Raw genomic sequence first — 144,179 nt, forward strand, 5'->3', positions numbered from 1 at the left:
TCGAGAGCAAATAATAAAAATGACAACAGAGAAGGTCATAGACTTAGGTAGCAGTGGGGAAATTAAAAACCAGAGTGTGTCAGGAAGGGGCAGAAGGTATGGAGTAAAAGGTAAAGTAATAAAAAGGGCAAAAGCAGGAACTAAGTGTCACAAAACATATTTGAAAGTTCTCTATCTGAATGCACGTAGCATTCATAACAAAATAGACGAGTTAATGGCACAAATAACTACATATGGGTATGATCTGGTGGCCATTACAGAAACATGGCTGCAGGGTGACAATGCGTGGGAATTAAACATACCAGGTTATTTAACGATCAGGAAGGACAGGTAGGAAGGAAGGGGAGGTGGGGTGGCTATGTTAATAAAGGAAGGAATCAGTGTAATACAGAGAAATGATATTGGGTCAAAAGATCAGGATAATTAAACAGTTTGGGTGGAGGTAAGGAATAATAAGGGGAAAAAAACACTAGTGGGCGTAGTCTATAGGCCTCCGAACAGTTGCAACTCTGTTGGACGGAGTATCAATCAGGAAATAGTTGAGGCTTGTAATAAGGGAGCATCTAAATTATGGGGGTTTTTAACTATCATATTAATTGGACAAATCAAATTGGGCAGGGCTGCCTTGAGGATGAGTTCATTGAGTGTATTAGGGATGGGTTTCTTGAGCAGTATGTGTAACTGAACCGACCAGGGGACAAGCAACCTTAGATCTGGTCCTGTGTAACGAGACAGGATTAATTAAAAATGTCCTAGTAAAGGATCCCCTTGGAATGAGTGACCATAACATGGTTGAATTCCATATTCAATTAGAGGGCGAGAAGGTTGGATCTCAAACAAGCGTGCTAAGCTTGAATAAAGGAGACTATGAAGGTATGAGAGCGGAATTGAGTAGAGTGGATTGGGAAAATAGATTAAAGGGTAAGACGATACATGATCAGTGGTGTACATTTAAGGAGTTATTTTACAACTTCCAAAAAATATATATTCCACTGAGAAGAAAAGGGTGTAAAAGAAGACAGCCATCCGTGGCTAAGTAAAGAAATTAAGGATAGTATTCGACTAAAAACAAGGGCATATAAGGTAGCCAAATCTAGTGGGAGGATAGAGGATTGGGAAAACTTTAAAAGACAGCAAAAAAATAAAAAGATTGATTAAGAAAGGGAAGATAGATTATGAAAGTAAATTAGCAAAAAATATAAAAACAGATAGTAAGAGTTTTTATAGTTATATAAAAGGAAAAAGGGTGGCTAAAGTAAATGTTGGTCCCTTAGAGGATGAGACCGGGAAATTAATGGTGGGAAATATGGAGATGGCAAAAACACTGAATGAATATTTTGTATCAGTCTTTACAGTAGAAGACACTAAGAATATCCCAACACTGGACAAACAGGGGGCTATAGGGGGGGGGGGGAGGAGCTAAACACGATCAAAATCACTAAGGAAGTGGTACTCGGTAAAATAATGGGACTCAAGGTGGATAAATCACTTGGACCTGATGGCTTACATCCTAGGGTCTTGAGGGAAGTGGTGGTAGGGATTGTGGATGCATTGGTAATAATTTTCCAAAACTCCCTGGACTCAGCAAAGGTCCCGGCAGTCTGGAAAACTGCTAATGTAACGCCCTTATTTAAAAAGGGCAGTAGACAGAAGGCTGGAAACTATAGACCGGTTAGCCTAACATCTGTGGTAGGTAAAATATTGGAGTCCATTATTAAGGAGACAGTAACAGGACATTTGGATAATCATAATTTAATCGGACAAAGTCAGCATGGTTTTATGAAGGGGAAGTCATGTTTGACAAATTTGCTGGAGTTCTTTGAGGAAGTAACATACAGGGTGGATAAAGGGGAACCAGTGGACGTAGTGTATTTAGACTTCCAAAAGGCATTTGACAAGGTGCCACACAAAAGATTATTGCTTAAGATAAAAAAATCACGGGATTGGGGGTAATATTCTGGCATGGATAGAGGATTGGCTATCTAACAGAAGGCAGAGAGTTGGGATAAATGGTTCATTCTCGGACTGGCAAACAGTAACTAGTGGTGTTCCACAGGGGTCAGTGCTGGGTCCCTAACTCTTTACAATCTATATTAACGATTTGGAGGAGGGGACCGAGTGTAACATATCAAAGTTTGCAGATGATACTAAGATGGGAGGGAAAGTAGTGGATGAGGAGGACATAAAAAACCTGCAAGGGGACATAGACAGGCTAAGTAAGTGGGCAGAAATTTGGCAGATGGAATACAATACTGGAAAGTGTGAGGTTATGCACTTTGGCAGGAAAAATCGTAGAGCAAGTTATTATCTTAATGGTAAGAAACTGGAAAGTACTGAAGTACAAAGGGATCTGGGGGTCCTGATGCACAAAACTCAAAAGGTTAGTATGCAGGTGCAGCAAGTGATTAAGAAGGCCAATGGAATGTTGGCTTTCATTGCTAGGGGGATAGAATATAAAAATAGGGAGGTATTGCTTCAGTTGTACAAGGTATTGGTGAGACCGCACCTGGAATACTGCGTACAGTTTTGGTGTCCATATTTAAGAAAAGACATACTTGCTCTCGAGTCAGTACAAAGAAGGGTCACTCGGTTAATCCCGGGGATGAGGGGATGGACATATGAGGAGAGGTTGAGTAGATTGGGACTCTACTCATTGGAGTTCAGAAGAATGAGAGGCGATTTTATTGAAACATATAAGATTGTGAAGGGGTTGGATCGGGTGGATGCGGGGAGGATGTTCCCGATGATGGGTGAAACTAGAACTAGGGGGCATAGTCTTAGAATAAGGGGCTGCTCTTTCAAAACTGAGATGAGGAGGAACTACTTCACTCAGAGGGTGGTAGGTCCATGGAATATGCTGCCCCAAAAAGCTGTAGAAGCTACATCATTACATAAATTTAAAACAGAAATAGACAGTTTCCTAGAAGTAAAGGGAATAAAGGGTTACGGGGAGCGGGCAGGAATTTGGACAGGAGTCTAGGTTCGGATCGGTCATGGCCCTGTGGGTAGCGGAGCGGGCCCAGGGGCCGTGTAGCCTGATCCTGCTCCTATTTCGTGTGTCTAATTCTGTTAGATTCAGGAGATGGTTCTGTGATAGTAGATTGGCGGTTAGGATCAGATCAGCCATGATCTTATTGAATGGCGGAGCAGGCTCGAGGGGCCGATTGGCCTACTCCTGCTCCTATTTCTTATGTTCTTATTTTAGAGATGCCCATCTTGTGCCAGATTCTGAAGCTACTCGAGTTTCAAGATGTTCGCTGTTGTGCCAATACAGGGAGAGGGCAGGTACATCCAGGGAAACGTTAGTAAAATGGAGACCTCCTCCTTCTTGCGAGCAGGCAGGCTATGTTTTTCTGAGGGTCTGTAGGGAGATGTTGATTTTTGTGCCCAGCCACCTTTTTTTTTTGGAGAAGACTTGCATTTCTATAGCGCCTTTCACGAACACCAAATGTCCCAAAGCGCTTTACAGCCAATGAAGTACTTTTTGAAGTGTAGTCGCTGTTATAATGTGGGAAACGTGGCAGCCAATTTGCACACAGCAAGCTCCCACAAACAGCAATGTGATAATGACCCAGATAATCTGTTTTTAGTGATGTTGATTAAGGGATAAATATTGGCCCCAGGACACCGGGGATAACTCCCCTGCTCTTCTTTGAAATAGTGTCATGGGATCTTTTACATCCACCCGAGAGAGCAGACGGGGCCTCGGTTTAACGTCTCATCTGAAAGACGCGAGGATACACTAAGGCTGTCAAAAGTGAGCGAGTGACTGAGTGAGTGTGTGTGTGTGTGGTGGGTGGGGAGGAACAGTAAACGAAACTCCGCAACTTAGATCTCTAAACAGTTATGCAGCAGTAAATGTCTCCACTTAACACTCGGGCAGGAATCATGCAGATTTTGAAACATGTCAGCTTAACTTACAGCCACTGATAAAGGATAGCGTTAGCAACAGCAGATGAGGAGACGTGTTAACCACACAAGATGGAGTTCAAGAAGGAGTTAGATATATTTCTTAAGGCTAATGGGATCAAGGGATATGGGGAGAAAGCAGGGACAGGGTACTGAGTTTGGATGATCAGCCATGATCTCATTAAATGGTGGAGCAGGCTCGAGGGGCCGAATGGCCTACTCCTGCTCCTATCTTCTATGTTTTTATGTTTCTAAGACAGATGATGTTTACCCTTCCGACACCACCCCAGAACCTTGTGGAGGAGAGTCTACATCTGAATAACCAGGTCACTGTCAAATGCTGCCAGCATGCTGTCAATAGGGTTGCAAAGAATATTTTATTTTTGGGACTATTTATTTAATTTTCTCCTCACTTCGCCTGAGGTGCTGACTGGCTTGGCTATCCTCTCGTACTCTGCCCTATTGGCCCTTCCTCATACTTTAGCCTATAGAGTGAATGAGGGCATCACAGCAAAGCCTGACCCGTGACTCAGTGGGTAGCACACTCGCCTCTGAATCAGAAGGTTGTGGGTTCAAGTCCCACTCCAGAGACTTGAGCACAAAAATCTAGGCTGACACTCCAGTGCAGTGCTGAGGGAGTGCTGCACTGTCGGAGGTGCCGTCTTTTGGATGAGACGTTAAACCGAGGCCCTGTCTGCTCTCTCAGGTGGACGTAAAAGATCCCATGGCACTATTTCGAAGAAGAGCAGGGAAGTTCTCCCCGGTGTCCTGGGGCCAATATTTATCCCTCAATCAACATCATTAAAACAGATTATCTGGTCATTATCACATTGCTGTTTGTGGAAGCTTGCTGTGCGCACATTGGCTGCTGCGTTTCCTACATTACAACAGTGACTACACTTCAAAAAGTACTTAATCGGCTGTAAAGCACTTGGGGACGTCCAGTTGTCGTGAAAGGCACTGACCTCCCCCAATTTCTATTTGTGAGGAACTTTAGACAGAGGCGGTGGCAAATTCCTTCGCTTACCATTCAGGCCGGAACACAAACCTTCCAGCAGGAGTCATTGAATATCGATCAGGAGTGGAAACTTTGGGTGATTTTTCTCCTCTCTGGCCCAGGTGCACAGAAGTTAGTTGCACTGCTTCTATCGTCACACTGGCTGAGGTCACGTAACACAGCGCTGATCAAACCAGGAACCAGTGCTCCCTCTAATTTATTATTTTGTGCGTGGTCCCTTTAAATTTGCTGCGCGGTGTCTCTTCCAGCGGCAGGAGCTGGCGAGCAGCCTGCGTGGGACCTCGCGATTGGTGCGTGGCCGCGCACCTTCGGGGGAACATTGCTAGGGACCTCCCTGAATCGTATAGCTCATCTTCACAACAAGCGGTGTGCTTACCAACTGAGCCATTGGGCGAGTATTGATAAACAAATCGGTTAAAACATATTCATATATAGTCTTTCGCCAATGGACTGAGCAAGGAATGTCTGAATTTAAATAAATTTTTGTATTGTTGACATTCAGTGTAAATTAATACAGAATAGAAAATTTGAAACATTATGACTGTTATTTTCCTGTGCCTACAGGTGTGTACGCGCCCGCAATTTCTGGGTTTTCACGCGCGATAACCTGGAACTTGCGATCTGTCAAGAATTTTCTTGACAGAGCGCAGCCATCCCTGGGAAAGGGGCATCCGCGGGCAGAGAGTTGGGTTATTTGCCTGGCGAATGCCCGTGAAATTCTTACCCCTGGTCAAAGCAGGCGTAAGGTGTGCTTTTACCAGCATAAGAGTTTAAATGACTATAAAATAATTTTTTAAAAGTTATTTAAACATTAAGACACATGTACAATAAGTTAGTTATTTTTAGACACTTTAAAACATTTAAAATTATTTTTCAAAAAATAAATTTTTAGTTTAACTGTTTAATTAAATTGTATTTTAATTAATTTTAAATATGTGATTTAAAAAAAAAAATGTATTTGGTATGCAAATGTGTTTTTTTTAATGTGCTCCCCATTCATGCTCACGGGGTTTCTGTACATACGGAATCTCCATAAGTATGAATGGGGATTCCCCTTCTGTCATTGGTTGGGCCGGCCCACGTGATCCCAGGAGCGCTCGCGAACCGCCTGGGCCCCCGGGATATGCGGGCCTCTACGCAGACGTTCGTGTAGAGGCCCAGGAGCGTGAGTCTCCATGGATCCTGAGGCAGAAGGTAGGCGTGGATTTTGTTTGCGGATCGGAGGCGTTTCCCCGCGGAGAAACCTCCAATCCGCAAACTCAGGCCGAACGTCATTAAAATCAAACACCGACAGCGTAAGTGCAATCAGAACCGGGGACAGTCAACGGCCAACTGGTTGAGTGACATACTACTTAACTGGAAATATTTTTTGTACTGTATCACATTACTGTTTTACTTAGAACTAGTACCACACTAAGGATTAATGCAGGTAGTGATGTAAGCTTTTAAATTAAAGATCATTCTAAAACATGTAACGCGGACTCGAATTACACTGAACATTATAGTTTGCAAACACAAATAATCAATCAATCAATCAATCACGGTGATGAATGGTGTCGGGCAAAGAGTATATGATGCAAACCCACAGCATCCTCTAGTGGTTACTCAGAGTCAGCTCCCAGAGCAACTACAGATTGGTTCTCTCTCCTTGTACAAGACGTGCTTTCAGACACCAAACATCCTGGAAAGATAAAACCACAGAAGTATTAGCATTGCATCCCTTCTGATCTGACTGCAAGACAGCTCGGTGCATTGGGATTGTCGTAGATGCCAATAAAGAAAGAAAGACTTGCATTTATATCGCACCTTCCACGACCGCCGGACGTCCCAAAGCGCTTTACAGCCAATGAAGTACTTTTTGAAGAGTAGTCACTGTTGTAATGTAGGAAACGCGGCAGCCAATTTGCACACAGTCGCCTCTGAGTCAGAAGGTTGTGGGTTCAAGTCCCCACTCCAGAGACTTGAGCACAAAAATCTAGGCTGACACTCCAGTGCAGTGCTGAGGGAGTGCTGCACTGTCAGAGGTGCCGTCTTTCGGATGAGACGTTAAGCCGAGGCCCCGTCTGCTGTCTCAGGTGGACATAAAAGATCCCATAGCACTATTTTGAAGAGATGGAGAGTTCTACCCAGTGTCCTGGCCAATATTTATTCCTCAATCAACATCACAAAAACAGATTATCTGGTCATTATCACATTGCTGATTGTGGGAGCTTGCTGTGTGTAAATTGGCTGCCGCGTTTCCTACATTACAACAGTGACTACACTTCAAAAGTACTTCATTGGCTGTAAAGCGCTTTGGGACGTCCGGTGGTCATGAAAGACGCTGTAGAAATGCAAGTCTCTCTTTCCTTCAAATGTGATAGAGGTCATATAGAGCAGTGTTGTCCAATAGAAACTGCTCACTAGCCACAGGTGTGCCTACGATGACACCGTTACAGAAATTTGGAGCAGGCAAACCTTGTTTTGCGAGTGGTGTCTCAAGAAATTCTATATTCTGTATTTGATGACTTGCTGCCATGTTGCTGTATATTAATATTTTCTGCAAGGATAGAGCGGTGTTTTCCTTTGCACTACGGACGATGTTTTTTTGAAACCGCGGGGTGGGAGTCCTTCGGCGCACGCCATCGGCTCTCCGGGATTGTGTTAACATTTGCAGGAGACCCCTCACTTTGTGCAAATTGATGCTTTCGAACAGTAGCTGTCCGTGGATTGATTTACATAAAAAGACAGGCCAGGGGGCAATGTTGCCTGTAAGCTGTGCGTGTGCGCGCGGCTGGGCAGGAATCGGTCAGGTCCGACGCCGGTCGCTCACCGGCTTTTAGAAACATAGAAGATAGGAGCAGGAGTAGGCCATTCGGCCCCTCGAGCCTGCTCCGCCATTCAATGAGATCATGGCTGATCATCCAAATTCAGTAGCCTGTCCCTGCCTTCTCCCCATATCCCTTGATCCCTTTAGCCTTAAGAAATATATCCAACTCCTTCTTGAATATATTTAATGAATTGGCCTCAACTGCCTTCTGTGGTAGAGAATTCCACAGGTTCACCACTCTCTGGGTGAAGAAATTCCTCCGTATCTCTGTCCTAAATGGCTTACCCCTTATCCTTACATTGGAATTTAAAGGGACCACGCATCAAAAGAAACAGGCCGCGCAGAACAAAGTGCAGCTTACAGGGGACATTGGCCCGGGGGTACTGTAACAATAGAAAGAGCTTGGCCCGGGGGGTACTGTAACAATAGAAAGAGCTTGGCCCGGGGGGTACTGTAACAATAGAAAGAGCTTAAACTCTTAGCGACTGTTTTTGATTGCAAGATGATATGTTAGTTTGACAAAATAATTTTTTTGTTTTTAAGTACCTACCGCCATAGTCACGTCTTTGTCGATGCCGTACTTTTGGCGTCCAATCTCAAGAACCTCTTCCTCAATATTTTCCTGACTGGTGCCCTTTATATCAATGTAGTAGCAGTCAGCACTTGCGAAGTGGCACGAGATTGCCTAAAATATCGGATTGCAAACGCAGAATACAGTAAGTGCGCAGTAAACAAAAAAAAAAAGCTATTCATGAGAACAGTCCCAGGATATTCTGCTGGGAGTTACACGGTCCACTGGCACTGACGGTTAGACTTGTCTTTGAAACCAAACAGCAAATCATATTTCCATACACTTATATGCTATTTTAGAATATTTACGTCTTCCTGAATCACTCCCCATTCTCTGGCAAGAAAGGATAAGCAGGCAACCTGCTTCCTGGATTCTAGGAACACAGGAACGGGAGGAGGCCATTCAGCCCCTCGAGCCTGTTCCGCCATTCAATGAGATCATGGCTGATTTGTGACCTAACTCCATATACCCGCCTTTGGCCCATATCCCTTATTACCTTAGGTTAACAAAAATCTATCAATCTCTGATTTAAAATTAACAGTTGATCTAGCATCAATTGCTGTTTGAGGAAGAGAGTTCCACACTTCTACCACCCTTTGTGTGTAGAAGTGTTTCCTAATTTCACTCCTGAAAGGTCTGGCTCTAATTTTTAGACTCTGCCCCCTAGTCCTAGAATCCCCAACCAGCAGAAATAGTTCCTCTCTATCTACCCTATCTGTTCCCCTTAATATCTTGAAAACTTCGATCAGATCATCCCTTAACCTTCTAAATTCCAGGGAATACAACCCTAATTTGTGTAATCTCTCCTCGTAACCTAAACCTTGAAGTTCGGGTATCATTCTGGTAAACCTACGCTGCACTCCCTCCAAGGCCAATATATCCTTCCTAAGGTCTCCTGAAAGGTCTGGCTCTAATTTTTAGACTATGCCCCCCCCCAGTCCTAGAATCCCCAACCAGCGGAAATATGTCCCTCTGTTACCGGCTGCTTGAAGGTGCATAATAGTGCTTCATAAGCTTCCATCTGTTATTACCTCTTTCCGATTAGGAAAGCGCAAACACAGATTGCAGTAACTGCTGTAAAAAAATGGTTTTCAGTTTTCATGGTAAGACAGACGGAATCTCGGAATGCGATTCCCCAAAACACTGATGAAAATTCCTGGATTCCATATACTAAAAATGGAACACGGCTTATTCAATCCCTGTAAATCACTGGCTCTGAACATAACACAGAAGACTTCTGACTTGTAAGACAGAATTTCTTGTATATAAACATCAATCAACTCAGATACTTAAAAATGGCAGAAGAAATACTAGCCCAGTGGCTCTATTGATAAATGTATTTGAGGGTCTGGTATTCAGTCATATAGCTCAGGAATGTTCCAGGTTCACTTTGTGGAGTTGAATTTGTGGCACCCCATCCACCACCTTAAACATTCACTCCCTCCACCCGCGTACCGTGGCTGTAGTGTGTACCATCTACAAGATGCACTGCAGCAACTCGCCAAGGCTTCTTTGACAGCACCTCCCAAACCCGTGGGCCTAGAAATTCACTATGGCCCCGCCAGCTGGCGAGCGCCCAAAAGTTAGCGCTGGGCGGGAAGCCTATAGCGATCGTCAGATATTCATTGTTAGCGCCCCAATTCAGAACCGGGCGCTATACCAGGGTGTGCCCGCCTCCGCTTGGGGCGCTGACACTGAATATCTGCGCTCTTGGCGCCGCTGCGCCAGCCGCTGCGGAGCGGCAGGCTGCGGTACTGCAGGCCTCCTCCTTCTCTTAAGGGGGAGCTGCCTGCAACGGGGAGATCGCCGCTGGATAGCGCCGGCAAATGAGCCCGGCACCACGGAGAAGTGCCGGGCTCGCGGAAAGCAGCCGGCAATGCCACGGGGGGGGGGGGGGGTGGAGGAGGCCGGGGAAGGAGGTGCGGGCAGGCGGCTGCCGAAAAAGCGGCCGGCCACACCTTCTGCTTTAAAGCGCCCCACTAAGGCAGCAGGACGGCCCCGTTTTCTGGTCGCTGTTTGCGGCCGCTTCGGAGGAGGCGGCCGCAACTAAATATGGGGATCGGGCCGGTTTCGGGGCGGAACCGGGGCACTGCGCACACCGATGACGTAATCGGTGCCGGCGCAGCGCTAACGGCTACCGCCGCCAATACCGCTGCGCTGAATATCTGCGCAAACTCATTTCTGGCGCAAAATCACTCTTTAGGCGTTAACTGGGCGCAAAGCTGGCAGCGCCTTAATGAATTTCTAGGCCGTGACCTCTTCCACCTAGAAGGACAAGGGCAGCAGGTGCATGGGAACACCACCACCTCCAAGTCACACACCATCCTGACTTGGAAATATATCGGCCGTTCCTTCATCGTCGCTGGGTCAAAATCCTGGAACTCCCTCCCTAACAGCACTGTGGGAGTACCTTCACCACACGGACTGCAGTGGTTCAAGGCGGCGGCTCACCACCACCTTCTCAAGGACAATTAGGGGTGGGCAATAAATGCTGGCCTTGCCAGCGATGCCCACATCCCGTGAATGAATTTTTAAAAAGTTAGCTGATTTCATACAAGACGGTGGTGGAAAATCTTTTGATCTGCTTCATGAAGTGTGTGCGAAGTGTCTCTCATTACAAGTGGCCCCTTACCTTTCGGAAGCCCAGAGTCCGATTCATTCCTGATCCATGGATGAGCAGAGGATGGAAGAACACTGTGTCACCCTTCTCCATTACAAGATGAACCCTGGGCTGATTGGGGTCATAATCACGCACGCCATGATACATCTTATTGACGCCACCCTGAAGATACAGTGGATGGGGAAACAGCATATTACATTCATGGGTAACACAAGCCCATTATCTTTGGCTAGGACTATATGAAATCAGAATAGTCATAATTTAACTTATAAACACCCAAAATTGTAAGAGACTTTTTGTTGAAAAGGCAAATTACTAGATACAGGAAACTTTCTGGTATCCGGCACAGACGGGACCGACGTGGTGCCGGTTATCAACAATTCCGGATAACCGAACGCTATAGTGAAAGATACGGGCCTTAGAGCTCCGTATGAAGCAACAAACCCTGTTAGCAACAGCTTCAGAAGAACGTCCACAAGTTGCAAGCGTCTCTGTAGCTTAGCAACAGCTGCAGCCAAACCCTTGCCTTCCTCAATTTGTTGCTGTGCAAGTAATAAAAGTTAGCTGAAACCGACTCCTGAATTTTGCCGGTTAACCGACATTTCTGGTTATTTAGGGGCCGGTTAATCGAAAGTTTCCTGTACAATAATTTTGACAGTTGCAGAAACATTAAGCCTTTATTAGGATATAATTCTTGCACCAAAATAAAAAAAGTGTAAGGTTATTTTTTAGTAGGTTAATGTGGAATACTAAACCATCATTTTATTTAAAAATACAATTAGCGAATAGGATTTAATTTCATAATTAATAGAGCGATCTAAAATTAAGTAGGATCGTGTTTTAAAACGCCATAGTACTTGGCCTTCTTTAGCCGGTTCTGAACAACCAGAGCAGTATTGTATTGGGCGGTGGGGACGCTCTCATTAAGTGAAGCCAGTTATGGAGAAAGGATCGCTGTTTAGAAACGACTCTATTATACCATTGGGTAAGTAGCTGAAATGCTGCATTGTTGTCGAGTGACCAACAATCCTCCAAAGTCAGTCTCAAATAATGTGTACCCAGGCCATGGCTGTAGAGTCCTTCCCACAATGCTCAAACGTACCTGCTTAAAAACAAATTAAAAAGCCGTCCTGACAGCATCGGGGGAGGTCTCTCTATTGGCCGGACTTCCAGATCCAAGGAGGACAGCAAAAATAGAAGAAATAGTCCCCCCGGCCCAAGCAGTTTCTCCCTTGCTCGTCCAGACAGCGGCCGCGCAGTAAACTGCAGGGTCCCGCACCGGCTTTTACTTTGTGAATACCGCGCAAGCGCAGAAATTTAAAGAGACCGCGCATTGAAAGAAACAGGCCGTGCAGAACAAAGCCCAGCTTACAGGGAACACTGGTCTGGTCTCGAGACATTTTTAACATAAGGACATAAGAAATAGGAGCAGGAGTCGGCCATTCGGCCCCTCGGGTCTGCTCCGCCATTCAATAAGATCATGGCTGATCTGATTTTGGCCTTAACTCCACTTTCCTGCCCGCTCCCCATAACCCTCGACTCCCCTGTTGCTCAAAAATCTGTCTATCTCATATATTCAATGACCCAGCCTCTACAGCTCTCTGGGGCAGAGAATTCCAAAGATTCACGACCCTCAGAGAAGAAATTCCTCCTCATCTCCCTCTTAAATGGGCGACCCCTTATTCTGAAACTATGCCCCCTAGTTCTAGATTCCCTGACGAGGGGAAACATCCTCTCAGCATCCACCCTGTCCAAAACCCTCAGAATCTTCTATGTTTCAATAAGATCCCCTCTCATTCTTCTAAACTCCAATGAGTATAGGCCCAACCTGCTCAACCTTTCCTCATAAGACAACCCTTCCATCCCAGGAATTAACCTTGTGAACCTTGGCTGAACAGCCTCCAATGCAAGTATATCCCTCCTTAAATAAGGGGACCAAAACTGTACGCAGTACTCCAGGTGTGTTCTCACCAGTGCCCTGTACAGTTGTAGCAGGACTTCCCTACTTTTATACTCCAACCCCCTTGAAATAAAGGCCAACATTCCATGTGGCTTTCTAATTACTTGCTGCACCTGCATGTTAACTTTTTGTGTTTCATGTACGAGGACCCCCAGATCCCTGCTTGACTAATCTACTGGAATTTTTTGAGGATGTAACTGGTAAAATAGATAAGGGAGAACCAGTGGATGTGGTGTATTTGGACTTTCAGAAGGCTTTCGATAAGGTCCCACATAAGAGATTAGCGTGCAAAATTAAGGCACGGGATTGGGGGCAAGGTATTGACTTGGATAGAGAACTGGTTGGCGGACAGAAAGCAAAGAGTTGGAATAAACGGGTCGTTTTCCGAGTGGCAGGCAGTGACTAGTGGGGTACCGCAAGGATCGGTCCTGGGACCCCAGCTGTTCATAATATATATTAATGATCTGGACGAGGGAATTGGATGTAATATCTCCAAATTTGCAGACGACACAAAGCTGGGTGGGAGGGTAAGCTGTGAGGAGGATGTCGTGAAACTCCAGTACGATTTGGACAGGTTGGGTGATTGGGCAGAAACATGGCAAATGCACTATAATGTGGATAAATGTGAGGTTATCCACTTTGGTGGCAAAAACAGGAAGGCAGATTATTATTTGAATGGCAATAGATTGGGAGAAGGGGAAGTGCAAAGAGACCTGGGTGTTATTGTGCACCAGTCGCTGAAGGTAAGCATGCAGGTGCAGCAGGCGGTTAAGAAGGCAAATGGTATGTTGGCCTTCGTAGCAAGAGGGTTCGAGTACAGGAACAAGGATGTCTTGCTACAGTTGTACAGGGCCTTGGTGAGACCGCACCTTGAGTATTGTGTGCAGTTTTGGAGGGAGTGCAGTGAAGATTCACCAGGCTGATACCTGGGATGGCAGGAATGACGTATGAGGAGAGATTGTGTCGATTGGGCTTATACTCACTGGAGTTTAGAAGATTGAGAGGGGATCTCATCGAAACCTATAAAATTCTGTCAGGTCTGGACAGACTAGATGCAGGAAGGATGTTTATGATGGCCGGGGAGTCCAGAACCAGGGGTCATAGTCTAAGGATAAGGGGTAAGCCATTTAGGACTGAAATGAGGAGGAACTTCTGCACCCAGAGAGTGGTGAACCTGTGGAATTCTCTGCCACAGAGGGCGGTGGAGGCCAGTTCATTAAATATATTCAAGAAAGAGTTGGATATATTTCTTGAGGCTAAAGGGATCAAGGGATATGGGGAGAAGGCAGGGACAGGGTACTGAATTTGGATGATCAGCCATGATCTCATTGAATGGCGGAGCAGGCTCGAAGGGCCGAATGGCCTACTCCTGCTCCTATCTTCTATGTTTCTCAGTACCGCCACAGTAGTCTCTCTCTCCATTTAAGTTATATTTTTCTTTTCTATTCTTCCTAACATTTTCCCACATTATACTCCATCTGCCAAATTTTTGCCCACTTACTTAACCTATCTATATCCCTTTGCAGACTCTTGATGTCCTCCTCACAACTTGCTTTCCCACCTAACTTTGTATCGTCCGCAAATTTGGCTACAATACACTCGCTTCCTTCATCCAAGTCATTAATATAGATTGATAATAGTTGAGGCCCCACTAGTTACAGATTGCCATCCTGAAAATTATCCATTTATCCCGAATCTCTGTTTTCTGTTAGTTAGCCAATCCTCTGTCCAATCTAATATATTAACCCCAACACCGTGAGCTCTTATCTTATACAGTAACCTTTAATGTGGCACCTTATTGAATGCCTTTTGGAAATCCAAATACACTACATCTACTGGTTCCCCTTTATCCACCCTGCTCGTTACCTCCTCAAAGAACTCTAATAGATTTGTCAAACACGATTTCCCTTTCATAAAACCATGTTGACTCTGTTTGATTGTATTATGATTTTCTAAATGTCCTGTTACTACTTCCTTAATAATGGATTCCAGCATTTTGCCAATGACAGATGTTAGGCTAACTGGCCTGTAGTTTCTTGCTTTCTGTCTCACTCCTTTTTTGAATAAGGGCGTTACATTTGCGGTTTTCCAATCCGCTGGGACTTTTGCAGAGTCAAGGGAATTTTGGAAGATTACAACCAATGCATCCACTATCTCTGTAGCCACTTCTTTTAAGACCCTAGGGTGCAGGCCATCAGGTCCAGGGGACTTGTCAGCCTTTAGACCCATAAGCTTGCCTGGCACTTATTCTCTAGTGATAGTGATTGTTTTAAGTTCCTCCCTCCCTTTTGCCCCTTGATTTTCCACTATTACTGGGATGTTTTTAGTGTCCTCTACTGTGAAGACAGATACAAAATATTTGTTCAATGCCTCTGCCATTTCCTTGTTTCCCATTATTATTTCCCCAGTCTCATCCTCTATGGGACCAACATTTACTTTAGCTACTCTCTTCCTTTTTATATACTTGTAGAAGCTCTTACTGTCAGTTTTTATATTTCTTGCTAGTTTACACTCATAAGCTATTTTCTCCCTCTAATATATTTTTAGTCATCCTTTGCTGGTTTCTAAAATTTTCCCAATCTTCTGGCCTACCACTAATCTTCGCAACATCTTATGCCTTTTCTTTCAATTTGATACCATCCTTAACTTCCTTGGTTAGCCATGGTTGCTTCATTCTTCCCTTCGAGTCTTTCTTTCTTACTGAAATATATCTTTGTTGAGCGTCATGAAGTATCTCTTTAAATGCCTGCCACTGCTTTTCTACCATCTTATCCTCTAATCTATTTTCCCAGTCCACTTTAGCCAACTCTCTCCTCATAACTTTGTAATTGCCTTTATTTAAGTTTAATACTGTAGTTTCAGACCCAAGTTTCTCACCTTCAAACTGAATGTGGAATCCTAGCATGTTATGATCACTCTTCCCTAGAGGATCCTTTACTATGAGATCATTAATTAATCCTGTTTTATTACACATTACCAGATCTAAAATAGCATGTTCCCTGGTCGATTCCGCAACGTATTGTTCCAAGAAACTGTCCCGAATACATTCTATGAACTCGTCCTCAAGGCTGCTTTTGCCAATTTGATTTGTTCAATCTATATGAAGATTAAGATCGCCCATGGTTATTGCAGTTCCTTTCTCACAAGCCCCCATTATTTCTTGATTTATACTCTGTCCTATAGTGTAGCTACTGTTAGGGGCCCTATAGACTACCCCCACCAGTGCCTTCTTTCCCTTACTATTTCTTACCTCCACCCAAATTGATTCTACATCTGGAACTTCCGAGCCAAGATCATTTCTCAGTATTGACCTGATCTCATCCTTTATTAACAGAGCTGCCCCACCTCCTTTTGCTTTCTGTCTATCCTTCTGAAATGTCAAATACCCAGGAATATTTCATTTTTGTCAGGTTATTTCATTTGCCTTCCCTGCTCCTCTCTCTGGACTTTCCTCGACCACTACCCTCTCCCTCCAATTTTCCACCCAATGTGATCATCTTCATGCGTCGCCAATAGTGTTATCGTTTTTTTTAAAATAAGAGATTTTAAACGCGGACAGCACTGTAGCGTAGTACATACCGTCCACTCTGGGTAGTCATGCTGTTTCAGTCTGCCCTTGTGTGTCCCTGGCACCACAACGAGGCATCCATTGTTGCGGTCCACTCTCTCCATGGCAGTCCAGGCACACACAATCCGGTCTGCAGGCCTGAATGAGAAATAGTGCAGATCCTGGTGCATTGGATGGCGAGACGTCTTCTTTCCTGAAAACACACACGTACTGAGGTCACTTTCTATTAGTGAAAACTTAATTCTCCCTCTCTGTACTGCGTACAGTTCTGGTAGCTACATAACAGGAAAAATGTGACTGCACTAGAGAGGGTAACGGAGGAGATTTATGAGGATGTTGCCAGGACTGGAGAATTTTAGCTATGAGGACAGATTGGAAAGGCTGGGGTTGTTTTCCTTGGACGAGAGGAGGCTGGGGGGAGATTTAATTGAGGTGTATAAAATTATGAGGGGCCTAGATAGAGTGAATAGAAAGGACCCATTTCCCTTAGCAGAGGGGTAGATAAGATGGTTAAGAAGGTTTACAGGATACATTCCTTCATCAGCCGAGGCATAGAATATAAGAGCAGGGAGGTTATGCTTGAACTGTATAAAACACTAGTTAGGTCACAGCTAGAATACTGCGTGCAGTTCTGGTCACCACATTACAGGAAGGATGTGATTACACTAGAGAGGGTGCAGAGGAGATTTACGAGGATGTTGCCTGGACAGGAGAATTTTAGCTATGAGGAAAGACTGGATAGGCTGGGGCTGTTTTCTTTGGCACAGAGGAGGCTGAGGGGAGACCTAATTGAGGTGTATAAAATTATGAGAGGCCTAGATAGAGTGGATAGGAAGGACCTTTTTCCCCTAGAGAGGTCAATAACCAGGGGGCAGAGATTTAAAGTAGTTGGTAGATGGATTAGAGGGGAGAAAATACAAGAAACTTTCGTTTAACCGGAGGTTAAAAGTCCGGAAAGCTCTATCTACCGGCAAAATTCAGGAGCCGTTTCCTATAAGTTTTTTTACTTCTCGTTGCTTTTTTTTTTTCCAGTCAGGCTCTGCAAGGTCTAGCTGAAGCTGTTGCTTAGCTACAGAGACGCTTTTAAGCTGCGGCCGACTGTTTTGACGCTGTTGCTAAGCAACAGGGTTTGTTGATTCACACGGAGCTCAAAAGCTCCGTATGTTTTAACATTAGCGCTGGTTTCTACGGCAGTTTTGATGGTACGGCACCAGCTCGGTCCCGTCAGTGCCGGATACCAGAAAGTTTCCTGTAGAAAATAAATCTAAGGGCGGGGGGGGGGGGGTCTTTTCAGTAAAGGAATATCCCTTATTCAGTTCAATGCCTCAAAGATTTGCCACTGGAATATTTTCTGTTTATGATACTGGAACAGCAAATGATATATTTACTAAAGGAAATTGTCAGTCTTACCTGACTGTTACAATCTGTCACTGTGCTAGGTTTAAATATGCATTTAGCATACCTTTACTTCCCTTACCTGCATCTGGGGGCTTGTTAATCAGCATGGTGTGCATTGCCATGATGTTAGGTCCAGTAAAACACTCCACGTATTTCAAGGTCTACAAGCATAACCAACCGTATTAAATTAAGAAGGAACTTCATCTAAAAGACAAATTATACAGATATTTTCTACCGATGAATTGGCTGTCAATCGTGGCTTTCAAAAGGTCATTGGATAAGTGCTTGAAGGAAAACAACTTGCAGGACTACTGGGAAAGGGCGGGGGAGTGGGACTAGCTCGCAGAGAGCCAGCACGGGCTCGACAGGCCGAATGGTCTCCTTCTGTGCTGTAACCATTCTATGATTTTTTGATTCTGAGAGATTCAGTTGGCAAATTAAGGAGTTAGATAAGCATTTCAGAAAAGAAAGGCCAGCGCCTCGCACCACCTCAGGACATCCCAAAGCACTTTACAGCCAATGAAGTACTTTTTGAAGTGTAGTCACTGTTGTAATGTAGGAAACACGGCAGCCAATTTGCGCACAGCAAGCTCCCACAAACAGCAATATGATAATGACCAGATAAATCTGTTTTAGTGATGTTGATTGAGGGATAAACATTAGCCACGACACCGGGGAGAACTCCCCTGCTGTTTTTCGAAATAGTGCCATGGGATCTTTTACATTCACCTGAGAGCAGACGGGGCCTCGGTTTAACGTCTCATCCAAAAGACGGCACATCCAAAGGCTCCCTCAGTACTGCACTTGGAGTGTCGGGCAGCACGGTGGCATAGTGGTTAGCACTGTTGCCTCACAGCGCCAGGGACCCGGGTTCAAATTCGGCCTCGGGTGACTGTCTGTGTGGAGTTTGCACATTCTCCCCGTGTTTGCGTGGGTTTCCTCCGGGTGCTCCGGTTTCCTCCCACAGTCCAAAGATGTGCGGGTTAGGTTGATTGGCCATGATAAAAAATTGGCCCTTTGTGTTAGGGGGGATTAAATACGTGGGGTTACGGGGATAGGGCTTGTGTGGGATGGCTGTCGGTGTAGGGACTGGGTGCTAGGGTTTGGATGATCAGCCATGATCTCGTTGAATGGCGGAGCAGGCTCGAAGGGCCGAATGGCCGACTCCTGCTCCTATTTTCTATGTTTCTATGTATGTCAGCCTAGAATTATGCGCTCAAGTCTCTGGAGCGGGACTTGAACCCACAACCTTCTGACTCCGAGGCGAGAGAGAGCTGCCCACTGAGCCACGGCTGACACCTAAAAGAATAAAAATATTAAAGGGTTCGGGGAAAGGGCAGTTAAGTAGGGTTAGATTGGATTGCTCTGATGTGGAATTATGGCACTAGCATAACGGATTGACTGACAGCCTTTGGTACTGAAATTTCTATGATTCTATGTAAATGTTTCAGATTATTAATGAAACAAAAGTTATAGCTTCTGCTAAGAATGTTTTTATTTTAAGAGAAAACCTTACAAGCCCTTAATCTTACACTAACATTTCCTTCTGAATTTATATATATATATATTCTCGGGTCTCTTTCATTTACGTGTATTAAATATATTCTTTATATTTAGCCTTTTATCCTCGTCTCTCACCTCTGGCAAGCAGCAGTATTTAAACAGTGTTTCATTGTTCTGAAAATGTTGGATCTTAGAAACAGCTTGCTGATCTTGAACGTATTCGGATTTAGCAATGGTTACATCTCTCATCACCGTTAATCCCGGAACCATAACTTCTCTCCGGCAGATCCTCTCAAACTCATCTCTGTAACAAAGACAAACAACTTTCAGTTTCAAAGTGTAAAATTTACATTTATTTAGTATATGCACCACAATAATAACTACAAGGGTCAGGGGTTATCAGTTTACTCCTGATAATCAAATCCATTTTATTTTTACATGGAATGGAACAAATGGATTTATGGTTATCTGGTTCCCCCTTTTTGAATACGGGCTCCACATTAGCCTGGTTCCAATCTGCTGGAACCTCCCCAGTGTCCACTGACTTCCTCATAATGATTGTCACTACCTCACAAATCACCTCCCTCATCTTGCTCAGCAATCTGGGTTAAATACCATCCCTCTCAAGCACTCTCTTTGTTTTGAGCCCTTTTTTAAAGCCTTTTTATGGTTTCCCGCTCATTTATATCGAAGTCATTCATCTTACGTAGCTTATCTTTGTTTAGGGAGGGCGTGCTGCTAATCATAGAAAAGTCCAGCACAGGAGGCGGCCATTCGGCCCTGGAGCAGAAAGGAATACAGCTATTCTTTGCGATTTCTTCGGCAGCACCTCCTAAACCCACGACCTTCTCCACCGAGAAGGACAAGGGCAGCAGGCGCACGGGAACACCACCACCTCCAAGTTCCCCTCCAAGTCACACGCCATCCTGACTTAGAAATATATCGCCGATCCTTCATCGTCGCTGGGTCAAAATCCTGGAACTCCCTCCCTAACAGCACTGTGGGAGCACCTTCACCACACGGACTGCAGCGGTTCAAAGCGGCGGCTCACCACCACCTTCTCACGGGCAATTAGGGATGGGCAATAAATGCTGGCCCTGCCAGCGACGCCCACATCCCATAAACGAATAACAAAAATAAATGGCTGCTCGGCGCCCAGGAGAGAGACAGTATGTCCGGCACAGCGGAGGTCAGATAGAAGGTAAAGTTCCTTCTACATGGCGCCAAAGCTGCCTTAACTGTAACCTCCAATCCTGCACCATAACGGGTTTGTGGCTCGCCTGAGCGAGATTGACAGTTTAGCGCAAGTCACGATGAATTAGAAGAACATAAAACGTAGGAGCAGGAGTCGGCCATTCGGCCCCTCGAGCCTGCTCCGCCATTCAATAAGATCATGGCTGATCTGATCTTGGCCTCAACTCCACTTTCCCGCTCTCTCCCTATAACCCTCGACTCCCTTATCGTTCAAAAATCTGTCAATCTCCACCTTCAATATATTCAATGATATATTTATGGACAATTGGTTCGGCTTGTTCACACCCACAAATAACTGGGTTGAAATTGCTGCCAAAAAGGCTCCCTGGGCTGTTGTAGACAAGGAAGGTTTTATTCCCTTTCTGTGGTGAGTTCACTGATCACCACACAATAGGCTTGTTAGCAAAATTTTATCCCGTGGGATAAAGGAGGCAGTAGCAGCATGGATGCAAAATTGGCTAAGGGACAGAAAACAGAGAGTTGTGGTGAATGGCTTTTGGTTTGGATTGGAAGGAGGCAACGTTCCCGCTGAGCTGTGCGGCCGCACAGCTGTCTGCAGCTCCCGCGCAAGCCGCTCACCGGCTTTTCAATGCGAGATCTCGCGCATGCGTGAAATTTTGAATGGGCCGCGCAGCTCGTTAAACGGACCGCACACCCAAAACGAAAATTAGGGGAACATTGCAGGGAGGTATAGAAACATAGAAGATAGGAGCAGGCCATTCGGCCCCTCGAGCCTGCTCCGCCATTCAATGAGATCATGGCTGATCATCCAAACTCAGTACCCTGTCCCTGCCTTCTCTCCATATCCCTTGATCCCTTTAGCCTTAAGAAATATATCCAACTCCTTCTTGAATATATTTAATGAATTGGCCTCTACTGCCTTCTTTGGTAGAGAATTCCACAGGTTCACCACTCTCTGGGTGAAAACAATTCCTCCTCATCTCTGTCCTAAATGGCTTACCCCTTATCCTTAGACCCCTGGTTCTGGACTCCCTGACCATCGGGAACATCCTTCCAGTATCTAGTCTGTCTAGTCCTGTTAGAATTTTATAAGTTTCAATGAGATCCCCTCTCATTCTCCTAAACTCCAGCGAGCACAAGCCCAATTGACCCAATCTCTCCTCATACGTCATTCCTGCCATTCCCAGGTATCAGCCTGGTGAATCTTCGCTGAACTCCTTCCATGGCAAGAACATCCTTCCTCAGATAAGGCGACCAAAACTGCACACAATACTCAGGGTGTGGTCTCACCAAGGCCCTGTACAACTGCAGCAAGACATCCTTGTTCCTGTACTCGAACCCTCTCACTACAAAGGCCAGCATACCATTTGCCTTCTTAACCGCCTGCTGCACCTGCATGCTTACCTTCAGCGACTGGTGCACAAGGATGCCCAAGTTTCGTTGCACTTCCCCTTCTCCCAATCTATTGCCATTCAGATAATAATCTGCCTTCCTGTTTTTGACACCAAAGTGGATAACCTCGCATTTATCCACGTTATATTGCATCTGCCATGCTTCTGCCCAATCACCCAACCTGTCCAAATCATACTGGAGTTTCTCGGCATCCTCCTCACAGCACACACGCCCACCCAGCTTTGTGTCGTCTGCAAACTTGGAGATATTACATCTAGTTCCCTCGTCCAGATCATTAATATATATATTGTGAATAGCTGGGTGGTATAGAGTGGTGTTCCCCAGGGTTCAGTTCTAGGACCATGATGTTTCCTCTTCTGAATACTTGGAGGAAATAATCACGCAGTATATTCACTGTTTAATGCTCATCCTCAGTTTTTAGCCTGTTTTACCTCTTCTCTGATTGCTCTCTTACTGTTGTAATACTGAAATAATTGAATGTGAAGAGCTTTGGGGTGTCCCGAGGATGCGATAAAGGTGCTTTATAAATGCAAGCTTTCTTTAAAACCCGACAACTTACCTAAAGTGGTCAAGATTTTCATCAGAAATCAGCTTCTTGATGAGAAGGAATCCATTTTCCTCATAAAACTGCCTCTGCTCGGAGGTGAGTTGTCCGTTTTCCAAAGTATAGCTCGGTGTAAAGATAGTTTCAAAAAACAAGACTGAATGCAATTTCTTTTTAAGAGTACAAAATTCACACAAAAACCACGATGTTTTATGTTTGTGCCCATTATGCGCTATCGGACATACTATCCTGTAGCTACTCTGAGATGATCACGCCATTTTATTTGTAGGGGTTCCAGTTGACTGGTGCAAATGCAAGAGTCCTTATACTGCAACAACACAATACGTTCTAATTTTACTCAAGGGACGATACCATTGCAAAAGGCTCAGAATAACAGGGAATATACGACACAGAAACAGGCCATTCGGCCCAACCAGTCCATGCCGGCGTTTATGCTCCACTCGAGCCTCCTCCCGTCTTTCCTCATCTAACTCTATCAGCGTAACCCTCTATTCCCTTCTCCCTCATACGCTTGTCCAGCCTCCCGTTAAATGCATCGATACTATTCGCCTCAACCACTCCCTGTGGCAGCGAGTTCCACATTCTCACCACTCTCTGGGTAAAGAAGTTTCTCCTGAATTCCCTATTGGATTTCTTGGTGTCTAGAAAAAGAGACCCAGCCTGTTCATCCTTTCCCGATAGGTATAACTTTGCAGTTACGGTATCACAGAATCACAGAAAGCCCACAGTGCAGATAGAGGCCATTTCGGCCCATCGAGCCTGCACCGATCATCCTTGTAAATCTTCACTGCACCCTCTCCGGTGCCTCGATATCCTTTTTCTCGAAGGAGGAGCAAGAATGCACCTCTCCCCTCCGAAAAAAGTGGCTGAAATTCCTGTTGACGACAAATTTGGTGAAAAAGTCAACAGCAAGGTTATCAGCAGCAGGAATTTCATCCCCAAATATCAGTTTAACAGCTCGACCTGGTCACTTAACAGGTTGCTGGGATCTCTGGTGTACCTTTCGTTCCCCGTTCCCCCAGTCAGCGCGGGGGCCTAATTAAGCTGCTCGACACATCTGAACGGAACGGAAAAGTAAGAAAAAAAATGTGAACATTTAAATTTTTTAGAATTCCTAAGAAGAATTTACTACATTCAGGAATGAGACTTAAGAGTTTAAACTGTTCAATTTCTGGACCAGAGAGGTTGATTGGCGCTGCATTAACAATTACATCGTTAAAAGGGTACTTATGCTCTTCGTTACCAGCCCTAACTTTCTGCATGAGTTAAATGGGCAATTAATGCGCGAATCCAGTAAGTTCTTAAAAATAACGGGGAGGCTGAGGGCAAGATGCCGTTTGTGCGGAGCCAATGGCGGAGCGGCATAAATCGACCGGCAAGTTCTGGAGATTCGCGACTCGGGCGTATCTCTTAATGCCCTGAACTCGCTGGCCGACTTGTGCATAAATCATGGAGTGCGCCGTTAACACGCCGTCATCATTCCAGCAAGATTTGGCCCAATACTTACCGGGGCCTTCCAGGATCAGTGTGTGTAGTGACTTCTGCAGACGTGGGAAAGGCTGTCTGAAACATGGTTAAAGGAAAATAACACAAGCTTTCACTGAGTGCATATTTTTTGACATTTTAGGTGAATAAAAACCACACGATAATTCCTGGGTGTGAGAATGCAAATATATTCTTTATTTGCATTTTTTTTTACGCAGCCTGAAAGGGTGGTGGAAGCAGATTCAATAATGAAGGGAATTGGATAAATACCTGAAGGGGAACAATTGGTAGGGCTATAAGCCATGTTCCCCGTCATTTGTTTTTGGGGTGGGGGGGGGGGATGCCGTGCAGCCCATTCAAAACTCTCTGCATGCACATTTTTTTCAGTTTAAAAGCTGGCTCACCAACTGCGCAGGAAACCTGGAGCGCTGGACGGCTTAAAGGGAACATTGACTATAAGGGCAGCAGAATGGGACTAATTGGATAGCTCTTTCAAAAAGGCACGATGGGCCGAATGACCTTTTAAAGTCATAACGGCACAAAAGGCAGCCAGTCGGCCCATCGAGTCCGTGCCGGCTCTCTGTAGAGCAATCCAGTCAGTCTCATTCCCCCGCTCTTTCCCCGTAGCCCTGCAAGTTTATTTCCCTCAAGTGCCTATCCAGTCTCCCCTTGAAAACATTGAGTGTCTCCACTTCCATCGGCAGCGAGTTTCAGGTCCTCGCCACTCGCTGCGTAAAAAAGTTTTTCCTCACGCCCCCCCTGTATCTCTTGCCCAAAACCTTAAATCTGTGTCCCCTAGTCCTTGTACCATCAACTAGTGGGAACAGCCTTTCCCCGTCTAGCCTATCCAAACCCGTCATAATCTTGTACACCTCCATCAAATCACCCCTCAACCTCCTTTGTTCTAATGAAAACAAATCCAGCTTCTCCAACCTGTCCTTGTAGTCAAGATCCCCCATCCCCGGAACCATTCTGGTAAATCTCCTCTGCACCCTCTCAAGGGCCTTTTGTGTGGTATCATTCTATGATTCTATCATGAGGTTCTATTTTTTTGTGACCTTACTGTGCCAATGGGATGGAAGACCGGGTAGCTCAGGATTACGTGGATTCCAGCCTCAGGTTGCCTTCCACCCTGAACTCTCTGACACGGCCTCCTTCCATCAACAAGGGCGGAGAAATCAGACATCGCAGCATCCAACCCGCAAGTGGCACTGAGATGCCCAGCTGGCGTCCGCAGTTCACCAGTTCAATGCAACCGAAGCCGGAGACCCCATTTCGCTTGGGCCTCAGGCAGGCGTCTTTGGGTGCGTGTTGCTATTGCGCCACCTGTTTGGCACCAGAAACTGGCGTATGTTGAATTTCTGCCCCCACGGTCATTTCCGGAAAGGAGTGAAAGACACAAGGCAGAAATGGAATGTGTGTGAGAAGCAAACAAAAATGAACTGATATGCCTAAGCAAAAAAAAGAGACTAGTATTTATATAGTGCCTGGGACATTCCAAAGTGCTTAACACGTCAATAAAGGCAAACTTTTCGCCACAGAGATCGCAAAATCTTTTGTGGGCTGCTTTCTTCGCAAATTACGGGCTTCTTTGAAATAGCGCCATGGGATCTTTTAACATCCACCCGAGAGGGTATTTGGTTTAATGTCTGATCGGAATGATGGCCCCTCCGACAGTGCGGCGCTCCCTCAGTGCCGCCCCTCCGACAGTGCGGCGCTCCCTCAGTGCCGCCCCTCCGACAGTGCGGCGCTCCCTCAGTGCCGCCCCTCCGACAGCGCGGCGCTCCCTCAGTGCCGCCCCTCCGACAGTGCGGCGCTCCCTCAGTGCCGCCCCTCCGACAGTGCGGCGCTCCCTCAGTGCCGCCCCTCCGACAGTGCGGAGCTCCCTCAGTACCGCCCCTCCGACAGTGCGGCGCTCCCTCAGTGCCGCCCCTCCGACAGTGCGGAGCTCCCTCAGTACCGCCCCTCCGACAGTGCGGAGCTCCCTCAGTACCGCCCCTCCGACAGCGCGGCGCTCCCTCAGTACCACCCGTCTGACAGCGCGGCGCTCCCTCAGTACCGCCCCTCTGACAGTGCGGCGCTCCCTCAGTACAGCCCCACTGACAGTGCGGCGCTCCCTCAGTGCCGCCCCTCCGACAGTGCGGCGCTCCCTCAGTACCACCCGTCTGACAGCGCGGCGCTCCCTCAGTACCGCCCCTCTGACAGTGCGGCGCTCCCTCAGTACAGCCCCACTGACAGTGCGGCGCTCCCTCAGTGCCGCCCCTCCGACAGTGCGGCGCTCCCTCAGCGCTGCCCCTCCGACAGTGCGGAGCTCCCTCAGTACCGCCCCTCCGACAGTGCGGAGCTCCCTCAGTACCGCCCCTCCGACAGCGCGGCGCTCCCTCAGTACCACCCGTCTGACAGCGCGGCGCTCCCTCAGTACCGCCCCTCTGACAGTGCGGCGCTCCCTCAGTACAGCCCCACCGACAGTGCGGCGCTCCCTCAGTACTGCCCCTCCGACAGTGCGGCGCTCCCTCACTACTACACTGGGAGTGTCAGCCTAGATTTTTATGCTCAAGTCTCTGTAGTGGGCCTTGAACACAGAACTTTCTGACTCAAGAGGCGAGAGTGCCACCCACTGCCATTTCTCTCTCACTCGATCACAGCTGCGATCTGTGTACATCATCACAAACGCCGTACGTTGCGAGTATTTTTAGACCAACACAGCGCTGGGTAATATCCCCCTAATCCGGCCTTTGGCTGACCACAGGCAACACTTTCTCTGGACTCTGGCCGCTCCCGTAAATTTGCGCCACCGGTTCTCCCCCCGCCGCCGTAACGTTGGCGGAAGAGCCACAGAAACCCGACGACGGACGGACCGAGAGAAGCCACCGGCGGAAATTGATTTCAAAAAACAAAAGGATACAACTGGGCCTTTCAGATGTTGCAGAACAAGTTTCAGACGAGCACCCGCGGCCATTGCAAAAAAATAAATGCACGAGTGGGAAATGCACAACGCAGAAATAGCAAAATGAAAGCACCCTGCCCCCTAGCACTGGGCGCAAGTCACGGGTAACAGAAGAACCGCCCCTGGAGGCTGCACACACGTCCCACGCCTCTTTATTCAAATCCCTGTGTCCCTGAGCATTTATTGTGAAAGGGCTCTTTATGCAAAATACAATTAGTTACCAGCCCCGTGGCTGCTTGCAAAAAATTCCAATTCAATGCAAAAACAAGCCCATCCTAATTACAATTCTCTAACTTCTTGTCCATTTAAAGATCTCCCCCCCCCCCCAACCAAGTAAAATTCAGGAGGATAAGGTTTCCAAATAGAAATTTAAAAATGACGAGGTCGAGAAAGAGCAACCCATCCTTTGGCCAGGAACTTAGTGAGAGAACAGCGAACAAACATCTTAACAAAAGCAAAATACTGCCGCTGCTGCAAATCTGCACTAAAAAGAGAAAATGCTGGAAATACTCAGCCGGTCAGGCAGTATCCGTGGAGAGAGAAACAGACTGGCGAAGGGTCATCGACCTGAAACGTTAACTCTGTTTCTCTCTTGTAAGATTTGCAAAATTTCCACTTTTCCCCAAAGGTTACTATTAATAAAAGGGACCCAGCGTGGACATTTATAAAAAAGGGTACCCAAAGATGGCGTCCGCACCTCGTGGCCGAAGCCTGCAAGATTTAAAAGCTTGGACTCTGCGGCACAAGCAGCTTTTGGGGAAATCGAAACCCAAAATGCAGTTTCTGTGAAGGACTTTTGTATTTTGAAAAGCAGACAGAACTTTGAATATGCATTAAGCCAAATCGGAGACAGATCAAAACCAGTTAGGCCTATACTTGAGGTCATCAAGTTGCTTGCATAAATAATCGGGAACAGCTTAAGGAAGCCATTGAGGCTGGACAGGCCGATTAAGATGCAGTAATAACAATGCAGCTCAGACATCAGGCCAGTAGGTGCGATTACCGGCCATCTAAAAAGTTAGTTTAGATTGCTACAATTATTTAAACTAGCCCGCCAAGATTGGGACAATGAACTAACCTGATTTGGTGCGCAGCTAAGGGCCATCCGTAGTATAACTGAAGGCCCAGGGTAGCAATCTCTCTCTTGCTCTTGCTCTCTGCCCTCGTGGCTGCTGCTCTTTCCCCGTCCAGCACTTGCCGCCTGGCCACTGCCCGTACCTTTCCCATCCCAGCAGGAACGGCCGGCATTGCACCAGGCAGACACGGACAAACCAGGCCAGGCGAGGTGGTGAGGCGAGACAAATCGGGAAGACGATTGAAGAACGCTTCGAATAATCGGGCCTTCAATCCAGCTGACCGACTATCTTCATGCAAACTCCAACTGCCGCCCGAGGAAGAGGAACCATCATCCCTGCGAGGTAAAGTACCCAAGCAAAGACTTTAACCTTGGGGTACTTGTGCCTGGACAACGCCCTTACAGTGCCCCGAGACCACGTGACGACGGCAGGCCCCAGAGAGCACAAAGAGCGAACCCCAAGCCCCACCACTGTTTGAATTCAGCAGATTTTGGATTGGTGAGCATGAATTCTGGCCCCTCATAGCTTAATCTAGTTAGATATAGGGGGTGGGATAAGGATAAGGGGATTGTTAATATAGTTTGTTTTCCCTTGCTGTGCTGTGTGTTCCCCATTCCCTGTATAAGTTATTTTGTATTTGCCTGTAATTTTATACTAGTAACTTCTCGTAAGACTGTGTTAATTTCTATTTCAATAAAATCCTGGTTTTGCTTGCATCCAAACCACCTGTGTACCCAAGTCTTTTGTGTATCGCCGCCTGTACCCAAGTCCGGTGTCTAGAACCCAGGGGCGTGGGAGCGATTCGAACCGCTCACAAGCAGTCAAGGGCATAACATCAACAGATCAATGCCGCTGCTGAAAACCGTGGAAAAGGGGGCTGCAGCTGAATACATGGAAGAATTTATACATTTATCCCGCAGTGTCATTTTAGGACCATAGACTGGAGGTAGGAAACATACACGAAAGATGCACCTCATTGAACAAGGCTCAACTTGTTCAATGGTTTTTACAGCGAGAATAGTGTCGAAAATTGAAGTGCACGTCAATTCACTGATGCTGTGTTAATTGCATCCGCCAGAACTGCAACAGCACGCCCTGTGGAGCAGGAGGGAAATCACTGACAGAAACTTCTGCATTTCTGCGTTTAACTGCGCATGTGCAGCTGCCAGTAGTCACTGTGTTTCACACAATAATGACGGCGAGTGCTGACAGTTTCCCCGCATTACAACCACAAATTCTGGGTCATTGTATCACCTATCAGTAAACAATCAATTGGACAGCTCTTTCAAAGAGCCAGCATAGACACAATGGACTGAATGGCCTTCTTCTGTGCTTTATTATTCTACGATTCTTAAAATGAGTGTGTGCGAGAGCAGCAGTGTATGGCGCTTTAAATGGTGTATTCCAGCAGTTGTGGGAGTTTCCACCTTAAGTTTATGCCAGGTTTGATGGGCCCCACAAGAAATCTGGAGTAAATAAGTAAGCATCACACCTACCTACGCTTTCCTCCTGCTACCAGCAAACTACTTCTTTATTGTCCGCATGCCCGATACGAGACTCCCAAAACAAACACTATTCGGAGCTCCGGCACGGCAAGAGAGCCCCAGGTGGGCAGAGGAAACGCTTCGAGGACACCCTCAAAGCCTCCTTGAAAAAAAGTGTAACAGCCCCACCGACACCTGGGAATCCCTGGCCCAAGGCCGCACAAAGTGGAGGAGAAGCATCCGGGAAGGCGACGATCACCTCGCGTCTCTTCGCCGGGAGCAAGCGGAAGCCAAGCGCAGGCAGCGCAAGGAGCGCACGTCAACCCAAGCACCCCAACCACCGTCTGCCCCACCTGTGACAGAGACTGTCGGTCCTGCATTGGACTCATCAGTCACCTGCAAATTCATTTTTAATGCGGAAGCAAGTCATCCTCGGTTCCGAGGGGCTGCCTAAGAAGAGGAGACTTCTTTATTTGCAGTCTGGGCAAATGCTTTGACTTTTCAGGGACCACCCTCCATGGAACTTGTACCTGTATTTGTACCAAATGATGACAGTCAATCACAAATAGGGCCAACCTACATACCTATAATTCTTCAGCATCAAAGGGAGAAGTATTGCCCTGTGGATCTGCTGTGGCGTTCTGAACATTTAATCCTTTTCTTCCACCACAACTTACCCATTAATGGCATGTGCAGCCCATTAAGTGAGACTGTCGCACCGAATTTTATGCACTCCAGCCAAGTGTGCTATAGTCTAAGCTATTTGGGCACAAATAACTTCCCAGAAATGCTAGGGAACCAAGGGTCTAGTGAGGAGGAATTAAAGGAAATTAGTATTAGTAAAAAAAAAAGGAAATTATTAGTAAAAAAGTGTTGTGAAATTAATGGGACTGAAAGCCAATAAATCCCCAGGGTCTAATAATCTGCATCCCAGAGTACTAAAAGAGGTAGCCATGGAAATAGTGGATGCATTGGTTGTCATCTTCCATAATTCTATAGATGGAACAGTTCCTGCAGATTGGAGGGTGGCAAATGTAACCCCACTATTTAAAAAAGGAGGGAGAGAAAACAGGGAACTACAGACTAACCTCAGTAGTCGGGAAAACGCTAGAGTCTATTATAAAGGATGTGATAACAGGACACTTAGAAAATATCAACGGGATTAGACAAAGTCAACATGGATTTATGAAAGGGAAATCGTGTTTGACAAACCTGGAGTTTTTTGATGTACCTGGTAGAATAGATAAGGGAGAACCAGTGGATGTGGTGTATTTGGATTTTCAGAAGGCCTTTGATAAAGTCCCACATAACAGGTTAGTGCGCAAAATTAAAGCACATGGGATTGGGGGTAATATACTGGCATGGATTGAAAATTGGTTAACAGACAGGAAACAGCGAGTAGGACTAAATGGGTCTTTTTAGGGGTGGCAGGCGGTGACTAGTGGGGTACTGCAGGGATCAGTGCTTGGGCCCCAGCTAGGTTTGTGGTAGGGAGGTAGGTGGGAGTGATTTAAATGACGAGAGATGATGGTGCTTGGCAAAAGGGGCGGTAATGGGACAAGTAAAGGAACAAAAGATGGGTCTAGAGGTAAATGGTAACAGTAGAATCATTACCAGCACTCGTTGAAGTCGATGTTGAGTCTGGAACGATGTAAAGTGCCTAATTGAAATGTGGTGCTGTTCCTCGAGCTTCCGTTGCGTTTCAGTGGAACAGTGTAGGAGGTCAAGGGCAGAGTGGGAGTAGGGCGCCATCATCCCTTTTGTCATTTAAATCACTCTGGCCTTCCACGCCATCACAGACCTTCCCTTTTGTTCTTTCCTCCCCGTTCCGCCACCCCCCCCCCCCCTTCTGTGCTTGCTTAAAACCTATTACACCTGTAACATTTTCCAGTTCAGACGAAAGGTCACAGACCTGAAACATTAATTCTGTTTCTCTCTCTATAGATGCTGCCTGACCCAGAGTATTTCCAGTATCTTCTGTTTATATTATAAGTTCCACATCCTAGGTTAAAGTCAGGTCTGCTTTCATATTGCTATCAGGATCGCATCGCCACTGTTAACATTTACAAGCTGATTTTATTACCAAACAAGAATGGCATAAATCCCTGCACTATTGAGCTAATAACATTTCAAGTTTGCAAAAAATCTCTGAAGCCTGTGGTGCATGCAGTACTGCCCCAGCTCCTGCTTGGACTCAGTCACCTGCGAACTCATTTTTAATGTGGAAGCAAGTCATCCTCGGTTCTGAGGGACTGCCTAAGAAGACGACGACTGCCCCAGCTCCTGCTCACACCAACAGGTTATCAGGCTTTCCCGTCTCTCCCTAAGTTACCAGTAGTTTTAAAGGAAACTTTTAGACTGCTCCATCATTCCCTCATTTGTGCCTTACTCTACTTTGATCTGCGAGAATCCCCCTTTTGGGACCTCTATTATTACAAATGATTTGATGTTGACCCGTATTGGTAGCAGTGATTAAACTTTATTTAGCACAAGCAAGGATCAATACAATTACTGTATCTTAAGCAGCAGTTTACAAGGTATATTGAAGAGTTATACTACCCAGTTATGCCTTGGGTAAAAGAGTTGTCTGCACCCTCGTGCCCCAGGTCCAGCTCCACCTCTGAGTGTTTCCCTGAATTCGACTCCAATCTTCTGCACTTTGTGGCTGTCGAGACCCCCTTCTTATAACGTTACTTTCAATTCAAACCTATAGAGCTTCCCTGGACTTATCACCGGTTGACTTAACCTTCCTTTCTTTCTCCATACGGTCTCTCGTGTCTCCTGACCTTGCCTATTCCTTCCTTTTTTTGTATTCAACCCCAGCAGTTAAACTATTTCAAGAACCTTGGTTGGCACGTAGGCATCACCCCTATCTGTCTGGTTGCTATGTCGTTATCAGTCTAGTTCTTGCTGCGATTGAGCAGTTCCCAGCCCTCGTCCAAGGTCTGTAACTTTATGACTTTTCAATGTGCCATTGTTCAGTTATATGTACTAATTTTAAAATGGTTGCTTCTTTTTATAAGCCAAGCTACTCTAATTTCCCATCTACGAAGCCAGTTTTGATTTTCTACTTCTATAAAAGCCAAGTATTAATAAGCAAAAAGACTATAATCTTACAGATCTTCAATTGTCACTAAATGAAAAATAGCAGCCAATCATAATAGATGTGCAATAATGATCTTACACTGCTGAAACAGCTAATAATTTATTTGACACCTCCAAGTTTCTCTTTTTTCCTACTGTTCTCCTGTTCTGACCCCCTTCATTAATCACCTGTGTCTGTGGTGTGCATCTCTGACTGGACTCCTCTTCACCCAGTGTTGCTGTTCCTATTCGTAGTGATCGGATGAACTCCATTCTTAGTGTCACGTCATTTCCACAATCTTTTAGATGGTCACTCCTGGGATTAAAGGATGTTAAAACATGGATGGGGTTCCTGGATGTAAGACTGCAACATTTAATTTCCACCAGGAGTTGTGGACACTAGAAGTGATTTTCAGACTTTTCAACATGTATAGGTGGTCAAATAAATTATCAGCTGTTCCAGATCATTACTGCACATCTATTGTGATTAACATCAAGTGAAAAGTAGCAGCTAATGAAAACAAATTTCTCACAGTTGGCACTTAGCTCAATTGAGAAGCATGAAGATTTCCCAAGATGTCTCTGTCGCACTGCAAGGTCACATCTCTGTGCTCACCAGTTCTTCCTTCCTCTTACAACAAAAGGAATCCCTCATCCGCACCTTCCATCCCACGAGCCTCTGCACCTGGCTGGCCTTCCATTCCACAATGTGATTCCAGTACCAAGTGCATTTGCCCCCTCCCTTCTCCACTCCTTGCAGGCCGCTGCCCCGGAGCACCCTTGTTCACTTCTCCATCACCTGTTAACATGTTGCGCTGCCCCAACTGCTTATACAACCGTAGTAAATGCAAAATGTGCCCATTGGCTTATTCCCACGCCATTCTACCAGGACCCAGAACTCTACGAGGAGGTATTGTACACGGGCTTCCTGCAATCTATTCGAACATGTTTACTGTAGACAGTGTAGCCGTCTCAATATTAAAGGAGGCCAAACACAAATTAGGTGGCTGTTTTGCTGAACAACTTCATTGGGTCTGCTCCTGCCACTTCAACTCCCCTTTCATTGTCACTCTAGCCTATTCTCCTTCGTTTTTCTACTAGTCTATGATCTTTGTGCAACATATTAAACTTTACAAAAGGTCTATTCATAGGTTAAAAAAATCTATTAGCTACCTCTTTATAAAAGTCATTTACATATCTCTGCTCACGCTTGCCTTTTATTTGTTATTCCCTCTCCTCTTTTAGTCATCTCTATGAAGTTATTTCACTTTCTTTAATCGGTTTAATGCAAGGTCACTCAAAGCATTAACCTCTTTTCAGCCACACTCAAACCTTTCCCTTTAGATTTCCAGCAATTGCAGTTCTTCTTTCAATCTCTGAAAATCTCAAAGGTTTACATATTCACTAGTATGAATGTGCCAACAAACCCAGAATCTACACAAAACAGGCGCATGGGAACACCATCACCTCCAAGCTCCCCTCCAAGTCACACACCATCCTGACTTGGAAATATATTGGTCGTTCCTTCATCGTTGCCGAGTCAAAATCTTGGAACTCGCTCCCTAACAGCACTGTGGGAGCACCTTCACCACACGGACTGCAGCGGTTCAAAGCGGTGGCTCACCACCACCTTCTCAAGGGCAATAAATGCTGGCCTTGCCAGCGACGTCCACATCCCATGAACGAATAACAAAAAAGCATGTTGAGTTCAGTTGTAATAGCCCATTCCTTCAGCACAGAGTTCAAATTCTTTAGCTCATAAATGAGTCAAAAAACTTACCATTATCTTGGAGACTACAAGATAGAACTTTATGGACTAACGATGTCTTCAGAAAGCAAAATCTTCTATAGTTCCAGGACCAAACTTTCTGTCACAAGAGAATTTTCAAATCGGTTCTGAGAAAATCATACCTTTGAATTAGATAAATAGGACAACCTCAGCAGTATTTCTCACCTACCTATTTGAGACAGATCAAATGTTGGATGCGATCTCCCATTTACAAGTTGGTCAGTATAGGGCCATCGGTGATCAATCTGCTGCCTGCAAACAAGCTTCCCACACCCCCCCCAGGTCATTGCTGTCGATGTCAGGCTTAAGAGCATTAAAATGGCAGAAACCATGGATAAAAGGAAAAAAAAACTGAATTATAATCGTACACCTGCATTTGTGACCACAATTTTCAGATTTTATTTGCGATCAGAATTAGTGATAAGTACAGTCTTTTCCACTCTATATTTGGTCTCTTGATTTACAAAGGTGCTTGAAGCTCAACGTGGAGCAAACTGCCAGCATTTGTTTTTTTCCAAAATCTTCAACAAAATACTGGTGTAGAAAGCAGCTTATGTCAGACAAAAACCCTTTAAAACATTTGGCTCGTCAGAGCTCCTATGCAGTTTGCTGCAGTCCTTTGTCCAGCTGGTCCTAAGCTTACAAAGGAGGCCAACTTGTTCGGAAATTGGAAGAAATCACCAGAGATAATTCAGAATTTATTCTCAATAGATGCTTATGTCCAAGATGGTGTAGATTCACTGCTACTACACGGCTTCAGGATCATCCTCTTTAAATGTTGTTCTCTTCAAACAGGAGGTAGGATTCAGTCTTAATGCTTTGTGTAGATTCTTTTTACAGTTACAATTTTACCTGTTTGCTGTAAACAAGTAGATTTGTATTCACCGGATTACTGTTCTCAAATTCTATTCGAGAAGCTTCAAAGAAAGGTTGGATTTTTTTTGAAGTAATTTTGCTATTAGATTAAAAATTGCAGTATTAATAGTAAGCAAAAATTATAAATGGAAAATCCACTGGATTACCCTTCTCCAAAAAAACCTCCCTCCTTGAATTTAAGATCTCTAAGGCACTGCCATTTTTTCCCCCCTGAACTTCAGGCCAATTCTTTCTTACAGCCTTTACACTATACACGATTTAGATGAACATGGATAGCACTCTCTAGAATGCTCTTGGGCATTTTCCCCAGCACTGATGTTAAGGCAAATGGTCTCTACAATTCCCAGGTTCATGCTTCGCTTCTTTAAAAAAATAAAAATCGAGGCAGCATTCAGACTATTGCAGCCCTCAGTTATTTTGGAACATCAAAAAATAAATAAAACCTCACCTATTTCTTTTCACATTTGCTTAAAAATTATTTAATTCCTGGAGTTTTTTTTCAAATGCACGCTTTAGGTGTCGGGCTCAGTTGACAGGTATTATTAATAAGTTTAGCCATCAGCAACTGTAAAGAACAAAGTTAAATTCCTTGCTGGAAGATATTGGCGAGCAGCAAAACTGGCACTGACTGACAAATACAAGCAACAAAAAGTTAAAATTTGAAAACAGCTCCAACCCATGGGTGTCAACCAGAATGGCACCAGTTGAGTCAGTGCTCTTACAAGTTTAAAAAAAAGTAAACTATGAATAAATTCAATGTAATGATTCAGAACGGTTTGAACTAATACTCAAGAGATTAGATATCATGATGAACTCACTAAACAGGCTATGCTAGGAGCAGGCAGCATTGCTCCTAAACAGTAAAATACTGTAGACGCTGAAAGTTGGAAACACAAACAGAAATTGCTGGAAACACTCAGCATCTGTGGAGAAATGAAGAAAAGTTCACCTTTCAAGTAGAAGGCCGTGACAGAACCGACGAGGGCTTCTACCTGAAACGTTAGCATTGTACCTAACTGAGGAAAAGCAAACTGCCGCTCCCACAATTGGGTCAGCGTCATCCGATACTGGCGTTAAGTGACATCAAAACACAAAATCACTGGAGACATTTCCCACCACGCGGGTTTCCCCAGATCTGATGCACCTGAAAACCCCAGTTGGACACTGAATGAACAACTAGATCCTAAATTTGTCTGCAACAACTGATGTGTCCACATTTGCCATTTGTTGATAGTCTAATATTTCTCTTCCATTTAGCCCTTAAATATTCTGTTTTGTTTACATTCTTTCTATTATTGCCTGCTTAATAGTCTTTATTGGGTGCCTATTGTTGCTATCAGAGGACAAGCTCATCACTGTTTTATTGGGAGATAATAATGGTAGAACAGAACAGACAGAATAATCTTGTGCTGTTATAGATGTACCTTTCAGCCGATCATGACGGAACATTAACTGAAGTCATGGAAAACTCCAGAGCACACAGACAGCAATACCCTTCTATTTGAAGAGAACGGTTTAAAAAACATTTAAAAAAATTCAATTCCTTAAGGGTCCAAATTCTCACACATGGATGTACAAACACAGACAGAATATGTACTTCACTATGGAGTTAGCACACATTAGAACAAATAAACCTGCTATGCTCAAAAAGCCACACATGGAATTTTGAAACAGCCTAAAGACTCAGCTATTTTACCTCACACTGCATTACTGAAAATTGCTGTAGAGAACAAATTAATCAAAATAACTTCATGCAGAGGCAGGGGGAAATAAAATCAACAGGCATTTTAACAAATCTCCAATTTAATGAACTGGGTTATTGTGCTGTGTGAAACTTCTATTGGGAAGGGGTGGGAGGGAAAAAGCAGCAAATAAAAGGCCCCCCCAAGTAACAAAATCCCAATCTTAATACACTTTTAACATATGATACACAGAAACAAAGGCTTGTGCTTACAAACAAAGTAACATACAAAAAGAGGGGAGGGGGTGAAAAGAGGAGAAACTTTAAATATTCATTGGAATATTACGTTAAATTTCAAGATGTGACACCGGCGATGTAAATCAAGTTTAACAGAACAGCAAGCGGAGAATCAATAGAGCGTAATTAAAACAATAAAAGCTAAGTAGCATTATGCTAAAGATTAGTTGCATTTATAGAAAAGCAGATGCAGATATCACTTTACAAAATATAAAATGTATTAAACACTAATAACCACAGCACATAATGTCAACATAATTGATTATTATATTTAAAAAAAAGTCATAGTGTAGTTCAATCTGAGCTTCAATCTTAGAGTATTTTACAGTAGCCTTCTTGCTTTTGGTCTGCAACATGTTCTGTATGATAAAACAGCGAACCACAGTGTAAACTAGCACATACATCTGTGTTTGCTACAAAATAACAAATAGAAAACATACCATGATAACATTATTGTTTTAAGATTTACCATACTGGAAAAGAATACTTCTCTTCCACGTGAAGTGCTGGCCATGCAAATATAGCACAGAGGACCGACTTGTTTTTACAGGCAGAGCAACTGAGTCAAGTCAACACCAACATTACATCTGAACTGTGTGAATAAACAATTACAAACCAAAGACCAAAATGAAATCATGCAAACTGCTGCATTCCATTAATCGTTATAACAACTGCAATCTGCAACTCTCTCTGAAAAGCTTTCAAGGCAACAAATTTGCAGACAAGTCGTTTTCATATAATATAGTGACCAAATGAAATGCTGCTGCACTGCTGTTGGTAAGGTGTGCTCTACATGAAGCACTATAAGAGAGCCTATGCGGCACAGACAGTAAGTGTCTAAAGATTCAAAATGAATCAACAGTATTGGATAATAAATTCTCAACTTAGAAGCTGCCTTTGTATTAGGTGCATCTTCAGTTAATGTAACAGAAAAACAAGGCAATGGATTTATTTTAGATCCACGCATGATCTGCCGTAAGGCCGACACTAGGCAGACAGGTTAAATTTACAAAGTTGCTTGGGATGGCATCAGAATTGCAATGTCACCTTTTCTGTGTGCATTTTTTTCTTTAAGACGTGGCACCAGGAGTTGGATTGACATTTTGTGTTGCAACTGTTGGAGCTACTTCGATGATCCGTGGTTTGTCTATGATCCTGGCAGTGCGATTGCCCTTCTCCACTATCCCAATGATCCAGGCCTGATAACCTTCACCATATTTGGGAGATTTTATTTCTGCACAAAACCGAGCCGCTTGTTCCCGTGGAAGACAGATCAAAAGGCCTCCTGCAAATAAGCATGTTTCACAAATCAGTATCTTACTCTACCATCAGAACATGGCGCTAGCTAAAACTGAAGGAATTAGCTAGTATCTGCTGGTATAATTATAGAGCCATTTTAAACAGGCTCTATGTAGCTACACTTTGGTTATGGGATGCCAGGAAACAGCCAGGATTCCTGCTCCCACTCATCATTCAGGGATTCCTACTGGGAAGCTGGCAAGTGCAAACATGAAGGAGGACAGTATTGGGTTCAGCTGCAAAACCCCAGAGTCGAACAGCACTCGTGTTTCTCCAGGCTCAAATATGAAGAGTGGCCATTTGGGTAAGGTATTGGAGGGCGGTGAGCACCCACAAAATTATATTTCAACAAGTGTGAGCACCTTCAGGTGAGTGAGTGGGGGGCTCAGGAAAAGATTCAAACGAGACTTATCCAGTACAGGTAGACTATCCTTTATCCGAACTTCCGAAAACCTCTAAAAACCGAAAGTTTTTTCGTTCAGTGTAAGTCGTGCGCACGACATGACCAGAGTGGTGCACGACTTATGCTGAGCAGGGCAGAGGGTCACAGAGTTCCCTCCTGGGTAGGAGATTGCAGGCCAAGCCGGGCAGTGTGAAGGAGATACCGGGAGAGTGAACCCAACAATACAGCGGCCCGTCCGATATTCTTTTCTCCCCCCTCCCACCCGACCCTCCCACCCCCCCCCCACCCGAACCGCGGCCCGTCCGATATTCTTTTCTCCCCCCGACCCCCACCCGACCCCCCCAAATTTCCCAGTCTTATAATAATACCTTCTGAAATCTGAAAAATTCCGAAAACCGAAACTAAGCTGGTCCCAAGGCTTTCGGATAAGGGATAGTGTACTTGTACCACTAACTCGGGTAGCACACCAAATGTCCAATAATTACACATGTATCACAAAGACAGGCCCTACGAGTTAAATATCCAGGCCATCAGATAATTTTCCCAATAAAATGCAGTGAAACTGTTTGAAGAAAGTGTGAATCTAACAAATAAAATCAACACACTTTTCTATTTGTTCAAGTCCACAATATATGTCATAGAAATAAGACTGGCATTTATATAGCTCTATCAAGTTGTTGAAACTTCAGTGCGCTTCACAACAAATTAATTACTTTTTGGAGTACAGTGGCTATGTAGGCAAATGTGACAGCCAATCTGTACCACAAAAATCAAACAAAAATGAGATAAATAACCAGTTATTCCATTTTTGACAAAGGACTTTTGGCCAAGACATTAGGAAAACTCCCTGTTCTTCAAACCGTGGAACGTTCAATGTCCACAGGCAGACAGGATCTCAAACAAATTAACCAGGACTGCCCTGGAGTGTCCCTGCTGTGGGGCCAGAGTTAACAGAGCCAAGCTGACACTCCAATTATGTTGCAGAACTGCCGTTGCTCGTCTGCCCAGCCATGGACGGTGTGCTTTGTTGCTTTCAGGGATATAATAATATGAACATTAAAAATCACCCATTTACAGAAATATTCATAAAATGACAATTGCATCTACCTGATGTTTCAGGGCAAGTGCCATGCATCAACCCAAACATATTCCCACATGCTTTGCTCACAGCCGCCATCTTAGCAAGGACAGGCAGGTTATGGATAACAAATGACACTTCATTTCGTTGCTGTTTTGCCAGGTTCTGAGCGTGCCCAAGAATCCCAAAGCCTGTAATATCCGTCGCTGCGTGTGCATTGAAGGTGTGCATAAGGCCAGCAGCTGCAAAACAGAAAGTGAGGTCAGAAGTGCTGTTGCATTAACAGACACATATTGTAGCTTGTTTGCAGAGAGGTTGCAGACTTGAGTATATATACACATGAACATTTGTGCAAATATATCAAGAATTGACATTAGATATGACTGCCAGCAATACTAATTTATAAACGTCACATGAAAGATCTTATTTCAGTGCTAAGTGCCTTTGAAATTCCCTCCCATGCTAGAGCTGCGTGGCTAAAAGCTCTGCAATGGGTCAAGAATAAGGACTTTAAAACACTGTACAGTTGCAAACAAACCCCCTAGTCATTGTATTTTAATTTTTTTTATAAAAACACAAATTAAAAACTTACGAACAGATAATTTGAGAAGGTGGCTGCTGCTGCTGTAGTTGTGCTGGAAACTTCATTTTAAATCAACCACATTAGCTGTGGCAAAATTTCTACATCATGAGCTGGAGAAAGCAATATCCGTGATACATTAAAAAAAATATAACAGTCATCCTTATTACAATGTGATTAAACCGATTACTGAGCTGGTTTCTCAGATGGTTCAGCAGATAATCGTAGTACTGAACTACAGAGGCCAGGAAAATCCCACTTTTGATTGCTGGTCTGCGTCAATTCAGCTAATCTCAACCAGAATGGCAGCTGCCCTCAACATGCCTATGCTGCAGAAAAAGTCCGCATTTCTGATCAACACGAACAAAAGAAATTTGTGGGGAATTGCCTCGTTTCTTGCAGAGAAACTGCAGGCTGCAGTGTGCATGTATTAGTGCTTACGGTTGCTAAACCTGATTTTTAAAATACTGTAAATTAATTTCCCTTTTCCTTCCTGTTCACAATGACACTCCATTGCCCTTTTTTCTCCCCCTCCCCAAGTTTAAAGAACCAGCCTGATTTAGTGCTCATGGCTCCTATTTTATGCCAACGGTTGCTCTAGGGGATCAAACATTGCTGCCCATGGGAATTGATCATCCCACCAAACTAGATGACCAGGAATTCCAGTCCACAGCACGTACCAATGTTCGATTCCCCCAGAGCAGTATCAGAAAATGTCCAGAAGCAGTGGCAGGGGCCGAGATGGGGAATAGAGCAGGATCATTTTCATTAGGGAATTATAGATTCTGCAATAAAAATGCCAACACAATATTCCAGCGATGCAACTGACCACATTGCAATGAATCCTGTTGAAAGGTGTGCCTGCTGGGCAAAGATTAGGTTTGGCCATGATCAAAAAAAGACTTTCAACACTCGCTGCCTGGGCTCACACATCATGAATGGTCACCTGGTTGTGGTACTGGAGGGCCACAGGTGCCAGCGAAACTGCAGCCCAGCAGGATTAAGCACCTTCAGGATAGGAGGGGAGGACCTTTGGGGAGTTAGGGGATATGACTCTTGCAATGATTTTCATTTAATCGGAGTGCCCTCAAGTCCCCCCGCAATTAATATTTAAATGCAGTGCTTAGTCAAGTAAACATACAACATTTTTTAGTCATACAAAAATAATTTCGTGACCAATGTTAAAAGAACGTTGTATCTAATCTTCTAAAAATAAACGGGATACTTCAGCACTTAGTGTGTGCTGTTAAAGACCCTAAAGATTTGCAGACATGCCACCCACATTTTCTCTGCTCGTCATCCCAAAATAAATGTAATGTGGCACACCTCTCACTGAGAATACAGGGAATGGGATGGAATTGGTAGCATGGGTACAGAGTTTGTGGAAGGTGGCCAAAGACAATAGGTTTAACTGGAGGAAATTCCAACTCATTCAAGACTGGATGTCAGACAAGTAGTCTGACAACACAAGAGCAGGCTATTTCAGATCTGGTAATGTGTAACGAGACAGGATTAATTAATGATCTCATAGTAAAGGATCCTCTAGGGAAGAGTGATCATAGCATGATAGAATTTCACATTCAGTTGGAGGGTGAGAAACTTGGGTCTGAAACTAGTGTCTTAAACTTAAATAAAGGTAATTACAAAGGTATGAAGACAGAGTTGGCTAAAGTGGACTGGGAAAATAGATTAAAAGGTAAGACGGTAGATAAGCAGTAGCAGACAGTTAAGGAGATATTTCATAACTCTCAAAGGTTTATTCCAGTGAGAAAGAAAGACCCTACAAGAAGGATGAACCATCCGTAGCTAACTAAGGAAGTTAAGGATGGTATCAAATTGAAAGAAAAGGCATACAATGTTGCAAAGATTAGTGGTAGGCCAGAGGATTGGGAATTTTTTTTAGAAACCAGCAAAGGGTGACTAAAAAGAGGGAAAAGATGGATTATGAGAGTAAACTAGCAAAAAATATAAAAACAGACAGTAAAAGAGCTTCTACAGGTATATAAAATGGAAGAGAGTAGCTAAAGTAAACGTTGGTCCCTTAGAGGATGAGACTGGGGAATTAATAATGGGAAACAGGGAAATGGCAGAGACTTTGAACAAATATTTTGTATCGATCTTCAGGGTAGAAGACACTAAAAGCATCCCAATAATAGTTTATAATCAAGGGGCTATAGGGAAGGACAAACTTAAAACAATCACCATCACTAGAGAAAAAGTACTAGGCAAACTAATGGGACTAAAGGCTGACAAGTCCCCTGGATCTCATTGCCTGCATCCTAGGGTCGTAAAAGAGTGGCTGCAGAGTGTGGATGTGTTGGTTGTAATCTACCAAAATTCCCTGGATTCTGGAGGTCACAACGGATTGGAAAACCGCAAGTGTAACACCCCTATTCAGGAAAGGAGGGAGGCAGAAAGCAGGAAACTATAGGCCAGTTAGCCTAACATCTGTCATTGGGAAATTGCTGGAATCCATTACAGGAAACTCTCTGGTATCCGGCACCGATGGGACCGGGATGGTGCCGGTTGATTAAAAATTCCGGATGACAGAGGGTTATCTACCAAGGCTATTTTTAACAAAGTCAGACTCCTGTTATTGAGGTGTTCGGACTTCTGACAGCGCCAAGAAGCCGAGTAGTGGCAGTTTGGAGAACTACCCACACTGACTAACTCGGCCACCGCGGGAGACTCGGACTCGGCAACATTCCCGGTTATTGAGGTGTTTTTGGAGTATGAATTTTGCCGGTTAATAGAGAATTCCGGATATTTAGGTGCTGTTTAAATGAGAGTTTCCTGTATTAAGGACATTTAGAAAATCATAATAAAACCATGTTGACTCTGCTCGATTGTATGAAAGGGAAATCGTGTTTGACAAATTTAATAGAGTTCTTTGAGGATGTAACGAGCAGGGTGGATAAAGGGGAACCAGTAGATGTAGTGTATTTGGGTTTCCATAAGGCATTCGATAAGGTTACTGCACAAGTTAACAGCTCACAGGGTTGGGGGTAATATATTAGCACGGATAGAGGATTGGGTAACGAACAGAAAACAGAGTCGGGGATGAATGGGTCATTTTCCGGTTGGCAAACTGTAACTCGTGGGGTGCCTCAGGGATAAGTGCTGGGGCCTCAACTATTTACAATCTATATTAATGACTTGGATGAAGGAAGCGTATACTGTAGCCAAATTTGCTGATGATACAAAGATAAGTGGGAAAGCAAGTTGTGAGGAGGACACAGTCTGCAAAGGGAAAAAAAAGGTTATATAATGTGGGAAAATGTGAGGTTATCCACTTTGGTAGGAAGAATAAAAATGCAAATTATTTAAATGGAGAGAGACTACAAAATGCTGGGGTACAGAGGGATCTGGGGGTCCTCGTACGTGAAACACAAAAAGTTAGCATGCAGGTAAAGCAAGTAATTAGGAAGGCAAATGGAATGTTGGCTCTTATTGCAAGGGGGATGGAGTATAAAAGTAGGGAAGTCTTGCTACAACTGTACAGGGCGTTGGTGAGACCACACCTGGAGTACTGCGTACAGTTTTGGTCTCCTTATTTAAGGAGGGATATACTTGCATTGGAGGCAGTTCAGAGAAGGTTCACGAGGTTGATTCCGGAGTTGAAGGGGTTGTCTTATGAAGAAAGGTTGAGCAGGTTGGGCCTATACTCATTGGAGTTTAGAAACATGAGAGGTGATCTTATTGAAACATAGAAGATTCTGAGTGGGCTTGACAGGGTAGATGCTGAGAGGATGTTTCCCCTCGTGGGGGAATCTAGAACTAGGGGGCATAGTTTCAGAATAAGGGGTCACCCATTTAAGACGGAGATGAGGAGGAATTTCTTCTCTCAGGAGGGTCGTGAATCTTTGGAATTCTCTACCCCAGAGAGCAGCGGAGGCGGAGTCATTGAATATATTCAAGGCGGAGATAGACAGATATTCAAGCTATAGGGGAGTCAAGGGTTAGTAAAGGATCCCCTTGGAATGAGTGACCATAACATGGTTGAATTCCAAATTCAGTTGGAGGGTGAGAGAGTTGGATCTCAAACCAGCGTACTAAGCTTAAATAAAGGAGACTATGAAGGTATGAGAGCAGAGTTGACTAAAGTGGACTGGGAAAATAGATTAAAGTGTAAGACGGTACATGAGCAGTGGTGTACATTCAAGGGGATATTTCACAACTTAAGAAAAATATATTCCACTGAGGAAAAAGGGGCGTAAAAGAAGACAGCCATCCGTGGCTAAGTAAAGTAATAAAGGATAGTATCTGACTGAAAACAAGGGCATATAAATTAGCCAAATCTAGTGGGAGGATAGAAGATTGGGAAGCATTTAAAAGCCAACAAAGAATAACTAAAAGATTAATTAAGAAAGGGAAGATAGATTATGAAAGTAAACTAGCAAAAAATATAAAAACAGATAGCAAGAGTTTCTACAGTTATATACGTAAAAAGAAAAAGGGTGGCTAAAGTGAATGTTGGTCCCTTAGGACGAGACCGGGAAATTAGTAGTGGGGAACATGGAGATGGCAAAAACGCGGAACAATATTTTGTATCAGTCTTTACAGTAGAGGACACTAATAATATCCCAACACTACACAAACAGAGGGCTATTGGGGGGGGGGGGGGGGGGGGGGAGAAGCTAAACACGTTTAAAATCACTAAGGAGGTGGTACTCGGTAAGATAATGGGACTAAAGGCGGATAAATCCCCTGGACCTGATGGCTTACATCCTAGGGTCTTGAGAGAAGTATTGGTAGGGATTGTGGATGCATTAGTGGTAATTTTCCAAAACTCCCTGGATTCAGGAAAGGTCCCAGCGGAATGGAAAACTGCTAATGTTAACGCCCTTATTTAAAAAGGGAAGTAGACAAAAGGCTGGAAACTATAGACCAGTTAGCCTAACATCTGTGGTTGGTAAAATGTTGGAGTTCATTATTAAGGAAGCAGTAACAGGACATTTGGATAAGCATAATTTAATCGGACAGAGTCAGCATGGTTTTATGAAGGGGAAGTCATGTTTGACAAATTTGCTCGAATTCTTTGAGGACGTAACAAACAGGGTGGATAAAGTGGAACCAGTGGATGTGGTGTATTTGGACTTCCAAAAGGCATTTGACAAGGTGCCACACAAAAGATTACTGCACAAGATAAAAAAATCACAGGATTGGAGGTAATATACTGGCATGGGTGGAAGATTGGCTATCTAACAGAAAACAGAGAGTTGGGATAAATGGTTCATTCTCGGGTTGGCAATCAGTGATGTTCAGTGACTAGTGGTGTTCCGCAGGGGTCAGTGCTGGGACCCCAACTCTTTACAATCTATATTAACAATTTGGAGGAAGGGACCGAGTGCAACGTATCCAAGTTTGCCAACGATACAAAGATTGGGGGGGGGGGGGGGGGGGGGGAAAGCAGTGAGTGAGGAGGACATAAAAAGCCTGCAAAAGGACATAGACAGGCTAAGTGAGTGGGCAGAAATTTGGCAGATGGAATATAATGTTGGAAAGTGTGAGGTTATGCACTTTGGCAGAAAAAAATCAAACAGCAAGTTATTATCTAAATGGAGAGAAACTGCAAAGTGCTACAGTACAAAGGGATCTGGGGTCCTGGTGCATGAAACACAGAAGGTTAGTATGCAGGTACAGCAGGTGATCAGGAAGGCCAATGGAATCTTGGCTTTTATTGCAAGGGGGATGGAGTATTAAACATAGAAGATAGGAGCAGGAGTAGGCCACCCGGCCCTTCGAGCCTGCTCTGCCATTCAACGAGATCATGGCTGATCATCCGAACCCTAGCACCCGGTCCCTACACCGACAGCCATCCCACACAAGCCCTATCCCCGTAACCCCACGTATTTAATCCCCCCCTAACACTAAGGGCCAATTTTTTTTGTCATGGCCAATCAACCTAACCCGCACATCTTTGGACTGTGGGAGGAAACCGGAGCACCCGGAGAAAACCCACGCAAACACGGGGAGAATGTGCAAACTCCACACAGTCACCCGAGGCCGGATTTGAACCCGGGTCCCTGGCGCTGTGAGGCAACAGTGCTAACCACTATGCCACCGTGCTGCCCATAAAAGCAGGGAAGTCATGCTGCAGTTATACAGGGTACTGGTGAGGCCACACTTGGAATACTGCATACAGTTTTGGTTTCCATATTTAAGAAAAGATATACAGGAAACTCTTTTATCCGGCACCGACGTGGTGTCATCAGCACACATGGAAGCTGACCCCCATGTCTTCAGAGTCTGCCAAGAAGCACCATGTAGATGAGGATGAGGAGAAGGCCAAGGATCCATGGGGCAGTCCAGAGATAATGGTGCTGGGGTGGGAAGGAAAGCCATTACTGGAGATGCTCTGGCTGCAATCAAGTAGCCAAGAGTGAAACCAAGAGAGGACTATGCCACTGAGCTGGGCAATGGTAGAGAGATGGAGGAAGATGGTGTGGTCCACAATGTTAAAGGCTGCAGAGAGGCACAGAAGGATGAGGAGGGATAGTGTAACATGGTCACACAGTCAGTCAGAGAGAATACCATTTGTAACTTTGATTATGGCCATTTCAGTGTAGTGGCCGGGATGGAAACCAGATTAGGAGAGATTCAAACATGGAGTTGCAGGAATGAAGGGCAAGGATTTGGGAGGCGAAAACACATTCAAGGAATTTGGCGAGGAAGGAGAGGTTGGAGATGGAGCAGTAATGTGCAAAGACAGATGGATCGAAAGTGGGTTTTTTTTTGAAGAGGGTTTGACGACAATGGTTTTAAAAGGGAGGGGGGGCAGTACTTGGAGAGGGAACCATTTACAATGTCAGTTAGCATAGGGCCAGGAAGGGAAGTTGGGCAGTCAGCAGTTTAGTGATAAGTGGCAAGTAACATTCGCACCACACAAGTGCCAGGCAATGACCATCTCCAACAAGCGAGACTCTAACCATCTCCCCTTGACATTCAATGGCATTACCATCGCTGAATCCCCCACTATCAACATCCTGGGGGTTACCATTGGTCAGAAACTGAACTGGACCAGCCATATAAATACTGTGGCTACAAGAGCAGGCCAGAGGCTAGGAATTCTGCAGCGAGTGTCTCACCTCCTGACTCCCCAAAGCCTTTCCACCATCTACAAGGCACAAGTCAGGAGTGTGATGGAATACTCTCCACTTGCCTGGATGAGTGCAGCTCCAACAACACTCAAGAAGCTCGACACCATTCAGTATAAAGCAGCCCGCTTGATTGGCACTCCATCCACCACCTTCAACATTCACTCCCTCCACCACCGGCGCACTGTGGCTGCAGTGTGTACCATCTACAAGATGCACTGCAGCAACTCGCCAAAGCTCCTTCAACAGCACCTTCCAAACCCGCGACATCTACCACTTAGAAGGACAAGGGCAACAGACGCATGGGAACATCACCACCTACAAGTTCCCCTCCAAGCCACACACCATCCTGACTTGGACCTGTATCGCCGTTCCTTCAGTGTCGCTGGGCCAAAATCCTGGAACTCCCTTCCTAACAGCATTGTGGGTGTACCTACACCATATGGACTGCAGCGGTTCAAGGCGGCGGCTCACCACCATCTTCTCAAGGGCAATTAGGGATGGGCACTAAATGCAGGCCTAGCCAGCGACGCCCACATCCCATCAAATGAATAAAAAAAAAAGAATGGGGTCATGGGAGCAGGTGGATGATCTCATGGACAAGATGAGCTCAGAGGGGGCTTGGGGAAAGACAGGAAAGAAACTGGAGAAAGGTGCAGGATCAGGATGGGAGAGCCTTGTGGGAAGTTTGGCTTGGTCAGCACGGGGAAGAGGGGGGATGCAGTAGAGGCAACTAAACTTATGACCTCGATCTTAGAGATAAAGAAGTTCATGAGCTCCTTGCACTAGTCGTTGGAAGAGAAGGTGGTGGGGACAGGTGACTATTGGTAACGGAGAAAAGAAGCCAGGGTTATCGGCTGCATGATGCGGAGCAGTGATCAGTTTTGGTGGTGAAGAGCGAGGCCCGATAGTGGTTGATGTGGGCCAGCCAGATTTGGTGATGGATGGCTAAACTAATTGTGTGCCAGATATGCTCAAATTTGTACCCCTTCAACTTGAGGGTACAGTGGTGCAGTGGTTAGGTTACTGGACTAGTAATCCAGAGGCCTGGACTAATAAGCCATTATGTGATTACATATCATCATACCTGATTTGGCAATTGTATTTTAAGTGAATGTTAAATTGCATTTCAGTTTTGAAAGATCTTCACTAACCTATTTGCAGGAAGGAGAAGCATTTGATTGTTCTGGGTGGACACAGGACAGTGTTTCAATTCTAACATTGATTGGCCAGTGTTTAGATAGACTCCCTATAGTAGCCAGAACGGAGATAGGTGGGAAAAGTAAAGAGGGAGAGAAAATACAATTTTAGCAGGCTTAACAGGTTGATGGCATGGTCAAGGTTGCCGGCTCTCTTCAGCAAGTCTATCTACAGCGGGAGAGGGGGGAAATCAGCTGTTTGACCTAGTTCAGTGATGATATTAATAGCTAAGTTGCAACTGAAGTTAAATAACCATCCTACATTCTCACATTACTTGCAAAATTGGGGGGAAATGCCTTGTATGCTACATATAGGATAGGAGAGGATTACAATTATACTTAAGCAAAAAGTTCTGTTTTTTGGATACAATGAAATGGAAAAGCCACCTATTAATTAATGAAGAGACCAACAGCAGTGTACATACACCTTGATCTGAAACTTGAGAGACTAGCACACACTCTCAAATAGGTTGAGACTTCTTTTCTTTTTTTTTAAATTTAAAAACACAAATTATTCAGATATTCTTACTGTGGCTGCTATCAACCACAGAAGAAATCACTCCGTGCATACCAGTTCTGTTCAATCGCGCCATGTTCATCATTGCCTCCTGGTAAGCCAACTCCACATCCTCTTGTGTGACAACAAGCTTAATCTTATTCCACTTCTCTGGCTGTTGGTAAAAACATGGGGCAGTTGTCACAAAATTATACTGAGAATACCTTCTGTACATTAGGAATCATTTTACAAATGCACACTCCTGGCACCAAGCTGTGCCCACCAGCAGTTTGTTTAATGGATGGAAATCATGCCTGACAAACCAATTAGAGGTGTAAATGTGTGGCTGAAAGAGTGGGGAGTGAGGCAGGGGTTTCAATTCATGGGGCTCTGGCACCAGTACCGGGGAAAGGGGGAGCTGTTCCGTCGGGACGGATTCCACTTAAACTGGGCTGGGACCAGAGTCCTGGCCATTCGAATAACTAGGGTGGCAGATAGGTCTTTAAACTAATAAGGGGGAGGGAGGGTTCAAGGTAAATCTGTAAGTCTGAAGAAAAAATTAAAGTATGTAGAGCAGAGAAGCGATTTCTCAAGGGTAAAATCAAGCAGATTCTGTCAGGAAGGGACAGAGTTTAATAATGGTAATAGGACATTAGCAACTAAGACCACATCAGGGTAAAAATAGTAAAAAGTTAAAATTAAAGGTGCTACGTATATAGATGAATGCACAAAGCATTTGTAACACGACAGATGAATTAATGGCACAAAGAGATAAATGGGTTTGATCTGATAGCCATTACTGAGACATGGTTGCAGGGTAATCAATTTTGGGAACTACATGTTCCAGGGTACTTGACTTTCAGAAAAGATAGGCAAAATGGAAAAGGAGGTGTGGTAGCTTTGATAATAAAGGATGAGATAAAGGCAGTAGTGAGAAAGGATCTTAGCCCAGAAAATCAGGAGGTAGAATCAGTATGGGTGAGCCAAGAAATAACAAAGGGCAGATAATACTGGTGGAAGTAGTTTATAGATCCCCGAACAGTAATCATAGTGTTGGACAGAGTATAAATCAGCAAATTAGAGGAGCATGCAACAAGAGTAATGTAATAATCCTGGGGGGCTTTAATCTTCATACAGACTGGGCAAACTAAATTGGAAAACGTAGCTTGGGGGGCAAGTTCATGGAATGCATTCGAGATGGTTTTCTAGAACAATATGTTGAGGAACCAAGTAGGGAACAGGCTATTTTAGATATAGTGTTGTGTAATGAGACAGGGTTAATTAGTAATCTTAGAGTAAATGACCCTCTGGGGAAGAATGAGCATAATAGGATAGAATTTCATATTAAGTTTGAGAGTGATGTGGTTAAGTCCCAAACTAGAGTCTTAAATTTAAACAAAGCCACTTACGGAAGTATGAGGGGGGAGCTGGCTAATTTGATTGGGAAATTAGATTAAAGATATGAAGGTAGATAAGCAATGGCAAACATTTAAAGAAATCATTCATAATTCTCAACAAATATACATGCCCTTGAGGAATAAAAACTCCACTGGAAAAGTGGTACAACTGTGGCTAACTAGAGAAGTTAAGGATAGTATTCGATTAAGAGGCTTACAACGTTGCCAAAAAAATTAGTCAGCCTAAGGATTGGGAGGGTTTTAAAAATCAGCAAAGGATGACCAAGAAAGTGATAAAGACAGAGAAAATAGAATGAGAATAAACGAGCAAGAAATATAACCGATTGTAAGAGCTTTTGCAAGTATGTAAAAAGGAAGAGATTAGCGAAAGTAAACATGGGTCCCTTTGAGGCAGAGACAGGCAGCATCTCAGGAGGCCATCAAATGGATAGCCAAACTAGACATCCCATTATAAGCTTTTCCTGTCATACGAATGTAGGAGGAGAAATACAGGGGAATAAGGAAATGGCAGAAACCGTAAACAAATATTGTGTGTCTGCCTTCACAGTAGAAGACACAAAGAACATATCGGAGCGTGTGGGGAACCAAGTGTCTAATGAGAGTGAAGTTATTAATATTAGTAAAGAAAAAGTACTGGAGAAATTATTGGGACTAAAAGCTGACAAATCCCCTGGGCCTGGTGGCCTACATCTTAGGGTTTTTAAAAGAGGTGGCAGCAGAGATAGTGGATGCATTGGTTTTGATCTTCCAGAATTCCCCAGATCTTAAAACGGTCCCCGTGGATTGGAAGGTAGCAAATGTAACCCAGCTATTCAAGAAAGGAGGGAGAGAGGGGAAACTATCGGCCAGTTAGCCTGACATCAGTAGTAGGGAAAATGCTAGAATCTATTATTAAGGACGTGGTAACAGTGCACTTGAAAAATCACAATATGATTAGGCAGAGTCAATACGGTTTTATGAAAAGGGAAATCGTGTTTGACAAATCTATTTGTTTTTTTGAGGATGTAACAAGCAGGGTAGATAAGGCCGAACTAGTGGATGTAGTATATTTGGATTTGCAGAAGGTATTCGTAAGGTGCCACACAATAGGTTGTTGCACAAAATTAGGACTAATGGGATTGGGTGTAATATATTAGCATGGATTGAGGGTTGGTTAATGGACAGAGTAAGAATAAACAGGTCATTTTCTGGATAGCAGCGTGTAACTAGTGGTGTGTCACAAGGATCAGTGCTTGAACCTCAGCTATTTACTATCTATATCAATAACTTAGATGAGGGTAACATATCTAAGTTTGCTGACGATACAAAGCTAGGTGGGAAAGTAAGCTGTGAGGATGATGTAGAGAGACTGCAAAGGGATATAGATCAGTTAAGTGATTGGACAAGAAGGTGGCAGATAGAATATAATGTGGGGAAGTGTGAAATTATCCACTTTGGTAGGAAGAATGGAAAAGCAGAATATTTTTTAAAAAGGTGAGAGACTAGTATAGTAAACGTTGGGATTCAGAGGGATTTGGCTTTCCTTGTACGTGAATCACAAAGTTAACATGCAGATACAGCAAGCAATTAGCAAGGCAAATGGTATGTTAGCCTTTATTGCAAAGGGGATGCAATATAAGAGTAAGTCTTGCTGCAATTAGATAGGGCCTTGGTGAGACCACACCTGGAGTACGGTGTGCAGTTTTGGTCTCCTTACCCAAGGAAGAATATACTTGCCATAGAGGGGGTGCAACAAAGGTTCACCAGATTGTATCCTGGGATGAGAGGGCTGTCCTATGAGGGGACATTAAGTAGAATGGGCATATATTCTCTGGAGTATAAAATTCTTGGAGGGCTTAACAGGGTAGATGCTGAGAGGCTGTTTCCCCTGGATGGAGATTCTCGAACTAGGGTTCATAGCCTCAGGATAAGGAGATGGCCATTTAGGACTGAGATGAGCAGAAATTTCTTCAAAGGGTTGTGAATCTTTGGAATTCTCTACCCCAGAGGTCTGTGGATGCTCAGTCGTTGAGTATATTCAAGGCTGAGATCGATCGATTTTTGGACTCTAGGGGAATCAAGGGATATGGGGATCAGGCAGGAAAGTGGAGTGGAGGTCGAAGATCAGCCGTGATCCTATTGAATGGTGGAGCAGGCTCGAGGGGCCGAATGGCCGACTCCTGCTCCTAGTTCTTATGTTCTTGTGAATTTGTGATGTGCGGTGCAGGCAGGCGAAGCTCCACGTCAAGAACATAAATTCATAAAATTACCCGTAGAACTTATTATTTGAGCATTCAACCACCAGAATACCTCGACACAAAATTTATTGTTTTTTTTAAATAGTGATACACAAGTGTAAAACTATTGAAATTAATGAAAACAAACTGAAAATGTGATGGATCATCTTGTTGCAAACTATGACATTACCAGTATTTTTTCATCGACACAATCACAAAGAATAAAGTATTGTAACTTGAACACAGTTTCAAATTTAGTTTTGAAAAGTAACAGTGATTGCTCTGCCACCTGTGGCTCTCATTAACATTGCACGATCAGAGCTCATTATGGGACTGGAAGAATGATCATAATTCTGGTGTATGTACCCAAAACAGAAATGATTAAAACCCATGCCCAAAATTTCTGTAAAACTTACTTTCAGATACAGTAAACGTACAAACTAGTGAAAAAATCCAGTACTAGCAAGCACTATAATTGCATTTACATGCAAGTTGAAAAATATCCTCAGGACAAGATGGCGGCTGTTACAATGAAGTGAGGTTGTAATGTACTTAACCTTCAAGCACATTGTTATTTGTCACCATTCCAGCAGCCAATACACAACATTGACAGGGATGGCAGTAAGTTCATTGATATCTCAATATGAAGTTTAAGGAAAGTGGCAATCATCTATGTAAAGTATGCCACGATTTTTTTTTTAAGCCATCCCTCCACTAAAAGTTACTTATGTCAAATAACCTAAAAGCAAAATAGTGCACCACTATTGTTGCCCAAGTACTCACAATATCGAGCCACTGGTGCACAGCAACTGCTACTTGAGTCCCAAGTGGTTTTGTTAGTACCAAGACATCGCCTGGTACTGCATTGTCTGGCCTGCAAAATATTGAAAATCATTTTAACACATCATGAAGAAATCCACAATGAATAACTTGCTGCTCCATTTGTTAACTTGCCAGCTAAGTTATATACCTATAGCTACTGAATTACATACAACATCGACAAACCTATAAATTAATATAGGTAGTTTAATACAGAAGGCTTGACCAAGCAATCTTGGATGAACACAATTAATCGGCCCAGGATCATATATATTTGTAAGCTCTGTAGTACATTTCTTTTGGGAACAACAGATCACATGTTGAAGACTAAACTACACCAATTCCACAATAGTTCTCAATTTCACAAGACATTAGGTTTTTGTAAAAGCTTAATCAAATATAGAGCATAATTATACGAAATACCATATATGCAGAGAATTGTAGACTATTTTTTTAAAAACTTCCACCCATGTAAAGTCATGCAAAATTACTACTTTTATCCATTTGTTTAAAGAGTGAAGTCAATAAAATGGGCCTTTTTATTTTAGCTGCAGCGAGAGATGATAAAAGTCTCTAATCATGAGCCTGGCTCACTCATTTGCACACTGAGTTAATCAGCTACAAAAAAGATATTTACTACAAATCATATACCAGCTGACTATAGCATAGTCCCGATGTATTCAAAACCTACTGAGCTACTTTTAATACAAGGCAAATCAGCAACCAAAGGGCTTGTCTTGAAAACAGTGTAAAATCCATGCAAAAATCATCCTAATCAATTTTACTCCCATTTCTCAAAAAGGAAATAAAAAGATGAGCTGGACTTTTTTTGCAAGTCATACATAAAAACATACCTAAATTAGAGTGGAAAATTTCATAGAACAGAATTTTTAAAGAGTTCAAAATACCATGGATAAAAACAGGCTCTCACCAATGATGCTTCTTAATGGTGTATATTTAATTGGAATGGAAGATAGGATAGGGAACATTACTGCTAGGTTATAGTATTAAGCCACATATTTTCCATATTTCATATCAATCATAGACCATAAAATATTCACTTTCCTTCACCCAAGGAAGCATTTTACCAACGGTTCTTCGGCTACTCCTATTTTGGAAAAATAGACAACGGCCAAGGTTTTCCACCGCAATTTCCCAACCATTCACTTTAATGGATGGGAAATCACAGGCTACCAGGTGTAGAAGCAGATACTCCAGCTTTAATGACTTCTCAAACTGGTCATTAAAGGGAGTAGCTACCAAATGAAAAGAACCACAGAATAGGAAATTGAAAAATCAGTCATAAAATTCAGTTGCATTAACAAACTGCAAGGTACACTCAGCTTCACAAAAATAAACCATGACCAAACCTCCGCTATACACACAAAACACTAAATCAAAGCGGTAAAGTCAAACCAAAATATCACAGACAAGCATATGCAGTACTCGGCAGGAGACTGTACAACTCTCAAATAAATAAATGTATCATAATAGGGGGTACGTTTTGCATCAGACACTAGGGTGTAAATCTTGGGATCCCTGGCCCCTGCATGCAAGGCCCCACCAGCAGCATTTGATATTGCAACATTTACCCCTGGGCCGTAAGAAAGTAAAATAACCTGATGTACAAGTCCTAATCAGAAGGAAGAATGCCTTTTCCATACAAGAAAAAAATAAATCAGCCAATAGAATTATTTTTTCCTCTGCACAATTGCCACCTCATTGCTCCTGATGGTATTGACACCTTGGTTTCATAGCCTCCCATACCTTGCCCAACTGGCCATTATTCATATGCAAGCCTGGAGAGGGTGTTAGGCTATTTTATCACAGGGTGCACAAGAGCCAAGTTTGGTATCACCCTCAAGAGACATCTACACACATGTACTTTCAACAGCAATCATCTTGGCCAATTTTCTTCTTCATAACCTCTGGGCTCTGGTGCCAATTGTAGCATCGTGACGGTTGTATTGGTTGAGATCAGCTACCTCAGCACAGACAAGATTAAATTCAGGACCTTCTTGGTCTATATGGCTCAACTACTCACAGGGTCACAAGGAAGCCAAATTAAATCTTTCATATATTTTAAAAATATACGTTAACATATAATGTTCAATGAAATGATATAAATATCAAAAGTACAGCAGCAGAGGGCGACATAGTACTCTGATGCTCCAAGATTATGCGTCAAGAATGACAGAGTGCAATTGCTTGCCTGTAATTCCCTACATGGCATGGGTATAATTTCTCCTGAGCTGGAGAGTGGCCAGACACTTCCTGAGAAGGGAAGCGGAAAACACAAAACATAAGCAGCATTCTGTTACTTCAACAGATTTCTTTCATGGCTTGCGCAAATGAAAAGTCCTTGGTGCTTATTGCTTATTATAGTTTTGACTTAAAGGATCAAATGGCAATTCCCTACATTTGATGAATAGTTAAAGCCCGAATTGCCAAAGTAGAGAGCAAAAATTCAAGCCCTTGAAAATAAAACACATACAAATGTTTCGTAGTGTATCTGTAATGTGAAAGGACAAGGTCGAATGCTGCATATGCTACTCGAGGCAGTTAGTTAGTATACCACACCACAAAGTGTGTGGATCTACTACAAAATTGTCACCCTACTATATTGATGCTAAGCAACTAAGTTAATTGTTTTGGAAGTCAAAAATTTACACAATCTTTCAACAGTACAAACGCAAGCCATCTCATGAAATCAGTTCTATGCAAAGTATTTATGCACTTGAGTGTGGGTGCATGTACAGACATCACAGAGAAGGTGCCCTACAACAGTCTTCAGAAGGTGTGCATTTACAGTACTGAAAATGAAGTGTTTCCTGGTCAATAAAACAGCTTCAAATTTGGAATGATAAGCTTTTACTTACACACAGCATTCATTTAAATCCAAACTTAGCAGTTAGAACTGCCACTTAGATATTCATCATGTCAATATTTTGAGTAGCGATTCTTTCTAAACTGAAGGCAAATATAACTACTTACAAATGGGGTGCACACAAACAACATTTGTCTAACTATAGCATTCTGGGTGCATTACTATTGTGCTGAATTCCTGATTTTAAAAAAGTATTGCAACTTGAGGCACAAAAAAGAAATGTTGATTTCAAAAATTTGCAGCAACCCGTGACTCTTGCCATGCGTCATTTTACGGTTCAAAAGCCAAAGCTTTGTGCTGTGAATACTTTGAATGCTCAACCTGTCAAAACTACAAGAATTCCTAAGGATTAAATTCCGTAAAAAGTTTGCGCTTCTCCCTAAAGGCAAGGGAGTTTTAGAAAATGTAAACTGGTTAAAAGGCTGTCAGTTTCCTCTATTAGCTTCAAAGGGTTTTTTTTGTAAAATAAAAATACTTTTGAGTAGCCATCTCATCGCAACTATAATGACTGAAGGAGGTGCTGAACAAAGATGCATGCTCCAAAAAGTCAGTTCAGGGAACCATTCAATGGAAGCAGGTTGCCTGCCCGCTTTGTTAGACAAAGTTTTGAGCATGAAGCAACATGTATAGGCAACAGGGTAGCAAGAGATTAAAAAAAAAAATGTTATAAGGAAAAATTAAACAAATGACACCAGTAACTTAAAACTGCCAGGGAATCACCTTCAGTTCAGAGATTCAGTCTATTGTCCTTCGAGCAGATGAATTACAATATTTACAGAAGTCAAACAAACTGCAGTCAGGAATGGTTGATGACACTGGATCTGCAAACTGTGTGAATCTTATTCAAACAGGATTCTGCCCCTTTTTTAACACCTAAGTTGCATTTTGAGATAAACGATACTTATAAACTGCAGTGGGAAGAAAGAAATGTGAAGTTTTGTCCAGTTGTGTATGTCTAATTAATACATTACGAGGAACCAATACTGGTCATATGGAACAAACCGGTCAGTTGATTTTCCAAGGCTATTTTTCCTTTAGTGGGGGACCTGAATGTTGATTGTGTGGAATACAAGTTTTGGGTCCATTTTGGCAATTTTTATAGTGCTGTATCATCTGACAATTGGAGTGTAGCCCTTGCAGTGACTGGAAAAGTTCTCTACTTTATGCTGGGTTGCAATGAGTTACACAGATTGCTAACAGATCTGTTTGGAGTGAAAATAGCAGTGCAAACTCTTATTCTGTGGATCAACGTCCAGTAGCTCCCACCCTCTTTAGTTTACAGTCAACTCCTCATAAACCCATGACTAAATTCAGAAGAAACTTCAAATGAAGAGTCTCTGAATAACAGGCACGTTACAAGCTTTTCTTCCGTATAACACAAAAAATGCCCATAATCTTTCATCCACTATACATTCAAAACCATATTTATGTTACAATAATTGTACACACCAAGGATTAAACTTACATGATGAATTCATTCGGTTGGCAGACTGTCGTGGCCACACCTCCTAAAATGATCCATGGGTTTAATACCGTTTGTCCACCAGTAACTGATGTACCTGCCTCATCTGCTGCATCTTTAAAACCCTGTATTATTAGTGGCATTACTTTGTCCCGCTCCTGTATGCAAAACACAATTAGACTTTAAAATTATTTGAAGATCTTTAAAAGCCAGTTTCAGCTGTTAAAATTTTATAAACTGGTGTACAAGCCATTCTGTACAATTTAGCTGCATATCTATCAACTGCATTCTGTTCTTTTTAAACTTTTCGGGATGTGAACGACACTGGCAAGCCAATATTTATTTCCCATCCCTAGATGCCCCGAGGCCATTAAGAGTCAACCATAGCGTGGGACTGGAGTCATGTGCATGTCACACTGGGTAGGGGTGCCCAGTTCCCTTCCCGGAAGGACATTAGTGAACCAGTTGAGTTTACAACACCCAGCAGCTTTCATTGTCACTTTCTGGACCTAGCCCACAAATTACCGTCACATTTATTGAATTCAATTTCACGACATGCCGTGGTGGAATTTGAACTCCCCACCTCTGGGTTGCTCATCCAGTATGGTAGTTATTAGGCTACTGTACCCAGATGTCACATCAAACTGCACTTACTTTAAAAAAAAGTCAAATTGAGATTATTTTCTATTTATCTTTTAAAAACCACCATCTTTAAATTAAACAGTATGCTTATTAAGACAAACAAGTCATTACTTCAGACCCTACTATCAGTATCTGGCAGTGTCCAGGTCAGATGCAGAGTAAATCTCCCTCTACACTCTCAACCACCTCACAAAAACACATCCCACTGCTGAGGTGCCCAAGCCTAGGCTGTCGCCAGCATACAGCCAGCGGATTCAGACAATCCAACCTATGAAACCAAGGCAACTCCGTTCTATTTTTGGCTCATTATTTTATTCTATTTGAATTCCATGGGTCTAAGGATTTGAAAAGGGCTGTTCTTAGTTGCACTGCCTCATCGGTTGATTAAGTGTCAGTCGAAACACCAAGATCTGTTAATATCTGCAGTTTCAGATATATGCAAATTAAAAGGTACACTGATTTTAACTCAGTCAATGATAATAAGGAAATGGCGGACATGTTGAATAATTACTTTGCGTCAGTATTTATAGCAGAGGAAGAGGATAGCATGCTGGAAATCCCAAGGAAACTAATACTGAATCAGGGACAGGGACTCAATAAAATTAACGCAAGTAAAATAACAGTAATGAAGAAAATAATGGCACTAAAATGTGACAAATCCCCAGGACCAGATGGTTCCCATCCCAGGTTTTAAAGGAAGTATGTGAGCACATTGCAGATGCTCTAACTATAATCTTCCAAAGTTCTCTCGATTCAGCAACCGTTTCTTTAGACTGGAAAATTGCGTATGTCACTCCGCTATTTAGAATGGAGAGAGGAGGAAACCAGGGAATTATAGACCAGTTAGCCCAACATCTGTTGTCGGGAAATTGCTAGAGTCTATAATTAAGGATAGGGTGACTGAATATTTTCAGTTGATCAGAGAGAGCCAGCATGGATTTGTGAAAGGCAGGTCATGCCTGATAAACCTGACTGAATTTTTTGAGGAGGTGACTAAAGTGGTGGACAGGGGAATGGCTATGGATGTTCTTTATATGGACTTCCAGAAAGCATTTGATAAAATCCCACATAAGAGACTGTTAATTAAGGTAGAAGCCCATGGAATTGAAGGCAAATTATTGACCTGGTTAGGAAATTGGCTGAGCGGCAGGAGACAGAGAGTAGGGATAATGGGCAGGTTCTCAAATTGGCAGAATGTGACTAGTGGTGTCCCGCAGGGATCTGTGTTGGGGCCTCAATTATTCACAGTATTTATTAACGACTTAGATGATGGCATAGAAGGCCATATATCTGAATTTGCCGATAACACAAAGATAGTCGCCATTGTAGATGGAAGCATAAAATTACAAAGGATATCGACAGATTAAGTGAATGGGCAAAACTGTGAAAAATGGATTTCAATGTGGGCAAATGTGAGCTCATCCACTTTGGACCTAAAGAGGATCGAACAGGGGACTTTCTAAATGGTGAAAAGCTAAAAACAGTGGAGGTCCAAAGAGACTCGGGGGGTCCAGGTACATCGATCATTAAAATGTCATGAACAGGTACAGAAAATAATCAAAAAGGCTAATGGAATGCTGGCCTTTATATCTCGAGGACCAGAATACAAGGGGGTAGAAGTTATGCTGCAGCTACACAAAGCCCTGGTTAGACCACACCTGGAGCACTGGGAGCAGTTCTGGGCACCACACCTTAGGAAGGATATATTGGCCTTGGAGGGAGTGCAGCGTAGGTTTACCAGAATGATACCCGGACTCCAAGGGTTAAATCATGAGGAAAGATTACGCCAACTAGGGTTGTATTCCCTGGAATTTAGAAGGTTAAGGGGTGATCTAATCGAAGTTTAAGATATTAAGGGGAACAGATAGGGTAGATAGAGAGAAACTATTTCCGCTGGTTGGGGAGTCTCGGACTAGGGGGCAGAGTCTAAAAATTAGAGCAAGACCTTTCAGGAGTGAAATTAGGAAACACTTCTAGTTTGGAACTCTCTTCCGCAAACAGCAATTGATGCTAGATCAATTGTTAATTTTAAATCGGAGTGAGATAGAGTTTTGTTAACCAAAGGTATTAAGGGATATGGGGCAAATGCGGGTAGATGGAGTTGGATCACAGATCAGCCATGATCGCATTGAATGACGGAACAGGCTCGAGGGGCTCAATGGTCTACTCCTGTTCCTATGTTCTATATGTAGCCTGCAAGGCTCCATGGTAGGCATCCAAGTGGTCCACGAAAACCTTCAACACTCCTTCCGATCAGTATGAATTGTTTCACTTTTCACACAAAGTATCCACATGGCCTCTAAATAAGTTTGCAATTGTGCCAGTTAGCAGTTTTGTGCTGTGCAGAACAATTAAAACTTGGGCTCAAGTTGCCCAAATCTATTTCATATAGCATCCCTACCACTAGCAGCGAGAAGAATTTTTCACCCATTAGTTTGGACTAGACTTAAATCTGGGGGGAAAGGGTAATGAAGTAAACACTGGCACCTGCTCCTCACTGCTAAAAGTTCTGTATCTGTATCCAAATTATATTGCTATTGATGCTGAGCTAAACCAACCCACACCAACACTAAATGCAAGTCGATCCAGTCCACACTCCCTCCCATTAGCAATTGCATTCAGTTTCTGAAATACTTGCTAGACAGATACTGGCAAGGGAGCACATGGGAAACCAAACTATCAATAATTCCCCGAGACTGAAAACACCACAACACAGTCAACTGTAGAATTCTAATACTACAGGTCTTCATCATCAATACACAGTGCCGCGCCATGATACTGGCTTGAAGTTTGTACTGTACTTTAATGATAAAATTTTGCACTAAGCATTTACAGCATGTAGTTTAATAGGGGCTTTCTAATCCTAAATGTCTACTCACTTTAATCCAAAGGAATGGTACTGTCATGTTCAAAAGAGCATAAAAGTGGAGACATGGCTCATTTGAGCGTTACAACTGTATTTTTCACTCACAAAATAAACCAGATATTAAACTAGTCCCCATTGCACACACAAGTAATAAATTTCTATCCAGTTTTACTGGCAGTTTCTGCACTTTAATCCTCCATCATAAAAATAAGCACAGATAAGGGCGGTGAGTTCAAACCACCCATCTCATCCTTCCATAGGAGCCAGTGTTCCAAACATAACATAATCACAGCATCCAAATGCCTCTTGAATGAGACCAGAGTCTTTGTCTTCACTACTTTACCGGATGCCCATTCCAGGTATTCAACATTTTCAAGGCTTGAGCGAGATCCCAACTCAAATAGCCACTTCAAGTGAGCCATCTCTTTCGCCAAGTGTAGCTGGCCATCATCTTGAAAATACCCCAGCAGGGTAATGCTGCCAAATTAGTACTGAGCCATTTGGACCAGGAAGGTCTCGGCTTTGATCTTTGTCCTGTGCTGAAGTAGCTGACTTAAGCATACATGATTGGGGGGAGGGGGAAACAAACAAAATAATAAGAACCAGGGCCCCATCTCCAGGGTCCTGTTTATTGACCCTGCTGATAAGCAGGTCTATGTGGACATCATCCCAGGCCAATATCAGATTTGGCAGCTGGAACATTTAGCTAGTCTGCCAGTATTCAATACGTAGGCTTTCACCAAAAAAACGGCAAATTACCAAAGAACAATTAGCCTCCGTGGAACTGTACACTAGGATAAATGGAATGAAGTATTAAATTCACATGGCTGTTTTTCCATGTAATAACTTTATATCTTGCTCCACAGCTTTTGATGTCCAGACTCTGGTTGAGACAATGGAGGAATGGGCCCGACGGCAACCTGCTTCAAGAACTCTGGAAAATTTACCCTGAAACATGTACTTAGATGTGTACAAGAGGGGCCTGGAATCGGTTCTCTCACGGGGAAGAACCCAGCCTCTACTCATTAACCCCATATATGACCATAAATCAAACCTACAACCCAGAGAATCACAAAAGTGTTATATCTTTCATGAATGACTATTATGAACAATAAACTCTAATGACATACTTCTAAAGATTTTTTTTTATATAAAGTTGCCAAACTGCTCTACCAACTTAGTCAGCAATCTTTCCTCTTCAATGACATGCAACTCACTCTCCAATGTGGCACTGATGTCGAACATATTGTAGTATTGTGAATTCACAGTCGGAGCCTGGAGAGCGTAATTCTGGTCTCATTCATTGTACGATAAATTTTACATTTCACTGGAGCCCGAAAACGTCTTTTTAACTGGACTCAGCAAACAAAAAAATACTGGAAATGCACAGGCGGCCAGTCAGCACCTGCAAAGAGAACAATTGGTAATTTGGACTCGTATCCTCCTTCAGAGCTAAAAAGTAAGAGAAGCATACGAGCCGAAAATATTGACCGCCTGCTTACCTTAGAGGCTAACTGCCCTGCGTGTTTCCAGCATTTCTGTTTACAAATTTAACACTTGCAGTTTTTTAATATTTCTACTGTTACAGGAAACTCTCGATTTACTGGCACCTAAATAACCGGAAATCTCGGTTAACCGGCAAAATTAAGGAGTAGGTTCAGGTAAGTTTTACTTCATATTAGTGGCTGTTCCTCGATCTGTGGCTGTGCAATCGGGGTGGCTGCACTTGTTGCTAAGCAACAGGGAGGCTTGGTCTGTGGCCAGGGTTCCTGCACATGTTGCTAAGCAACAGGGAAGCCTGGATTTGTTGCTGTGTACGGAGCTCTCGTACCTTTTAACTATACCTCTCTGTAATCCGGACTTTTTGATAAACCGGCATCACGCCGGTCCCGTCGGTGCCGGATAATAAAGAGTTTCCTGTAAATAGGTTAGTTTTCACTGCAGATTTCTAATCATATTTTTAATCAAATTTTTGAACAAAGGTTAAACTTTGGAAGCAAAAATAAATTTAGTAATAGTTTGCTTTTAAATCTGCAATTACACTGGATTCTGAATTGTGTGTTTTGTTTTTAAGGTGTGTTACAAGCATTATTTGGATGCCTTTGTTAATATTGTAGCTTACCTTATCTGTCATTTTACTGCTGACTCCAAGCAGCATCAACATATTGTCACACTCTGTGACACCCATGGCATAAAGATCACTTAGAACATTGGCACAAGCAATACGACCCTGTAAAAATCGAGGGGAGGAGGGAAAAACAAGGGTCAGAACACAGGTATGGGTAAGGAATGTGAAATCAAAAGGGATTCCCCAAAAGGAAAACCCAATTACAAAAATAGATTCGTTCTTATCTGAAAGTTAAATGAAGACCAAAAATTATGAATTCAAGCAAGATCTGGAGAATGTGGCTCCTAATTAAAATTCATGTAAATGTATACTTACTGTTAATTAATGGTTATCTATGCTAAAGTTGAACTAGAATTTGGACAAAGGTCTCAGACTTTTGATGACTAGCGTACTCATCATTGCTTTTCCAAATGTCTCAATTTAATTATTATGGATAATTTATCACAAGTACTTTTGCACAGGGCCACTAAAAGACTCCATAGTGCAAAAAGTAGAGACACATGAAAAGCAGCCAATGCAACCAACTACTACAAACAAACATCTACTGTCCTTAGCAGGTCCCCCTAAAGAAGTCAGTTCTAGTACCTGTAGTACATTAAGCAGTTTCATTTGAAAATGGGGAGGACAATAGAGTTAACAGCCAAACAGAAATAAGCATCTGAAACAAGAGTGCACTCACACCCATGAGATTTATAAATTTTCAAAATGTTGGCGGCTAAACTGTACAGAATGATGGGAAGAAGTGCTCACTCTATGCGGAAGTGCATCAAAACTACGTAGGACTTCACTTTTACCATGAGCACTTATCCAGGTATTGTTGCCTTTGGGGCAGGAGGAGGAGCAGAAAGACACGAGAATGTAGGAGCAGCTGGGAGAAGAGGGAGGAACACACTAACGCAGGAGGCCATATTCACAGCAGGTCTGCAGGGAGCACTTCTTATACCTCAACCACACTTGAGCAGAAATCTGTGCGGCGCCTGTGAAGCCACAAACCAGGGCATGGACAGCACTGCCTGCGGCAGCCACGGTCACCGTGGCATGTAACTTTTACGTCATTCCAGGCTGCTGCTAGTGACATCTCGCCATTTGCTGTGCACCATTGTATTAGGGAAGTGAGAGGCTCTAAACCAGGAGTAACACATATGTCAGTTTCCAAGGAGAGTGCAAAGCAGGATTAGAGAGCATAAGGCTTTGTCTGCATTGCAGGCTTCCCCAGGGTCCAAAGTGCCATAGACTGTACCGACATTGCCCTGTGTGCTTACCATATGTAGCCTAGCATCTTTCGCAATAGAAATTAATAGAGTCATAACGGCACAGAAGGAGGCCATTCAGCCCATCGAGTCCGTGCCGGCTCTCTGTGGAGCAATCCAGTCAGTCCCATTCCCCCGCTCTATCCCCGTAGCCCTGCAAGTTTATTTCCTTCAAGTGCCTATCCAGTCTCCCCTTGAAAACATCGAGTGTCTCCGCTTCCACCACTTCCGTCGGCAGCGAGTTCCAGGTCCTCACCACTCGCTGCGTAAAAAAGTTTTTCCTCACACCCCCCCCCCCCCCCGTATCTCTTGCCCAAAACCTTAAATCTGTGTCCCCTAGTCCTTGTACCATCAACTAGTGGGAACAGCCTTTCCCTGTCTAGCCTATCCAAACCCATCATAATCTTGTACACCTCCATCAAATCACCCCTCAACCTCCTTTGCTCTAATGAAAACAAATCCAGCTTCTCCAACCTGTCCTTGTAGCTAAGATCCCCCATCCCCGGAACCATTCTGGTAAATCGCCTCTGCACCCTCTCAAGGGCCTTCACATCCTAAAGTGTGGTGACCAGAACTGGACGCAATACTCCAGTTGTGGTCTAAGCAGTTGGTGTCATTGGCAAATTTAGAAATTCTACTCTGTATTCCAATATCCAGGTCATTTATATAGATCAATAAAAGCAGTGGCCCCAGCTGACCCTTGGGGAACACCACTGTCTACCATCCTCCAGTCTAAAAAACAGCTGTTTTGTGTCCTTAAGCCAATTCCTTATCCAACTATTCCATGAGCCTCAATTTTGTTAACCAGCCTTCTATTTGGTACTTTGTCAAACGCCTTCCGAAAATCCATGTAGACAACATCCACTGCATTCCCTTCATCAATCCTCTCTGTTACTTCATCAAAAAATTCAATTAGTCAAACACGATCTGCCTTTTACAAATCAGTGTTGGCTCTCCTTAATTAGCTTAAACCTCTCCAAGTGCCCGTTAATTTTGACCTTGAATATGGGCCTAGAAATTCAGTTGTGTGCGCCAGCCGCTAGCGCCTTAGGAGGCGATGTGGGGCGCTAGGCGGCTAGCGGCCGGGCGCAGCGCGATCTGCGCCTCTCCCCAACTTCAGTAAAGATTTAGCAGCGGCGCAAAGCCTTCGCGCGCGCTCAGCTGCGCGCGCAGATCCTGACGTCATTTCATCGTGCAACGCCCTTTGTGCGCCCCGAACCGGAAATTCAGTGGCGCCCCCCTTCTTTGCGCCTGGCGCCCCCAGCGACTGGCAGAGGGGAACGGTTCCCAGTCGCTGCGGGGCGCGCTATTTAAAGGGGACTCCTCCTGCAGTATAAGTGGCAGCCATTTTGTGCCAATCCCTCTGTGTGAGAGACGGATATTTGGAGAGAGACAAAGGCAGTGAGCTTTCTGCTTTGACTCAGCGCTTGCACAGGTACTTGTGGCTTCAGGCCAGAGCTTTGCACTTGGATTTCACTTTGTGCCATAGCCTTGAGTCGCCACATATAATGGGGGCTGCAATGGGTGGAAACGTTGGCTTTCTGCATTGCATTCAAAGGGATCAGAGACGCCGTGAGAGAGTGCCAGTCATGGCCAGACGGAGATTGGCCAACAGGCGTCGGCACAGGAGGCCTTACCCACCCAGGGTATACCGCCAGCAGTTCTCATATCTGAACGTGTCTGAGGAGCAGTGTGTTCGGAGGATGCGATTCAGAAGGGAGGTGGTCACTGAGATCTGCCACCTGCTTCGCAGAGATCTGCAGCCACAGCTGAGGAGCAGGACGTCTCTGTCAGTGGCAGTGAAGGTGACGGTGGCTCTCAACTTCGATGCCACTGGCTCCTTCCAATCCACTACTGGGGACATTGCCAACATCTCCCAGTTCGCGGTACATTGCTGCATCCGCCAGGTGAACAATGCCCTTTTCAGAAGGAGACGTCAGTACATCTCCTTCCCCATGACCCTGGACAAGCAGCAAGAGCGTGCAATCGGCTTTGGAAGAATAGCGGCCTTCCCCATGGTTGAGGGCGTAGAACTGATGAACCAGCAATGGTCAGGCCTTGCTTCAGGGCTGCAGTGTGCAGGGCATGGCAGCCAAACAAGTCGACCCTTCCCCTTTAAGAGCTGACCGGCGCCAGCGTGTCTGCCTTCATTGAGCAACTCGCCGCACCTGCGCTGCGCCCGTCCTCGGTGTTAGCGCCCCGGATCGCCGGCTTAGCGCCTAATGATAGTCATGCATCGCCTGCTTTAGCGCAGCAGCAACCTCTTGGGGCGATGCCACTGAATATCGGCGAAGGTGGCGTGAAGTTGCGCCGGGCGCAAACTTTAGCGGCCGCCCGGCTGTAGCACCCCAAACGTGGCTATACTGAATTTCTAGGCCATGGTTTCTAAAACTTTACCCACCACTGATGTTAAACTGACCAGCCTGTAGTTACTAGGATTGTCCTTTCACCCTTTCTTGAACAATGGCGTCACATTTGCCACTTTCCAATCCATTCCTTGAATGTGCAGCTTGTTTGTGATAACAAGCAACGTATTGTGTCCGGTTTCATGGCAGCAGTCATACTTAATCCAATTCACGTCATCTTTATTCCAACCGGTCAGGTCAGAGGCTGGCTACTTGGCTCATGACTCCTGTCAGGAACCTGAGCAGAGACGCAGAGCATGCCACCACCAGAAATAGCATTGACCAGATCGTTGGTGTGCTCAAGCAAAGTTTCCGCTGCCTGGACACTTCAGTATGCAATACATCCCAGACTGTGTTGCCAGACTTGAGGTAGTGTGCATCATAAGAACATAAGAAATAGGAGCAGGAGTAGGCCATGCAACCCTTCGAGCCTGCTCCTCCATTCAATAAGATCATGGCTGATCTTCTACCTCATCTCCACTTTCCTGCACTATCCCCATATCCCTTGATTCCCTTAATATTCAGAAATCTATCGCTCTCTGTCTTGAATATACTCAAGGACTGAGCCTCCACAGCCCTCTGGGGTAGAGAATTCCAAAGATTCACCACCCTCCGAGAGAAGAAATTTCTCCTCCTCTCAGTCCTAAATGTCCGACCCCTTATTCTGAGACTGTGACCCCTGGTTCTAGACTCCCCAGCCAGGGGAAACATCCTCCCTGCATCTACCCTGTCAAGTCTACTCAATCTGTCCTCATAGGACAATCCCCCCATCCCAGGAACCAGTCTGGTGAACCTTTGTTGCACTCCCTCTATGGCAAGTATGTCCTTCCTTAGGTAAGGAGACCATAACTGTCCACAATACTCCAGGTGTGGTCTCACTTTGCTTTACTGAGGGACCAGCCCATACCAACTCCTGGGCAGCAAGTGGTGGAGGACAAAGTGCAGGAGCAGCAACAACCACCATGGATCAATTTTCCCCTTTATTAAGCAACTTCAATCATTCATTAAAGGTGTTATTTAAGTACCAAGTTATCTTGTTTATGTATGTGAACAGGTGGTGCAATTTTACAAGTTGATGCCGTCAACTTTTGTAGCAAGCTGCACAATGACAATGTTTTAACATATTCACCATATCTACTTAGTTCACTGTAATTTGGTACTATGTTTTATACAGGCAAGATATATACAAAATTATATTATACTGGATTCAGGACAAATACGTCATTATAAAAGACGGCTTTTATACAAAATGGATTCATAAGTGGGAAATCACCTGGATTATAACCATCTGATGACGACTAGCCATGTGACCAGGTAATGAGCACCGAGCATAAAAGATTAATGGCACAGTACAGTATATTGGAAATAGGCCAACAGGTGCCCATATTAAAAGGATACTAGCAACTGCAGGCCAACTGGTCTTCAATTCTGTGTAAAATAATGGAATTGATTGTTTGGAGTAAATTTGAGGATTATGTTAGTATGGATTCAGAATCAAAGATCCTGCCTGACCAGCTCCTGAATTTCTCTGAGGAACTATACTGTGGAAAGCCTTACCCTATAGTGTACCTAGACTTTTAAAACACATTTGCCAAAGTTCCACATGAAAGACTATTATTTAGGCTCAAAGCTGTTGGGATCCTGGGTAAATCCTAGGAATGGATGAGGAAGTAGCTGGCCAACAGGGGGTACTTGTTAAAGGAGTTATGTCAGAGTCGGGGGAGGTGCCGGAGGATTGTTGCTTCTAATTCGGAATGGCTTGAACTCAAACTCAATGAAAACTGGTCACATTTTCAAAAGATGCTAAACTAGAGGGGCTGTGGAATTGAAGGAGGCAGCTCAGAAATTGCAGAATGAGCTGGACAATACACGTGTGGGCAGTACTGTATAACAGCAAATTAAATTGAATGTGGGCAAGTGTAAAGTGCTATACACAGAACGGTAAACTGTGTGACAAGCACTCGCGAACGGTGTTGAAATAGCTAAAGAAGTTGAGGGGAAACCTAGGAGTCTTGGTACACTCGACATGTCCAACCAGCACAACAATCACAAAACCAATAGAATGCTGAACTATATAGCCAAAACAGAAGAGTCCAAGTCAAATGGAATCATTAAACTGCACCATGCACTGGTTAGACCACAGCTTAAGTACGGTGCACAGTTTTGGTCAGAGACAGAAAGGAGACAGAGTGAGGGAAGCAGTGTAGAGAAGAACTTTAGACACTGATCCCTAATGACAAAAGTCTGAATATGAAATAGACTAAGAAATTTGGGCTTTTACAAATTGGAATCATCTCTGATTAAAGCCTTTCCTGAACCTCCAGCATAGAGTTGATGATGCACTAAGTCAATCAAGGATTCATTAGAACCCGATTCCTAAAGCAACAAGCAACTTTTTTGATGTATTACTACAGCCTAATAAAAACATAACTAAGGTTGAGCAATATCAGGCATTCAACGTGCTAAGATTTTTCAGACAACTGTTTAAAGGTTTTTGGCTATTGCCAACCCATTCCTAGCAGTTATAAAGTCAGCTATGGCTCAGTGGGCAGCACTCTCGCCTCTTGAGTCAGAAGGTTGTGGGTTCAAGGCCCACTCCAGAGACTTGAGCACAAAAATCTAGGCTGACACTCCGGTGCAGTACTGAGGGAGCGCTGCACTGTCGGAGGAGCCATTAAACCGAGGCCCCGTCTGCTCTCTCAGATGGACGTAAAAGATTCCATGGCACAATTTCGACGAGCAAGGGAGTTATCCCCGGTGTCCTAGCCAACATTTATCCCTCATAACAAAAACAGATTATCCGGTCATTATCACATTGCTGTTTGTGGGAGCTTGCTGTGCGCAAATTGGCTGCCGCGTTTCCTACATTTCAAAAGTACTTCATTGGCTGTAAAGCGCTTTGGGACGTACCGTGGTCGTGAAAGGCGCTGGAGAAATGCAAGTCTTTCTTAAAGTAATTCTGCACTTGGTGTTGAGATTTTACACCACAAAGTAAACATAGATGCCAAGCTTATTTCATCAGCATTGTCAAACTAATTTGAACTAAGTTGTAGGTGAGTAGCAACATTTTAGCCTACATTACTTAATTTATTTGCTATCTGCATTATCTTAGTCACAAAGTATCTATAAAACAGGAATTCAAATAAACGTTCTGATTTTAAGGTTTAAAATAAAGGGTGAAAATCAACTGCAAACAATTTTATAATGTCAAGCCTAAAATTATATTTATAATCAGAAAATTTGGGGTTTAATGAGTAAAGCAATCTTATACATAATAATGGATCTCCTGTGCATTGCTGACTAGTGATTTTTAGCTGTAACCTAAAGGTCAATTAGAGGCGAGTAAATTGCTTCAGATCATTGGTAGAGTTCAAAGAGTCATTTTGAATTGGTCATAAAGTGAGACAGGGTTATAGTTTTATTGCTGTAGCAACTCATCACATAGAAACTTGACAAATCTCTTGAAAAGCAGTGCCATATTCAATTTTAGAAGAAACAAAATATATATTTAAGCAAATAAAATTCTTACAACTATTTTCACAAAGTAAAATGCTAAAAGTGATCATAGATCACTAGCTGCATCCTCAGTGCTTCCTCTGACAATAGTAAATTCAGCTGCCTCTACGTAACACAGGGGACATGGGTGCCCCCCGACATTCCATACAGTAGATAAATGCTGCCTGCACCAAAGATGGAAGTAACTGTGCTTCACAACAGAGCTACAGTATACTGATGGTAACACTTTGGGCCATTATTGGATTTAACCAATTTTACAATTCATCTTTCAGGAGGTGGATGGGAATGACTGCGTTTAATCCTAAAATAAGGCAGCTCTAAAATTATTTTCCAAAAAATTCACATTTCCCACATGGTAATACAAAAGAGCCATTGAGTATATTTTTTGTATTCTCAAGATAGCCTAAAGTCTTAAATACGATTATTGTATTACTATCTCTTGAAAACAAAGGAAATCGGAACGCTCAAATTCACAGAGATTGGTATTTCTATCCTTAAATTTTAAGCAGATGCATGAAAATGTAGAGATCATATACCCACAATGCCAGACACATTATTTTATGCCACTGTCCAGAATTCAATAGTATTAAGCTACACAATTTGGAAAAAAATTGAATAAATCAACTCTGAACAGACCGATAAATGTGTAGCAATCTTTCTAGTTAAACATAATCTTCAATCACCAAAACTCAAATAACAGACACATGACCGAAAATAGAGGTCGAATGTTTTGAATTACATTGATCATCCTTTCTATAGGGAGGTGTCTCAGATAAAATGAAATCCACCACAAATGTGAACTGTTGTACAAATCACAGGGCACTTGACAGTTACAGCTAAAACTGGCACTTCTGATTACAAGGAAAATAGGTCAGATATATTATTTTTTTTTTTTTTAAAGTCATCCACTAATAGTTCACAGTACCATTAGTAGCAGGCCAAATAGAAGTTGCAAGCTCAGTATTTTGAGCACTGTATAGCATAAACAAAACATGGCTGGTCATAATAATCATGGTGCTTAAAATGCCAAAGCACGAGCACAAAGCACACACACACACAATAAGTATGTGGTTTTAAATTTCATTAGCAGTTTTTGTGAAATGTGACAGAATATTTTCTACCATGTACATCTAACAGTAAATGAATAGAAGTAGTAAACGTCTGTGCTTTGTCTAATGAGTGACCTCAATCCTTTTAATGTTGCTCATTATATACAATACATGAACATTCTCTCACCATCATATAAGGATCATCAACAATAGGATAAAAATAATCGGTTGTCTGAACCAGAGAAAGACCACCATGTCTTAAGGGAATAACGCACGTATCCATCCCAATACCTGCAAACATTAACAAAGCTTTATTAAAAAGAACAAAAACAAACATCTCAAAAGGACTATAACACAATATTCACTTTGGAAGTAAAAGTACAAACATCTGTGGAAATCAAGTTGTATCACAAGTGCCTGAAGTTACCATGAAACACTGCACTTCACTCGGCTCAGCACAAGCTGTCTTTGTGCCAAGAATTTCTGTTGTATTCACAGTAAATTTAGACTTTTAGAAAAACATTTTTTTGTAGAGGAGTTTATAAAATAAAGCAAAATAGAAACAGAAGCATCTTATACAACTTACTGTTATATGGTAAAAGCACTAACCATACCTCAACCAGGAGCACAACAGGGACAGATGTTCACATAGAAACTTGCACTTGGATAGTGCCGCTCACCTCAAAGTCCCAAAACGTAATATAGCCAATGGATTACTTTTGCTGTTTATTTAGGCAAATGAGGCAGACAATTTACACTCAACAAAGCTCCACATAGATAAATGACCAGTGATTTATTTTGGTGGCATTGGTTGAAATATAAAAGTATTACAAAAGCTCAAAAAATATTCATTAAATTTGTTTTATTTACAAACAAATAACATTTTGAAAGTACATACAAGGAGAACCCAGAAATTCTCTGGAGTGGGAAGATATTTAAAAAGGTACATTTCAGATAGTCATGGGGAAAAAAATCATGGTCTATGTGCAATTTACACCACAAGTATATGCAAGGACAGCGGTAGATGCAGTTACTCAACAGCCGTTGGATAATAAATACACCACATCGTCACTGAAGTGCTGACATTGCCCCTGCCCATTCAAAATGTGGTCATCTCGAGAATACATTTGCTGTTTTCACTTGGACCAGATAATCTAGATCATATCAACAAATCCTGGTGTTTGAGAAGGTCTAGTTCCTTAAAGCAACACGATGGTTACCATTTTGAAATTTGCTCTTAGTCTATCTAGTGCAGCAATCAATATGTGGACACAAAAATGACACATTTGAGTAATAATCTATAGCTAACTACCAGGAGAAATTGCATCCATTCAGAAAGTGTTGTACAGTATCTAGCCAGCACTCTACATGGGTTTATCATATACAACACGATTATTGGCATCATAACCCTACAGAGCCCAATTTTATTTGTGCAGCAGAATTGCATTTTAAATAAGAGGTTTTCTATACAAGGGCTGCAACATGCAACTGTACTGAAAAAGAAGTCACCAAGTTGCAAAATGCATTAGTGATTTAATGCCATAAAACAGTAAGACGCAGCGGCATGGCTGCATTCTTCTTCTTGGCAAATTCCCGATCTTGGTCGTATCATCAGTGGAAAGTAAACCAAGAAATGGCATGTGGGGGGAAAAGATGGTAACCTATAAACTGAATGAGTTTAAGAGCAACACTGACAGATTAGGACCTGGCCATTCTCCAGGCGAAGAAATTAGTCCATTACAAGTAGGAAACTACAACAGAGGGGTAAAATAACTTGTATTAATGAAAAAATAAAGTTGTTGCCAATTTGCACATTCCAGTTAAACACTGTGGGCCTATAAACAATTTCTAGTATTACTCAAATGTTCTAATTTTCACAGCAATAGGTTACCAGTCGCTTTATTAACTTCAAAAGAGATCCCGTTATTATTGTAATCCAAGTCTGATTAAAATCAGACAAAACAAAAGTAAAGAGGTCACTATTCAATGAAAGCTAAAATTAAACCTCTCCATTTGGCCAGATTTGTTAGTTGTCTGCCTATATCCTCCTGAAGACTGCTACTATCCTGTTCACTAGCAATGTAGTAAATAGTTAAAAGGACAGTCGCAGGCTTCAGGAGGACATACAGACTGGCAAGGGGGGCAGACACACGTCGGATGCAATTTAATGTGGATAAGTGTGAAGTGCTGCACTTTGGGAGGAACAAGATGGAGAGGCAGTATAATTAAATTATTTTGAGGGCGGTGCAAGAGCAGAGGGACCTGGGGGTGCATATTCACAAATCATTGAAGGTGGCAGGGCAAGTTGATCAGACAGTTAAGAAAGCTAATGGGATACTTGGCTTTGTAAATAGGGGCACTGAATACAAAAACAAGGAAGTTGTGCTAAATCTTTACAAATTACTGGTTAAGCCTCAGCTGGAGTATTGTGTACAATTCTGGGCACCACTTTAGGAAGGATGTCAACAACAACCACTTGCATTTATATAGTGCCTTTAACGTAGTTAAACATCCCAAGGCACTTCACAGAAGCGATTATCAAACAAAATTTGACACTGAGCCACATAAGGGGCTATTAGGGCAGGTGACCAAAAGCTTGGTCAAAGAGGTTGGTTTTAAGCTGCATCTTAAAAGGAGGAAAGAGGTAGCGAGGCAAAGAGGTTTAGGGAGGGAATTCCAGAACTTGGGGCCTCGGCAGCTGAAGGCACGGCCACCAATAGTGGAGCGATTAAAATCGGGGGATGTGCAAGAGGCCAGAATTAGAGAACAGGTATCTCAGAGTTGTAGGGCTGGAAAAGGTTAGAGAGATAGGGAGGGACAAGAGTATGGAGAAATTTGAAAACAAGGGCGAGAATTTTAAAATTGAGGCATTGCTTAACCGGGAGGCAATGTAGGTCAGGGAGCACAGGGATGATGGGTTAACGGGACTTGGTGCGAGGCAAGGTCCTAGAGAGGGTACAGAGGAGGTTTACCAGGAATGAGGGAGTTCAGTTAGGCGGAGAGATTGGAGAAGCTGGGACTGATCTCCTTCGCACAGAAAAGATAAAGGGGAGACCTAATAGAGGCATTCAAAATTATGAGGGGTTTTGATAGAGCAAGTAGGGAGAAACTATTTCCTCTGGCAATTGGGTTGGCCAGAGATTTAAAATAATTGGCAAAAAGAGCTAGAGGGGACATCTCATCACACAAAGGGCTGTAAAGATGCACTACCTGAAAGTGTGGTGGAATCAAATGCCATAGTAACTTTCAAAAGGCAATTGGACATGTACTTGAACATAAGAACATAAGAAATAGGAGGAGTAGGCCAATCGGCCCCTCGAGCCTGCTCCGCCATTCAATAAGATCATGGCTGATCTGATCCTAACCGCCAATCCACTATCACAGAACCATCTCCTGAATCTAACAGAATTAGACACACGAAATAGGAGCAGGATCAGGCTACACGGCCCTTGGGCCCGCTCCGCTACCCACAGGGCCATGACCGATCCGAACCTAGACTCATGTCCAAATTCCTGCCCGCTCCCCGTAACCCTTAATTCCCTTTACTTCTAGGAAACTGTCTATTTCTGTTTTAAATTTATGTAATGATGTAGCTTCTACAGCTTTTTGGGGCAGCATATTCCATGGACCTACCACCCTGAGTGAAGTAGTTCCTCCTCATCTCAGTTTTGAAAGAGCAGCCCCTTATTCTAAGACTATGCCCCCTAGTTCTAGTTTCACTCGTCATCGGGAACATCCTCCCCGCATCCACCCGATCCAACCCCTTCACAATCTTATATGTTTCAATAAGATCGCCTCTCATTCTTCTGAACTCCAATGAGTAGAGTCCCAATCTACTCAACCTCTCCTCATATGTCCATCCCCTCATCCCCGGGATTAACCGAGTGAACCTTCTTTGTCTCGAGAGCAAGAAGAGTCATTTGCAGAGTTAAGGAAAAAGCTGGGGTGTGGGACAGCGCTTTCAAAGAGCCAGCACAAGCACGACAGGCCAAATGGCTGTGCTGTAAGATTCTATGATTCCAGGTAAAGCAAAAGCTAAAGATAGGCATACAATCAGAACACAGAAGCTTGTATAAAGGATATAAAACCACAAGCTTTTCAAACACATCATTCTTTTTGTTGGTCAATATGTGCATATACCTTGAAATCAATTTACTGGAGATAAAAATTATGTCTAGCGCACGTTTCATGCCACACTTCAGGTATCATGCGCGATATGCAAAGTACACATCAAACTTACACCTGATTGGCCTACTCCTGCTGCTATGAGCCATTCAGCACCTCAAGCATGTTCCGCCATTTAATCAGATCACGTACCTCAATTCCATTTACCTGTCTTTGATCCAAACCCATAGATATCCTTACCCCAAAAAAAGGGCTCAAAAATAAAAATCACAATTGAAGGTAGGGACTGTATGACTCAAAAACTTTTTTGTGACATTCACTTTAAAACCCACACCCTAAACCAAAGGATAGTTATAGGAAACAGAACATTCAGATTTATTTACATAACTGCAACAATTATTTATTCATGTATGCAAGTATTTGCAATAGGCAAGAGAAACACAATGGCCCAGAATTTCCTGGAGAAAATAGTAATGGTGCATCTAAGTTGAAGGGACCATTTTACGGCGCAGAAGTCCCAGGAAATTATACACCACGCCATAATTTCCTGGGACCCATGTGCCGCTCCGCCATTTCCCTCACCGAACCAGCTAATGATCATAGCCCAGCCCCCATTAAAATCAATGGCAATCATGAACTTGCTGAATTAACGCTACTGTGATCACCACTGCCATTTAAGGCCATTGCAGAGTGGTGCTGGTGGGCTCAGTATGTTTGGTATAATCAAATCACAGGAATCTCACCTTCGTGCAAACTGTGCAGATTTTTTTGGAAAATTTGGGATTATTTTAACAAACTTCTCCCAGTGAGAACGATAAAAGTAAATTATGTGATTTGCATTTCCAAATACTAAGAGTTCTGGTTTATTTCTGAAAGTTTGCAAAGTCTTGGAAACCAAAGGTTTGATGGTAATTACCATTCTAAAGAGTAAACCTTAAAGCTAGCAAAAATAGTTAGTGGCATTATCGTTTGTAACATTTTCTTTACCAGTTATTCGAAGCACTAGGGCCAATTTAACTAAATGAAACACAGGTTTTTCCATTCACTGATTTAATCAGGAATTGCTTTTAGCCCACAACTAATATAGGAGCATTATTGGAATCTGTTGGGTATGGTTCTGATGTAGGGAGGCACAGATTACAGTGCCAGACTAAATGCCTATTTGTAAGCATTTGAAGTTATCCACATAGGTTAATTTTATTAAATTTGCAGTTTATCTTGCGTTATGGATTTTTTGACAGCTGCTTAAGTTCTTTAAATTAAATTCTAATGAAATATACTGCAACACATGAAGCATCAAATCTGGCTTGAAGTCGTAGTGCGCACACAACATCCAGAACCTGTATGTGTATATATACATAGCGCAAGTTAAAAAAGTCCAGTGAAATATCACGTTAATAACATTTGTATTGTAATGCTGACCACCTAACATGTAATATGGCATTTAACTTGGATAGTGCCCCACTGTGTACTACCCTGCAGACTCGCTGTAGACCTTGGTTCTCGCTTTTGAAAGGGGGCATGCCAAATCCAAACTAATAAACAGTTGCATTTTTTGACTCCCATAGTGGCAGGTTCATTTAATAGTGGGGAGATACTCTTTTCTCAAAGTGGTACAGACTCCGACACCAAAGTGCATGTGGTGGGTAAGACTGACACCCTCTCCCTGCAGATACAGGTCACTGGCTGCGTCACTTCTCATTCGCTGCTATGCTCACTCTGGCCTATTCTAATTAATTTCCCAGCAAATCTTGGTGTAAATATGCCACTGGAGGGCTGGGGGGCACAACGGTCTAATTTATGGTGCTCGTCACAAATATTGCTGATGCAGGAAATTCTTGGCCGTTATGATTTTCCACGAACCAAACAAAAAACACTTCTTGTACCATCTGAGGAGATTTCTTACAAACTTCTTTCCAAATCCCTTCAGTGGAGATGTGCGCTCTCTCCTGTCCAACAGCAGAAGCCTCAGCTATTTACAATCTACATTAATGGCCTAGATGAAGGGACCGAGTGTAATGTATCCAAGCTTGCTGATGATACAAAGCTAGGTGGGACAGTAAGCTGTGAGGAGAACACAAAGTCTGCAAAGGGATATAGATAGACTAAGTGAGTAGGCAGGAAGGTGGCAGATGGAAGTATAATGTAGGGAAATGTGAGATTATTCACTTTGGTAGGAAGAATAGAAAAACAGAATATTTTTTAAATGGTGAGAAACTTTCAAATGTTGGTGTTCAGAGAGATTTGGGTGTCCTCGTGCAAGAAACACAGAAAGCTAGCATGCAGGTACAGCAAGTAATAAGGAAAGCAAATGGCATGTTGGCCTTTATTGCAAGGGGGTTGGAGTATAAGAGTGAGGAAGTCTTGCTACAATTGTACAGGGCCTTGGTGAGACCACACCTGGAGTACTGTGCACAGTTTTGGTCTCCTTACCTAAGGAAGGATATACTTGCCTTGTAGGCGGTGCAACGAAGGTTCACTAGATTGATTCCTGGGATGAGAGGGCTGTCCTATGAGGAGAGATTGTGTAAAATGGGCCTATACTCTCTGGAGTTTAGAAGAATGAGAGGTGATCTCATTGAAACATACAAGATTCTGAAGGGGATTGACAGGGTAGATGCTGAGAGGTTGTTTCTCCTGGCTGGAGAGTCTAGAACTAGGGGGCACAGTCTCAGGATAAGGGGTCGGCCATTTAAGACTGAGATGAGGAGGAATTTCTTCACTCAGCGGGTGGTGAATCTTTGGAATTCTCTACCCCAGAGGGCTGTGGAGGCTCAGTCGTCGAGTATATTCAAGGCCGAGATCGATAGATTTTTGGACTCTAGGGGAATCAAGGGATATGGGGATCGGGCGGGAAAGTGACGATGAGGTCGAAGATCAGCCATGATCTTATTGAATGGCGGAGCAGGCTCGAGGGGCCAAATGGCCGACTCCTGCTCCTATTTCTTATAACCTCTAACTTACTGAATATTTGCGCAGATCTGCTATCAATTTTATATTTATTAATCTAATTGCAAAATACTGCGGATGCTGGAAATCTGATAACAACAGAAAATGCTGGAAATACTCAGCAGGCCAGGCAGCATCCGTGGAGAGAGAAACAGAGCTAACGTTTCAGGTCTGGGACCCTTGGGTTGTTTTTACAATAACATTTATTCTATTGGCTGTTTATACAAAAATTTACAATACTGACATTATTCATCGATTCATACTATTCAAATAATTTGGCTCTAATTAAAAGTGTCCATAGTTGTCCCATAGATCTGATTGATCCATGCTAGCAACGTGACAATGCATTATCACTTGTACAGTTAAGAATGACCTACTTCCCCAATCCTGAACCAAGCATCAGTCTGCTGCTCAACTCCCCTAGAATGAGCCGAGAAAATAAAACAGACAGAGAGAGATAAAGGGAAAGTGCAAGAGGCATATAGAATGGCAGACAAAATAAAAGAAATACGAATAGAGAAAGCACAAGGCATATATGAGAGTAGAGACAAGGAGAGATTCCCACAAAGGGAAAATGAGAGCCAAAATAAATAGGCGACGAGAAAATTAAAAAATATATACAGAAAGAGCCATCAAAAGAAATTGGAGGACATCAGAAAGACAAAGAATGAGGTGGAGAGAAGCAGAGACACAATTACACAAAGTCAGTCTTTTGGTCCACAAGCAATACCACAGAAGATCACTATATGAAAAAAAAACCAAGATGGGTAGACTCATTTTTGCTTGCAACTTCAAAGCATTATCCCCATTTATTTAGTTGATCAGGAAGAAATATGCTACAAACATTATTTCTACTTGGCTATTATTTTGAGTATTAAAAGAATATTTATAAAAGTGTTTTGACCTTTATTTCTCTTTCTCTGCCTAGTCTTCAGTTCAATAAGAGTGATAGAAGAATACACATTTATCTTTAAAATTGTAGCATCCTCTTTTCAAACGTGCATTGATGATCACCTATTTCATCTTTTATGTACTGTATCATGCACTACCTGGGATACATAGTAAAGTCGCAGGTGGAAGGAGATGCAGTATGTTCAGCCAAATGCAAGCAAAACCACTCTTGCCAGGGCAGTGGAATTACTACACATTAAATTGGGTAAAAAGCCACATTTGTATTTGACAGATCATTGATCACAACTGCAATATTAGAAAATCTGGAAACTGAGTGATACATTTGGTTTGCATACTGGTTATTAAAATCCAGGTCAGGCGGCAGAGATGAAGCTAAATTATCCGTTGGGCAAAAAATGAAAATAACTGGGCATTTTTAACCCAGTTCCAACTAGTCAAAGGCACACAGCATAAAACTGCCCAGGTATTGGCAGGGACTGAGAATGACTGATTTGGGAAACGGAAGCATATACACATCAATGCAATAAGGAGATGCTCGGCAAAGGTGTGACTTTATCACGCATCTAGTTACATATAGCTGGACTTCTGAGCGCTTGATACTGATACTGTCCAAGGTCGAAACATATAGCCTTTTGCTCAGCAATGACACGCTTACCCGGATAAATTACTTTTCTAGTTCCCAAATTTATATTCCCAAAATGCAAAACACCTAGCCATTCTTATTTCAAGAAAATAAATTCACTGATTCTGGTCCAAGATAAAAGAATTACTGTGATGCCCATCAGAGAAAGTGTTCAAGAATCAAAAGACTGGCTAATTCTGAGCTACATCCCAACGCTGTTCATCTGTGATGCAAGACCATCATTTCAATTAACTATATCAGACATACAGGAAACTCTCGATTTACCAGCACCTAAATAACCGGAAATCTCTGTTAACCGGCAAAATTCAGGAGTAGGTTCAGGTAAGTTTTACTTCATATCAGTGGCTGTTCCTGAATCTGTGGCCCTGTAAGTGGGGTTCTTGTACCTGTTGCATAGCAACAGGGACACCTGGATCTTGTGGCCGGGGTTCCTGCACCTGTTGCATAGCAACAGGGACGCCTGGATCTGTGGCTCTCGTACCTTTTACAACACCTCTCTGTAATCCGGACTTTTTGATAAACCGGCACCACGCCGGTCCCGGTTAAAAGAGTTTCCTGTACATACAATAAGCAGCACTTTTAAGATGCAACGCATCAATAAGTAGTACTGACCACTAAGCTGATTATTTCATCACTTCATGCACATTTTACATTTTTACAATCTTCACTTCCTCACTTAATTTTACCTCTGTTCTTCAATAATATGTTTTTATTGCACTTGTAAACAATTTTACTAGGCTCAATAACTTAACAGGCACATTGGGTATCACTTAGTTATACGTAATTATACAAGAAACTATTTGTATGCATCATTCAACAAAATTGTAGACCATGGGCATAAAGGAGATTTGAATTTTAGCAGCAACTTTGCGATTGTAATTGCATCATATAGCTGTGAAAGTTGTTCTCCCAATATATATTTCGGCTGCAGAAAACTATGAACATAAAAGTTGCCCTGCAGGGAAAAATAGTTCTACTGCTCAGAGGGCAGGCACACAGCTTTTAACACTGATAATCTGAACTGAGCAGTAGAAGGAGCATAATGTTTATCTGCATTCAGTCTCCAAGGTAAAAAAACACAAGCTAAAAATCAGAAACTCACGATGGGTATTTCTGGCTGCAAAAAACATCACCTTATATCAGGCTGCACAGTGGGGAGTTTAACATTTTACAGTATTTAGCAAATTGAGAATTTGTTTAAGGCAGTTAGTTCATAACACAACGTGCGTAGGCAGAAAAACAAATAAAGCTACAGCCTTCAGCTCATCCAATAATAAAAGAAGCCCAGAGGATGAAAAGGACTCACCACTGGTTAAGTTTAGCATGAATCCCAAGCGATGTTATTGAGACAGTATTGCATAAGAACATAAGAAATAGGAGCAGGAGTAGGTAGAGCCTGCTCCGGCATTCAATAAGATCATGGCTGATCGTCTACCTCATCTCCACTTTCCTGCTCTATCCCCATATCCTTCGATTCCCTTAATATTCAGAAATCTATCGATCTCTGTCTTGAATATACTCAACGACTGAGCCTCCACAGCCCTCTGGGGTAGAGAATTCCAAAGATTCACCACCCTCTGAGTGAAGAAATTTCTCCTCCTCTCAGTCCTAAATGGCTGACCCCTTATTGTGAGACTGTGACCCCTGGTTCTAGACTCCCCAGCCAGGGGAAACACCCTCCCTGCATCTAGCCTGTCAAGACCTGCAGGAATTTTGTATGTTTCAATGAGTTATACTCATTGGAGTTTAGAAGAATGAGAGGTGATCTTACTGAAACATACAAGATTCTGAGGGGGCTCGACAGGGTGGCTGCTGAGAGGATGTTTCCACTCGTGGAGGAATCTAGAACGAGGGGGGGCATAGTTTCAGAATAAGGGGTCACCCATTTAAAACGGAGATGAGGAGGAATTTCTTCTCAGAGGGTCGTGAATCTTTGGAATTCTCTGCCCCAGGGAGCTGTGGAGGCGGAGTCAGTGAATATATTTAAGGTGGAGATTGATTTTTGAACTATAGGGGAGTCGAGGGTTATGGGGAGCGGGCAGGAAAGTGGAGTTGAGGCCAAGATCAGATCAGCCATGATCTTATTGAATGGCGGAGAAAGCTCGAGGGGCCGAATGGTCGACTCCTGCTCCTATTTCTTATGTTCTTAGATCACCTCTCATTCTTCTAAACTCCAGAGAATATAGGCCTAGTCTACTCAATCTCGTCTCATGGGACAATCCGCCCATCCCAGGAACCAGTCTGGTGAACCTTTGTTGCACTCCCTCTATGGGAAGTATATCCTTCCTTAGGTAAGGAGACCAAAACTGTACACAATACTCCAGGTGTGGTCTCACCAGGGCCCTATATAATTACAGTAAGACAGCTTTACTCTTATACTCAAATCCTCTTATAATAAAGGCCAACATACCATTTGCTTTCCTAATTGCTTGCTGTACCTGCATGTTAACTTTCAACGATTCGTGTACCAGGACACCCAGGTCCCTCTAAACACCAACATTTCCCAATCTCTCACCATTTAAAAAGATACTCTGCTTTTCTATTTTGCCAACCAAAGTGGATAACTTCACATTTCTCCACATTCAGCATTTGAAGATACGGAATCAGACCAATTATAATGAAGGGAAAACCTCACAAAATTGGAAAAACATTTTTTGATTGTTGTTAGCAAAGTTTACTTTAGCAACCCAATGACATATATAAATAAAATAAATCACATCGTCAACCTAAAAACATAAGACGTAGAAAAGACTAAACAGGATCAAAGTGAAGCAAAGTTAAACTGGATTCCAAAAGTGGTATTAGATAGTTAGACGTACTAGCAATTAAAATCAACACATTAAAATGAGAGGAGGTATACTTCAAGGGATCAGCTTTGTAAAAGGCACAAGCGGAGAACTCATGTAGAGCAAAATGGATCAATAATTCTAGTTAAGGAAATGAAAGTTCCAAGACAATGGACTGCAATTTATAAATCGCAACAATTTAACAAAATTGGTTTTACTTTCTAAAGATTTTCAGTACAAAAAGTTTATAATCCAGGTAAATAATAGTTCTACGGGGGAATAGTAGTATTCTAGCCATTAATTTAAAAAAAAATTGAGATAGGCACTGTTTATAGACAACTGTGTAACAAAATATAGGCCCGGAATTTGTGGTCAGCGGCTGGCCCCGAAGGACACTCCACACAAGGACCTCGCGATCCCTGCGTTGAGAACTTCGGGCTTTCCCACCTTCAATTCAAATCAACGAAGTATAGCGGGGGTCCACTTGCACGAACTGTGATGTCTTAAGCTCTTAAAATTTTAACTTTTTAAAAATGTCAGAGAGAGCAAAACACAGATTGGGGCTCTCACACAGGCAAACCCAAAATAAAGATGGACAAACGTTTTTTTTTTTTTTTTTTTTTAAAGTTACAAATTTCACACTGCACAAAATTTTGATTCGTTTTCCAGGCCCATAACATTTGCTTAGCAGTAATAATGCTGTCAAAACCCCAGTTACACCGAATCCCTTTGGGTCTAACTTTTAGTGGGGAATTCAACAGCGTAATTACTGCAGAAGAGCCGGAGTTTTCGTCAGTTTCCCCGATTTGGCTGATTTCCGGCTCTGTGGTGGTGGGGGTGACCAGCGCAGCCTGTGTTGCAGCTGTCAATGACAGAACGCAATTTCAGGATTACCCAAATCAGCCAAATCCTGAAGTTGCGGTCAGTTTCAAATGCGGAATGACGGCGAATGCTGCCAGTTCGCCGTCATTCTGACTGCAAATTCTGGGCCATAGTCTTTTTCTTCTCTCCTGATACTAATGCAATGCAAGAGAAACTGTACAGCAACGTGCATTTATACAGCCCCTTTAACATAGTACAATGCCTTAAGGCGCTTCATAGGAACATTAGCAAACAGAATTTGACACCGAGTCACATAAGGAGATAGGTTTTAAGGAGCGGCTTAAAGGAGGAGAGAGGTAAAGAGGTTCGGGGAGGGATTTCCAGAGCTTAGGGTTTAGGCAGCTGAAGGCATGGCTGTCAATGGTGAAGCAATTAAAATTGGGGATGCGCAAGAGGCCAGAATTGGAGGAGCGCAGAGCTCGAGGAGGTTACAGAGATAGGGAGGGACAAGGCCATGCAAGGATTTAAAAACGATGAGAATTTTTTTTAAATTTTTTATAAATCGAGGTGCTGCTGGATGGAAAGTCAATGTAGGTCAGCGATCACAGGGATGATGGGTGAACGGGTGATTGGCGCAAATTAGGATACGGGCAGCAGAGTTTTTAATGAACTCGAGTTTATGGAGGGTGGAAGGCTGGCCGGGAGAGCGTTGGAATAGTCGAGTCTAGAGGTAACAAAGGCATGGATGTGGGTTTCAGCAGCAGGTGAGCTAAGGCAGTGACGGAGATGGCGATGTTACAGAGGTGGAAGGAGGCAGTCTTGGTGATGGGGGTCAGAAGTTCATCACAAAGTCAAATAGGACGCCAAGGTTGCGAACGGTCTGATTTAGCCTCAAACAGTGGCCAGGGAAAGGAATGGAGTCAGTGGCCGGGGAATGGTGCTGTAATGTATAATTACTTTACCGGCACTGAACTAGAAATTACTGTTCAGCCAAGTACTAAGTCACTAATTAACAAGGCTTTTGCTAAGGGTTCATTATAAAGTCCCTTTTCCTCAATGCTCTATGGTATCTTCCTTTGAGAAGGTAGTCAAAGTTTGAAACTTCTCACGCCTGTACAGAACTGCTTTGCATCACAGAAATCCATTATTTCAGAACAGATTCAGGTCTCTCCAGTAACTTAACAGAAATCATACGATACTGAAATAGAACTGCGTGCGAGCAGTGGCTGTTAATAATAATGTTGCTGCCCAGAGGATAATAATAGGAATAATATTTGAAGTCAAAGGGCAGCAGGGGTGCAAATACTTGGAAAAACTAAGTTCACTTTTTAACACCCTACCATTCATTTCAAAAGCAAAAGCAGATTAAACTCATTAAAATGTCTGTATGAAGTGATTAATTTACAGTGCAACCCTTATATCACCACTTTCCATTTAGCACCCAAAAAGCACAATAGAGCTTCACTCCAATCTAGCTCGCTAATGCGCATTAAAAAGATGCTAATCTAACATCTTGATGCCAGAAATAAATAAGGCCTTTTCCAATTAGAGTGGTATTACAACATTGAATCTGCTTCAACTTACAGAATTGTCCTGAATTTACCACATTAAGGAAGCCCTTCAAAGCAAAATGTGTGTTAAATTATTGATCTTTGATCACAATTGCTGCATTTAACACCTCCAAAAGTGTCTTGTAAACCAACAGCATATTAAAAAAAAAAAATCTGCATCTTTATTTAAAGACCAGGACAAAATGTTCAGTACAGCCCGGATCCACAGAAACCCAGTCAAAAGTAGATGATATTTTAGTGGACCAAAATGATAGCGATTTTTAAAAATAAATTAAAACTGTTATACAAGCCCTAAAAATCCCTTACAATTGAAGCCACCTTCACTACAATGGTCTGAATTCTTATTTAACAGACACATTGACTTATTGACATGGATGTGGGTTTCAGCAGCAGGTGAGCAACACATTCCAAATATAAGCGGCATCCTACAGCCTGTATCAGTGTCTAAGGGGTAATTCAACTTCAGGGGGGAAAAAGGGGGGGGTTCCACCCATTTATTTACATATAGGATCACTCTATAACCGGTTTTGTGAACATTTTCAAGCTACAAAAGGGAAAGATTTTTTTTAAAGCCATTATCTATACAATAAACTAATTTACACGTTTTCATTTACATGCTGACGTTTTACTTCACACATCACCAAGGGTGGATGGAGCTGCTGTAACCAATTGCCAGAAAACGTTTTTCTTCCCCTCTATCCTTCGCCCATCTATTTTTGAAGGCATCAACTTGTGTTAGGTTCCATTAGTGGAAGCAGCTCTGGGACCAGATCCACACAGCCATCCTTTGTGCGACGCTGGGCCGAGAGAGAGAAAGACCAAGAGAGAGAGCATGAGAAATAGAGTGGGAAAAAGAGCAAAAGTGACCGAAAGGGAGAAGAAGAAAAAAAACAAGAAATGAGGAAAAGGAAACGCAGGAAGACACGTCTTAATCACTTGGCTTTCCGGTTTTCAATGTTTATTTTTTGGCCAGTATTTTGGCTTATAATGATTGGTCAATTTATCAATTGCTCATTTTTTTTGGTGCTTTGTCTTCCTATCGTCAAAAAAAGTAAATACCAGACTAAATATTTCAAGATTTACTCACCTTGCAGAACCGGCTGTGCTCAGTCCAAACATACATCGATTGGCAGCCATTAATTCTGGGGATTACAAGTGCTGGAATCAAAAGCAAATAACGATTCCATGCTGTAAATTCCTCAATTTGGAGGAAGTTCAAAAACATAATTCAGTATTATTAATTGTAAAAATTATTAAAAGAAAGTGTACTCTGACAAATTGAAAGAATGCATTTTCAGTACTGAGTGTTAAACAATAAATCACCAAGTTTTGAAGACTTGATCTGAACAGAGGGGTTCTTGGGTTACACTGATTTAAACCAAAAAGCTTATTATTTATAGTTATTTAATTGTATACGTTTATTGCTGCTATTTGAGTCGCCATTACAATTAATAGTGTTTGGCACATAGCACAAGAAAAGGCTGGCTTAGACAGCATGGAATTTCCCCAGACTCGCAAGCAGTCTCACGGTTACTGCTAGTCCTGCACTACATACCATTTGCATAAAATTGTTTTAAAGCTTATCATGCATCATTGGAAACAAGATCAAATGCAGCTCCAGCCGCGCACCTTGCAGAAAGTCTTGGGTCTACGAACAGATTGATTTTTGTTCATCTTCTTAAAAAGACAGTGCTCTTGTCTAAGCACTTACATGAGCAATTAAGAATGGCTGGATCATAATTGCAGACTAATAGTACAGGGTAATAACCATTAAATACAATATTGAACAGTTTTATTTGATTGAGCAAGACTTCAGGAAGGGCTTTACCAACTGGGGCACACAACTTTGAAAGTTTGAGACATACAAAGGAAGGCCTAAAGGCTTTAACTGAATTGACAACGAAAGAGCACGACGAGTGACTCGATGGTCACCATCCAATTTTCTTGCACTTTTGGGTACAAACAGAGCACCCAAGAACCAAAGTTAGTGTTCATTTACACTACATCTGTAGCACTGATGTAAAGCAGTTTTCCACTTTATAACTATTGTTATAGTGCAAATGCAGTCTAAATCCAGAGACAGGACATCGCAACCAAACTTCCTGGAGAAGAGCAGTCAGCCCTCAACTCCAGGTTTCTATTACAGAAGTGTTATTTATTTTAAAGTATATAGTTTGTTCTTGGGATGTGGGCAACGTGGCCAAGGTAGGATTTATTGCCCGTCCCTGGGTGCGCTGAGCACAGTAAGAGTCAACCACAGTAAAGTCAGATGTGAGTCAGAAAAAATTTGGGGTAGCAGGTTACCATCCCCGTAAATATCTGGGTTTTTAACAACAATCCAGAAACTTTCATGACTATTTTCTAGGGTTAGCCCACAAATTAACAGATTTTTAAAAATTCAATTTCACAACTTGCCATCAACACTAAACTTGCAAAGCAAATGCATCCCTGGATTTTTGGTTCCGTACTATGGGCGTTAGCCTTGGCTCAGTGGGTAGCACGCTCACCCGAGTCGGGTTGTGGGTCAGGTCCCACTCGAGACTTGGCTGACACTTCAACGCAGTACTGAGGGAGCGCTGCAACACCAGACACGCTGTCTTTTGGATGAGACGATAAACCAAGGCCCCGCTGGGCCTTCTCGAGGGATGTAAAAGATCCCATGGCACTGTTCAAGGTGCAGGGAGTTCTCCCTAGTGTCCTGGCCAGTATTGATCCCTCAACCAACACCACCAAAAAACAGATGATCTGGTCATTTTCTCATTTGTTTGTGGGATCATGCTGTGCGCACATTTCCTACATTACAACAATGACGACACTGCAAAAGTATTTAATTGGCTATAAAGCGCTTTGGACATTGTGAAAGGCACTATATAAATGCAAGACTTGCTTTCTTTCTATAATTCCAATAATATTCTAATGTGCACAATACCACTTTTAGATCATTTCCTCCCAGTAATGTATTTTTTGTAAGATTCTTAATTTATCATGATAAAAAAGACCATTGCTACCTCTGGCTTAGAAACAATGGGCCTGAAATTATGGTGGTTTCATGTGCGTACGCTGTCGGGAGCCTTCAGAAAGATCCCGCAAGTTCTGGGTTTCCGTATGCATTGCGCACGCGCGTAAACCCGGAACTTGCGATCTGTCAAGTTTTGCATTACAGCCACTACAAAATCACTTTTGCTGGCACAGAGTTGGGATATTTGCCCAGCGAATGCCCACTAAACCCTTACGCCTGGTAAAAGCAGGCGCAAGGCCTTCTTTTACCAGCGCAAGGGTTAAAATAAAATTGATTAAAACATACACATACATTTAAAATTAGTTCAGGTAAATTTTGGTCCGTTTTAAAAGGTTTAAATTTATTTTTCAAAAAATTTAATTTTTATATTATAAATACTTAAAGGGTCTTTTAATTAATTTTGAACATGGGAACATTTATTTTTATTTAAGTGCTGTGAATTCTTATTTAGGGATTTCTAATATGCTTATGGGGAATCCGTACGTAAATGGAATCCCCACAAGCATCACAGGAATCTCCTTTCGATTGGTTGACCGGGCCCACGTGATCCCAGGGACGCTTGCGAACCGCGTGAGACCCTGGGATCCGTCGGCCTTTACGCAGGCATATGCCTACAGGCCCGAGAAGGAAACTCTCCGTAGCTGGGGAGCCAGGAGGCAAGTACGGAAATATTTCGCGGTTCAGAGGTGTACTCGGGAGGTACGTCTCCAACCGCAAATCCAGGAGCAATGAATTATGCACGTATTTGTATCAGCACATTAAACCAGAGTATGTATCAACAGCTCATTACCTGAAGAATGGGCCACCTCCTGCATCCTGGCAATGATTCTGGATAAATGAATCACATAATATGACCTTCAACTAAACAGATCAGGGCGGTCATCATTTTGATCCCTCATCTGTGCTAACTGACAAACATTTATTGGCTACAGAGGGAGAAGGAGATAATCAGCTTGTGATCCTGTCCAATTACTATCCAACAATCTGTTCCATATGTGAGCTTGTGAATACCAGGTGATGTCAGGGCAAGTCTCATTTCTGCAGGCACCCCTTTCCACATTTAAATAGCCCATCATCACTCACTGTCCAGGGTTACAAATGAAGAATTCAACTTGGTGGAACTGCACCAAGCCAGAGATGCCATCTTAAGCCAAAAATGGAAAGAAAGAGCTAGAATCATATTTGAATAGTCTCTACATCAGCATTTTAAGTCACAATTTGTTCAATTAGTATAGTTAACATTGACAATTGTATATGGTTCTTGTATCTCAATAAATTAAAGAGTCTGTCTACAGTCATCACTATTGCAGAGGTGCGATCAAATTTTGAAACCTGGGTTAGTTATACTCATGATAAATCACATCTTTAGTGACATTGTAATATTCCAACACTGTCAAATTATGCTTTTTTAGTACTGTACGAGAGACTTTTTTGAAACCTTTAAACAAAGCAATAAAGGGCTTTAGCTAATGCCATGAAGCTGAAGTTATAGTTAAAGTGAATATGGGTGCGCGGGTGTATTTACATGACAATTCATTATAAAGCAAAGCGCCATCAACCTAACTAGGAAAATGGCAAATTTAGTATCGCCCTCAACTAGTAGGTAAATTGTGTGTCACAAATGATGATAAATTGGCGGATAATTATATAAACGGGGCTTGGGAGAACAGTGGGTCCATATTCCATTCTGCAAGGTACAAAGTTAAACAGTACTCAGAACATAAGAAAAATCTCAGTGGTCCAGAGAAAGAAAACTAAGAAAGGAAACAATCTGAAGACGCAGAGGGAAGAGAGAGAACTTGGAGGTAGGAAGAGGGAGGAGAAGGTTGGCCAGTATGAGAAAGAGAGGAAAAAATCTAAAGGATTGAAGAGAGACATTAGAGAGAGAAAATCTAAGAGAGAAAAGCACAGGAAAAGAAAGAGAATGCTACTACAGTATATGCTTTTTTTCTAGATATCAACTTCTCTTCCATAGTTTTGCCATATCATGCATTGTCCTCCTGCCTGTTACCTGTCCTTTACTCATCCCCTCCACACAGCCCAGTCACTGAGTATATTCAAGGCTGAGATCAATAGATTTTTGGACTCTAGGGGAATCAAGGGATATGGGGATCGGGCGGGAAAGTGGAGTTGGGGTCGAACATCAGCCATGATCCTATTGAATGGCGGAGCAGGCTCGAGGGGCCGTGTGGCCGACTCCTGCTCCGAATTCTTATGTTCTTACACAGCAACACAGTGAATCCATGTTAGGATATTGGAGCTCCAACATCGTGGGTTAATGCACAATATTCAGCCGAGTCTCTCCATCTGATCAGATGAAACCTATTTTTGAGGATATTGGACAAATGCTACTGGAATACTTTCTAACTTCAAGATAGTGAATGTGAAAGAGTGATCACAAACTAGTTATAACACAGGAAGCGAGACTACTAGCAGATGTTAAAAAGAAAAACTGTTACACTACATCTTAGGTCAATTTATGAAATTACCACACAAAAGACAGGATTCCATATTGTGAGATTTTGTTGGAAACATTCCAAACAAGCAAGGCAGTATTTGGGCAAGGAATAGCAGAGCACTGCTAAAAAAAAAAAAAACAATTTCAAGCCTTGAAAAGCAGTTACAGCTTTAATATAAAATTGCACGGTTAAAATGGAATGACCTGCAAGCAGTTGCTTTTCAATAATTAATTTTGCTTCCTTTAAAAATGTACTGTTTTCAAGACAGATGAACAAAATGTGATAATTAATTCTACTTAATGATCTGAAAAATATACACATGTAAGTAACCTAAAGAAAAGACATGCAATGGACAGACACACAGCAGCTGCAAAACCATAAGAACAAGCAGAAATATTAAACGGGGGGGGGGGGGGCCAGAGAAAGAGAAGCTGAGAAAAACTGCAAATTAAAGTTACAATAGACAGGAAGCAAGTATAGAAGTAATGCTAAAAAGAGGACCTCAAAAAATCCAGTCCTCTGAATTATTTGCATAGAATGAAGTAATACTGTAGCAATTAGGTCAACAGGAATACATAAACTGACCAATCGTCCCCAAACTGAAGTAAAGCTGTGATTTTTTTCTCTCCAAACTGCGCACATTTACTTTTAAGGTAAGGTACCAAAGAGTTATGTATCAATTTAGCCAGTCTATCATTCTGGTTACATAGGACACAGTAATTTGCTACATAAATGTCATACAAGCATTGCAACCATTTGCTAAAAATAAAACTAGAAATCTAAGAATTTCACGAGGCTGTTAATGTGAATAAAGCTTTTCAAACAGTGAACACGTCAAGAACTCAAATACTTTGATGGCCAATCAATTCAGGCTGCTCTTGTATATCTTTCAGCAAATCAGCTATTGAGCAGCAATGGCAAAGGGCTGGAAGTAGATCACTAACCATCCTCAATGCCAAAGGTGTGTGATAATGGCAAGGAAAATAGTACCAAAAATGCTTCAAGAATTAGCCCACAGGCCAAAACGAACAGCTAATTCACGTTGGCACCTCCGGCTACCTGGTTATTTCAGTGACTTTGTACTTTCCTGAGAAACCCGACTTGGTTGCTGTCATGACCTGACTAGATCACGTTTCAATGATCTAGCTCCAAGACTTATGGCAGGTTTATAGAAACACAAAACACAGGTTAAGCCTACCAATTAAAAATAAAATAAGCAAAACAAAGAGGAGGGCGTAAGAATGAGAAAGAGAAAAGCAAAGAACTTAGGTCATGAAGTTATTTATCAATTTAATTTTTTCTACATACAGTAAAAGCCATTGCAGACATTTCAATAGCATTATTGCAAGTATTCGATATTTCTTCAGAGTTTCAATATGCAAGTTGATCCTTTAGAAATGAGCAGCCCAGGAGCACCAAATTCCTGGACAATGCCAGCATTGTAGCAGTCAATATTCAATGAAGTAACAGTAACACAAATTGCTATTTACTTCAAACACAGAAGAGTATCTGATTAATTTCTCCAATACCAAAATCTTAACCAAATCAACTAGCGAAGTAACTTTGTAAAGGAGCATCATTGCTCTAGGAACAGGAGGAAGCCATGTAGCCCCTCGAGCCTGTTCTACCATTCAATTAGATCATGGCTGATCTGTGACCAAACTCCATATACCCGCCTTTGGCCCATATAAGAACATAAGAAATAGGAGCAAGAGTAGGCCCTTCGAGCCTGCTCCGCCATTCAATGAGATCATGGCTGATCTTCTGCCTCAACTCCATTCACTGGCCCTATCACCATATCACTTGATGCCTTTACTAGTCAGAAATCTATCGACTTCTGTTTTGAATATACCCAATGACTGAGCCTCCACAGCCCTCTGGGGTAGAGAATTCCAAAGATTCACCACTCTCTGTGTGAAGAAATTTCTTCTCATCTCAGTCCTGAATGGCCTACCCTTTATCCTGAGGCTGTGGCCCCTGGTTCTAGACTCCCCAGCTAAGGGAAACATTCTCCCAGCATCCATCCTATCAAGTCCTGTAATAATTTTGTATGCTTCAGTGAGATCCCCTCTCATTCTTCTGAATTCAAGAGAATACATGCCTAGTTTACTCAATCTCTTCTCATACGACAGTCCCGCCATCCCAGGAATCAATCTCGTGAACCTTCGTTGCACTCCCTCTATGGCAAGTATATCTTTCCTTAGGTAAGGAGGCCAAAATTGTACACAGTACTCCAGGTGTGGTCTCACCAAGGCCCTATATAATTGGAGTAAGACTTCTTTACTCCTGTACTCAAATCCTCTTGTAATGAAGGCCAGCATACCATTTGCCTTCCTAATGGCTTGCTGCACCTGCAAATTCACTTTCTGTACAAGGACACCCAGGTCCCTTTGAGCATCTGCATTCCCCAATCTTTCACCATTTAGGAAATACTCTGCCTTTCTGTTTTTTCTACCAAAGTGGATAACTTCACATTTATCCACATTATTATATTCCATCTGCCATGTTCTCACCCACTCACTGAGTCTGTCGCGATCCCCTTGAAGCCTCTTCACATCCTCTTCACAACTGACACAGACACCTAGCTTTGTCTCATCAGCAAATTTGGAAATGTTACATTTAATCCCCTCATCCAAATCATTGATATAGATTGTGAATAGCTGGGGCCCAAGCACCGATCCTGCGGTACCCCACTAGTCACAGCCTCCCATCCTGAATATCCCTTAATACATTTGGTTAACAAAAATCTGTTAATCTCAGATTTAAAATTAACAATTGATCTAGCATCAACTGTCGCTTGCGGCAGAGAGTTCCAAACTTCCACCACCCTTTGCATGTAGAAGTGCTTCATAACCTCACTCCTGAAAGGCCGAGCTCTAACTTTTAGATGATGCCCCCTAGTCCTAGACTAGACTCCCCAACCAGCAGAAATAGTTTCTCTCTATCTACCCTATTTGTTCCCCTTAATATCTTAAACTTTGATCAAACCTTCTAAATTCCAGGGAATACAACCCTAATTTGTGTAATCTCACCTCATAATTTAACCTTTGGAGTTCGGGTGTCATTCTGGTAAATCTACGCTGCACTCCCCCCAAGGCCATTATACCTTCCTACGGTGTGGTGCCCAGACTGAACACAGTACTCAAAGTGCGGTCTAACCAGGGCTTTGTAAATCTGTAGCATAACTTCTACCCCCTTGTATTCTAATCCTCTAGATATAAGGGCCAGCATCCCATTAGCCTTGCTGATTAGTTTCTGCACCTGTCCATGACATTTTAACAATCTATGTACATGGACTCCCGAGTCTCTTTGGACCTCCACTGTTTCTAGCTTTTCACCATTTAAAAAAGGTTAGTTTTCAAAGTTCCCATAATTTATGTAAACATACAATGAAACAATTGGCATTAAAGAGTGATGGAAAAATGTTCATATCATACAGTAATTTCAATTATCAAACATGGAGGATTAACAAATGTATGGTTTAATCATATTCTGTTATAGCACTGTTAAAATAAATTCACGCCCACAAAAATCCAGGCTGACACCCCAGTGCAGTACTGAGGGAGTGCTGCACTGTTGGAAGTGCTGTATTCCAGATGAGACGTTAAACCGAGGCCCCGTCTGCCCCCTCAGGTGGACGTAAAAGATCCCATTGCATTATTTCGAAGAAGAGCAGGGGAATTCTCCCCAGTGTCCTGGCCAATGATTATCACTCAATCAACATCACTAAAAAACAGATTATCTGGTCATTATCACATTGCTGTTTGTGAGAGCTTGCTGTGTGCAAATTGGCTGCTGCATTTCCTACATTACAAGTGACTACACTTCAAAAAGTACTTCATTGGCTGTAAAGCGCTTTGGGACGTCCAGTGGTTGCGAAAGACGCTGTAGAAATGCAAGTCTTTCTTTGTTATAACACTGTTAAAATAAATTCATACAACAGAGCTCCAAAATTGATTAAAATGTTATTATAGATTCTTCTAAATATATGCATTATGCTTATTTCCTGCAAGGGTTTGGAAGGGTTAATAACGAATGTTACTGCTGTACAACTTTAAAAAGACATATATATATATATATATATATATATACACACATACAATTCAACACAGAACAGGATTACCACAAATTTGAAAACCCACCGTATAACTTTAGTTCAAAAAGCATGCAAAAGCTGAGAAAAGTGGAGAGTGCACCCACTGCAATTGCATCCGAATAATTGAAGTTTTCAAGCGGTTTGGGTCTCTTTAATTAAAGCGAGTTTGCAACCGACCCTACCGGCGGCTGATAGTTACAAGAAGCAACAGAGGGGGGCGGGGGGAGGAGGAGGGGGTGAAAGGAGAATGGGGGGAATTAAAATAAATGCAAAAAACATTTTCCAGAGATTGCATGTGTGGCATGCACGCATGCAGCAGCAGCTATAATGCACTCACCCAGACGCGGCATGACGGCCCCGAGGAACTGCTCGTCCTCCTGGTAGTGGTTCTCCTGCAGGGCCTCCAGCAGCTTGTGCAGGACATCCTGCGGCACTTTGCAGCCCGTCCCCTTCAGCTCGGCGAAGCGGCTCAGCCGAAAATTCTTGTCCAACTCATAATTTTCTGGATTGAACGTTTCTCTCACCGACATGATCCAGAGCTGTAGACGCGCCGATCTTTTGCGCGCATATACGTCGGCAATGGATTTACCCGAGAGAGAGAAAAAAAATAATTTTTCTTCCAAAAAAAAAAATCTCCCTTTAAAAAGAAAATGTCTCTGTGTGTCCTGTGGGTCCGCCTGCTGCTCGGCGCCGACCCTGTGTGTGTGTGAGGGGGGACAGGGGGAAGGTGAGAGGGGGAGACAGAGATCGCCGTGTGGTGCAGGGTTAACCCGGCCACTGTTGATAATTTTTTAACCCTCTCTCTCTCACTCTCGGTGGCGGTTTAAGATGTTTAACCCTCTCGATGGCGGCCCCTGGTTGGGGGTTTTTTTTTTCTTCTCTTCTTACCTTCGATCCGCGCCGCCGCCTCGGCAAGCAAAGGGAAAGCGCCCAGAGGCCCGCGCGCGCCACACAGAGAGAGAGAGAGAGGGGGGGGGAGTCAGCGCGCACGCGCGGCCATCGGCAGCCGCTCGGGCCAACTGCGCATGCGCTGTGTGTTGCGACGCATGCGCGGCGGGTAGGGCGCTGAATGAGCGAGTGAGTGTTGCGCGCACGCGCGGCAAGCGGCTACTGATTCATTGGCTGGCTGAGGGAGGGCGCCGAGTGAGTTTTCCAGTTGCGCGCACGCACGGTAGCCAGCCAGCGGAATGACTGCCTGGCCGAGGAAGCGTGCTCTCTCTTTCTCAAGCGCGGCAGGCTGCCACTAACTAACTGACTGACTGAGGGAACTCGCTTTCTCTCTCTCTTTCACATGCGCGGCATGCAGCCGCTAACCGACGACTAACTGAGGGATCTCGAACTCGCGATCTCTCTTTCGCATGCGCAGCTTCTTAGGCAGCCGCTAACTAACTGATGGAGGGAGATCTCGCCCGCGCATACGCAGCAGACAGCCGCCGCTGACTGAGTGAGCTAACTCTCTGGCGCATGCGCAGTAGGCAGCCGCCGCTGACTGCGAGTGAGCTAACTCTCTGGCGCAGGCGCTGACCGGCAGAGCGAAATCGCTTGTTTGCGCGCGCGCACGCGCTGAGCGAGCTCGAGTCCGCCCCTCCCCCTTTCACGCGCCCGTTCCGTTGATCGTTTGGAAAAGAAGTCATTCGGCGCCCAGCCGCTGACCAGGAGGGAGGATGGGTATTTCGCTGCGAATTGTGTCTTCTTCTCAATATATTATATGGGGATTATCGGAAAGATATCTTTGGGGTGGAAATGGAAGTAATTCTTTTTTTAGTCGGTGACGGTCCTTTAAATCTGGCAAATGGCGCCTTTTATTCCACCTCCCCTTTAAGAGGCCATGGCCAAAAAAAATTAAAGGGGTTGGCGCAGTTCCGTTTAAAGCAATCCGCTTTTCTTTGTAAAATATAAATGGGACAACAGGATTGCCATTGCTGCTATATATGTTTGTGATGTGCTTTTAAATCCTGTGCAAGTGACAGATTTCCTTTTCTCTGAGAGACGGTCCCTGCACGCTTAAAGGGATCGTCCCTTTGTACCCGCAGAGCATGTTTATTGTCGGCTCGTTTTTTTTGGGGGGGGGGAGAGACTTTAAAAACTGCACTCCAGTCATTATTACTAAATTATTACTATTAGTACATTATTACTAAAGCCCCTCACAAAAAAGGCAATAGGAGCTCCGCAAATAAAAGTTAGCAGATTTTAAAACGTTGACGTGTTCTAATTGTTCTTAATTTAAAGTGTTGTTTGGTGCTTTTAAATAGTTGAGGAACTGCACAACTCCAAGTGCACCTGTCCTGTTAAAGAGGCCAATGATGGATATTTATTTTTGTGGTTTCTTAAAATTAGTACTGCTTGTTGTGTAATCAGTATTTTTAGCACAGAAGTAACTAAATATAAACTTGGAATCATAGCATAGTTCTAGCACAGAAGGAGGCCATTCAGCCCATCGAGCCCCTGCTGGCTCTCTGCAAATATAAACTTCATTTGGTGATGTAATTCAACTATTATTTCAAAGGATCTTGATGGCCAATTAAGACGACATATAAATACTAAAATAAAAACAGAAAATGCTGGACACACTCAGCAAGTCAGGCAGCAGTGTCAAAAACAGGAAGGCAGATTATTATCTGAATGGCAATAGATTGGGAGAAGGGGAAGTGCAACGAGACCTGGGTGTCCTTGTGCACCAGTCGCTGAAGGTAAGCATGCAGGTGCAGCAGGCGGTTAAGAAGGCAAATGGTATGTTGGCCTTCATAGCGAGAGGGTTTGAGTACAGGAGCAAGGATGTCTTGCTGCAGTTGTACAGGGCCTTGGTGAGACCACATCTTGAGTATTGTGTGCAGTTTTGGTCGCCTTATCTGCGGAAGGATGTTCTTGCCATGGAAGGAGTGCAACGAAGATTCACCAGGCTGATACCTGGGATGGCAGGAATGATGTATGAGGAGAGATTGGGTCGATTGGGCTTGTACTCGCTGGAGTTTAGAAGAATGAGAAGGGATCTCATTGAAACTTATAAAATTCTAACAGGACTGGGCAGACTAGATGCAGGAAGGATGTTCCTGATGGTCGGGGAGTCCAGAACCAGGGGTCATAGTCTAAGGATAAGGGGTAAGCCATTTAGGATAGAGATGAGAAGGAATTTCTTCACCCAGGGAGTGGTGAACCTGTGGAATTCTCTACCACAGAAGGCAGTAGAGGCCAATTCATTAAATATATTCAAGAAAGAGTTGGATATATTTCTTGAGGATAAAGGGATCAAGGGATATGGGGAGAAGGCAGGGACAGGGTACTGAATTTGGATGATCAGCCATGATCTCATTGAATGGCAGAGCAGGCTCGAGGGGCCGAATGGCCTACTGCTCCTATCTTCTGTGTTTCTATGTTTCTATCTGTGGAGAGAGAAACAGAGTTAACGTTTCAGGTCGATGACCTTTCGTCAGAACTGGGTCGAATAATTAAGTAGTATATAAATACTACTTGCCTATAGAAACTTACAGCACAGAAGGAGGCCATTCAGACTGTCGTGCCTGTGCCAGCTTTTTGAAACGTAACGTGTTTACTTCACAATTGCATGTGAAAAGTAACAGTTTTCTACAATTAACTTAGCACCAAGAAGCTTTTCAAAAAAATTTAAGGGAGAAAAGCTGGTTTGGACCAAGGGGTTAAGTGACCTATACAGGCTCCCGGTCCGGCAATGCCTCAATTAAAAAATTCTCATCCTTGTTTTCAAATCGCTCCATGGCCTCGCCCCCCCTCCCTATCTCAGAAACCTTCTCCAGCCCTACAACCAATGTTCCCTCTAAGCTGTGCGGCTGTCTGCCGGTCCCTTGCAGCCCGGCACCGGCTTTTCAAATGTGAAATTTTCCGCATGTGCAAAACTTTGAATGGGCTGCACAGCCTGTTAAAGGGACTGCGCACCCCCAAAAATTAGGGGGAGCATTGCCTACAACCCTCTGAGCTATCTGGGCATCTTGTGTGTCCCCTATTTTAATCGCTCCACCATTGGCGGCTGTGCTTGCAGCAGCCTAGGCCCTCAACTCTGGAATTCCTTCCCTAAACCCTTCCGCCTCTCCCTCCTCCTTTAAGACGCTCCTTAAAACCTACCTCTGTGACCAAGCATCTGTCCTAATATCTCCTTATGTGGCTCGGTGTCAAATTTTGTTTGATAACGCTCCTGTAAAGTGCCTTGGGACATTTTACTGCGTTATAGGTGCAATATTAATACAGGGTAAAGTTTTTACATAAACATAGAAGATAGGAGCAGGAGTAGGCCATTTGGCCCTTTGAGCCTGCTCCGCCATTCAATGAGATCATGGCTGATCATCCAAATTCAGTACCCTGTCCCTGCCTTCTCCCCATATCCCTTGATCCCTTTAGCCTCAAGAAATATATCCAACTCTTTCTTGAATATATTTAATGAACTGGCCTCCACTGCCCTCTGTGGCAGAGAATTCCACAGGTTCACCACTCTCTGGGTGAAGAAGTTCCTCCTCATTTCAGTCCTAAATGGCTTACCCCTTATCCTTAGACTATGACCCCTGGTTCTGGACTCCCCAGCCATCATAAACATCCTTCCTGCATCTAGTCTGTCCAGACCTGACAGAATTTTATAGGTTTCGATGAGATCCCCTCTCAATCTTCTAAACTCCAGTGAGTATAAGCCCAATCGACACAATCTCTCCTCATACGTCATTCCTGCCATCCCAGGTATCAGCCTGGTGAATCTTCGCTGCACTCCCTCCATGGCAAGAACATCCTTCCTCAGGTAAGGTGACCAAAACTGCACACAATACTCAAGGTGCGGTCTCACCAAGGCCCTGTACAACTGTAGCAAGACATCCTTGTTCCTGTACTCGAACCCTCTTGCTACGAAGGCCAACATACCATTTGCCTTCTTAACCGCCTGCTGCACCTGCATGCTTACCTTCAGCGACTGGTGCACAATAACACCCAGGTCTCTTTGCACTTCCCCTTCTCCCAATCTATTGCCATTCAAATAATAATCTGCCTTCCTGGTTTTGCCACCAAAGTGGATAACCTCACATTTATCCACATTATAGTGCATTTGCCATGTTTCTGCCCAATCACCCAACCTGTCCAAATCGTACTGGAGTTTCACGACATCCTCCTCACAGCTTACCCTCCCACCCAGCTTTGTGTCGTCTGCAAATTTGGAGATATTACATCCAATTCCCTCGTCCGGATCATTAATATATATTGTGAACAGCTGGGGTCCTAGGACCGATCCTTGCGGTACCCCACTAGTCACTGCCTGCCACTTGGAAAACGACCCGTTTATTCCAACTCTTTGCTTTCTGTCCGCCAACCAGTTCTCTATCCAAGTCAATACCTTGCCCCCAATCCCATGTGCCTTAATTTTGCACACTAATCTCTTATGTGGGACCTTATCGAAAGCCTTCTGAAAGTCCAAATACACCACATCCACTGGTTCTAGCTTTCTTCCATCATTCAGCAAAAAATCGGTAGTTTTGTAGTTGTAACCCCCTCCCAAGATTTTGTAAATAGTCATACAAGTCAGTCACATCTAAATTTACCACAATACTTGGACCTGTATAATCTCGAGAGAAAGGTATATCTTGCTGGTATGCAGGATGGAAAAGCTCCTGGATGTGTTTGGAGAAAGTGGTAAGACTTTGGTCAATCCCTTTGTATCCTGGGAGATGTACCACTGTGCTCTTCTCAGATTGAAGAAAATAGCTAACTAGCTACTCTTCATTGAGGAAGTTTATCTACACAATTCTTTAGTGGTGTATCCTACCTAGAAACAAGGATATTCAAAAAGACAGAGGTAAAATGGAGATGGTAGATGCTGGAAATCCAAAAGAAAAACAGAAGTAGTGAAGGAGGACAGTGGTCAAACATCATCTGAAAGAGAAAATAGGTTAATGTTTCAGATGGGATTCTTCATCAGACCTGATTCTGTTTTTGAAAGACGGCTTAATCAATGGCAGCAAATCTATATGAACAACCAGAACTCTGAAGTTTTAAATGACCCTTTTTCCTTTTTTGCATAGGATCCAATGATGGGCTGCTGACGCATGAGGGAAGATTGACTGTTTATGTATGTAAATCAGTATTTGAGCCATTTACATATGTTAACCTGTAAAGTGTGTAGATTAGGAAAGAATTTTAAAAAGTAAAATAGTCATCTTCGGCTCAGTGGTCTTAAAGTATGCCTGCTTTCTATAAAAACGGCAAGTTGATCTTGGACCACACAAATGAAAGACTATTATACCTTTCCTTGAATTACAGCTCCTGTAAATTGGTCATTTATCCAGCAAATGCTGCAGCACAAATGAAATATTAAACTTTCAATTTTTCAGCGGTCGTGCTGGATGTAGTTTGTTTTTGTACTATCCAAAATACTCAACAATACATTGTTCCTGAATACTATGAAGTCTTAGAAAATAATCAGGAGACAGTTTAGAAAATATTTGATAGTCATAATAATTAGAAAAAATGTTGGTGCTGACTCGATTATATGACAGCATCTTTCAACACATTCCATTACATCACTATCATTCTCTGAGACATTGCTACTTGTCTTTGAAAAATAAATATATATATGTAGCCCCCACCCTGGTAGAGACATATATGAGTTCAATAATACAGTTATGGTGGTACTTTCTATCCAAGTATTCTTCACCTGAAAATATGTCACAAACTTATCTCTCAGAACTGTAACCCTCCTCACTTTTACATGCACCAGATGGCACTGTGATGCATGTTGGAAGATAATAAATAAATTAAATGCAACCATGCTTTCACTCGCCACTTTCCTCTTTAAGTCATAGGCACACAGACCAGGAAAGAGCTCTGTTATTTCGTAGGTTTGAAGATTTGCTTTCACTCAGCAATTTGTCTGCATTGTAAACCTTAAACATAGTCACTGGCCGATCACACTTAAAGGAGCAATCAACTATTGTAAAAATGCTTTTGCAAACCCTTTCTTTGCTTGGGGAGGGAGAAGCAAAATGACATTCCACACAAGTGACTTGATGGTGCATTTTGATGTATTTTACACAAATGCATTGTGTTCTTGCAAACAAATGAAAAAAGGTTTGCCAAACATTTTTCTCATGATAGTAGCAATGTAAGAAGGGTAGCTTCAGACTGCGTTACACAAACAGATTCTGTTTCAAAAAATTAATGCTAGATACTCATTGATACTTTTCATGGTACAGTACCGTGCAGCACAGCAGAACAAAACAATAAATTCTTGCATTATTTAAAGTTGCAAGTTTTAAAATGGGCATGCTTATTGACAAATATCACCACCTGTAAATGTGTAATTAATATATTGATAACATAATTAAATATATACATTATATGTAAAATTAAAGAAATGCACACTTAATTTTTTAACACAAATTGTTCTTTTAATATTTATTTTGCTTTTAGGTAGAAATCTATATGCAATCCTTAAGTTGTTAAAAACACCCTTACATAACCTGAAAAGAGCTAGAACAATAAGGACTTATTCGTTTTGCTTTTATATCAGAGGGAAATATCTTTGCAAGGCTGCCCTTTGATTCAGAGTAAACAGACTGCATGACATGGTACTGAACCATGTAGGTAAGGAAAATGTAATCCCTAGTCTGTGCTGAGGTGTTATGGTTAACCTCAGTTTTATCCACTGTTTCAGTGGTAAGATGCGCTAGACAAGAACACAGCCACCGCAATGCTGGAGTCCTTGAACTTGGCGAGATGTGAAAGGTGGAGGAGCCTTTGGAGAAGACTAACTTCACTCACTCCAGCAGGAAAGCATAGGCCCTGCTCCGTCAACTTGGTGGGGCAAACCCCACCTATAAACACAGGACGACCATTAGAGCGGATGCCATTGCATCCCACTTGATACAAACATCAAAGGCTCCAGTGGACAAAGAATTTCAATGCCAGGTGAAGCAGCAGCTTTCGACACACTTGTTGGCGGCACCAAGATCGTCAGCGATGTCTGATCCATTCACCTTGGACGAACTAAACGCAGCCCTGTCGACAACCAAATCTGGAAAGGCTGCTGGTCCAGTTGGTGTTTATCCAGAATTCCTAAAAACACTAGGACCCAAAACAAAGAGATGGTTGACCTCCTTCTCTGAGGTACTGGCTACTGGTAAAATTCCACCTATTTGGAGGGAGACTAAAATAATTGCCTTCCTGAAGCAGGGGAAGAATGCTTGTGAAGCTTCCAGCTCCTGCCGATCTCCTTACTTTGCACTGTTATAAAGTGCTGGAGAGGCTACTATTCCACAGACCAGCCCCCATCATCGAGCCAACCATTCCTAAGGAGCAAGCGGGCTTCCGGAGCGGCCGTAACTGTTGCGACCAAGTGGTAGCTTTAACAACGCACGTCGAAGCAGGCTCCCAGCGCCAGCTCAAGATCGCCGGAGCACCCATAGACCTGTCAGCGGCGTATGATACAGTATGGAAGCATGGACTATTTTTCAAGCTCTCCACCATTGTACCCTGCAGAACAACAATCCATCTTCTCAACTCCATGCTTAGCAACTGACCCTTCCGTGTGTACTCTGCCACCCAGAAATCGGACATTGAACAATGGACTCCCACAGGATTCTGTCCTGGCACCCATGTTATTCAATGTTTAGACCAGTGACCTGCCCGAAACAGAGTCCTGTAAGTTCATATACGCTGATGACATTACCATGGCCACGCAAAACATGAATCTGTCCATCACCGAAGAGACCCCAACCAGTGATTTACAGAGGATGGAGGCCTACTTCCACAGATGGCGACTTCGGCCAAACCCGCAAAAGATCGTCACCTCGACATTGCACCTCAACACCCATCAAGCAAACCAAGCTTTGAAAGTCTCCTTCTGCGGCGCAGAGATAAACCATCCACAGTCATTGTGGAGACGAAGTCCCATCTTCAAACTGAGAACACCCTACATTGTGTTGTGTGGCACTACCACCGTGCTAAATGGGATAGATTCAGTACAGATCTAGCAGCTCAAAACTGGGCATCCATGAGGCGCTGTGGGCCATCAGCAGCAGCAGAATTTTGTTCCACCACAATCTGTAACCTCATGGCCTGGCATATCCCTCTCTCTCAAGCCAGGGGACCAACCCTGGTTCAACAACGAGTGCAGAAGAGCATGCCAGGAGCAGCACCAGGCGTACCTAAAAATGAGGTGCCAACCTGGGGAAGCTGCAACACAGGACGACATGCATGCTAAAAGGCAGAAGCAGCATGCTACAGACAGGGCTAAGCGATCCCACAATCAACGGATCAGATCAAAGCTCTGCAGTCCTGCCACATCCAGCTGTGAATGGTGGTGGACCATTAAACAACTAACTGGAGGAGGAGGCTCGAAGAATAACCCCATCCTCAATGATGGTGGAGCCCAGTACGTGAGTGCAAAAGACAAGGCTGAAGTGTTTGCAACCAACTTCAGCCAGAAGTGCCGAATGGATGATCCATATCGGCCTACTCCCGAGGTCCCCACCATCACAGAAGCTAGTCTTCAGCCAATTCGATTCACTCCACGTGATATCAAGAAACGGCTGTGCGCACTGGATACAGCAAAGGCTATGGGCCCCGACAACATCCCGGCTATCGTGCTGAAGACTTGTGCTCCAGAACTAGCCGCGCCTCTAGCCAAGCTGTTCCAGTACAGCTACAACACTGGCATCTATCCGACAATGTGGAAAACTGCCCAGGTATGTCCTGTCCATAAAAAGCAGGAGAAATTCAACCCAGCCAATTACCGCCCCATCAGTCTACTCTCAATCATCAGCAAAGTGATGGAAGGTGTCATCGACAGTGCTATCAAGCGGCACTTACTCACCAATAACCTGCTCACTGATGCCCAGTTTGGGTTCCGCCAAGACCACTCGGCTCCTGACCTCATTACAGCCTTGGTCCAAACATGGATAAAGGAGCTGAATTCCAGGGGTGAGGTGAGAGTGACTGCCCTTGACATCAAGGCAGCATTTGACCAAGTGTGGCATCAAGGAGCCCTAGTAAAACTGAAGTCAATGGGAATTGGGGAAAACGCTCCACTGGCTGGAGTCATACCTAGCACAAAGGAAGATGGTTGTGGTGGTTGAAGGTCAATCATCACAGCCCCAGGACGTCGCTGCAGGAGTTCCTCAGGGCAGTGTCCTAGGCCCAACCATCTTCAGCTGCTTCATCAATGACCTTCCCTCCAACATAAGGTCAGAAATGGGGATGTTCGCTGATGACTGCACAGTGTTCAACGCCATTCACAACTCCACAGATAATGAAGCAGTCCATGCCCACATGCAACAAGACCTGGACGACGTTCAGGCTTGGGCTGATAAGTGGCAGGTAACATTTGCGCCACAGGAGTGCCAGGCAATGACTATCTCCAAAAAGTGAGAGTCTAACCACCGCCTCTTGACATTCAACGGCATTACCATCGCCGAATCCCCCACCATCAACATCCTGGGGGTCACCATTAACCAGAAACTTAACTAGACCAGCCACATAAATACTATGGCAACAAGAGCAGGTCAGAGGCTGGGTATTCTGCGGCGAGTATCTCACCTCCTGACTCCCCAAAGCCTTTCCACCATCTACAAGGCACAAGTCAGGAGTGTGGTGGAATACTCTCCACTTGACTGGATGAGTGCAGCTCCAACAACACTCAAGAAGCTCGACACCATCCAGGACAAAGCAGCCCGCTTGATTGGCACCCCATCCACCACCTTAAACATTCACTCCCTCCACCATCGGCGTACCATGGCTGCAGTGTGTACCATCTACAAGATGCACTGCAGCAACTCGCCAAGGCTTCTTCGGCAGCACCTCCCAAACCCGCGACCTCTTCCACCTAGAAGGACAAGGGCAGCAGGCGCATGGGAACACAACCAGCTCCAAGTTCCCCTCCAAGTCACACATCATCCTGACTTAGAAGTATATCGCCGATCCTTCATCATCGCTGGGTCAAAATCCTGGAACTCCCTACTGTGGGAGTACCATCACCACACGGACAGCAGCGGTTCGAGAAGGCGGCTCACCACCACCTTCTCAAGGGCAACTAGGGATGGGCAATAAATGCTGGCCTTGCCAGCGATGTCCAGATCCCATAAATAAATACAAAATCAGCTCGGAGAAAGAAAGAACTTGCCCTTGTAAAGCACCTTTCATAGCCTCAGGAAATTCCAAAGCACTTCACAACCAAATAATTACTAGTCACTATGTAGGCAAAGATGGCAACCAATTTGCGTACCATATCCACCCTCAAGGTAATGGAAGGAATTGAAGATGATGACAATAAGTTTAAAATTGATGCTGTGAGGGATGGGGAGTCAGTAGAGATTAACAAGGACAGAGATGATGGGTGCGCTAAACTTTGTGAGAGTTAAATATGGGCTGCAGAGTTCTGGATGAGTTAGAGTTTGTGAAAAACAGAGGTAACGAGGCCTGTGAGAAACGCATTGGGTTCCCATGCACCTGCTGCCTTTATCCTTTTAGGTGTTAGAGATTGTGGGTTTGGGAGGTGCTGCCGAAGAAGCCTTGGCGAGTTGCTGCAGTGCATCTTGTAGATGGTACACACTGCAGCCACGGTATGCCAGTGGTGGAGGGAGTGACTGTTTAAGGTGGTGGATGGGGTGCCAATCAAGCGGGCTGCTTTGTCCTGGATGGTGTCGAGCTTCTTGAGTGTTGTTGGAGCTGCACTCATCCAGGCAAGTGGAGAGTATTCCACCACACTCCTGACTTGTGCCTTGTAGATGGTGGAAAGGCTTTGGGGAGTCCGGAGGTGATTCACATGCCGCAGAATACCCAGCCTCTGACCTGCTCTTGTAGCCACAGTATTTATGTGGCTGGTCCAGTTAAGTTTCTGGTCAATGTTAATGGTGGGGGATTTGACGATGGTAATGCCATTGAATGTCATGGGGAGGTGGTTAGACTTTCTTTAGTTGGAGTTGGTCATTGTTTGGTGAATGTTACTTACCACTTATCAGCCCAAATCTGAATGTTGTCCAGGTCTTGCTGCATGCGGGCCTGGGCGGCTTCATTATCTGAGGAGTTGCGAATGGAACTGAACACTGTGCAATCATCAGCGAACATCCCCACTTCTGACCTTATGAGGGAGGGAAGATCATTGATGAAGCAGCTGAAGATGGTTGGGCCTAGGACACTGCCCTGAGGAACTCCTGCAGCGAAGTCCTAGAGCTGAGATGATTGGCCTCCAACAACCACAACCATCTTCCTTTGTGCTCGGTATGATTCCAGCCAGTGGAGCGTTTTCCCCCTGATTCCCAGTGACTTCAATTTTATTAGGGCTCCTTGATACCACACTCGGTCAAATGCTGCCTTGATGTCAAGGGCAGACACTCTCACCTCACCTCTGGAATTCAGCTCCTTTGTCCATCCATGTTTGGACCAAGGCTGTAATGAGGTCTGGAGCCAAGTGGTCCTGGCGGAAACTAAACTGGGCATCAGTGAGCAGGTTAATAGCACTGTCGACGACACCTTCCATCACTTTGCTGATGATTGAGAGTAGACTGTTGGGGCGGTAATTGGCCGGATTGGAATTGTCCTGCTTTTTGTGGACAGGACATACCTGGGCAATTTTCCACTTTGTCGGGTAGATGCCAGTGTTGTAACTGTACTAGAACAGCTTGGCTGGAGGTGCGGCTAGTTCTGAAGCACAAGTCTTCAGCACTACAGTCGAGATGTTGTCGGGGCCCATAGCCTTTGCTGTATCCAGTGTGCTCAGTGATATCACGTGGAGTGAATCGAATTGGCTTCTGTGATGGTGGGGACCTCGGGAGTAGGCCGATATGGATCATCCACTCGGCACTTCTGGCTGAAGATGGTTGCAAACACTTCAGCCTTGTCTTTTGCACTCACGTGCTGGGCTCCACCATCATTGAGGATGGGGATATTCATGGAGCCTCCTCCTCCCGTTAGTTGTTTAATGGTCCACCACCATTCACGACTTGATGTGGCAGGACTGCAGAGCCTTCATCTGATTCATTGGTTGTGGGATTGCTTAGCTCTGTCTATATCATGCTGCTTCTGCTATTTAGCATGCATGTAGCTCTGTGTTGTAGCTTCATCAGGTTGGCACCTCATTTTTAGGTACACCTGGTGCTGCTTCTGGCATGCTCTTCGACACTCCTCATTGAACCAGGGTTGGTCTCCTGGCTTGATGGTAATGGTAGGGTGAGAAATATGCTGGGCCATGAGGTTACAGATTGCGGTGGAATACAATTCTGCTGCTGCTAATGGCCCATAGCATCTCATGGATGCCCAATTTTGAGCTGCTAGATCTGTTCTGAATCTATCCTATTTAGCACGGTGGTAGTGCCACACAACACGATGGAGGGTGTCCTCAGTGTGAAGACGGGATTTTCTCCACAAGGACTATGCGGTGGTCACTCCTACTAATACTGTCATGGACAGATGCATCTGTGACAGGTAGATTGGTGAGGACGAGGTCAAATAGGTTTTTCCCTCGTGTTGGTTCTCTCACCACCTGTCGCAGGCTTGTCTGGCAGCTAAGTCCTTCAGGACTTGGCCAGCTCGGTCAGTAGTGGTGCTACTGAGCCACTCTTGACGTTGGCCATTGATGTCTCCCACCCAGAGAACATTCTGTGCCCTAAGTGCTTCTTCCAAGTGGTGTTCAACATGGAGGAGTACTGATTCATTAGCTGAGGGAGGGCAGTAGTTGGTAATCAGCAGGAGGTTTCCCTGTCCATGTTTGACTTGATGCCATGAGACCTCATGGGGTCCGGAGTCAATGTTGAGGACTCCCAGGGCTACTCCCTCCTGACTGTATACTACTTCTTCACACTGAGGACACCATCTTCGCACTGAGGACACCGTCCATCATGTCGTGTGGCACTAAGACTGTGCTAAATGGGATAGATTCAGAACAGATCTAGCAGCTCAAAACTGTGGGCCATCAGCAGCTGCAGAATTATATTCCACCACAATCTGTAACTTCATGGCCCAGAATATTCCTCACTCTACCAGGGAGACAGAGGAAAGGGAAACCGGGATAAAAGCAAAAGATAGGAAGGAGAAAAACAAAAGTGGCAGTCAGAGAAATCAACGGTTTAAATCAAACATGGCCACAGTAAATAATAATTGTAATAGGTCTAAGAGCGTTAAAAAAACAAGCCTGAAGGCTTTGTGTCTTAATGCGAGGAGCATTTGTAATAAGGTGGACGAATTGGCTGCGCAAATAGAGGTAAACGAATATGATTTGGTTGGGATTACGGAAACGTGGCTCAAGGATGGCCAAGACTGGGAACTCAACATCCAGGGGTATTCGATATTCAGGAAAGATAGGCAAAAAGGAAAGGGAGGTGGGGTAGCATTACTGGTTAAAGTAGGGATTAATACAATTGTAATGAAGGATATTAGCTCTGATGATGTGGAATCTGTATGGGTAGAATTGAGAAATACTATGGGGAAAAAAACATTAGTGGGAGTGGTATATAGACCTCCCAACAGTAAGGCGGAGGTTGGGGATGGCATGAAAAGGGAAATTAAAGAAGCGTGCAATAAGGGCACAGTAGTCATCATGGGTGACTTTAATCTACATATAGATTGGGCCAACCAAATTAGTAACAATACTGTGGAGGAGGAATTCCTGGAGTGTTTACGGGATGGTTTCCTGGACCAATATGTCGAGGAACCAACCAGAGATCAGGCCATCTTAGACTGGGTATTATGTAACGAGAAAGGATTAATTAGCAATCTTGTTGTACGAGGCCCCTTGGGTCGGAGCGATCATAATATGATCGAATTCTTCATTAAGATGGAGAATGAAGTAGTTGACTCAGAGACTAGGGTCCTCAATTTAAATAAAGGAAACTACGATGGTCTGAGGAGCGAGTTGGGTAGGATTGATTGGGGAATGGCACTCAAAGGGTTGACGGTGGATAGGCAATGGCAAACATTCAAAGACCGAATGGATGAGCTACAGAATTTGTTCATCCCAGTTTGGCATAAAAATAAAACAAAAAAGGTGACTCAACCGTGGCTAACAAGGGAAATTAGGGATAGCATAAGATCCAAGGAGACGACATATAAATTGGCCAGAAAAAGCAATAATCCTGAGGATTGGGAGCAGTTTAGGATTCAACAAAGGAGGACAAAGGGATTAATTAAGAAAGGGAAAATAGAATATGAGAGTAAGCTATCAGGGAACATAAAAACTGACTGTAGAAGCTTTTATAGATATGTGAAGAGAAAAAGATTGGTGAAGTCAAGCGTAGGTCCCTTGCAGTCAGAATCAGGGGAATTTATAATGGGAAACAAAGAAATGGCAGACCAACTAAATTCATACTTTGGTTCTGTCTTCACAAAGGAGGACACAAATAACCTCCCAGAGATGCCGGGGAACATAGGGTCTGATGAAAGGGTGGAACTGAAAGAAATCAGTATTTGTAGGGAAATGGTGTTAGGAAAATTGATGGGACTGAAGGCCGATAAATCCCCAGGGCCTGATAATCTACATCCCAGGGTACTTAAGGAAGTGGCCCTAGAAATAGTAGATGCATTGCTGGTCATCTTCCAGAACTCGATAGACTCTGGAACAGTACCCATGGATTGGAGGGTAGCTAATGTTACCCCACTATTCAAAAAAGGTGGTAGAGAAAAAGCGGGGAATTTTAGACCGGTAAGCCTGACATCGGTAGTGGGGAAAATGCTAGAGTCTATTATAAAAGATGTAATAGCAGAGCACTTGGAAAGCAGTGACAGGATCAGACAAAGTCAGCATGGATTTACAAAAGGTAAATCATGCTTGACTAATCTACTGGAATTTTTTGAGGATGTAACTGGTAAAATAGATAAGGGAGAACCAGTGGATGTGGTGTATTTGGACTTTCAGAAGGCTTTCGATAAGGCCCCACATAAGAGATTAGCGTGCAAAATTAAGGCACATGGGATTGGGGGCAAGGTATTGACTTGGATAGAGAACTGGTTGGCGGACAGAAAGCAAAGAGTTGGAATAAACAGGTTGTTTTCCGAGTGGCAGGCAGTGACTAGTGGGGTACCGCAAGGATCGGTACTAGGACCCCAGCTGTTCACAATATATATTAATGATCTGGACGAGGGAATTGGATGTAATATCTCCAAATTTGCAGACGACACAAAGCTGGGTGGGAGGGTAAGCTGGGAGGAGGATGTCGTGAAACTCCAGTACGATTTGGACAGGTTGGGTGATTGGGCAGAAACATGGCAAATGCACTATAATGTGGATAAATGTGAGGTTATCCACTTTGGTGGCAAAAACAGGAAGGCAGATTATTATTTGAATGGCAATAGATTGGGAGAAGGGGAAATGCAAAGAGACCTGGGTGTTCTTGTGCACCAGTCGCTGAAGGTAAGCATGCAGGTGCAGCAGGCGGTTAAGAAGGCAAATGGTATGTTGGCCTTCGTAGCAAGAGGGTTCGAGTACAGGAACAAGGATGTCTTGCTACAGTTGTACAGGGCCTTGGTGAGACCGCACCTTGAGTATTGTGTGCAGTTTTGGTCGCCTTACCTGAGGAAGGACGTTCTTGCCATGGAAGGAGTTCAGCGAAGATTCACCAGGCTGATACCTGGGATGGCAGGAATGACGTATGAGGAGAGATTGTGTCGATTGGGCTTATACTCACTGGAGTTTAGAAGATTGAGGGGATCTCATCGAAACCTATAAAATTCTGTCAGGCCTGGACAGACTAGATGCAGGAAGGATGTTTCTGATGGCCGGGGAGTCCAGAACCAGGGGTCATAGTCTAAGGATAAGGGGTAAGCCATTTAGGACTGAAATGAGGAATTTCTTCACCCAGAGAGTGGTGAACCTGTGGAATTCTCTGCCACAGAGGGCGGTGGAGGCCAGTTCATTAAATATATTCAAGAAAGAGTTGGATATATTTCTTAAGGCTAAAGGGATATGGGGAGAAGGCAGGGACAGGGTACTGAATTTGGATGTTCAGCCATGATCTCATTGAATGGCGGAGCAGACTCGAAGGGCCGAATGGCCTACTCCTGCTCCTATCTTCTATGTTTCTATGTTACCATCAGTGGTGATGGAGGAGTCTACTCTGTGGGACAGCTCTTCCAATTTTGGCGCAAGTCTGCAGATGCTAGTGAGGAGGATTTTGCAGGGTCGACAGGGCTGGGTATGCCTTTGTCATGTCCGAATCCGCTGCCTGGGTTGATGCCGGGTGATTCGTTTTATTATTATTATTATTGTTTTTCGTAACACTTTGATACAACTGAGTGGCTTGCTAGGCCATTTGAGAGGTTAAGAGTCAACCACATTGCTGTGGGTCTAGAGTCACATATAGGCCAGACCGGGTAAGGGCAGCAGATTTCCTTCCCTAAAGGACATTAGTGAACCAGATGGGTTTTTATGACAATCTGGTAGTTTCCATGGTCACCATTACTGATACTAGCTTTTTATTCCAGATTTATTTAATTAACTGAATTAAAATTCCCAGCTGCTGTGGTCCCATTTGAACTCATGCCTCTGGATTATTTGTCCACTATGCTGTCGTACCTCTATTGTTACCATGCCTTTAAATTGATGTTGCAGCCTCATTATTTTGATAGTTGTGGTGACATTAAGAAATAGAACGTAAGAAATACGCTTAGCTTCAACTAATATGCAAGCACAGTGGTAAAATTTGTCAAATCTGTCGCCTACCAAATGTCTAATCTTGCATGCACACTCCAGGTCCACAATGCAATCTAGAAAACCAGTGTGTAATTTCCTGCCCCCAATAATTACTGGCTGATAAGGATGAGAGTAGAAATACTCATTTCCAACCTTCAAAAAAATGACATTTTACTGTCAGAATGGAAATATATTTTCCCACAAACTCTGGAGTATTTGAATAAGTTATTTGGTGTTGAAAAGATGAGATTTTAAGAACTTTTAATGGCACAGGTAATGGTTGTGTCAGACAGTAGGATAATTTCATTTAAAATGTCTGTTTTTAAATTCCAAATAGGTTTTCCATACAGTTTGCCCTTCAGTTTTTGATGATCATAGAAAGTTACAGCACAGAAGGAGGCCATTCGGACCATCTTGTCTGTGCCGGCCGACAAAGAGCTACCCACCCTAATCCCACTTTCCAGCATTTGGTCAGTAGCCTTGTAGGTTAGAAATCTAGAAAAATAGGAGCAGGAGTCGGCCATTCGGCCCTTTGAGCCTGCTCCGCCATTCAATATGATCATGGCTGATCCTCTATCTCAATACCATATTCCCGCTCTCTCCCCATACCCCTTGATACATTTTGTGTCTAGAAATCTATTGTGGTAAACCACTGTTATACCTGCCTGTGTGGGTGTTTGTATTCCACTGTGTACATGTCTGTACATGCCTCGGCTGACTCCTCCCACGAGTCCAGGTATAAAGGTGACTGCTCCACAGTCCCTCTGTATTCTGGACTGGTCAACCACTCGAGGCACACCTTCATTTTCTTGTTAATAAAAGCCTGTTAGTTACTCGCTTAACCTCAGTCTTTTGAGTAATTGATAGCGCATCAATTTTATTAACAAGATTTTTTTATAATGGAGAAGATCCTCACACCAGCATGCCTGGACTTAGACCATCGGGAGGCGGACGCATCCACCAAGTTTGCTCACTGGCTTAGGTGCTTTGAAAGATTCCTGACCGCCTCCGCTGCAACGGTCAAATCGGATGAGGACAAACTGGATGTCCTGACCTCCAAAGTGAACCACCGAGCGTACTCGGTCATCCAGGACGCGACCTCGTACACGGCTGCTCTCAAGGACCAGTACACGCGCCCAGTGAACAAGGTGTACGCCAGGCACCTCCTGGGGAGTCGTAAACAACAACCTAGGGAATCGACCGAGGAATACCTTCAGGCACTGTCTGTGCTTGGCCGGGCCTGTGGTTGTAAGGATGTAAAGGCCGCCGTGTACACAGAGGAACTTATCCGGGACGCTTTTGTAGTGGGCCACAGGTCCAATTACACCCGACAGCGACTGTTGGAGCAGAGTGACCTCGACCTCAACAAGGCCGCTGAACTCGCACTATCATTGGACGCAGCCTACCGGGGCATGGATGCCCACTCCTCTGCACCGTGGACGCCGCGGGGAACGACAGCCTGGGACACGGTAGGACCGTCTCATAGCGCCGTGCCACCCCAGCCACATCCCAGCAGCGGCCCAACTACAGCAGCAGTGTCCCAAGGCCAGAAATGCTACTTCTGTGGCCAGGCCAAACACCCCAGAGCGCGCTGCCCGGCGAAAAATGCGATCTGCTCGGGCTGCGGGAAGAAGGGACACTACGCCAGCGTCTGCAGGGCCAAAGCCACCCCGAACCCCAGCAGCGCCGCGTGCGGGCCGCCATCTTGGGCCTCCCCAGCCATGTGCGAACCACCGGAACAGCAGCCATTTTGGACGCCTCCAGCCACATGGGGATCATGGACGCCGCCATCTTGGACGCCAGCCGGGACGCAGCAGGCCCCCAACACCGCCTCATCTGATACCCGCAGCGACACACCGACCCCTACGCTGGCCTCCGTTACGCTGGACCAAGCGAGACCGCACTTTTATAGACCAGACAGGGCTCACCTGATAAAAGCCACTCGCCCCTTCGAGCGCCTGAGCGTTGATTTTAAAGGGCCTCTCCCCTCCTCCGACCGCAATGTGTACTTCCTCAACATTATTGATGAGTACTCCCGTTTCCCGTTCGCCATCCCCTGCCCGGACATGACCAGTGCCACGGTCATTAAATGTCTGAACGACCTCTTCACCCTGTTCGGTTTCCCCAGCTATATCCATAGCGACCGGGGCTCATCGTTTATGAGCGACGAACTCCGCCAGTATCTGCTCACTAGGGGTATTGCCACAAGCAGGACCACCAGTTACAACCCCCGGGGGAACAGACAGGTGGAAAGAGAGAATGCGACAGTTTGGAAGGCCGCCCTGCTAGCCTTAAAGTCTAGGGGCCTTCCGACCTCCCGCTGGCAGGATGTGCTCCCCGATGCGCTCCACTCTATTCGGTCACTGCTCTGCACTGCCACTAACGCCACCCCTCATGAGAAAATGTTTGTCTTCCCAAGGAAGTCCACATCGGGGACATCGCTACCGCCATGGCTGATGTCCCCAGGGCCGGTCCTACTGAGAAGACACGTGAGGACCCATAAAACGGACCCCCTGGTCGAGAGGGTCGACCTCCTCCACGCCAACTCCCAGTATGCTTACATTGCGTACCTGGACGGGCGGGAGGACACAGTCCCCATACGAGACCTCGCACCCTCGGGGGCCCCAGTAACCCACTACCCATTACCACCCCCCCTCCACGATCCAATATCCAACCCCAGCAGACGGCAAGCCTGGGCCCCATGACCCACTCGACACCCACGAGGACTACACACCAGTGCCCCAGCCTACGCGGGACTCGACGCCGGAAGCTTCACTACCCCTGCCGTCGCCATGTCGATCACAGCGGCAGACAAGACCTCCAGAGAGACTCCAATACACAATCTTTTAATACACTTCACCCCGCCGGACTCATTTTTAAACAAGGGGTGAATGTGGTAAACCACTGTTATACCTGCCTGTGTGGGTGTTTGTATTCCACTGTGTACATGTCTGTACATGCCTCGGCTGACTCCTCCCACGAGTCCAGGTATAAAGGTGACTGCTCCACAGTCCCTCTGTATTCTGGACTGGTCGACCACTCGAGGCACACCTTCATTCTCTTGTTAATAAAAGCCTGTTAGTTACTCGCTTAACCTCAGTCTTTTGAGTAATTGATAGCGCATCATCTATCTACAGTATCTCCTTCTTAAATATATTCAGTGACTTGGCCTCCACAGCCTTCTGTGGTCGAAAATTCCACAGGTTCACCAGCCTCTGAGTGAAGAGATTTCTCTTCATCTCAGCCCTAAATGTCCTACCCCATATCCTGAGACTGTGAGCCTTTGTTCTAGACCCCCAGCCAGGGGAAACATCCTCCCTGAATCTAGTTTGTCTAGCCCTGTCAGAATTTTATATGTTTCAATGAGATCCCTTCTCATTCTTCTAAACTCTAGTGAATACAGGCCTAGTTGACCCACTCTCTCCTCATAAGACAGTCCTGCCATCCCAGGAATCAGTTTGGTGAACCTTCGCTGCACTCTCTCCATGGCAAGTATATCCTTTCTTAGGTAAGGAGACCAAAACTGCACACAGTACTCCAGGTGTGGTCTCACCAAGGCCCTGTATAACTGTAGTAAGACATCCTTGCCCCTGTACTCAAATCCTTTTGCAATGAAGGCCAACATACCATTTGCCTTCCTAACTGCTTGCTGCACCGGCATGTTTGCTTTCAGTGACTGGTGTACAAGGACACCCAGGTCCCTTTGTACATCAGCATTTCCCAATCTATCACCATTTAACTAATACTCTGCCTTTCTGTTTTTCCTACTGAAGTGGATAACTTCACATTTATCCACGTTATACTGCATCTGCCATGTATTTGCCTACTCACTCAACTTGTCTGAATCGCCTTGAAGCCTCTTTGCATCCTCCTCACAACTCACAATCCCACCTAGTTTTGTGTCGTCAGCAAACTTGGAAATATTACATTTGGTTCCTGAAATAAAGAGTAGATTTGCCTTTCTAAATCTAGGCTTTATTAACTTTAAAAATCCAGTAGCACATCTTTCAACACCCAGTCCCAACCAAGGCTGTAGAGAACTGAATTTAAGATGGCCACCACAAATCACATGACATCAACTACCAATGAGTTTACAGCATATATCTCAAGGTAGGAAACAAACAACCAATTACAATACTTCTTACTAAACATAAAGAATAATCATCACATTCACCCCTCCTTTTAAAATATACTCCAACCTAAATAACCTTTACAATTTATAATTAATTATTTACAACTAAAACAATACAAATATAATATTTCAACAATTTTAAAACATTACTATCAATTTAAAAGTCCATTTTCAGTCGGTCGACCGGATATCTTATTCGTGTCGACCTTCTTAACCCTGGTGAAATTCCTTGCCCTCCCACACCAGGAGACACAGAAGTATCTTCTGCAGGAAGAATATCCATATCCCGATTATCAACGGTTTCCGGATTGGAAATCCCATCAGGAGGTAAACTGGGACGGTCATGAACATCCATCGAAGGCTGACTAATAGAAGTATAATTATCTGCAATAGGATTGGAAATATTCGTAGTATCTGTAACGACATCCACATTATCTGAATCATGACTATTGTTAATATCCTCAGAAGAGGGCTGGCCACCACAAGGAGCCAAGTCTTTAATTGAAACTACTTTCTTTCCCATCTTGGAATCGAATATGAGCATATTGGGAATTTGCCTCCAACAGCTCCACCTCCTCCACTAAAGGATCATATTTTGACAATCTAACATGGCGTCGAAGCAGCACAGGTCCCTGCATAGTAAGCCATGAAGGTACCGAATATCCCGTAGTAGATCTCCGCGGATAGTTAAAGAGCCTTTCATGGGGGGTCACATTAGTAGCCGTTGAAAGCAATGATCTAATGGAATGCAGGGCATCAGGCAGTACCATTTCCCACTGTGTATTCTTAAGGTTCCGGGATGTCAAAGCCAACATAACTGCCTTCCAGATCACCCCATTGTATCGTTCACACTGTCCATTACCCTGGGGATTATACGGGGTAGTTCTACTAGTAGAGATTCCCCGACTCTGAAGGTATTCCTTCAACTGGGAAGACATAAAAGAACTTCCCTGATCCGAATGGATATACGCAGGCATCCCAAAAATGACAAAAAGTTGAGTCAGACATTTGATAACTGTAGCAGCTGATACATCTGCGCAAGGAAAAGCAAAAGGGAACCTTGAAAACTCATCCACAACAGTAAATATATATCGATTTTGAGTCGTTGAAGGAAGAGGCCCCTTAAAATCAACGCTCAAACGTTCAAAAGGAGAAGTAGCCTTTATAAGATGAGCTCGTTGAGGCTTAAAGAAATTCGGTTTACGCCGAGCACAGATAGAACATGATGAAGTCATCCGCTTGACGTCTTCAACTGAAAAGGGCAAATTCTTACTGCGTACGAAGTGTATCATCCTCGTAACCCCAGGATGGCATAAGGCATTGTGAAGATTAATAAGCGTATCTCCGTGAATCACAGAACAATAAGCCCTCGACAGCGCATCAGCAGCAACATTATCCTTCCCCGGACGATAAACTATATCAAAATGGTAGCATGCCAACTCAATCCTCCACCTCATTATTTTATCATTCTTGATCTTTCCAAAATGTTTGACATCAAACATAAAGGACACAGATTTTTGGTCAGTTACCAACGTAAAATGTCGCCCCGATAAATAATGTCTCCATTTACGCAGTGCTTCTACTATTGCATACGCCTCTTTCTCTATTGAAGAATGTCTTTTTTCACTATTGTTCAAGGTACGCGAGAAAAAGGCCACAGGTCTTCCATTTTGGTTCAGAGTAGCCCCAATTGCAAAATCAGAAGCGTCCATCTCAATCACAAAGGGAACCTGCTCATCAATAGAGTGCACAACTGCTCCAAGGATATCCTTTTTAAAATTATCAAAACACGTCCTGACCTCCCATGATAGAGGATATGTCGTAACCCGAATAAGGGGCTGGATCTTCTGTGAAAAATTTGCAATCCAATTAGAATAATAAGAAAACAGTCCAACAACTCGTTGCAAAGCCTTAGAATTAGTAGGACAAGGTAAATCAATCAATGGTCGCAGACATTCTGGATCTGGTTTAATCTTGTTTCCCGAGATAATATACCCCAGTAGATTTACCTCAGTGGTCGAAAAGATACACTTCTCTTTATTGAAAGTTAAACCAACTCTTTCCGCAGCTTGAAGGAATTTTTCTAAATTAGAATCATGCTCCGCCCTTGATTTGCCACACACCGTGATGTCATCTAAGTATGAAAAGGTGTCAGAGAGAGAGTTATCACTTATAAAAGCATCCATTGCCCGTTGAAAACAAGCAACACCATTAATAACACCAAATGGTACTCGGCAAAACTGATACAGCTTTCCGCCAGCCTCAAAGGCCGTATATGGTTGATCCCTCTTAACAATAGGAATCTGATGATAAGCACTCTTTAAGTCAATAGTGCTAAAAACCTTATACTGAGATACTTTGTTGATAAGCTCATCAATCTTAGGCAAAGGGTACGCATCTAATTGGTATACCTATTAATAGTTTGGGAGTAGTCTATCACCATTCGTTTCTTATGTCTCTCGTTAGTGGTGACAACTACCTGTGCCCGCCAAGGCGAACAACTAGGTTCAATGATTCCTTCCAATAAAAGACGTTGAACTTCAGAATTAATAAATTCTCTATCCTGACTGCTATACCTTCTTGACTTGGTAGCAATTGGCTTACAATCCGGCATCAAATTGGAAAAAAGTGATAATGGAGAAATGGATAGAGAGGTTAATCCACAAATAGATAAAGGTGGCTTAGTCCCTCCAAACGAAAGACTGAGAGACTCGTGTAATTGAAGCACATCATGACCAATCAAAATATCCGCACAGAGATTAGGCAAAACAGATAGGCGTATATCAGTATATGTATTACCTAGAAGAATCAATTTCACAAGGCAACAACCAGCTACTTGTGAAGTGAGAGTCGTCTGAGCCATACACACCTGATAAGTAACAGGCGAAATTTTCAAACGCTTCTCCTTCGCAAACTGAAGACTTATAAAACTCTCGGTACTGCCCGTATCTATAAGGGCCTTCACTTCTAACCCATTAACTTGGGCCGTAACTATAGCTTTGTTTAGGCCATGAGCAAATGCAGCAGAAATTGATGCAATAAACGCCCTATCTAAAGGCTGAATAGTCACAGAGGAGGTAATTGAACCTGATGATTTACAAACACGTGCATAATGACCTCTCTTGCCGCATTTACTACACACAGCCTCCCGAGCAGGACACTTCAGACGAGGGTGCCGGACATTCCCACAAAAATAACACTTCTGAATCCTAGAGGCAACAGCCGCCAAAGTAGAAACTGTTTCAGAATCTAGAAAACCACTCCTATTAAGTCCACATAATTCCTTTTCATCCGGAACTGCCGAAACCACAGTCGCAGGCCGATTAAAAAGAGCATAAGAATCCGAACTTCTCTGAGCCACATCCAATGTAGAGGCTTGCTCGAAAGCACTCTTGAGATCCAAAGTCTCATTTTCTAACAACCGCTGACGAATTGATCTAGACAGTAATCCATTAATAAAAGCATCCCGTACCGATTCTTCCTTATATTCTTCTGCCGTCACGGCCTTATACAGTTAGCACTAAGGCGCCAAAGTGCTTGTAAATAAGTATCCAAAGATTCTCCCACCTGCTGCCTATGGGCAGATAGAAGGTGACGTGCAAATACCTCATTCTTTGGTTTAACAAAAATCTTTTCCAATGTAGAAATAGCCAATTCGTAAGTTTCACAGTCCAAAATATACTTATACACATCCGGAGCAATGTAGTTGATCAGCATATTCAGCTTATTTAGAGACTCTTGATCCAACACACCCAAAAAGTTTTTAAATGTACGATACCAGTGTTTCCATTTATCATCCACTCTTGCAGAATTAGGGTCAGCATTGAATCGTTCCGGTTGAAGATATCGCTCCATTCTGACATAAAGTTAATAAATTGAAATAAAGAGTAGATTTGCCTTTCTAAATCTAGGCTTTATTAACTTTAAAAATCCAGTAGCACATCTTTCAACACCCAGTCCCAACCAAGGCTGTAGAGAACTGAATTTAAGATGGCCACCACAAATCACATGACATCAACTACCAATGAGTTTACAGCATATATCTCAAGGTAGGAAACAAACAACCAATTACAATACTTCTTACTAAACATAAAGAATAATCACCACAGTTCCCTCATCCAAATCATTGATATATATTGTGAATAGCTGAGGCCCAAGCACTGATCCCTGCGGTTACTCCTTTTCTCCTCAAATCCCCTCTGAACCTCCTACCAACTACTTTAAATCTATGCCCCCTGGTTATTGACCCTTCTGCTAAGGGAAACAAGTCCTTTCCTATCCACTCTATCTAGGCCTCTCAATTTTATACACCTCAATTAGGTCTCCCCTCAGCCTCCTCTGTTCCAAAGAAAACAACCCCAGCCTATCCAATCTTTCCTCATAGCTAAAATTCCCCAGCCCAGGCAACATCCTCATAAATCTCCTCTGCACCCTCTCTAGTGTAATCACATCCTTCCTGTAATGTGGTGATCAGAACTGCACACAGTATTCTAGCTGCGACCTAACTAGTGTTTTATACAGTTCAAGCATAACCTCCCTGCTCTTGTATTCTATGCTTTGGCTAATAAAGGCAAGTATCCCGTGTGCCTTCTTAACCACCTTATCTACCTGTCCTGCTACCTTCAGGGATCTGTGAACATGCACTTCAAGGTCCCTCTGATCCTCTGCACTTCTCAGTGTCATTTATCATGTATTCCCTTTCCTTGTTAGCCCTCCCCAAATGCATTACCTCACACTTCTCCAGATTGAATTCCATTTGCCACTGTTCTGCCTACCTGACCAGTCCATTGATATCTTCCTGCAGTCTACAGCTTTCTTCTTCATTATCAACCACACAGCCAATTTTTGTATCATCTGCAAACTTCTTAATCATACTTCTTACATTTAAGTCAAAATCATTGATATATACCACAAAAAGCAAAGGACCCAGTACTGAGCCCTGCGGAACCCCATTGGAAACAGCCTTCCAGTCACAAAAACATCCTTCGACCATTACCCTTTGTTTCCTGCCTCTGAGCCAATTTTGGATCCAACTTGCCACTTTGCCTTGGATCCCATGGGCTTTTACTCTCGTGACCAGTCTGCCATGCGGGACCTTATCAAAAGCCTTGCTAAAATCCATATAGACTACATCAAACGCACTACCCTCATCGACCCTCCTTGTTACCTCCTCAAAAATTCAATCAAGTTAGTCAGACACGACCTTCCCTTAACAAATCCATGCTGATTGTCCCTGATTAATCTGTGTCTTTCTAAATGAACATTTATCCTGTCCCTCAGAATTTTTTCCAATAATTTTCCCACCACCGAGGTTAGGCTGACTGGCCTGTAATCACTCGGTCTATCCTTTTCTCCCTTTTTAAACAACGGTACCACATTCGCAGTCCTCCAGCACCACACCTGTAGCCAGAGAGGATTGAAAAATTCCGATAGTATAGGGTTTCTCTGAAGGCTTTTGGTAGAGGTTTCAAAAAAATCAATTTCTTCCACTGTGTCATTCCAAAGAATTGTAATTGTTCCTCACACTCATTGCTCTTCATATTGTTTCATTCATTATCAGCAAAAGTCACCACAAAGGAACAATGTGCAGTGATTTGCTGTAATATGTAATAGAATATGCATAAAAAGTCATAATCCTTTTGTGGAGTTGCTTTAACAAAGGGAACCAAGGATGTCACTAAACGACACCTGAAGAGAGAATAAGGTATTACATTTTATTCTCACTGAAAGAAAAAGACTGAGGAAGATGGGTACAGAATTTCCTTTTTTAAATTAGGAAGGGATTTAGCAGAGTGGATGTGGAGTAGTAGGGGTAAATTTTGACTTTGTGCGATAGTGTAAAACGGGTGATAGTGAATCGGCAACCCATTCACATCTCTCCCCATTTTTATTTCCATTGACTTCAATTTGTTTATTGCTTGTACTTAACCAGGAGATTAGAACGGCAGGACATGATATAGGAACATCAGAAATAGGAGCACGAGTAGGCCATACGGCCCCTCAAGCCTGCTCCTCCATACAATAAGTTCAAGGCTGAACTTTTACATCAATGCCACTTTTCCGCCCGATCTCTATATCCCTTGATTCCTTTAGTGCCCAAAAATCTATCGATCTCTCTTGAATGTACTCAACAATTCAGCATCCATAGCCCTCTGGGGTAGAGAATTCCAAAGATTCACAACCCTTTTAGTGAAGAAATTTCTCCTCATCTCTGTCCTAAATGGCTGACTCTTATCCTGAGATGAGGACCAATGTTCCCTCTAATTTTTTTTTGGTGCACGTTCCCTTTAAATTTGCCGCGCATGCGTGGCATCTTTTCTAGTGGCTGCAGCTGGTGAGCGGCCTGCACGGGACCTCCCAATTGGTGCGCAGCTGCCTTAGGAAGAACATTAACTGTGACCTCTAGTTCTAGACTCTCCAGCCAGGGGAAACAGTCTCTCTGCATCTACCCTGTCAAGCCCTCTAAGAATGTTATACATTTCAATGAGATCACCTCTCATGTTTCTAAACTCCAGAGCGTGTAGGCCCATTCTATTCAATCTCTCCTCATAGGACAGCCCTCTCATCCCAGGAATCAATCTGGTGAACCTTCGTTGCACTCCCTCTATGGCGGGTGTATCCTTCCTTAGGTAAGGAGACCAAAACTATACACAGTACTCTAGATGTGGTCTCACCAAAGCCCTAGACAATTGTAGCAAGACTTCCTTACTCTTATATTCCAAACCCCTTGCAATAAAGGCTAACGTACAATTTGCTTTCCTAGTTGCTTGCTGTAAATGCATGTTAGCTTTCTGTGATCCATGTACAAGGAAACCCAAATCCCTCTGTATACTAACATTTATTGGACTCTCACCTTTTAAAAAATATTCTACTTTTCCATTCTTCCTACCAAAGTGGTTAATTTCGCACTTCCCCACATTGTACTCCATCTGCCACTTTGTGGCCCAATCCTGTGACCTGTCTATATCTCTTTGCAGCCTCTTCACGTCCTCCTCACAGCTTAAGTTACATTTAGTTTGATGATGGAAAGTAAAAGTTACTACTTCACTTGTCGACTCACAGCCAGATGTACCTTTATTCCTTGTTCGGCATCTCCCCAAACAGCTCAGCTGAGGTGGGGAATTCATATGGGGGACATGGGTGTGAATCTGTTGGGCCTCATTTGAATCCCGCCGGTCAGCTGCTCAGCCGTTTCCAGCGGAAGGCGACAGCTGCCTGGTGGGGAGACACGAAAATTGAGCGGCCCAAGGGCTGCCCGCCGGCATCAGAAGACGGCTGGGTGAGGCACGTCCAGGAGTGGGGTTTTGCGGTTGGGTGGGGTAGGGGCAGGGGAGGAAGGAGCCCAGGGCAGCAGAAGCCCAGAAGAGCACTCCTGTTCCTTTAGACCCCACTAAGGAAAGTCTTTTGTAACTGGCTTCCTGACAGTGCGGCCGCCTCGCTCAGGAGTGAGTTGAAATGTCGGTGGGTACATCACGGTACTGGGATTGCACTTATCAATGAGGTTTGCACCGAGCTCCTCATTCAGTGTCAAAATCGGGAATCAGTGGGAACGGAGCCACTCCATTTTAACTGCTCCCCGCTCCATTCCTGGTGAGCGGAGAGGGTTAAAAATCGCCCGGAATATACCTTTATCCTTTCTCAGCTGATACCCGCTTTATATGTCAACAAAATAAAATGTCACCACTAATGGGGGTCTATAAATTCTATTGTTACCTTCCTGTCATTACTGCTTCTTCATGCAGTCAGAAATTAGGGAATGATGAGTTTTCAGATTAAATGTTCTTGGAGATATTTTTGATGGCCCTTATTATTGAACTTGGACTATTATTTAGATTTGCATTTGCTTCCTGTCCTTTAAATGATATCTCCAAACCATTTTTTAATGGAGATGAGTTCATAATCTAACCTACCTTTTTGACTACCTGAAAGAACCTGTTTATCTGGTCCTTTAATGATGTTTGACTATTTTGCTGTAACATGAACTGGGTACCATATTTTGCATGACTCTGTTGCAGCCACAGGAGTGAATATCGCCATTACAATTGATGGATTTAGGCCACATATACTAGTTTGCATTAAAGCAAAATGGTTTTGGCTTTCCGTTGATGCAAACTATGCAGTCTAATTTGGATGTGACCTCGTCATCAGCATGGGAACACCACCACCTCCAAGTTCCCCTCCGAATCACACGCCATCCTCACTTAGAAATATATCGGCGTTCCTTCATCGTCGTTGGGTCAAAATCCTGGAACTCCCTCCCTAACAGCACTGTGGGAGCACCTTCACCACACGGACTGCAGCGGTTCAAGAAGGCAGCTCACCACCACCTTCTCAAGGGGCAACTGGGATGGGCAATAAATGCCGGCCTTGCCAGTGACGTCCACATCCCAGGAATGAACTTTAAAAATTCAAACGAGTTACCATTTAACACAGAAACATAGAAGATAGGAGCAGGAGTAGGCCATTCGGCCCCTTGAGCCTGCTCCGCCATTCAATGCGATCATAGCTGATCATCCAAATTCAGTACCCTGTCCCTGCCTTCTCCCCGTATCCCTCGATCCCTTTAGCCTTAAGAAATATATCCAACTCCTTCTTGAATATATTTAATGAATTGGCCTCTACTGCCTTCTGTGGTAGAGAATTCCACAGGTTCACCACTCTCTGGGTGAAGAAATTCCTCCTCATCTCAGTCCTAAATGGCTTACCCCTTATCCTTAGACTGTGACCCCTGGTTCTGGATCCTTAGACTGTGACCCCTGGTTCTGGATCCTTAGACTATGACCCCTGGTTCTGGACTCCCCGCCATCGGGAACATCCTTCCTGCATCTAGTCTGTCCAGTCCTGTTAGAATTTTATAAGTTTCAATGAGTTAACTATGTTAAAGTAGCAGACAAAGTAATATTACACATATTATCATAAATAGTAATTCCGAGGCTATAGCAGCTCATCAGTAAAGTGACACGAGTAGCTATTAACAGTTGCAGCAATTTTTATTATAAAGATGAATACAAGCATTACATATTAAAACTGTAACTGACAATATATTACCAGAATTTTTGCTCCAGTTTTAAACCAATTTCACAATTTCTAATAAAAATCCAAATTATTTACATTCCTCAATGATCTTATAAAATGAGGACTTTAAAAAAATTGACAGAATTTAGTTTTAAAATCGAATGACAATTAGTAAATGAGCCTCTGAAAAACAATTATAAATTATTTCTGAACAAAGTTATTAATTGTAATACACAATTTATTTTCCTGAACAACTGGCTAGTAAAATCAATCTGTGTAAAGCAAGCACTTTCTTTTCACTGCCTTTTCATCACACTTACAGTCTGAGCATCTAAACTTGGTCCGTGCTGAACAGCATCTTCGGAGAAATGTGCCCAACCAAAAGGAGCTGGATTAAATACCAAGTTGGGTCAGTAGTAATTGCATAATACTGGCTATGCTATTTAAAATTCACAGTTAACACAGATTCTTCAATTAAAAGCTACTGAACAATTCACAAACATGACAAGTAAAAGAAATTAAAACAATGCAGGAAGAGGCATCCTTCTTAATTATCATGCTATTATAATTGCTAGTGAAGCTACAGGAGTATAAGCTTGTCTTGGGCGGCTTTTAAAAAAATATATGCGCATTCTCGGGATGTGGGCGTCGCTGGCAAGGCCAGTGTTGATTGTTCTACTTGAACCGCTGCAGTCGGTATGATGAGGTTACTTCCACAATGCTGTTAGGTGGGGCAGCACGGTGGCATAGTGGTTAGCACTGTTGCCTCACAGCGCCAGGGACCCGGGTTCAAATCCGGCCTCGGGTGACTGTGCAAACTCCACACAGACAGTCACCCCGTGTTTGCGTGGGTTTCCTCCGGGTGCTCCGGTTTCCTCCCACAGTCCAAAGATGTGCGGGTTAGGTTGATTGGCCATGATAAAAAAAAATGGCCCTTAGTGTTAAGGGGGATTAAATATGTGGGGTTACGGGGATAGGGCTTGGGTGGGATGGCTGTCGGTGTAGGGACCGGGTGCTAGGGTGTGGATGATCAGCCATGATCGAAGGGCCAAATGGCCTACTCCTGCTCCTAGTTTCTATGTTTCTATGTTCCAGGATTTTGACCTTGCGACGATGAATGGCAATATATATATATCTTGTCCACAGAAAAGAAAATTGGGCAGAGAGCAAAACAGGCTGCCGATTCGCTCCTGCCCGTTTTACACCATCGCCCAAGGCGAATTTATACTCTGTAGTTCTTTAGGGAAACCACTGAATATTGAACTCAATTTAAATTATATGTAAAAAAAGTTGCTTTGGCACATTCTGTACAATTCTTCAATTAAAAGACTTGCATTTCTACAGCGCCTTTCATGGCCTCAGGACGTCCCAAAGTGCTCTGCAGTCAATGAAGTACTTTTGAAATGTAGTCACTGTTGTAATGTGGGAAATGCGGCTGCCAATTTGCGCACAGCAAGCTCCTACAAATGTGATAATGATCAGATAATGTTTTAGTGATGTTGGTTGAGGGATAAATATTGTCCAGGACACCGGGGAGAACTCCCCTGCTCTTCTTTAAAATAGTGCCATGGGATCTTTTACGTCCACCTGAGAGAGCAGACGGGGCCTCGGTTTAACGTTTCATCCGAAAGAAAGGTTTGGTGTTGCTTGTTAAATTATCAGAGGAATTCTGTGCATGTTTTGGAATGTTCCAGTAGCAACTTCTTTACAGTACTTTTGACGACAGCAGTACAAAATGGTTATTTCAAGCAAAAAAGGTATACAGATTTATAAGAAAAAATATTATAGTTAACTTTGAATGTTAAATGAATAATAAAAGATTTATAAAGGAACATCACCACTGATTTTGTAGATGCCTTGAGAGGCAAGAGAGAGAGAAAATGAATATGAATATGAGTAAAGGACTGTCTTTGATCCAACCACTACACGGAATGTGTTCCATTAGAAAAACAGCTGTCCAAACATCACATTTGAACTGTACGGACTGGTTCTGAAGCATCCCATATGTCGCTGGAGCTGGCTGCATTAGTGCTTCCTCCTAATCCAAAACATACATTTTAAGGTTATTAGTTGCTGTTTGAAAAAAAATTCAGCTCATCTCAAGCCAAACAACCCAGTCAACACAGAATTTCAAAAATCTTTTCTGACCAAGAACCGCCATGAATTTCCATTGTTTGTAAGACCTGTTCAACGGGAGACAGTTAATGGAGAAAGAGCAAGTACTATACAGCAACTGCACTGAATCATGAATTAATGCATATAGATACGATACTTCAGGAAGTTGTTATATATGCTAATAAATTCAGCTGGTGTTTTCTTACTTGTTCGAGTGCCACAGATCTCAAAACAACTCCCGTGTACTTAATTTTAAGGAATTTTATATGTGGTTCTTTTAATTTCTCTCGCACCCTCATCCTTCCAACCCCGAATCCCAGCCCCAGCAACAACCTGGCGAGCTGTGAACAAAGGCCCAGAGACACATGATGCAACAGGTCTGCTGCCATGGCAGCTGTAATCAGCAGTGCTGTTCTGCCCTGATTGATGGTCTTAATATGTTCTTTTGTGTGGCATCCATAAGATGTGGTACATCAGTTTTACCGATTTAAAAAACACACTTAAGCATGGAAGTATTGTCGTTAACTGCAAAATATTTTACAGAATTCACCAATTCTTTTGTTGCAGATTTCTACCAATCTTGGCGATTACCAATGTGCAGTACAATTCAGTGAATTTTTACGGCATTGTACCAGAGAAGGATGTCTTATCATCTGGGAAATAGCTTGTCCAGAAAATGTGTTTCACTGAGGAAAAAAAAATCTATGACTAGTAGGAAACACCTGTTGAATAATTGCTGTACCTATAATGGTTTTAACAAATGCTGTAACCTACGCACTACTGGTTAAGAATGGGAAAGGTGATTTTATTAAGTAAGTGTTTCTTGTAGTGGTCTTCCTTTAAACAGTCGCAGTTACTCAAATATGGGCACAAAGGAAAGAACCTGCAGTTACACCTCATCATGTCCTCACGACATTCCACAGCACGTTACAACCAACTGATTATTCTTAAAGTGCAGCCACTGTTGTTATGTAGTGTACGTGACAGCCAATTTGGGCACAGCAAAGTCCCAGAAACAGAAGAATAACCAGAGAACCTGTTTTTGATAATGTTGGTTGAGGGAAGAATGTTGACCAGGACACCGGGAGCACTTTCTACTCTTGTTCAAATATCGCTAAGGAATCTTATACATCCACCTCGGTTTTTGAAGTCTCACGTGACAATACAGCACTGACTGAAGTGTTAGTTTAGCTCAAGCCTGTAGTGGGGATTGACCCCAGAGCCTTCAGACGCAGAGATGGGAGTGGGTAGCCACTCAGTAAAAGGGTGTGAACGGTGGCGTCGTCGTGCAAACACCAAACATAAAGATAGCCACCTGCAAAAAAAATCACTGAAAATCTAACTGATTACTGACATTAATATTGATTAAAATTGTCTAATTAACATTATTGATCACTGGCAATCTACTTTAAATCGCTCCTCTATATTTCCAAACTCCCTGGTTGTGCATTCATTGTCAGAAGAGTATGTATACTAACACACTTTCTACCCAGTCAGGTCTGGGGAACTGTGGTTGCTTGATCAGTTCCCATCCTCCAGTATTGCAATGGGTACGAGAGACTCCCTCATCTGGAGAGACCTGGAGGAATCTGGGCCCAGCTTGAAGGTTCTCTTGCCCAATTCTTTAAAGAGTACTCAGAATGATTAATGGAACATTAAAATAACACTGAAGAAAATATTGAATACAGTATTGTGAAGGTGGAGCCTCGTGATCCTTCTGAATCTTTTGGTTTTAAACAGGAGCTGCCAGAAGGTTTATCTCCAGACTATTCTCCTTGCAGGACAAGGTGACACATATTACAAGTGAACAGACCCAAGTTTCAAGCCTCGATTCCCTGTGAGGAGGCCAATCTGCATGTCTTTGCCCGACAGCATCAAGGAAGTCAGGGAGGGTGAAGCCCGAGTCTGCCCTCAAGCTCGGGGCAAGACTGCTCTAATTACGTCTTGTTCTGCCTTTTCATTCACAGACATACACATGAACACAGAAACAGCATGCACTGTATTTTGCAATGCAAGTTCTCATTCAATGAGTCTCCTGGAGTCAGCATTCCAACGCATGTTAGGGAAGGTTTGAAAGCAATCCCTGTACATTGCAAAAAAAAAATTCTTTTTTAAATGGCTGGACCTTTAAAAGTTCCCTTCTCGACAGGCAATAACTGACCACAGGTTCTCGATGTATGCACAAAAACAATAAACTTATATTTTATTCCTCCAAAGCAACCCAACGATTCATTACTCTCTTAGGCATCTAAACAACCTGACCACAGACCCATTCTAGTTCTGTCTGCACAGGATTGTTCATCCTGCAACTGGTTCGCATTCTCCACATCAGGGCAGGGTTATGTTAATATTCCACTGCCGTTCGGAAGGAGCGTTGCATTGATGGAGCTTCAAATGAGATGTTAAACCAGGGTCCTGTCTGCCTGTTCTGCTGGTTCATGTGGACATTCAAGATTTCCATGTTACTGTTTGGAGACGAGCAATGAGCTCGCGTGGAGCATAAACGCTGGCATTGACAGTCGAGCCGAATGGCCTGTTTCTGGCTGTTGACTCTATGGGGTGAATTCTAACCCCCAAAAACTGGTGGGTTGGGGTCAGGTCAGATGTTAAAACAAATCCAACCTGCTCCCAGGAGGCGGGTTGGCAATTTAAATATTTTAATGAGGCTGGCAGCCTCAGATTTAACCTGCTGTGCAGGTTTAGCTCTAGCCGGCCAGGTTTCCCAGGCCTCGGGAAACCCAGCAGCTGAAGGGAGGCGACAACAGCTTCGGAGAGAAGGCAAGTGCCTTTACAGCACTACCTGTGGGCCGGGAGGTGCAGGAGTGCTATTCCCACCCCCCAAGCTTACTGTCTTGCCTTGGATTGGATCCCCCTACCCATACGAAGACCCACCGATCGGGGATCGGGCCCCTCCCCGGGTTCAGGGAACGGACCACCGCCCCCCCCCACCCCTCATCCCTGTAGCAGCTGCAGGCTCACTACCTGCTCCCCGCCCCACTGGAAGCCAAGCCTGTCAATCAGGCTGACTTCCAGGCGGGAATCCTGTAAAAAAAAAAGACGCACACAGCGTGCGTCCGAAGCTCCGCGCCCCCCCCAACCCGCCATCAAGATTGGGGCCTATGTAACTCTCCCGGTGTCCTGGCAACATACCTCTCTTAACTAACACCACCAAAAACAAATTAACTTCTGTTATGGCCATTCATCACATTATTATTTGTAGGACATTGCTGATGAATAATATCTGCTGCATTTGCCTATGTAACAGGCATTGTACTCCAAAGGTAATTTATTGTACAATGGCCCAGAAATTCCGTTCGCAGGCCTCCCGCGGGTGGAGGGCTGCGATTTGGAAAAATCTGCGCTTGGACCGGAGGGCTCCCGGGAGGTGCACAGTTCCGTTGCTGGGCTTCTCCAAACTGCCGGTGCGCAGGGCCCACGTATCCCAGAGGCGCAGGCGGTTCGCAGCGCCCCTGGGATCACGTGGGCCCTGGGGAGCCAATCAAAGAAGGGAATCTCCCTTCATAGATTTGACAGGAAGACCTGTCAAATATATGAATAGAGATTACCCCCCAAAACATAGTAAAACTTCAAATAAATCACATTTTTAAAATGACTTGAAATTACATAAATTAACTATTTTAAACAAAAATTTAAATTTTTGAAAAAAATAATTAAAGTTTTTAACGGGGCTAAAAATAAACTTACCTTTCTTTAAAGTATTTTTAAATGATAAATCAGTGGAATTTTTTTTAAATTACTTTTTTCAACTCTTATCCTGGTAAAAGCAGGCCTTGCGCAGGCTTTTACCAGGCGCAAGAATTGTAAGTGTTTTCTGCGGGCGGAGGGTCTCCAAAAAACGGAACTCTCCACCCGCAGAGGCCTTGCTCCAGCGCAGCCGGAGGATCTGTCAAGAGCTTTCTTCACAGATCGGAAATGCCGGTTTCCAGCGCATGCGCAGTGCATGCCTGAAACCGGCATTTCCGATGTCCCTACGGGTGAGTACACAGCACAGGGATCGGAATTTGTGCCCCAATGTGTTTTTGAAACATCTCAATGGGATAACGATACAGCACAGGAGACCATTCGGCCCGTCAAGTCTGCCCCTGTGCCGTATCATTCTACGATTCCATGAAATGCACATTTTTAAATGGAACCGAAATTGCAACAACACATTTTAATTTGCATTTCTCATTTTAATTTTCGGTCCTGGCTGAAACCTGCTGGAACTGCATTTCTCATTTTTGTCAGCTTTATACCGAGTCAGAGAGCACAAAACCTCTTTTCTGTGGCTGTTTATTTTCTTTCTCCACTCATTGTAGTACAACCCTGAACTTTTCTGAGATACGCATTTACATGTGCCCAAGTAACCATCTATCTATCTATATATATATAATTGCTCTTCTGTCTGTCTGTCTGTCCTCTATACACTCAAGTTATCGGCCTAGAAATTGGGTATAGCCCCGCTTGAGGCGCTAGAACCGGCGAGGCGCAAAGTTTATAGCCAGACGAAACTTATCGCCGCCTGGCGCGATATTGGGTTGCATTGCCCCCAAAGGGGATTGAGGCGCTGTGGTAAACCACTTTTATCGTTCACTATCGTTACACTATAGTTATCACTGTTATATCGTTACTCTATGGTTATCACTGTTCACACTGTTGTATCACTATACGAGGTCGCCTCTTGTCACGCTGTTATACCTGGGCTGACCACTGCTGACTCCGCCCATGACTCCACCTACCTGCCCAGGTATAAAGGTAGTCGACTGGCTGGCATTCCTCCTTGTTGTATCCGATCACCCACGAGGGTGGGCTCTGTTATTTAGCCAATAAAAACCTATAGTTACTTTCTTAACTCGTCGCTTTTCATTGGATGAATTGATAGGTATATCAGGCGCTAAATCAGCCGTTGCACGGTGCTCTTAAGGCGCAAAAGGTCAGGCGCTACTCAATTTCGACGCGGACGGGCGCAGCGCAGGTGAACTCAATTACGGGAAAGCACGAGACCTACAGGCACCGGCCGGCTCTTAAAGGGGTGGGTCAGTCAGACTGAGCTTCAACACCCAGATTCGGCGCTTGCCCTTGTCTGGCGTTAGAAACTTGTTCATTATGGAGAAGGTTAGGCAGAGAGCAGAGCGCTTCAGCACTGAGGCTCTGGACCACTTGGTGGCTGCAGTTGAACACCGTCGAGAGGTCCTGTATCCGGATAATGGCAAGAGGCCAAATCAGAAGGCTTATCGACGATCTTGGAGGGAGGTTGCTGTGAGGGTGAATTCCAGCAGCATGGCGACCAGGACCCCTGTTCAGTGCAGGAAGAAATTCAACGACCTCACACGGATCGTTAGGGTGAGTGATGGTTTACCAAACTTGTGCTTCCCTCCATCTGCAGCTGACTTCGGGCACCCTGCTGCAATGATGCGCCAATGGACATCTGTCAGTATGCACCCATGGCCCTTTCTGGCCACACACATGGACAGATGTCTCAAGGCCTCATGTAAGGGCTCTTGCACCATGGGGGGCATGCGATGAGGTCTCAAGGCCTCATGCAAGGGCTCTTGCACCATGGGGGGCATGCGATGAGGTCTCAAGGCCTCATGTAAGGGCTCTTGCACCATGGGGGGCATGCGATGAGATCTCAAGGCATCGTGTAACAGAACCTCCCCTTCTTTCCCCTGCAGTCCAAGATGGCGATGATTAGAAAAGAGCAGCGTCGAACCGGTGGCGGACCCGCACAAGTGGTCACTCTCACGGATCTGGAGGAGAGAGTGCACCAGATACTTGGAGGACGTCTGTCTGGTCCAGTGGCCACTGCATCTGCCGACCCCATTACCGACAGCGAGGGTAAGACTCTCACCTTTTTCACCTGTTGCCTTCCACTTGGTCCCCCCACCAGAATGCATCCTCAGGGTGCAGCCATGTCAGAGCCTTGCCGCAATCTGGCATGCCTTTCAGCAAACCTGTCCTTTTGCTAAAGCCACTCTTCCACCTCCCACTTTCAGATGAAGCAGCACCAACTCGGGCTCAACGCGCTAAAGCTGCCAGTGCCAGTGCCACCGGAGGCGAGGACCAGGAGGAATCCGGACCAGCCGTTGCAGAATCCGGGGAGCTGAGACATCTGCAGACTGGGGATAGTAGTCCCCTGGAGGGGAGGGGGGGGTGGCTCTGAGGATGAACCAGTTGCCGGACCAAGCGGCATGGAGCAACGCAGGGGGGATAGGCAAGTTCGGCCACCGTCTCCCCGCAGGGCAAGGCAGGTCATCATGACTGCTGCACAGAGTGCAGATGAGGTCCGTCGCCTGGCAGAGATGAGCAAACAGGCCCGGGTCAGACACACGGAGCTGATGGCTGCAGTGGAGAAGATGCCTGAGTCAATAGATTCATTGGCTAGGAGTATGTTGGACTTCGGGGCAACAATGGAGAGGACTCTGCAGGGCTTTGGGGCAACAATGGAGAGGACTCTCCAGGTGTTCGGGGAAACAATGGACAGGTCTATCCAGGGCTTCGGGGCCACAATGGACAGGACTATCCAGGGCTTCGGGCCAACAATGGAGAGGACTGTCCACGGCTTTGAGTCGGCAATGGAAAGGACTGTTCAGGGCTTCGGACAATCCCTGGAAAGGTCTGTGCAGGGCTTGTCCGAGGCAGTGGAGCGGTCGGCTCCTGCCTTGTCCGAAGCCATGGGAAGAACTGTCCCGGCCTTCTTCGAAGCACTGGCACCTGGCACACAGGTCCTCACTGTTGCCATGCAGTCACTTGCTGGGCTCCTCCACAGCCAGATTGACGCAACGCGATCTCTCACTGCAGCCACCCTCTCTGCATCAGATAGGGTCACCCCGGGCCCTTCCACTCCCGTACAAGGCCAGGAATCCGTGGAGCCTGCGATTGTGGCGGATGAGCCGAGCCGCTCCCCTCAGATAGCCAGTGTGTCGTCCGACCATGGTGCAGGTGTCCTCTCTCGGCAGGAGACCATTGCACATGCCAGCGCTGGGATGCCTGCATTGCAGCTGCCACCACCTGCAGGCCACACTGCTTCCAGCCATGGTCACAGCAAGCATCCTGCGTCCGCACACTCCAAGCCCAGAGGTCGGCCAGGCCGCACCTCAGGGGCTTCTGCGCTTCCAGACAGTCAGCAAGCGTCCCCCAGCCTTGAGCCCGCCACTGGGGTCCAATTACGTAGGAGCAGCAGGGAGGGAAGGGGCCAGGCGCGAAAGAGAAGTCGTTCTCCCTCAAGGGGCCAGTTGTAGAGGGAGGTGCTGAGACGTTTGTTTGTCCAAATTCAAGGACACCCTCAGCTGCTGTTATATTTGCAGAAGGTTTGTTGAGTTTTGCGGCTTTGCCGAACAGTTCACACTTATTTTGAAAGTTATGGTTTCTGCTCACATTACGTTGTTTAGCTGTAATGAAAGACTTTTGTGTCAATAAACAGAAGTTTCAATGTTGCATGGTGCATGTGACTACTTTCAGTGATGCTGGCATTCAGAGGCCCTCAAACATCCAAAGTGCGCATGAGTTAAGACTCTCATCATTCCGCCACAGGGGTGTCGAGACGAGTCCAGAGGAGCCTCTGACGTATGGACCTTCCACTTTCAGCAGCCATTCCATCTTCCTCCTCCTCCTCCTCTGCCTGCTCTTCCTCCTCCTCCTCCTACTCATACTCATACTCCTCCTCCTCCGCCTGCTTGTGCAGGGTCCGAGGGAAGGTAATGAATGGACGCGTTCGCCTATAAAGGGCATCTGTCACTTGCCGGGTGCAACAGCAGACTGCAGCCTGAGCGACAGTCGCATTGTCCCCAATGGCTGACTGAAAGGATCCGTTGGCATAAAAATGGAGGCCATCAGTCAGTGTAGCCATCACGGACAGAGAGGTTCTGCAGCGTTCACGCGGCTGCAGATCCTGACCAAGCAGGTGCCACAGATCAGTAACAATGTCCCTCCAGATTCGTAGCCTTCGCAAACACTGCTCCTCCGACATGTCAAGGCTTGTCACCTGCTGCCTAAAGACCCTCGCAGCATCCCGTCGGATTGGCCGACCTCCATTGCCCCTCCTCCTTCTAGCCAATCCCGGCCCTCTCTCCCGCCGTCTCTCTGCCCCTTCACAGTGTTGGGCGATGAGGCCGTCGCCCTCCAAACAAGCTCCCATTCCGATGCCAGTTGATCAAAAGGCTTTTAGGTGTAGTGCTGCAAGTGCTTCGGACAGGGTTGAAGGTCCCAAATACTGTAAAGCTCAAATCCCAGAACTCCGCTCCACATTAGCTCGCCAACTCTCTCTAGCAGCGAGCGCAATGAGCAGGCCAAGTGGCAGAAGATTCTGCACTGAAGCTGTCCCCTTTAAATAGCGCCCCCCTACTCCGAGAAGGGCCTGTTAGCCCTCCCTCGAACTGTCACTAAAAGCGCTGGGCGCTAAGGCTCCGGGCGCCACCCAATATGCGCTCCTAAAAGGCGTTGCACACTGAAATGACGTCATGAGCTGCTTGCGCTCGCGGGCGCGCGCAAACACTTAGCGCAGGCGCTAAATGTATAGTCAATTTCTGAGTCGGCGCTATCATCATAGCGTTCGCCCCAACATAGGGCTTCGCCCCAATTCTAGGTCTCTTTAGGCGCTCAGCGCCGGCGCTACCAACCCAATTTCTAGGCCATAGAGCGTACCTACACGTGTGTTACATCAAAAGAAAGCTTACGATTCTGGAACGGTCATAAGCGTATTTACTTTTCGGTGAGACAAAAATTGTGCCGACGGTATCCAAAAAACGTTCAAAATTCCGCTCATTATCCGCTCATTAGCATTGAGTGACTATGATGTCAAAGAGCTGCTATGATGTCAGAGCAGTTTTTGTGCTGTCATAAAGAAATCAATGCTTTCACTGTGCCCAGCCTACTCAGCTGGGGTGACTCGAGCCGGGCCTCTTCCTCTCTTCTCTATCTCCTTCCCTCACTCTCTCCTTCTCTCTCTCCTCTCTCTCCCCCCCCCCAGTCTCTCTACTCTCTCTCTCCCGTCTCTCTCTCTCTCTCCCCCAGAGTCGCTCTCTCTCTCCCCCCTCAGTCTCTCTCTCTCTATCTCCCCAGTCTCTCTCTCTCTCTCTCTCTCTCTCTCTCTCTCTCCCTGTCTCTCTCCCTCCCCAGTCGCTCTCTCTCTCCCCCCAGTCTCTCTCTCTCTCTCCCCCACAGTCTCTCTCTCTCCCCCCCAGGCTCTCTCTCTCTCCCCCCCCAGGCTCTCTCTCTCTCCCCCCCCCAGTCTCTCTCTCTCTCCCAGTCTCTCTCTCCCCCCAGTCTCTCTCTCTCCCCCCAGTCTCTCTCTCTCTCTCTCCCTCCACTCTCCCTCCACTCTCTCCCTCTCCCTCCACTCTCTCCCTCTCCCTCCAAGTCTCTCTCTCTCTCTCTCTCCCCATCTCTCTCCCCTCAGTCTCTCTCTCCCCCCCACCCTCTCTCTCTCTCTCTCCCCCCTCAGTCTCTCTCTCTCCCCCCCACACCCCCGGTCTCTCCCTCTCCCCCCCCAGTCTCTCTCTCGCTCTCTCTCTCTCCCCAGTCTCTCTCTCCCCAGTCTTTCTCTCCCTTCCCCCAGTCTCTCTCTCTCTCTCCCCATCTCTCTCCCCCAGTCTCTCTCTCTCCCTCAGTCTCTCTCTCTATCTCCCCATTCTCTCTCTCTCTCCCCCGTCTCTCTCTCTCTCCCCCAGTCTCGCTCTCTCCCCCTCAGTCGCTCTCTCTCTCCCCTCAGTCTCTCTCTCTCTATCTCCCCAGTCTCTCTCTCGCTCTCTCTCCCCGTCTCTCTCTCTCTCTCTCCCCCCAGTCTCTCTACTCTCTCTCTCTCCCCCGTCTCTCTCTCTCTCCCCCCCCAGTCTCTCTCTCTCCCCCTCAGTCGCTCTCTCTCTCCCCCCTCAGTCTCTCTCTCTCTCCCCCAGTCTCTCTCTCTCGCTCTCTCCCCCCTGGTCTCTCTCTCCCCAGTCTCTCTCCCCCCAGTCTCTCTACTCTCTCTCACTCCCCTGTCTCTCTCTCTCTCCCCCCCCCGTCTCTCTCTCTCCCCCTCAGTCGCTCTCTCTCTCCCCCCTCAGTCTCTCTCTCTCTCCCCCCCCAGTCTCTCTCTCTCCCCCTCAGTCGCTCTCTCTCTCCCCCCTCAGTCTCTCTCTCTCTCCCCCCCAGTCTCTCTCTCTCCCCCCTGGTCTCTCTCTCCCCAGTCTCTCTCCCCCCAGTCTCTCTCCTCTCTCTCCCCCCAGTCTCTCTACTCTCTCTCTCTCACTCCCCTGTCTCTCTCTCTACCCCAGTCTCTCTCTCTCCCCCTCAGTCTCTCTCTCTCTATCTCCCCAGTCCCTCTCTCTATCTCTCTCTCTATCTCCCAGTCTCTCTCTCTCTCTCCCCCCAGTCTCTCTACTCTTTCTCTCTCCCCGTCTCTCTCTCTCTCTCCCCCCAGTCTCTCTCCTTCCCTCTCTGTCTGTCTGTCTCTCAATTCAATTCAATTCAAATCGCTTTATTGGCATGACAAGGTACATCTTATGTTGCCAAAGCATCGAAAAACATTTATGGTTGAACACATAAACGCAGATCTATCCATACAGTGTATAAACAGATATATCCCTGAGTGTATAAATATACATTCATATAATTTGTATATACTCTTTTCTTAGATTTAGTGGTTGTCCCTGTTTATGGCAAGCTGTAACATAGTGTGCCGCTAAGGTTACACAATTTCTCTCTTCCCCTAGTAGGTATGGGAGTTTTTGGTCGTCATTCAAATTTCTGAATTCAGGGCATATTTTTGTGAATTTTGGGTAGAAATTCTCCCTTATGCCCTGATATTTTCCACAAGCTGTGAGGAAGTGCATCTCTGTCTCCACCACTCCCTGACTGCAGTGAGAGCATATCCTGTTCTCTCTTGTCAGCCAGGTCTGTCTGTGTCTGCCTTTTTCGATCGCCAGGCTATGCTCACTCCTTCCCTCTCTCTCTCTCTCTCCTTCCCTCTCTCTCTCTGTCTCTCTCTCCTTCCCTCGCTCTCTCTCTCTGTCTCTCTCTCCTTCCCTCTCTCTCTCCTTCCCTCTCTCCTTCCCTCTCCAAACAGGGCGATACCGAATTTCTAGCCCTCTCCCTCTCTCTCCCCCCAATCTCTCTCTCTCTCCCCGTCTCTTTATCTCTCTTCTCTCCCAGTCTCTCTATCTCTTCCCCCAGTCTCTCTTTCTCTCTCTGCCCCAGTTTCTCTCCCCCCTCAGTCTCTCTCTCTATCTCCCCATTCTCTCTCTCCCCCCAGTCTCTCTACTCTCTCTCTCTCCCCCCTCTCTCTCTCCCCCTCAGTCGCTCTCTCTCTCCCCCCTCAGTCTCTCTCTATCTCCCCCTCTCCCCCCAGTCTCTCTACTCTTTCTCTCTCCCCGTCTCTCTCCCCTTTCTCTCTCCCCGTCTCTCTCCCCCATTCTCTCTCTCTCCTTCCCTCTCTCTCTCTCTCCTTCCCTCTCTCTCTCTCCTTCCCTCTCTCTCTCTCTCCCCTTCCCTCTCTCTCTCTCTCCCCTTCCCTCTCTCTCTCTCTCCCCTTCCCTCTCTCTCTCTCTCCTTCCCTTTCTCTCTCTCCTCTCTCTCTCCTTCCCTCTCTCTCTCCTTCCCCCTCTCTCTCTTCTCCCCCCAGTCTCTCTCTCTCTCTTGCATCACGGGGGGCGTTTCATTCCATGTGTGGGCGGGCCTAATCCTGCAGCCTCCCGAAACATCGCCGCCATTTTTTAAAATACCGACAGCGACAGCACCAGCACAACAAACCCCCCCAGTGCGGCTCCGGCACAGTATCGCGCTCCCGGCCCGCCGGAATGGGAGGTGAGTTGGGGTCACTCGGGCCGGGCCTCACAACCGCTCGGCCCGAGACACAGAGCGGGGGAGCGGCAGCGGCCAGCCATAAACCACGCGGCCCTGTAAACTGCCGTTTTACAAAAAAGCCTTGGCAACGCCGGGCCCCCCCAGCTAGTTCTTTATGTGCGAGAGCCTCGACAGTGAATGCTGGAAGCTATCTCGCTGAGCCTAATCCTTCCCTCACATGAGATGCACACACTTGTCTTTTGTAGTAGGGGCTTACCGGATAGCGATCAGGAGCAGAAACCATGGCAGATTTTTTCCCCTTCCCAGCCCAGAAGTGATGTGGCCTATTGTAGTACCTCAACATCTGTCTTTGTTCAGACTGAGGATCAGTGCTGGAATCTTAGAATCATAGAATGGTTACAGCACAGAAGGAGGCCATTCGGCCCGTCGAACCCGTGCCGGCTCTCTGCAAGAGCACTTCAGCTAGTCCCACGCCCCGCCCTTTCCCCGTAGCCCTGCAAATTTTTATCCTTCAGGTACTTATCCAATTCCCTTTTGAAAGCCACGATTGAGTCTGCCTCCGCCACCCTCTCAGGCAGTGCATTCCAGATCCTAACCACTCGCTGCGTAAATTTCTTTTCCTCATGTCGCCTTTGATTCTTCTGACAATCACCTTAAATCTGTGTCCTCTGGTTCTCGACCCTTCCACCAATGGGAACAGTTTCTCTCTATCTACTCTGTCCAGACCCCTCATGATTTTGAACATCTCTATCAAAATCTCCTCTCAACCTTCTGCTCTAAGGAGAACAACCCCAGCTTCTCCAGTCTATCCATGTAACTGAAGTCCCTCATCCCTGGAACCATTCTTGTAAATCTTTTCTGCACCCTCTCCAAGGCCTTCACATCCTTCCTAAAGTGCGGTGCCCAGAATTGGACACAATACTCCAGTTGAGTGTTTTATAAAGGTTCATCATAACTTCCTTGCTTTTGTACTCTATGTCTCTATTTATGAAGCCCAGAATCCCGTATGCTTTTTTAACCGCTTTCTCAGCGAGGAATATGAACTTTACTTGTGTGATTAACACTCATGAATTATTAGGTCTTTCTTTCGCCTGAAAATAATTCCACATTTTCCAATTGTCAGCATAAGTCCGTGTTAGATCCTGTGCATCAGGCAGTTTTTTTTTAGTTAAAACTCTTATGAGTTGGTTTAAAAAAAAATAGTAATTTTGTAACAGAGTGACAAGTATTTCTGAGACATGTTCAAGTACGATAAATATGACAAAGCATTACCTGTATTTAGAGTAAAATTGCTTCCTATCTTCCCACTGGATTCAAATGTTTCCAGAACTAGAAACACAACAGTACAAAATCAGTTAGATAAGTACCTAATTTAGAGGTTGCAAATGATTAGCTGAATGAAATTACTTAGATTATCTATGGAAGCAATTTGAATAGTCAATAAATTACGGTGTTGCAAAACATTTACTGTTAAGCAGGCTATTCAACATTACAGCAAGCCTGGTTATGTCCTCCACAGACATCCACCCATGTAGCCCAGCCACCTGAACGTTAGAGGCCTGAACCGACTGAAATCTACCCCATCCCAGGCAGTTCACAACTAGATGGATGTTTTATGTAGCTATGTTTGGGAGATCCTGTGTGGGAACTCGCATTACAGTGCTGGTAACCCCTTATCCTGCTCGTTCTGTCCTCCATCATCATCGCATTCAATAGGCAAGAAGCTTGACACCATCCAGGACAAAGCAGCCCACTTGATTGGCACCACATCCACCTGCTTAAACATTCACTCCCTCCCTCACACGGCGCACCGTGGCTGCAGTGTGGACCATCTACAAGATGCACTGCAGCAACTCACCAAGGCTTCTTCAACAGCACCTCCCAAACTCGCGACCTCTTCCACCTAGGACAAGGGCAGCAGGCCCATGGGAACACCACCACCTCCAAGTTCCCCTCCAAGTCACACACCATCCTGACTTGGAAATATATCAGCCGTTCCTTCATCGTCGCTGGGTCAAAATCCTGGAACTCCCTCCCTAACAGCACTGTGGGAGCACCTTCGCCACACGGACTGCAGCGGTTCAAGAGGACGGCTCACCACCACCTTCTCAAGGGCAATTAGGAATGGGCAATAAATGATGGCCTTGCCAGCGACGCCCACATCCCGTGAATGAATAAAAAAAAAATTCTAAGAATAGATTTTATTCTTCTGATACAGAATCTTTATTTTTTCTGTAGAATTCCTGGGGGCTTTGTCGTAGCCAGGTAACAGATTACTTCTACTGTGATGTATGGTATTTCACAATGTTTGAAAGTGAGCACAGAGACAGTTTCATTCAAAAAGTAGCAGGTTTTCAGCCCTTCTATTAAACCCACTTCTTCATGAAACTATACATGAAATTACAGAATACCTGTCCTTACCAGAGCCTCTTTTTAAGCGCTTTCTTGCTAGTTTAATTTGATCTTGGAGAATCTGTATCCAATCCTTTGGTCCAGGAAGTCGGTCAATCTGATTTAACGTGCAATATTTTTCTGTGAAAACTGAAATTTTTAAATTTTAGTTAAATGAATGTCTCAAATTTTCTGTTAATGAGAATATGGGTCATACGTTGGATCTGTGCAATTTAGAAAAACTTAACAATAAGGGCATAAAACGAACACACTGAAAAGCCAACTTTCAAATCAAACAGGAACAACTGCTCGTCTCTTCAGTGGGAAAATAACACCAAAAGGGAAAAATTCAGTATCGCCCCGTTTGGGGCGCCATTATCGGCCGTGCGCAAAGTTTAGCGCCTGGCGCTAATTATCGCCTCCGACAGCAAACTTGGCTTTTATCGCCCCTGGAGGTGATTGGAGCGCTAAATCAGGCGCTTCACTCCTGTCTTAAGGCGCAAAGGCCGAGGAGCGAGGCGCTACCTCACAGCGCTGGCGAAGCAAGGAAGGGCAAATCCAAATAAACCTGCAAAGTGCTGCTCAGTACTCAAAACTCCTTCACACAGCGTTGAATCTCTCCAGAAGTCTCTCTCTCTCTCTCTCAGAATGTGTGGTGCAAAAATGTCACCGACAAAGAAAGGCAGGAAGCGGTCGCCTTTAAATAGCGCTCCCCCAGTCCCTTTTTGACAACATAACGCTCCCCTCAACCTGTCGTTGCTAGCGGCAGGCGGTAAGGCAGGGGGCGCTACTCAATATCTGGTCCGGGGCGCTAACTGGGCGTTGCGCACTTGACTGACATCACGATCTGCCAGCGCAGGAGATCGTGGCGGTAGTGTTTAGTAAATTTCGTGTGCAGTGCAAACATCGCCGCGCCCGGGCGCTAGTTGCTTTGCGCCCCATTAGTGCCCGCTTAAGGTGCTAACGGGAGGTGCAAACAACTGAATTCCCCCCCCCCCCCCCCCAAGTGTCCTTAATTATTGCATCTTCAACTCCAGTAATGTTTCTTTCCAAAGGGTTGAATGGACCTTAAAGAAACACCAGCATTGCCGTTTAAACTGGTCAATTATTGTATTATTATAGAAATAAACAACTGCATGATGTGCGACTCTCATATCGCGTTTCATTGACGTTTTGTAGTGACTTTTTTCTGTTCATGTTTTTTTTTAATTCAGTGACACATCAGCATTTACACAAGCTGCACATCCTCGCATACAGACAGCTCAAAATGAAGCATGTACGTAATCTCTCATTTTTAAATGAACTTAAAGAAAACAGGGATAGAGTATGAGCTAAGATTGATCAGGGTGTAAGTTCTACATGGTCAGCACTAGCACACAGGCAGCAGTGTGGAGCAGGGTGGTTGCAGGTTTGATTCCCCCAGCCAGCTCATATCAACAATAACTTAAATTTATTCATGCACAAACATTACTGTAATAGTGATCAGCTCATTTCCTCCTTCTGATTTAAAAACTCCAGGGGTTCTACTGTGTAAAAAGGAATACTTTTAGCAGAGAGTGGATTTTATCCCCTATATTGAGAAAAAATAGGCCTCATCTTTTGCATCAGACCCCTTAGAATAGCTTAGTATAGTTAATACTTCGACTGAAGTAGGGGCAGAAAGAA

General features: G+C 44.2%; 3 protein-coding genes and 1 long non-coding RNA gene across 9 annotated transcripts in view; 1 reads left to right on the forward strand and 3 right to left on the reverse strand.

The window, feature by feature from the left end:
• Window positions 1-5,393: 5,393 nt before the first annotated feature.
• phyh (phytanoyl-CoA 2-hydroxylase) lies at window positions 5,394-27,083 on the reverse strand. Of its 2 annotated transcripts, XM_086010794.1 has the most exons (9): window positions 26,940-27,083; window positions 24,057-24,112; window positions 22,544-22,654; window positions 19,492-19,660; window positions 17,933-18,014; window positions 16,467-16,648; window positions 10,940-11,089; window positions 8,287-8,421; window positions 5,394-6,608 (listed from the first exon to the last, which is right to left on the reverse strand). In XM_086010794.1, exons 1-9 carry the CDS (start codon window positions 26,991-26,993, stop codon window positions 6,555-6,557), a joined length of 993 nt encoding a protein of 330 aa, XP_085866920.1. In that variant the 5' UTR covers window positions 26,994-27,083; the 3' UTR covers window positions 5,394-6,554. The 2 variants fall into 2 exon arrangements, with proteins under 2 accessions (XP_085866920.1, XP_085866921.1); XM_086010795.1 differs by lacking the exon at window positions 22,544-22,654.
• Window positions 27,084-37,075: 9,992 nt separating this feature from the next.
• On the reverse strand, window positions 37,076-96,608 carry sephs1 (selenophosphate synthetase 1). Of its 3 annotated transcripts, none has more exons than XM_086010796.1 (8): window positions 95,798-96,608; window positions 72,266-72,369; window positions 63,853-63,960; window positions 58,226-58,380; window positions 53,838-53,928; window positions 49,496-49,595; window positions 40,078-40,290; window positions 37,076-38,553 (listed from the first exon to the last, which is right to left on the reverse strand). In XM_086010796.1, the coding sequence occupies exons 1-8, from the start codon at window positions 95,988-95,990 to the stop codon at window positions 38,339-38,341; spliced, it is 1,179 nt and encodes a 392-aa protein (XP_085866922.1). In that variant the 5' UTR covers window positions 95,991-96,608; the 3' UTR covers window positions 37,076-38,338. The 3 variants fall into 3 exon arrangements, with proteins under 3 accessions (XP_085866922.1, XP_085866923.1, XP_085866924.1); XM_086010797.1 differs by lacking the exon at window positions 95,798-96,608 and adding an exon at window positions 95,507-95,527; XM_086010798.1 differs by lacking the exon at window positions 95,798-96,608 and adding an exon at window positions 86,974-87,028.
• A 20-nt stretch (window positions 96,609-96,628) lies between these two features.
• On the forward strand, window positions 96,629-101,800 carry LOC147105904 (uncharacterized). 2 transcript variants are annotated; one of them, XR_015081637.1, is made up of 2 exons: window positions 96,629-96,904; window positions 101,487-101,800. It is a non-coding gene; the product is annotated as an uncharacterized LOC147105904 (long non-coding RNA). The 2 variants fall into 2 exon arrangements; XR_015081638.1 differs by lacking the exon at window positions 96,629-96,904 and adding an exon at window positions 96,915-97,128.
• Window positions 101,801-121,104: 19,304 nt separating this feature from the next.
• Window positions 121,105-144,179, reverse strand: part of bend7 (BEN domain containing 7) — a 57,094-nt gene continuing 34,019 nt past the window's right edge. For both annotated transcript variants that reach the window (XM_086010800.1, XM_086010799.1), the window contains 3 exons: window positions 142,545-142,664; window positions 141,396-141,452; window positions 121,105-128,265 (listed from right to left, as the gene is read on the reverse strand). In XM_086010800.1, the coding sequence (XP_085866926.1) occupies window positions 128,192-128,265; window positions 141,396-141,452; window positions 142,545-142,664 (251 nt within the window). In that variant the 3' untranslated portion in view covers window positions 121,105-128,191. The remainder of the gene's footprint in view (window positions 128,266-141,395; window positions 141,453-142,544; window positions 142,665-144,179) is intronic.

The sequence above is a fragment of the Somniosus microcephalus genome, chromosome 17, assembly GCF_052327205.1.
Source record: "Somniosus microcephalus isolate GS21.2 chromosome 17, FLI_Smic_1.0, whole genome shotgun sequence".
NCBI lineage: Eukaryota > Metazoa > Chordata > Chondrichthyes > Squaliformes > Somniosidae > Somniosus > Somniosus microcephalus.

What these genes read in the sequence shown, in the direction of transcription:
- phyh (XM_086010794.1), bottom strand. Translation starts at nt 26,993, where the DNA reads ATGGCCGCGGGTGCTCGTCTGAAACTTGTTCTGCAACATCTGAAAGGC. An exon ending in TAACAAGCCCCCAGATGCAG is followed by an intron (nt 16,649 to 17,932) that starts GTAAGGGAAGTA and finishes GTGTGTTTTCAG; the next exon opens with GAAAGAAGACGTCTCGCCAT. An exon ending in ATGACTACCCAGAGTGGACG is followed by an intron (nt 11,090 to 16,466) that starts GTATGTACTACG and finishes CTGTATCTTCAG; the next exon opens with GGTGGCGTCAATAAGATGTA.
- sephs1 (XM_086010796.1), bottom strand. Translation starts at nt 95,990, where the DNA reads ATGTCGGTGAGAGAAACGTTCAATCCAGAAAATTATGAGTTGGACAAG. An exon ending in TGCACCAGTGGCTCGATATT is followed by an intron (nt 49,596 to 53,837) that starts GTGAGTACTTGG and finishes TTTTACCAACAG; the next exon opens with CCAGAGAAGTGGAATAAGAT. An exon ending in CACTTGCCCTGAAACATCAG is followed by an intron (nt 38,554 to 40,077) that starts GTAGATGCAATT and finishes GCTTATTTGCAG; the next exon opens with GAGGCCTTTTGATCTGTCTT.